The sequence below is a fragment of the Canis lupus genome, chromosome 6, assembly GCF_011100685.1.
Source record: "Canis lupus familiaris isolate Mischka breed German Shepherd chromosome 6, alternate assembly UU_Cfam_GSD_1.0, whole genome shotgun sequence".
Classification (NCBI taxonomy): Eukaryota; Metazoa; Chordata; class Mammalia; order Carnivora; family Canidae; genus Canis; species Canis lupus.
In genome coordinates, this window is record NC_049227.1 from 20,913,407 (window position 1) to 21,057,585 (window position 144,179).

Sequence of the window (144,179 nt, forward strand, 5' to 3'; positions counted from 1 at the left end):
CCCTTGATCCTACTGATCCATGGATCCTTCTGAACTATGGTTGCCGCTAACCCAAGGCAACAACTGACTCATGACTCCACTGACCTTTGGCCCCCGTTGATCCATGGCTCTTGTTGACATGTTTTCTGCTGAAACATAGCTCCTGCTAAGCCACACCTTCTGGTCACCTATAGCTTCTAGTGGGATGAAGAAAAAGATCTAGCCCTTCAGAAGATCCACGACTCCAGAAGACTAGATCTCAGTTTAGGGTAAGCCTAGAATCTCAAAAAAAGATCTGTAGCACTATTTTTTAAAAAAATATTTTATTTATTTATTTGAGAGAGAGACCACAAGTGGAGGGGCAGTGGGGAGGCTGAGAGAGAGGGAGAAACAGACTCCCTGCTGAGCAGAGAGCATGACATGGGGCTCAATCCCAGGTCCCCGAGATCATGGCCTGACCTGAAGGCAGATGCTTAACTGACTGAACCACCCAGGTGCCCCGATCTGTTGCACTAATTATGGAAACTGCATAAGAGTGTTGTATCCCTACATGCACACATACATACATGCACGTGCACACATTTTATGTCTTCTCCTCCCCTCTATTGAATTGACTTTACTGCCCATGTCAATCATTGGAAACAGAGTTCATTTCTGTAGAAAATCCCTCACTTGACATCTTTAAAGCATGCTTTCTCTGTGGACCTCCAAGAAGCCAGTTTTTGCAGTTTGTGTGATGATTTCTGAATACTCTGGAAAAGTTTATCTTCTATTTTAAAAGGAATAAGTTCCTCTAGTGGAAAATACTCCTGAATATAAAATATTTAAAAAAGAAGACAGCAAGAAACACGGATTTATAGACTTTCAGGGATAGAAGATATCCTTAAACTTTGAATCCCTCATCTTTTGTGTGTCTTATACCACATCCTGTGTGAGAACAATCTAGTCTCTCCTTGAATGCCTCCCGGGAGCAGCAGCTCATTAATTCTGAAGTTGGAGCACTCCATTTTTGCATGGTTTTCATTATGACAAAGATTTCTTACACTGGTCCCAATATCTTTCTCCCTGTAATTAATTCAGCCGTATGGACCAACGGAGGGGGGAAAAGGTGAATTTCTCATATCACAATCCTTCAAAAATGTAAATGTAAACTACTGGATCATTCATTCATTCATTCATTCATTCTGTAGTCTTCAACTGTTACCTGACCCTAAAATGTCGTTAGTGCCAAGATTGAGAAATACTGCCCTAGCCCATTCCATTGTAGAGAAAGAAATGTTATCGTCCCCAAAGAAGGGATTTACCTGACATGAAGAATTATTTTTCCTCAAAATGCAATATGCTTGAGGATCCAGGAGAGAAAATATCAGACCGCAAAGCATTTTTCTTTTCTCTACATTTACCAGAAAATATGAAAATGAAGTTCTTACCAGTCTGGGATTTCATAGTCTTCTAAATAAAGTTTTCATTACATTGTTTTTCACCTCTTTGTGCTCATTTGGAAGAATGGAGGTAGTCAGCGCCTTGCAGCTGTGTGCAGAACAAAGGCAGTCCTTTGTTCAGTGCTTACAATCAGCCTCAAAAGCTCCTCTCCTCACCTCCTGGCTGCCTCCTGTCTGGACTCATTTCTACCCTGAGGTAACATATATGAAAGCAGAGCCCAGCAAGTTTGTGGTCTCTATCAGAGAGATCTGGGAGTTGCATCTGAGCTGCTCTGCTTGTAATTTCCAGCCACCTGGTAAATTCTACTGGAAGAATCGTTTGTTGTTGTTACTACTCTTGCCGCTAAATGTGTTGAATGCTAACAATCTGAGTATCCTTTGTGACGAATAAGACAACAAGTAAATAGAGATGAGTTTATTTTCCTTTCAAAGGCAAATAAAAACCTGGGAGTAATGTTTGCCAGAACAAAGATACCATAAATGTCCTTCATATGTGAAGAACTCTGACAAATCAATAAGAAAACCCCAAAGCTACTTAATGAAAATCAAGGCAGAACTATAACATTTTAATCCATAAAAATTTCAAATTAAAAAAAATCATGCTGATTTGGGGTTAGGTATGTCTGACCTATGGAGAGGAGTGGAAATCAGGACATATTCTAAAAAGTCCAATCTATAAAGAACTTTAAAAATAATTAATAGCCTTTGGAGCTATAATTCTCCTTCTAGAAATTTACCCTGGGGACATAATTGGTGATTCAGACAGTGATTTATGTACAAGAATGTAGTCAAAGCATTTATAATAGAAAAAAATATAGAAAGCATCTAAATCATTAAAAATTAGGTTATCTCCTATGATGGAAATATTTATAATAATTAAAATAGTGATTTTGTTAAAATTTGATAACACAAGGAAAACCTCCCAAGCTTATGTGATAAGTCACAAATATGTCAAATATTTCATTTGGTATGTAACTGTCGGGGAGGATGGGCATTTTCATTTTGGGAAAAAGCATCACATTGGGGCAGAGGTTATTTTGGGATGGTGGTTTGTGAGTGACTTTGTCATCATATTTATCATTAGGATTGTTCCAATTTCTGTGCACTAGACATGTACACTTTGATAAATTAAAAATTGTAAAAGATTTTTCAAACCTGGAAAGTAACATGTCTGGAGAGAAGATCCCCGAGCTTTGACTCAGAGAGACCTGAGTCTGACTCCAAGCACAGCTTCTCACTACAGGTGGACCATGAGAATCTGACATTATCCTCTGGGAACCTCAGGCTCTAGATGGGGAAAACAGGGCCTATCTCATGTTATCCTGAGAGTTAAATGAGACAACATAGGTATGTCCAGTAGGTGTTTAATCAAAGAATTGAACCTGGGACATGGGGATCCAGAATGATGAATGCCTCTGGAAATGAAAGGGTTCACCTGGACATGACAGTATGCAAACTCCTGAGTTGGAACCCTGAATCTATGACTTACTGCTCTGGAATTTCAAGCAATTACCGTATCTTTCCAAGATTCAGGTTTTTTATCTGTAAGATGGGAATAGCAAAAGCACTTACTTTGCAGTATTGTGAGTCGATGAGATAATGCAGGAGCTAGCAAACTATAGCTTGTATGTCAAAGTCGGCCCACTTTTTGTTTTTGCAAATAAAGTTTTATTAAAATGCATACCCATTTGTTTATTTCCTTCTATGGCTGCTTTTGTGCTCAAGGGCAGACTTGTATCTCACAAAACCTAAAATATTTATACCTGGCCCTTTACAGCAGAAGTTTGCTGACCTGGAATTAAAGTAGAAGCTACCAAGAGTAGTATCTGTCATTCAAAAGATGATAACTGTTATTTTTATGATCAATATCATTATTACCGCTATTGACTGATTGCTCTGCTTGGAAGTAATTCTGAAAGATTACATAGTCTAACCCTGTTTTCATCTATTCAACCTAATGAATCCCAGATGGCTGAGTCATTCTTGTTGACTCACTCTTTAAAAACTGTCAGAACAAGAGTTCCTAAGGAATCCTTCTGCGATCCAGCCCCATACACACTTGTCATCGGCGTTAGGAAAATATTTTATCTCCTTGCCTTCCCTATCACTGCTGTTTGCACGTGTGTTCTATATTCAAACAAGAGAAAAAAGTTTTTGGTGTGAACTTTCTGTATAGCCACTTCTCCTGCCTTAAAGTTGGTGTGTCATCTCACAGTTTCTTCCCTTGCAGGTCATATGATTCCAAGTCTCTGCTATTACTCAGGCAGGCTCTGGTGAGAGGCATCCTAAGACTCCAGGGATTCAGCCAGTGTAGACAGGGAGAGAGGCAGGGGTCAAGGAAACTGACCTCACCATAGAGCTGGCCCAGTCTAAAATATACAATGTCTAAAATGGGGCATGATCTGAGGAGCACAATCCAGTAGAGGAAGCTATAGCATTGGCTGTGGGTCTGTCCATTGAGATCTCAGGTGCCTGCTAGGGAAACTGAGGCAGAAGATGCTTTATCTGCATTGGTTCAGTGTGGTGAAAGTAGAAACAGTCTGTCTTATGGATTTGTGAATGCCCAGGCTCAGGGTATATTACCCAGACACAGTCTCGGCACAGCTCATTGGCTCAAGAGGGGAGTATAGGTAAGCCCATGGCTGGAAATGTCAGGGATTCCAGAGGAAAAGGGCTACACATACCTTTCCCTTGGTCTCTCACCTGCAAGACTAGCCACCTGTGAGTCTTGATTGAGCTTTCTTTGCATAAATTATGGAGCTCATGACAGCCTTTGGTTCCTGGGGAAATTCATGCCAAGTTCCACTCTCTCCTGAAACCCCTGGTCATTCAATGAGCACTTAGGTCTGGGATGGGGCTGGAAAGTTTGTACCTCTAACAAGTTCCCAGACAACGTTAGCACTGCTGGTCCAGGGACCATACTTTGAGAAACCCTGAGTGTAGGAACAGCTGGTACATAAAACAGAAGTGCAGAGCTTAAAGCATGACCTGCATGTCCATTTCATCTTGATCAGAACCCTGAGGAGGTGCTATTACTCCATTTTATGGATGGATAGAGTGAGATAAGGAGAGAAAATGGGCCAGCTCAAGATTAAAAGCTTAGGAGCAGTAGTTCTCAACTCAGAGGAAGGGGAAGGTAAAGGCATGAGCTAGAAGCTGCAAACATAAATGCCTACAGAGGCCATGCAGGTATCATTAGGAAATGAAGAAGCCTGAATATTCTGTCCCCAGTGGTCATAATGTGGGAATGAAAGCCCCGTGTTGCTAGATCTTCTGATTTTTCAAGAGAAGTAAAAATCCCAATCTTTAAGTGTTGTCAATGAATTCTAAATTTCAAAAAATAGTATGCAGGCCAGGTAGTATATATCTGCTGGCTAAATATGGCACAGATGCTGCATGTTGGTATTCTCTATGTGTTAAAGCTTTTCAATCTTTATTGCACATATGTATTTCCTAGAGCTCTTTTTATTTTTTTATTTTTTAAATTTTATTTATTTATTCATGAGAGACACAGAGAAAGAAGCAGAGACATAGGCAGAGGGAGAAGCAGGCTCCCTGTGGGGAGCCCGATGCGGGACTTGATCCCAAGACCCCAAGATCACGACCTGAGCTGAAGGCAGACACTCAACCACTGAGCCACCCAGGCGGCCCCCTTGAGCTCTTTTTTAAACATGGATCCTGATATAAGAGGTATGGGGTGGGCTTGAGATTTGTAATTTCTAACAAGTTCCTGGTGGATGCCTAGACTGCTGCTCCATGAACTACATACCGAGTAGCAAAGCTTAGAACAGAAGTACTCTGTGTATGGGGTGTGGACCGGCAGCAATAGCACCACCAGGGAGCTGGTTGACATGAATATTCCTGGATTCAACCCTCGAAATACCGAATCCAAATTTCTGGGATAGGGGCTTGGGAATCTGTGCTCTAATGTATGACTCTTATGTATGCTTGATTTTGAGATCAGTGGTTCCCCATCTTGGTGTGTGCTGAGATCACTTGTAGAATTTTTAAAATACTGATGCATGGAGTCTCTTTAATTGCTCTGGAATAGAGAGCTGGGCTCCAGGGATTTTTTTTTTTTTTTTAACTTCTCAACTGGTTCTAATATGCAGCAAAGGTTGAAGACCACTGTCTTGGAAACTCACATCTGATTCTTCTGTGTTTTTGTCCAGATTGGAGAAATGGGAATATGCTTTTTGAAAAGAAGAAGTGATTTTAGCTAAAGCCTGGGAATGGCATTTGCATAGACCTGACACCCACTGTGCCTGCACAGAAACCCGTATGCCCAGGAGTAAAATGCCAAGAGGCTGTGTGGGTTGGGGCCCCAGCTCTATCTTGGGTCCCAAAAAGCCAACACATTTCTTTCCCCGGCACTTCACCATTCTTTCCACAGCCAACACCCTGCCGGGAAATGAAGCCACCATCACATTTGGCCACTTGGAGGATGATAACCAGCCAATGCCTGGAGCGGCCAATGGCCAAAGTAACTGATCCACAAATAGCCCATCTGCTCGGGAATAGAGGGCTGGATTTAGTGCTTTGCCTGGTTGTGTAGTTATAATGCAGGCCACTCTGTTTTCTGGTTTTATAAGTTAATTCATGACCAGTTAAATGTCCAAAATAGCAATATTAATTACAGTGGATAACGACCTTCTGACTTCCCCTTCTGAGTGATGTTTGAACAACTCTGGTCTGGACTGTGGTCTCTAAAGCTTAGTTGAACAAGAAAACGGGACTAGTTCAAGGCTTCAGAACACAGAGAAAAGAGTCAATATCAGATTCCCAGAGGAGGATGGGTTTGTTTCCTGTAGCAGAGTGTGGAATAGAGCAACAGAATCATTAAGCCCACCAAGCATACAAAGAGAAGGAATGGGAGCTAAAGCAGATAATCAGCAGTGGAGAGAAAGCAAAACAAAGCAAGTGGGCTCTGGAGGCAGAATTTGGAAAGCATCCCAGAGGACCATAGGATGCAGGTGGATGCAGACGTTCATGGGATGCCTATGGCTCAATTGATGAAGTGGAATGGAGATACTGAGGGCAATAAAGCCTGTTTGGGCAACATGTCTCGTTACTTCCTTCCACATTTGTCAACAAATATTTATTGAGGCCCTACTTTGCAGAGGCCAGGCAATGAGTGGAGTTGGATGGATGTTCTCCAATGTCATTGATAAGTAATTTTAACTCAAATAAGCATGTTCTAGAGGTTCATTCATAAGTTTTGCAAATATTTGTTGAAGTACTGGGTTGAACACTAGGCAGCAAAGAAAGTCACTGCTATACAGTGACTTCCTTCATGGAGACCACATGCTGGTAGTGGAGGCAGATTGTAAACAAACCAAAGAATAATACCAATAAGTCCACTTAAGATCTGTGAGACAAAACTCTAAGGCACTAACAGGAAAACGTCCCTTAAAGAAAATTTTTTTCAGGAGTGTGGAACAGTTCCCCAGAAGAAGTGACATTTGAGTTGATGTCTGAAGGGAGAATAGAGTTAAGTAAGCCTGAGCTACTGTGAGTCCCTGGCAAAGGGCACAGCACAGGCAAAGGCCTGGAGGCAGGGAGGAACTTGATGTTTTAAGGGCTGGAAAGGAGGTTGGTGTGACTGGGACACAGTGAACAAGGAGAGTGAACCATCTCTTGTCAATCCTAGTGGGTGATTCAAGGGATTTGGAGATGTTACTTTGGTGGTGGTGGTGGTGGTGGGGACTTGGAGTTTTCTCCAAGGGGAACGGCATACCATTGAAAGGCTTTAAGGAATCCGATTGGGTAATGGATGAGGCTGGACAAATTCTTCAGGTTGTCAGAACAGTAATGATGCCCCAGCCACTCCTGATAAAAGGAGTTTTGCCCAAACCTGAATTCCCACCTGATCAGGAGTTCTCAAGATTTCCAGGTGATGGAAGCTATTTGCCAGCAGTGCCCCTGGCTGGCAATGAAATTCTGATTTCTTAGCATCTGATCCCTACATGTTTATAGGGCTCATGTATCTTCTGATCCTCCTACTCAGGAGATACTGCCAGGATCATGCTCTTGGCTTGACTGCGGTGTCCCGCAGACATGGGATTGCCCATGCTACTGTGTGGAGAATGGATTGGAAGTTCTAGAGTAAATGCGTGTCAATGTGCTCTCTCTGTGTATTTGTGTGCTCTCTTAGTGTGCTCTCTTTGTATATATATTTGTCTACTAGAATGATTGGAAAGGGAGAGTAAGACTTTCAACTGCTAGTAGGGACCAGACAACCCTATACCTCTTTTTCTAGAAGAGGTTAGTAACCCACACAGTCAAGATGGAAAAGTGAGAAGCAAACCATTGACCACTCCTTCACGTGCTCTACAAGGCTGTTCATGAGCTACCTGTCTCCAATCCGCCTCATCACAACCCCCACATACCCAGAGCACTCTCTTCTCCGTGTCTGAACATAGCAGGTTCACCCTCACGTCAGGAAATCTGCACCCGTAGTCTACACTCGAAATTCTCTTTCCCTTGCAACCTGTTATCATCTGTCCCCTCTCCTTACTCAAATCTCTGCCAAATATCACCTCCTCTGAGAAGACTTCCCTTGTTGTCCTTCTCATATCAGCCTGTTTTATCTACTTCATAGCTCTTACTGCTGTTTGAGATGAGTTGGGAGTGTGTAAGTGATTATTTGTTCTACTGTTTTCCTCCACCCTGGTGAAATGTGAACTCCAAGAAGGCAGGGCCATTGGTACCTAGAACGAGTGGCAATATGGTAGCTGTTCAGTAACTGTTTGAAGGGATAAATAAAGACTTAGATGTATGGAAGTGGTCAGAAAACAAAAACCAGGTCTAAAGGAAACAGTTGTCACTGAAAATTAATAAAGAAGAGGAAGGAGAGAACAGAACAAAGCAAAAGTATCAAGCATCTTCTGGAAAACAGAGCCTGGAACACTTTCCAAAGGTATCAGGACCAGCAAAGGAAGTCCCGAGGGTGTCAAACTGGCTCGAACCTGACCTCATCTGCTATAAATGGAATAAAAGAACCTACCTTGCAGGGTACTTGAAGGGATTAAATGAGTTAATATGCATCATTTGCTTAGAACAGTCTTGGCACAGAATCAGAGTACTACACAAATATTTATTGGACAAAAACAAAACATTTTTATGTTTTCCTTTTCTTTGCATGAAACATGCTGTCCTCTGTAGACTAGATCCTTGTTTGCCCTACAAACCTCTTCTCTCTCAACATCATGGGTGCCATGGGAGTCCGCTGGCCCAGAAAGGTGGCATCGGCCATTGTGCTGAATCAACAGAGCAGACAGGCTTAATGAAGGCAGGAGAGGTGACCTCCAGCTGTGGAGAACGGGGTAGGGCCAGCCTCACCTGACCACCAGGAATAGTGACTTGGAAGTTGTGGCTTGTCCAGGCTGTGTGTATCATCTTCAGAGAGGGAGGCTGTAAGGTTGGTGAGCCCCAAACTCACACACTCTCCGCATTTGGCTCCTAGTTCACCCAATGCTGCTGATTCCAATGCACATTTCCCACTGGACTGAAGTCTCGTCCCAGAGCCCTTAGAAGCTGGACCTAACTCTTCAGTACTTGACTTTAACCTCTGTTCCCAGGTGTAGGAAAAGGCTACCTGCCTTGTCCTGGACACGTAATCCAGCTTTGCAGTCTTGCAACCTACTTGAATCTTGTCTTACTTTCCAGCTCAGCAATCTAGACAAGTGGGAAGAAGCTGAGGATTTACAGACTGAAATTGAAAACAACGAGTATTGTTACCATATCTATCCCAGGCTCTCATGGACTCTGGAACCAGCCTTGGTTTAAATTCTAGCTCTACCACATTCTAGCTAAGAGAATGTGGACACCTCCCTATATCTCGGTTTTCCTACCTGGGTAAGCTGGGGATAGTAATAGTTCCTAACCCAGAGGGTTGTTGTTAAGTCAGTACACATAAAGTCCTTAAAATATAACCTGGCATGTAGTAAGTTATATAAGTATTGACAGTTGCTTAATGTACATTATCTCATTTAATCATCATGAATCAAAGGTGGTAAATATTACCCCCGTTTTACAAAGGAAGATACCCAGGCTCAGAAAGATTAAATAACATTCCCAAGGGCCACATCATCAAGCTGCTCCAACCCACACCACTGCTGTGCCTCCCTTCCCTGCTCCTGGAGATTGGACCCTTGAATCCCAAGGCCATTCTACACAAAAATCTAGTTCACTGTAGGCACTGAACTTGCTGAATTGAATTTTAGACTCCTTCCCATGTTGCCTCCTGCACCCTCTTTCCATCTACCTGGCATTCCCAATAGATCCTTGTAATACCAGGTCACAGCAGCATTAAACCCAACAGGAAGCCAAGCAGAACTGTTTTGGTGCCCATATCAAGGTAGGTCATCTATTCCAGGCCTTGGCATCAGCAGGAAGCATAGAGGACAAAATCCAAAGTCCCTGTTTTCTTGGTGCTTAGCCTCTATGGAGAGATACAGATAAACAAGTGAATATGTAATTTAGCAGATAGTAGTAAGTATTATAGAGAAAGATAAAGCCATGTAAAAGAGAGAGAGCAGCATAAAACTCTTCAACTTCCCTTAAGTCCTTGCTCGCTGTCTTAAAGCAACCATCTTTTGTGACCTGCCACCTGACATGCATGGTCTTTCCAAGTGACCAAGAATTTCAGAGCAGACAAGAGAGTAACACTTAAAAGATCAACTCCATGGAACAGATGGCTTAGTTATTTCATGCCAATTAAATCAACCATTCAGCTGTCTGATCCATTGCTCACTGATCAAGCTGCAAAGAGCCTCTTGCACTGGTGCAGTTATCTGATTTAATGTAAAAGACGCTAATGAGGACAGACACAAGGGTCATGCAGACAATCGAGCAAATATTGAGATAAAAAAATTACACAGTGGCATCGTAGGGAAGGCAAAGGAATAAATGGAAATTGTGGGATGCGTGATAGAGCTCGAAAAGCCTTATGTAATTAGGATGACGTTGGGGGGAATGTGTGACAATGCTAATTATCCAATCCACTGGGACAAATGTTATTGTAATATTGTACTCACTTTGTGCCAGACCCTATGCTAAACACTGGAAAATAAACCAAGGAAATTCAAAGGTTCACAAAATGCTATCCCTGCCTCACAGGAACTCATAGTAGAGCTAGAGGCAGACTCAGAAACAAAAAGCTGAAATATAAAGTTTAGTGATAAATGGATAGCAGTGTGGTCCTGGGTGAGTTGAGATCCATGTTTATTTTCTTCAAGTCTTGAAGAAAAGGTAAGAAATTGAATGGTAATGAGCTAGCTGGATGTGGCACTTCCTAAAACCACTTGGGCAGTGACATCACATGTGATATAATTTAATACCAGACATGCAGACACGCTAGCGTAACAGATGCTGGACCATTGTGTGATTGTACACTGGGGGCCATCCAGAAGGCCACATACTTACACACATAAGACAGAGTCGGCTCAGAAATGGACGGTAGTCCTGGGAAGGGCTAAACCCTAGGATAGACATGAGGATTTGAGACAGAGAGGAGAGGTGAAATTTTCTCTCTTCTTTCTGAGATTATTAACAAATTTAGGCCAATCATTGAGCTATGGAAAAGCCAGAAGCTCTTCTAATGGTGAGCACAAGCTTCTTTCTCCTCAGGAAGGAGGAAAGGGGTGAGTCAGAGTTCCTGAGGAGAGATCTAGCGCGTGTGAGAGAGGCCAGTCATTCACTGGGTTACATGTATGACAATCCCTTCCTATACATCAAAGCTCCAGGAAAGCCTCCTTAAAAGCAACAACCTATCACAATGTGTCCTGGTATGAAGATAGGCAAACAGATTGGTGGAGTAGAATAGAGAGCCCAGAAAAGGCTCACGTGTGTGTGCAGGGTTCAGTATATTATAAAAGCAGAATCTTCAAATGGTAAAGAAGAATGAGTTATTCGACAAATAGTATTTAGCCCTTTGGAAAGAAAAAATTAGATACCTACTTTTTCCCAAACCCAAAAGGTATATTCTAGATGAATTGATAAACTAAATACCCTGGGCAAAGCTATTCTTTCCAAATGGACAGGGGAAAGACTTTCCCAGACAAACAAAAGCTGAGGGAGTTCGTTACCACTAGACCTGCCTTACAAATAAAATGCTAGAAAGAGAGAGAGCTCTTTAAGCTGAAATGAAAGGACCACTAATTAATTACATTAAAATATATGGGGGATCCCTGGGTGGCTCAGCGGTTTAGCGCCTGCCTTTGGCCCAGGGCGCGACCTGGAATCCCGGGATCGAGTCCTGCGTCGGGCTCCCAGCATGGAGCCTGCTTCTCCCTCCGCCTGTGTCTCTGCCTCTCTCTCTCTCTCTCTCTCTCTCTCTGTCTATCATAAATAAACAAATAAATAAATCTTTAAAAATAAAAATAAAAAAATAAAACATATGAAAACACGTGCCAGAGGTGTTAGCTCATGCCACGGTGGTAACCATCTTGTGATATCCAAGTGCATGAAATCAACATGATGCACACCTGCCCTAGCTATGTCAATCATATCTCAATAAAGCTGGGAAAAAATAACAAAGGATTGATACTCAAATGGATCAAGATTTTTCAAAAATCAGTAAGACACAAACGCTAACATTTCGTAGAAAATTGGGCAGACGACATAGACAATGTACAAAAAGAATCCCAAGTGGAAAGACATTTAATCTTACTGGTAATCAAGAAAATGGAAAATAAAACAACAATGATGTTTCATGGTTTTTTTCCCCCCTCCAGTGGAAGAGTAAAGGTGAGGCAATCGTAGGTGCATGCTGAAGAGCCTTTCCACACACTGCTGGTAGAAGATCGATTTGGCAAAACTTTTCTTTTTTTTTTTAATTTTTATTTATTTACGATAGTCACAGAGAGAGAGAGAGAGAGAGAGAGGCAGAGACACAGGCAGAGGGAGAAGCAGGTTCCATGCACCAGGGAGCCCGACGTGGGATTCGATCCCGGGTCTCCAGGATCGCACCCTGGGCCAAAGGCAGGCGCCAAACCGCTGTGCCACCCAGGGATCCCTGGCAAAACTTTTCTAGAAAGAATTTCAAGAGTGTATTTTTTCCCTTAAGAAATGCATCTGACCCTCTATCCATAAACCTGGATAGATATCTAGAGAAATACATGAACATGAAGTGTCACGTATCAGTAGAGTTGAATGAGACCCACACCAGTGCGGAACCATTAAATACACCATGGAACATCAATGCAGTAGAATGCCATCCAGCTATTAAGCAAACCAAGTAGATTTAGATGTGTCTATCTGGGAGTATCTTCCACACATATTGTTAACAGAAAAAGTAAGTCACAGTAATGTCCTGTGTACGGTAAGATGCTATTTTTTTTTTTTTTTTGCTATTTTTGTTAAAAGAAAAAAATGTCACACAAATCCAAAGGTCAACTATAGGTTTGAAAGAATACACAAACACTCATGTATAGATACATAGCTACAGATTTAGAGGTAGACTGTGTAGACACAGATACGGGCATAGCTGGAGCTATGGATACAGATACAGATATACAGATACACGTAATATATGGTTAATTTTGTGTGTCAACTTGACTGGGCTAAGGGATGCTTGCCGAGCTGGTCAAACATGTGTGGGTGTGTCTATGAGGGTGTTTCTGGAAGACATTACACTTGAATCAGTAGATTGAGTAAGACAGATCTCTCCTCACCAGAGTGGGTGGGTTTCACCCCATCCATTGAGCCTCTGAGTAGAACAAACAGGCAGACAAAGGATGAGTTTGCTCTGTGCTGGAGCTGGGACATGCACATTCTCCTGCCCTCAGACTTCGGCTCCCCTGGTTCTCGGGCTGTGTGCAGAAATTACACCCCCGCACACACTGGTTTCCCTGAGTCCCCCGCTTGCAGGTAACAGCCCATGTTACTTCTCAGCCTTTTTAATTGTGCAAACCACTCCGTTGTAATAAATCTGTCTCTGTGTGTCTTTAGACATCCTATTTCTGTTTCTCTGGAGGACCCTCACTGATACAGGCTCAGTGGCATGAATAGGCAGGTGGGATCGGGGATAGTCTCACTCTGAACGTGAAAGCAAAGTCGCAAAGGGCCCCAGAATCCAAAGGCCCCCGCGGGGCCACACACTGTGATGACCAGAAACTGAGAGCCTAAAATCCATCCCATAGATGCCTTTCACACAGCATGACATCAAAACCCCACCCTCCCAGGGGGCACTCTGCAGGAGGAATTGGAATGAGTTAGGTTGTCCGATGCCATGGGTGGTGGACCAGAGACTTGGGGAGAGAGATTGATTTTGAACACACACAAAAAAGATATTTCTTGCATCCTCAAGTTTTTAGGCTGAGATCTTTACCCACTGGCCTCAAAATAATTTTCCCCTTACTTATCCTTGACCAACGTAGCTCACATGGGAAGTAAATTGGCCATAATCCCACACATCCCCATTGTTGTTCTTTTCTCGTCTCTCTGGCTGGCTCGTGTGGTGCCTATGGCAGAGTTCTAAAAATGTGTTTTCCTTTCCAGTGCAGGCTAGTTCACTTCAGTGTGTTTTGTGTCACCGAAAACCAAGGCTGACCCTGATCGATTTTCTCCCAAAGACATGTCCTGAATGTTATGCAAGCTGTAGCTGATGTCCCTAGAGTGCCAGCCTTTGCCCCAGTTATTCTCAGGGTTGCCCCCTGTCTGTTCAAGGCCATACCTGAGTTCCAGGTGAGTAGTGGGAGCAGCACTCTGACTTAGCCTGCCCATCAGGTGCAATGGGCTCTAACTTCTCAGGTTACAGGTTGCAAGATGAAATCAATTTGTGTGACCACAACTTATTCACCCAGTTGACTTTATGCTCTACTTTGTCCCCGTACTTTTTTTAAAAAAACATTTTATTTATTTATTCATGAGAGACACACACAGAGAGGCAGAGACACAGGCAGAGGGAGAAGCAGGCTCCCTGCAGGAGCCTGATGTGGGACTCGATCTCAGGACCCCAGGATCACTACCTGAGCCAAAGGCAGAAACTCAACCACTGAGCCACCCAGGTGCCCCAGTCCCTGTACTTTCATCGTAGGGCTCTCTCCTCCTTGCCCCTGGTGCCAACACTTTCCCAGATAGCATCCTCAGACCTTTTACATAGTTACAACATTGGATTACACTGCTGCCCACAAGAGAATCAGCCACATAGACCAGTATACTCCTGTGCCCCAATATCTAAGGTCCCAGTAGGCCTTGCCCTGAAGCCTGTCCCATCTTAAATATTCACCTGCTTCGAAAGCAGTTTTAAGCACAAGTCTAGTGAGCAGTCCTATGGTTTGAGGTCTTCTTCCTTTAACTCTTTTTTGACTGGTCTTTGTTTTAATATGAATTTGGGAGGAAAAATGCATGGCCTGCATTAGAAATGACAAATACCCACCATTTGCTTCAACATGGGTGGAACTGGAGAGTATTGTGCTGAGTGAAATAAGTCAATCGGAGAAGGACAAACATTATATGGTCTCATCCATTTGGGGAATATAAATAATAGTGAAAGGGAATAGAAGGGAAAGGAGAAGAAATGTGTGGGAAATATCAGAAAGGGAGACAGAACATGAAGACTCCTAACTCTGGGAAACGAACTAGGGGTGGTGGAAGGGGAGGAGGGCGGGGCGTGGGGGTGACTGGGTGACGGGCACTGAGTGGGGACTTGACGGGATGAGCACTGGGTGTTATTCTGTATGTTGGCAAATTGAACACCAATAAAAAATAAATTTATTATTAAAAAATAAATAAATAAAAATGCATGGCCTGGATTGAAAAAGAAAAACAAATCTCTTCATTCTGTGTTCAAAATTTAATTTCTCCCAAGCCATGGTAATGGTGGCAGTCAAGGGAAGGGGTTCCTGTGGAGTTACTTCCTGAAATTCCTCCTGAAGTTGAGGTTTCTCTGGACCCAAAGGGAAGGCTCAGAGCACTAGCTCTGTGAGGTCTTTTAGACTAACAGGACAGGAACTCTTGGGATTTTATTTGCACATCAGCCTCAGAGGGCCCCTCCAAGCTCCATTCTCCCCCAAGGAAGTAAACCCAATGTATTCAGCAGCAGACTTGACAGGATATACTGGCCTGAATTACTGTGAACAAATTAGCCAGGGCTGTTGTACACTCCATCATCTATCCACGCCATCCTCGGGAACTCGGTTTTGTGTTTGGGAGATAGTGAGGGCATGACTTTGCATAACAAAGGCAGAGCAGGGTGCAGCATGCTGTTCTTAGCCACTAACTTCAGTGAATCATTCATTAGCAGGGTTGGTGCATAGGAGAGTGAGAAACACGGAACCTGATTAGAAGGAGAATTTATCACCCTGCCTAGAAGAGTAAACAAAACAGAGGAGCTGTCCATCACAGCGGGGCCTGGCACCACCTTGGCAGCCAACATCTGCTCCACCGGCTGAGTGTTCACCTCGGAAAGGGAAGAACAAGCTGATGGCTTCTGGAAAAACCTTGGGTCTTGCTGGGTCTGGGGCCAGAGGGCGATTTCTCAAACGGAGTGGGAGTGTCTAGTACCCCATAGGTTCCAGGGCAACAAGGTTGTCTTTGAGACAATGGGTGTGTTGGGTTGAATTCATGACCTACCAAATGTTCCTCTGCCATCCCAGTGATGTCCTGCCTCATGGGAGGGTTATATCTCCTCTTCCCGTTGACATCAGGCTTTGTCACATGACTCACTTAGGCCAGTGAAATGTAAGCTCTGAAAGACTGTGGTTTACCATGTTTCTTTTCCCTGTGCCATGAGAGCTGGAGTGACCCCCACCAGAGGCTGCTCTATTAATCTGACTCCTAAATAAAGACATAGTATTGCAGAAGTGCAGCTGAGCAATGATGGACATATCACGAGAGTAGGAAATAAACATTTGTTGTTATAAGTCACTGAGATTTGGTATCATTTATTATTGTAGTTTCCTCCAGCCCAGCCTGACTGAAAACATATCTATCAATTCCCCTCCCACACACACACACATCCATTTTGTGTTTCATTCTGTTATAAATGGTACCAAAGTGGGACTGCTGGTGGCACAGTGTTTTGTAAGTTTTGGTGAAACAGATTCTTCCAGTTTTTTATACCTAGACCCTAGTAATTAGTCCACATGGCTAGATAGGGACAAAACCTGGCGATCACCATCATGCTGGATCCCAAGCAATCCTTAATGCTCATCACTATGCCTAGGTACTGGATCACGTCGATCATAGTTGGCATTTTCCCAGTGATTGAACCACTTTCTGGGGAACTTCTCAGTCTCTCGTAAATAATTTTCTGAAACCTAGCTTAACTGGGTCACTGACCACTACAGCTACATGTGAATCTTCAATAGAAGTGATATACCCAAGGTCTAACAGCTTGCATGGAGTTATTAGTAAACTGAAATAGTACTCCACTCAGGAAGACCATCCCTAACTAAATTTTATATCACATATTTATCAACACTTTGTTCCTGCAGCCGTATGTTTTAACTTTTTCCATTTAATGCCTTAATCTATCTGGGATTTATTTGGTGCACCAATATTCATTAGGAATTGAAGCTTTGTTTACAAATAGTTAACCATTTGCCTCCAAGTAATTTGTTGAATAATCTATCATCTTGTTACTCATTTAAAATGCTAACATCCTTTTGTGATAAATTCTAATTTGTACTTAAATCTATTTCTAAGCTTTCTGTTCTGTTAAAAAAGAATCTGTGGGTCTCTATACGCACAATGTTGTTTCAATAGCGTATGTCTCCATCATATATTTTAATACCTAAATTATATCACATTGCATTTCTTTTTCAAGATATTGTTGGCTATAGTCCTAAGTCTTCCTACAAATGAGCTTTTGAATTATTTTGTCAATCCCCCAGGCTCTAAAAACTATTTTGGTATTTGTATCGGGATAGCCTTAAACCTTAGATTAATTTCAGGAAATCAGGTAGAAATCTTTTTGAAATTCCATCTTTCTATCCAAGAATGTGGTATGTCTCTTCATTATTTGAGTCCATTTATTTTGGTCTTTCTTTATGTCCTCCAGTCAAGCTGATATTTTTCTTTATAAGATTTTTACTCATTTGTTAAATTTATTTCTAGACATTTTATTTTTAGGTCATCATAGGAATGGCACTGCTTAATTTTCTCATTATTTTTGGAGATATATAGGAAGGTTTTTTTTAAAAAATTATTTATTTATTTATTCATGAGAGATACACACAGAGAGAGAGAGAGAGAGAGAGAGGCAGAGACAAAGGCAGAGGGAGAAGCAGGCTCTTTGCAGGAGCCCGATGCCAGACCCGATCCTGGATCCCCAACCATGACCTGAACCAAAGGTAGCTGCCCAACCTTTGAGCCACCCAGGTGTCCCAGAAAGGTCTTTTTTAAAAAAAATATTTGTCTTGTGTTTGGCCACATTATTGAACTTTCATATTGATCCTAGTATTTTTAAGTTGACTTTCATGGGGTTTTAAGGTAGACTTACTTCTTATTTAAAAATAACAACTTTGCCTCCACCTTTCCAAATGTATACTGATAATTTCCATTTTCTTGTTCTATTATGTTGGCAAGAAGTCTAGAACAATGCACATTTTGTTTTTCTGTGTCTGAAATCCTTTGTTTTAAACACATTGTAAAATTTTAAAAATACATTGTAAATATAAATTCCATTGGGGAAAAAAAGTGATCATGGAGCTAGAGAGTTTTAGATTTACAACATTTTTTTGGTCCTCCAGGGATGTAAAGAATAGTGCTTTGAGTGTATTTTTGTTATTATAAGCAAAAATGCCAAATCAAAAGTGACAAAACCAGACCTAAACACTTCCTTATATGTTCTTCATTCTACATACTCAGCTATTTCTTGGGATCCTCTATCATCCTTGACCTTGAGTTTGAAGTTTTGATTGATGTCCAACAACCAAGCATAAACAAAATAATGCCACTTATAAAGCACAGTCAACCTCTAAAGCAAAGCAAGTGTGTGTGTCTGGTCTATAGAAGAGCTTTTATCCCTGTGAGTTTGTAGAAAATTGAGATTTTGTCATAACTCAAGTGGACCATGTGGTAAAAACTACGTTCCCTAATTAATTAGTCATGTATGTCTAATTCCTATTTTGAAAACTCATTCTGTTGTGAAAATGCCTGTAATAGTGATAATTGCTGCCATTCTTGTAGTCCCCTACTGCAGTGGGATACCCTCTACTACCTGACTCAGTACTATTAAGTACAGTCTCAGGAACATCTGTTTTAAAATGTGAATGACTAACAGCTTTAGGCACTGGCTCTCCTTTCTTCTCTCTAAAGAAGAACTAAAAACAAAAACCAAAACCCTGAAGGTGAATATTTACAAGAAAGAGAGAGACAACTCGAGCTGACAAAAAAATCTGTAATGCCCCAAATCTGGGGACAATTTAATGCAGGTATAGAGTCAATGGACCTGAATTAACAAAACATAAGACCTGCTTGAATTTCTGTTCCTGTTAATTTATGAAAGCAAGAACACCAAAAAAAGGTAAAGTGACTTTTTTTTCTATCATCCCAGCATCTCCTCTGGCTCAGAGACAGGTGGCTGTAATGATCAGACAACTGATCATCCACTCTTTAAGGACTACCCAACATATTTCTACATTTGAAAAGAGTGGGCAAATCTGAGAGGAGAATTGAAGTGGGTTGAATTTATGGAGGTGTTCCCTTCATAAGAAAAGCTCCAGGGTGAAGAAAGTAATAATCTAGTAACGCTTAATAGCAATCATTGCTTTTTGGATAAAATTTCAGTTCAGAGATGTATGGACCCTCGTAGAGGAGATAGTAGGAAGTGGTTCATGTGGAAGGAGCTGAACAGAAACTAAGGATTTGGCAGGAGCAGCTCTGTACTCTGACTTTAGGCGGGGCTTGGGAAGATCTCATAAGCTCCTATCCGCCATTATCTCCCTCCTGGACCTTTGCAATGGCTCCCTAATGGTCTCTTTGTTGCTGCCCTTGCCTGCCTCCCATATCTTTCACACAGCAGCCACTGAGATTCCTCTAAAAAGTTATCAGATTATGTCACTTCTCTGCTCAAAATTCTACAGTTGGCCCCCATCTTGCTTAGCTATAAAATTCAATCTCCTGGGGCATTTGAGTGGCTCAGTTGGTTAAGCATCCAACTCATGATTTTGGCTTAGGTCATAATCTCATGGGTCAAGATTGAGTCCTACATTGGCCTCTGCAATCAGTAGAGAGTCTGCTTGGGATTCTCTCCCTCTGCCCCTCCCCCTCTTTAAAATAAACCGATAAATCTTTAAAAATAAAATAAAATATGGCTACCTGGTTGGTGCAGTCAGTTGAGCATCTGACTCTTGGTTTTGGCTTGGGTCATGATCTGAGGGTCATGGGAACAAGCCCCAGGTCAGGCTATGTGCTCAGAAGAGTCTGCTTGAGTATATCTCTTCCTCTCCCTCCTGCCCTTTCCCTCTCTCTCAAATAAATAAATAAATCTTTTTAAAAAAGAAATAAATCCAATCTCCTTACATTGTTTCACAGCCCTCATGGTCTAACCTCTACCTAAGTGTGTGTCTGAGTTCCTATCCTAAGCCCTCGCCCCTCACTCACTGCTTCAGCCACACTGGTCTCTTGCTCTCCTACAAATGCTCCAACAAGCACATTTCTAGTTTAAGTCATTTGTACTTACAGTTCCTTCTTCCCCAAGATATCTGCTTGGATTGTTTCTTTCCTCAATTCATGTGGGTTCCTGTGCAAAGAAGAGCTCTTTGTTCCCTCCTCCACTCTCTGTTCTTTTAGTCCACTTTGTATTTCTTACGTAGCACTTATCACACATGATAAATCATATTTGTTATTGCCCTCGGTCTCTTTTGTTTGCAGATATATCTGCAGAGTCTAGAACATTATTTGGCATCGAGTAGGTACTCAATAAATATTTGTTGGATGGATGGATGGATGGATGGGATTTAGATCCTATTTACAAGAGTAAATAGGGGGAAAAAGTTTCTATGTGTATTTTTAAAAATTAATTAATTAACTAATTAATTAATTTGAGAGAAAGAGAGCATGAGCAGGGGGGAGGGGCAGAAGGAGAAGGAGAAGCAGACTCCCTGCCGAGCAGAGAGCTCAATGTGGGGCTTAATCCCAGGACCCCAGAATCATGACCTGAGCTGAAGGTAGACACAGCTGACTGAGCGCCCCACACAACCCTATGTGGTATTTTTATGAACTTCTGAGCCTGGACAGATGTCTTCTTTTTTAAGAATGAGGAAAGGAAAGGGAACATGAGGGATGCATAAAAAAATACCCTCCAACCCAATTACCTGTCTTTGGAGGTAATCATTTTTATATAAACTTTACACTCCTAGAATTCTTTCTTTATCCTTAAGTGAAGTATGAAGATAGTTCAGAGTTCATTTTGTTCTGTAAAATCTGCCCATAATTAGCTGAACCCTGTACACTGGTTGGTTTGGTTCTTCCTTCAGTTCAGGAGTGCTGCATTCAATTTTGTCTTATTATTATATTACATTTATTCCCTTCTTTATCTCCCAACAACTAATGCTTTATATCATGAATCTCTATTCTCTCTCCTCTAGACATAAGCTGTAAAATTCTCTCTGATTGTTTTCACTGCCTTTTCTTGGATTCTGCATTCTAGAGCTTCCCAAGTTTATGAGTCACATACCACTGATTTAGTTTTCTAATGCAATTTAAAATTCTGCATTATTGGTTTCCTTATAGCTTCCCTTTATCTCATGCTACAACTTTTCATCATAGACTCCTGTGATATCCTATTTTTCTATTTTGACTTCACAGAGAGTAGAAAATACATGCTATCTAAAACACACTTCTATTTTCTCCTAAAATACATTCTTTTGAATCTATATTCCCCTCCCCCCCTTTTAAAGAGAAAGGGAAAGGGGACAGAGGGACAGAGGGAGAGGGAGAGAGAGAGAATCTTAAGTAGGCTCCATGCCCACCATGGAGCCCAATGCAGAGCTTGATCCCATGACCCTGAGATCATGCCTGAGCCAAAATTACATAACTGACTGAGCCACCCAGTACCCCTATATTTTCTTTCCTTTTTTATGTTGAAATATCTTTCCATGGGACTCAAGTTGTTTCTTTATATTATTTTTTAGCCTTGAATGAAGATATTTTTTGCCTAATATTTGTGAAAGATAGTGTGGGGGATCTCCATAAGTTCTTTACTGTCCATCTGGATGTTTGTAGAGCATAATTTTTTTTCATTATTGGTTATGGAGCTAAGGGATTCTATGAATTGGATTAGATCGGATAGGAATCCAGGTGCTATAGGAGCTCTCTGCCTTCTTTCTTCTTTGTATTTGGTATAGCTACTGAGCTAGGCACCAATTATCTTTATTTTATATTCTGTGAGACTCGACCTCTGCTTCAAGTAGATACTGTGGCTCTACTGACCTTCCCAGTGATACTGTCCACTCAATCAGGAGAAATCATACCATGTCATGGAGGAGGCTTGTTTTCCAGCTTCCTGTTGGATGTTACCACTTTTGACCGTGGAAGCAGCTGCTTCTCGACTGATGAATGAAATTCATGTGTAGTACTTCCCCTGCATATCATGACTTATCCTTCCCCCTCAACATCACCTCTCCACATTTCAAGAGCAGCATGGTGTTCTTTTAAATTTCCACATCTCTTGTGGCCTTCTCTGCCTTCCTATATTAGTCAGGTTCCCTAGAGAAACAGAACCAATAGGATAGAGAGAGAGATATAAGAGGAGATTTATTATGGGAATTGGCTCACACAATTATGAAGGCTGAGAAGCTCCAGGATACACCATCTGCAAGCTGGAGAACCGAGAAAGCTGGTAGTGTAATTCAGTCAGAGTCCTACGGCCTGAGAAGGGGGGTCAGCTGGTGTAAGTCCAAGGGTCTGAAAGCCTGAGAACCAAGAACTCAGGTGACCATGGGCAGGAGAAGACGGATGTCCCAGGTCAAGAAGAGAAAGAAAGAATTCACCCTTCCTCTGCTTTTTTGGCATATTTGGACCCTCAACAGATTGAATGATGCCCACCCACTTTGGTAAGGGCTGATCTTCTCTATTCAGTCTACTGATTCAAATGTTAATTTCCTCTAGAGACACCATCACAGACACACCCAGAAATAATGTTTTACCAGCATCTAGGCATCACTAAACTCAGTCAAGTTGACACATAAAATTAACCACCACACTTACTTTATTTTATTTTTTTTTCACCACACTTACTTTAATGTGATCCTATTTCTCTAACTCTAGGAGAAATACCCTAAAGTTTGTAGCATAGGCATGCCATCATCCCTACTTGCCCTTATAGAGATGTCTTTGTATACTTGTTGGGTCATTTTAGGCAAGATCTTGGAAATCCAGAGAAGAGAGGAGAAGAGTTAGACCACTCTGTTTGGATCTCCACAATCCCATGCCTGTGACTTAGCAGAAAATGAACAAATCTTTGTTGGATGCACAGATAGGTGGATATAGAAGATCCAAGACATTGGGTGATTTTCCTGAGTCCTCACAGATCCTATGGGATCTGTGATTCTGATCCCTTTCATAAGGTTCTTGTTCAGATTCTATTCATGCTTCAAAGCCTGGATTAAATACCTCTTTTTTCTGTAAAGCTTTTTCTGTTCCCTAAGTCTAAAGTAGTTTCTCCCACAGTGGGCTCCCAAAGTACTTTTCTCTGTCTCTCTCTCACAACTTTGATCTCTGTGTTATAGTTATTTATGGACCTGTCTTATTTTACCTATAACTTCAACAAGATAAAAAACTTTTTCGATGAAGTAGACATTAATGCCCTCTGGCATCTGTATAGGGTTTAAGATGAAAAAAGGAGAGGTAAGTTTCAATCAAGTCAGCTCATGGTAAAAGCAGGCAATTGGCCCTCAGGCCAGAGTTTGTCAACCCTTATCCTACATCCTGGACTTCTCCACTAGGAAAATGGAAAATAGGGAGGATTTTCAGCTCTGCTTTGGCAGACCAGCTGACCACTGTGAGAGGAGGAAAGGTCTGTCTCTTCTACAATCAACCAGTACTACATCTGTATTTCAGGAACAGCTTTCTTCAACCAATAGCAGAGACAAGTCTGTTGAAAGTCTAGGGGCAACATTGAGAAGAAAGTTTGCACACCCACTCTGATGTTATCAAATGTTGGAGGCGAAGTGACCTAATTTCTCAATAAGTCAGTATGGAAACATCTTGTAAAACAATCTTTAAAAATTTCAATAGCAAGCACCACTCTATGCAATATTTAAAGAGGTCCCATCTGTGATTTTTTCCCCTAGCAAACGTAGGTTCCAGCTCAGGCAGCTGTTTGCAGAGTCTTATGGCAGCTAACTCTGCAAACTGACCTACTTCTTCCAAAGTCAGCTTTGCAAATTGCGTGGTTCGAACAAGCCCTGTGTGTGACAGGTTTCTTTTTCAGATACCGCAACCTGGCTGCTCTTTCATTATTGCCAACTTTGAGATTCTCCTTGATAGTTTCCCAGGTTTTATAGAAGCTCTCAAGGAAAAAAGAGGCAATCAATAGAAAAATAGTCACATCCTGAAAACGAGTGAGGTTTTTCTGGGTTCCCATCATATCCTCCCAGGTTATGTCCTCTTTTAGGGCAAGATGCACATCTCAGTCATTCATCTCGGTGTCATCCACAGATCCTAGGATGATGTCATGCATAGAATAGCTGCCCAATAAATACCTAAATATTTGTGTGGTGAATACATATACATATAAGTGGGGGGTGAAAACGAATAAGGAGGAGGACAAACAAGGAATGCATGTGCTGGAGAGGATATTTTCCTTTGCTTGTTTCTCTGGTCGATCATTTCATTCACTCATTGATAAATATTTATTGATCACCTTCTCTGTTGTAGGTACTCCTATAGTTATGGGACATTCCCAACTGCCATCAGATACAGATAGTCTGTTGGGTCCACACTGGCAATAATTTCATGAAAGCCTTATGTGGGACTTGATTATTAAGCTAGAGGTGAATATTTAAATTCTGAATATGATTCTTACTCATATCCCTGCCTTTATCACTAATAAAAATCACAGATGTTTTCATATCATTTTATTGTTGTTGCAGGTGTATAAACATATTATTTATGCTCTTCTTCACTTTGAAATTAAGGTAGTTAGCAGACCCACTGTTGGATATTTTTTATTTAATGTGTTAATTAAAAGCACATATATTACCATATTACAGATTTGGGTTTCTTTTTGTATCTTGATAACTGTATTTCAATATAGTTCCTCTTATATTTTTTATTTTATGCCTTTAAAAACATTATTTTGAGAAGGAGTTTACAGGTTCCATGGGGCCCACAGCACAAAAAACGATTAAGAATTTCTGCTTTAGGGGATCCCTGGGTGGCGCAGGGGTTTGGCGCCTGTCTTTGGCCCAGGGCGTGATCTTGGAGACCAGGGATCGAATCCCACATCGGGCTCCCGGTGCATGGAGCCTGCTTCTCCCTCTGTCTGTGTCTCTGCCTCTCTCTCTCTCTCTCTCTCTCTCTGTGACTATCATAAATAAATAAACTTAAAAAAAAATAAAGAATTTCTGCTTTAGGATCATATAACATTTTTGCTGTAAGAATCTCAAAGCACAGAACATGAAAGGACCCGTTAATCTTCATTAGCTCTGTATGGAATAGAGAATGGTTAATAATTATTCCTATTAGCTTCTTTTCCAGTTTTATTGAAGTATAACTGACAAATTAAAAAAAATATATATATATATATTTGGGGTGCCTGGGTGTCTCAGTCAGCTAAGTGCCTGCCTTCAGCTCAGGTCATGATCTCGGGGTCCTGGAATGGAGCCCTGCTTCGCATAGGGCTACTGGCTCAGTCGGGGAGTCTGCTTCTCCCTCTCCCTTTGCCCCTCCTCATCATTTATGCTTTCTCTCTTCTCTCTCAAATAAATAAATAAAATCTTTACATATTTATATGTAAGATGTACAACTTGATGTGTTCATATAAGTATAAATTGCGAAATAATTGCCCAATCAAGCTAAATAACACCTTTTCATGGTTGCCTTTTTTTTTCTTTTTGTTTTCTGTGTGTGTATGTGGTGAGAACACTTAAGATCTACCCTCTTAGCAAATTTCAAGTATACAACACAGTATTGTTAGTCATGTCACTGTACATTAAATAGAAAGATGTTGGTCAAAGGGTACGTAGTTTCAGTTATGCCAGATGGATACGTTCTGGAGTTCTTTTCCTATACATTTTGAGTGTCTTTTGAGATCTTTGAAATCTTGAATGATGATCATTAGGAACCAGAATGGATACACCACCAACAATATGTAGTATAGTCCCAGTTCCTCCACCCACTCCCTCCACCAAAGACAAATTGTTTCTTGATACAACCCTGGACAGGCTGGTGGAGCTTTCCCAGCTTTTTTTCCTGATAATGGCCAACGGTTACTTACCAAGCACTTACTAGGTTCCAGTGAGGTGTAAACAACTTACATATTTAATGCATTTAATCTCCATAAAAGGATGATAAAGAAGTTGCTAACAATATCTCCGTTTTAAAGATGGAGAAACTGAGAGGCACAGAGAAGATAGGTAGGTCCTGGTCCCATGGTTGGAAACCCCATGAAGACTTCTTTTATGCTGATTTGCCTGGGTCAGATACATAATTCCAGGCCTTGATTTGGAGCAGGGACACATGATCCTCACTCCCATCACGGTCCAGCATTCCACCCCCATTTCCTATAGGAAGGTATCACTCCAGTCCCTTCCAAGGTGCATGGCATGGCTTCCACTTAATACTGTGGGCTTCCTCTGTACTTTTGGTCCATGGAAGTCTTTTGGAAAGGCATTAGAGAGGGAAAGATTCTTGTTATTGCTGTTGTTTTTTGCTTATTGGTTGTACATCTATGCATTTTTATATTTTCAAAGCACTGTGTTGCTCATTTCTATGTGTTTGACTTAGAGGGTAGAGATCTCTGATGCACTCACTCTACCATCTTGCTTAGAATCTTCAATCCACTTTGATTCTGTTGCTGGAAAGACATTTCTGTTGCCAGAAACATCAGTTGCCAGAATGATTTTTCTAAGAAATGGATTGAATGGCTCCCCAATTCCTACAGAATGAAGTACAAATTCTTTGACATGGCAAACAAACTTGGTTGCATCCAAACATTCCATGTCAATGACAGACCATTCCCTTCCCTCACTCTATGTTCCAATCACAGCAGATTATTTGCTTTCTTCTCACAATTGCCTTATCATTTAATACCATGAGTTAATACTCAAGGCCCAGTTAAAAAATCATTTTCTCTCTGTAGCTTTCCTTGAGGTAGATTAATTACCCTTCATCTATATTTCCAAGCACTTTAAGCAATGGTCTATTATAGCATTTAATCACACTGTACCCGAGATTAAGTGTCTTTCTTCCCTACCTGACTTTGAGTCCCTCTAAAATGTGGTGATCTATTCTTTACCTGTAGAGTTTCCTGACCTAGTATATGGTGTGTGCTCAAATATGTGTAATTTGTTGGATTACAAGTGAAACTAATCCCTCACTCCTTCTGAAAGCTTATTTCTGGTATATTTTCCATGTCATTCCCTTGGAGAAGCCGATCAAAATCCCTAGAGAACCAGAGTCTAGAATTTGAATATAGAGTGAATTAACTTAGGTTTAATCCATTCAATCACATATTCTCAGTTTAGGAAGACACACGAAGAGTTATGTAGTCCAATCATTCATCCATCATACTGATACTCTCTGCAACTTCCCCACCTAGTAATCACTTAGAATTTAACTTCTATCTGGCCTCTTCCCCCCATGCACACAATGTGGCAACAGCTGGCCTTTTTCCTGGTGCTGTACCTCTGCTCACTCTCTGCAAAGTCTGAAAACAATGGGAAAAGATTCAGAGTTCAGTGTTTCTCAGATGCCTTCCAGCCTCCAGCCAGTGTCCTCCCAAACCAGCTCATGATGATGGAGTTCTGCAAGATCCCTTTTATTTATTTTCTACTGTAATTTTAGAAAGGAGAGTTGACTGGTTTTTCTTGTGCCCATTCACTTTGATTCCCTTTATACTCTACCTAGGAGAAATTCCTTGACTATCTTGCCCATGGATGGCATTCTCCCCTAGATCTGCTGCTAGTGCAGATTTTTCTCCTCTTTTTATATTCCTTTGACAGTGTCGGTAAGGACCTGGAAAAGGAGGCTGAGTATAAGACTAAAATGCTTGGTTGGGTAGGGTAGTGAGGACAGACACCCTCTTCTACCCACAACCTCATTCTTTCTCAGAAGAGAGAAATGCTACTGATATATGATTAAAGTCAAGGACACTGACTGGGTCATGTTTTCTAATGAGCAGAGGTCATACACATTGAAGGTCATACATGAGTTTATGGTTCTCTCTCCTTCCTTATGCTTCTGTGAGGCTGAAGCAGCAAGAAGCTTACTCTGGACATGGCTGAACTTCTCCAACACAGTTCACTTTCTTCTCCTAGCCTAAGCATGTTTCTGCATTTTCTTTATTTTATTTTATTTGAGAGAGAGCGAGAGAGAGAGCATGAGCAGGGGGAGACACAGAGGGAGAAGCAGAGTCTCGCTGAGCAGGGAGCCCGATGTAGGACTCAATCCCAAGACCCTGAGATCATGATCTGAGCCAAAGGTGGATGCTTAGCCAACTGAGCCACCCAGGTGTCCTATGTTTGTGCATTTTTCATTTTATTGGTCAGATTATAAACTTCAAGATATGAGTTTGAAGCTTTATAGGAGAGAGAGAGAAACCCTGTAGGCAACAATATTGGCCATATATCATAACCCAGCTTGCTGGAAAGATGTACTGAAAAAAATAATTTACTTATTTGACAGAGAGAGAGAGGGAGGGAGTACAAACAGGGGGAGCAGCAGGCAGAGGGAGAGGGAGAAGCAGGCTGAGCAAGGAGCCTGATGCAGGGCGTCCCACCTGATGGTAAGATTTTAATGGCATTTCATTCCATTGGCCCCTGGCCCCTGGCCCCTGATCCCTGTCCCTGTCCCAGAAGAACCCACCAGACAGCCCATCCTGCCTGTATCAGGCCAAGGCAGATACTGCAGCTCTGAAGGGAAGCTTCCACTTTGAGCAGACTCAACATGAAAGGCCCTGATGAAATGTAGCTGCTTCTTCTCAATGCAGTGGGGATTCTTCAGTACCTACTGGCCTTCTAAAGTCCCATAGATGAAGGGGTCAAGGAGAAAAATCATGAAGCCTTTCAGAAAAAAAGCAGAAAATAGGAACTAGCTTTAGGGATGGAGAGACCTTCATGGCAGGACTTGACACACTCAGAATAATGCTGTTCTTTCCTACAAAGAAGAAATGGTATTGGCTTCAAATTCCTCTTTCTCTAGCATGTCTGCTTTGGAAACCAAGGGAAGTGAGGGTGTTGTGCCCAGCACAAAAACAGACATCTGCCACTCATGGTCACACATCATCAATTCAGCCAAATAACTTCATTCTCCAAATGCATAACACCTCTTGCATTTGGACAGCTGTCACCAAACAGACATGGACTCAGGGGTCTTTCGCAGACAAATCCTTCTTCAGCAGAGCTGGGTGGGGAAAGAGGTGAGCCTGTGTGGAGGGCTGAGGTTTTCAGCCAGGGGGAGTTCACTGACTGCACGTGTTCCCCTCTGTCTTTCCTTGTTTATGTTGGTTCCCTGGGCATATAAGAGACAGGAAATGATTGTGCTGGAAAGGAGGCAGCTGTGATATTGTGGAAAAAAGATCTAAGTGCCAGAGATAAAATGGTGAGTGTAAACAGACCTGAAACCAACAGCGTAGTCTAAGTTTATTCTTGTGGAGTCCCACAGACGTTTGAAAAGGAATCTCCAAATTGAAATGGATGCGCACACTTGGTTCTCACGGTCCAAGTTCCCTTATAAAAACCCTCAAAGCAAAATTTCTGAAAAGAGATCAGATTAAGCCTCTAATCTATAAAATTACTGGTAAAAGCCAGAGACAGAGTCTAACAAAATGATGCTTATGCATCCACAGTTCCCCTTGCCACAAACCTCATGCTGTTGAGCACCAGCTCTGCCCTCAGAAGTGGTGGGATTCAGCACGAACCACAGCATCCCTGACTTTCAATTTCCTCGTGTGTTCATTGGGGGTAATAAAACCTATGTGATAAACCTTAGATGAACCAGTATTTCCGAATGTAAATCCAAAGGATTATAAACACATAGTGGTGTTTATTCAAGCGCATCCCAAGAGAAACTGAGGAATTATAAATTCTACCCTTTATGGCTTGTTCCATTGAGAGAGTTTAATACCATAGCGTATGTGGGGATTTTCCCTTCCTGGGGGCAGGATACAGATAAGAACGTGAAAAATAAAAATAAAGCATCAAGGAATAAGAAGAAGCCACTTCCCCAGAAACTGCGCATGCTTGTCAGCTGTCTGACCATTTGCCCAAGGCCAAGGCCACGCTAGGGACGATGGTAGTGGGTGGCGGGTGGGAGGATGGAGTACACAGCTGCCTGTTGTGTGGGGACTGGCCTCTCCAGCAAGAGGAAGCCTCCCTCCTGGCCATGGAAAAAAGAAAACTGTATCATCAGAAACTACTGGTCTCCTCTGTGCCCCAGTCTTCTGTTTCCTCTCTCTCTGGCCTGTGTATGGAACTTGCTATTCCGACTCCGCTGACTTAAACCTATTTCTGCCCTTTGTGGAGCACAGAGTCAGGCGTGCAAAAGTCAGCTTTCTTGATGAGTTCTCTTCTAGTCCGGGGACTAAGAAATACCAATGCCAGTTTGCAGATGAAGAAACTGAGACTCAAAGGAAAAGTTACTCATTGATGCCACAGAATCAAGGGGGAAAAACCAGGTGTCTTTGTGGCAGCCTGGTAGAGGCTTTGGGGGATTCGTGGGACCTTCTCTCATCCCCACTTAAATAGTGATTGTGGTTGGCTATGGTGATCTGGCCCCACGCTGAACCTGAGCTGGACTCTTCAATAATTCTCCATTTGTCCTCATGAAGAGTAGCGGCAGGGAGTCAGAAAACACAATTATGAATGTCCCCTTACAGATGAAAATTAGCGAAGCTTAAGGAATGAGGCTTCTTTGCCTCTTCCAGTTTCTGGTGGCTCTAGGTATTCCTCAGATTGTGAATGCATAACACAAGCCTTTACTTTTGCTTCCTCATGGTCTTTGCCTCTGTGTCTGCATCATCCCTTCTTCTGCCTTTATTTATTTATTTATTCAAGATTCTATTTATGTTTGTTTATTTATTTTAGGGAGCGAGCATGTGCATGGGAGGGGCAGAGGGACAGGGAGAGAATCTCAAGTAGACTCCATTCCGAGCGTGGAGCCCGACATGGGGCTCAATCACACGAACCTAAGGTCATGACCTGAGCTGAAATCTAGAGTTAGACACTTAAAGGACTGAGCCACCCAGACAACCCCCGTCTCTAACAGAGATATTTGTCATGGGATTTAGGTCCCAAATGGGTAATCTGGAATGACCTCATCTCAAGATCTTTAAGTTAATTATATTTGCCACTTGTGGAGTAGGAAAAGACTCTTTTCCTAAATAAAGCAACATTCACAGGGCTTGGATATCAGGACTTGGACATATCTTTTGAGGGAGGAGTCATTATTCAACCTACTACATGTGCCAAACACAGTTTAATGTAGCATGAGGTTTATTTTTTTTAAGATTTTATTTATTTATTCATGAGAGAGAGAGAGAGAGAGGTAGAGACACAGGCAGAGGGAGAAGCAGGCTCCATGTGAAGAGCCCAATGTGGGACTTGATCCCAGGATCCCAGGATCCCAGGATCACACCCGAGTGGAAGACAGATGATCCACCACTGAGCTGCCCGGGTGTCCCAATTTTTTTTGTAAGTAGGCTCCAGATTTCAACACAGGGCTTGAAATCAAGATCCTAAGATCAAGACCTGAGCAGAGATCAAGAGTTGGACGCTTAATGAATTGAGGCCCCCAGGCACCCCTGTGAGGTTAAATTAAAAGACCTATAAATCATTGCTACTTAACATAAAATTCTCACAATCTAATGTGGAAATAAAACTTTCATATAAATAATCGTATATTTTTTTCTTAAATATAAAAACTTTGGAAAACTTGTGAATTAATTCTAAGTACACATGGGCTCTCAATCTACGGAACCAGCACAATGGAGCTATTATCTCCATTCTATAAATGAGAGGCATGATAACCAAAGAGGTGATGTGCTCATCTTGGGTCTTTCCTTCAGTCTAGTGTGGTGGTTAAAGGTACTCTGAGTCTCAACCTCGCACAACAGGGAGGTAGATTTGCCTCCCTCCAAAGTATTTGCAAGGATGAAATTACATTAATGAAAGTAAATCCATTAGCACAAGATCTAGTACACAGTCGGTTCTCAAAAAAGGAAGTTTAAAAAAATTTTTAAAGAACCTAGTCATGATAAATGGTGGGGATAGTATTCAAACTCAACTATGCTTGGTCCCAAACCCATGTTCTTTTTATTATACTATAAAATATGGAACAGAAAAGCTAGAGCTTTTTTCTCTGCACAGAATGCTTCCTCCAAATCCTTAATCCTTTTGTGGCTTGTGGCAGCTGCTTCTGCTCCCTCTTCCTCTTTCTCCTTTCAATAAAATCTTTATTGAGCTGTAATTCACATGCCACCCAATTTACCTATTTAAAATATACAGTTCAGGAACGCCTGGGTGGGTCAGTGGTTGAGTGTCTGCCCTTGGCTCAGGGCGTGATCCCGGGTGCAGGGATCGAGTTCCACATCAGGCTCCCCGCAAGGAGCGTGCTTCTCTCTCTGCCTGTGTCTCTGCCTCTCTCTCTCTCATGAATGGATGGGTAAATCTTTAAAAAACTAAAGATAATAAAAATAATAAAATATACAGTTCAACAGTTGTTAATATATTCAGAGAGTCATGTAACCCCCACCACACTCTTAGAACATATTTATCCCTTCCTCCCAAAAAAACTCTGGACCCATTAGCAGTCACACACCACCCCCTCCTTGCTCCATCTCCTTCTATCCCCCAGGCAACTGCTGATCTACTTTCTGCCTCAGCAGATTCCCCTCTTTGGGACATTTTGCATAAATGGCGTCATGCAATATGTGTCTTTTTGTGAGTATCTTCTTATGTGTTTGCAAGTTTCATCCATATTGTAGCATGGATCAGCCTTCCATTACTTTTTATTGCCAACTAACATTCCACTGTGTGGGTATACACATTGAGTTTATCTGTTCATCAGTTTATGAACACCTGGGTTGTTTCCATTTTTTAACTTACTGTGAGTAATACGGCTATGAACATCCACATACAAATTTTTGTGTGGTCCTATGTTTTCACTTCCCTTGAGCTTACACACACAAGCGGAACTTCTGGATCATACAGTAACTCTATATTTAACTTTTTGGGAAATGCCAGACTGTTTCATTCATGATATTGTCTTATATTCTTTTTAAAATAGATTTTCTTTAAAGATTTTTATTTATTTATTCATAAAAGACACAGAGAGAGAGACATAGGCAGAGGGAGAAGCAGGCTCCCTGCAGGGAGCCGGATGTGGGACTTGATCCCAGGACCTTGGGATCATGACCTGAGCAGAAGGCAGAGGCTCAAGAACCACGCAGGTGCCTCTCATTTTACATTCTTGCCAAGAGTGTATGAGGGCTCCAGTTTCACCACATTCTTATCTACTTATCATCTGTCTTTTATTATAGCCATCTTAGTGGGTGCAAAGTGGTTTTTTTTTTTTTTAAGATTTTTATTTCATTTACAGAGCGAGAGAGAGAGAGGCAGAGACACAGGCAGAGGGAGAAGCAGGCTCCACGCAGGGACCCCAACGCGGGACTCGATCCCGAGTCTCCAGGATCACGCCCTGGGCCGCAGGCGGCGCTAAACCGCTGAGCCACCGGGGCTGCCTCTGTAAAGTGGTTCTAATTGTGGTTTTGAACTGGGTCCAAATCATGGCTAGTGATGTTGTACAACTTTTCCTGTGCTTATTGATCATGTGTATATTTTCTTTGGAGAAATATTTATTCATGTCCTTGCCCCTTTTTCTTAAAAAAAGGTAGAGGGAGGTGTTATTTGTCTTTTTTATTGCATGACTTCCACAGCAGTGAAAAGTTTTCAGGATTTTTTTTTTAATTAAATGATTTTATTTATTTCTTTATTTGAGAGAGAAAACAAGTGGACAAGTAGGGGGAGTGGCAGGGAGAGAGTAAGAAGCAGACTCCCCACTGAGCAGGGAGCCCACGTGGGCCTTGATCCCAGAACCCTGAGATCATAACTTGAGCTGAAGGTAGAGGCTTGACTGAGTCACCCATTCAATCCAAGTCTTCAGTTTGATTAATTCCAATTTACCTATTTTTTCTCTTATTGCTTGTTCTGACTTCTTGGGACTCAGGTCACCATCTATTATTTTCCTCACAGCTTTAATGCTTACAGAAATTTTATTTATTTATTGGAATGCCTTCTTATTTTCTGTTTCCACTAAACTGTAAGCACTCTGAGGGCAAAAGCTTGTCTGTTATGTTTACTATTCCTTCCTCGGTGTTTGAAAAAAAAAAAAGTCTTCTACACAGAGTAGACACTTGATAAATACTTTACATGACTGAATATAAGATTCTTTATACTGTTCTAAGAAAAACAAAAACAAAAGCTAGGACTGCAAGGGACCACATGTTAGCCATGAGAAACCTGTAGGATGGATGAGGTGGCTTATTTATTCCCTCCCCGAAAGTCAGGTTTAGAAGCCATCCCTGCAGCTTGCATCCATTCTCAACCTGGAGCCACTGTGCTGGGCATTCTGGGAAAGTGAAGGCTCTTGCTCAAAGGTTGCCCGGGGCAGGGTATGGGTTGCTGGTATGGAAATGAGGCTGCTCTGTGTTAGGTGACATCTGCTCACTGAAAGCAGCCAAAGGCACCAGCAGTCTCAGATAGCTTTATTCCAAGGACTGACAGCCATTGCGTGTCCCCAAAGAGCTCTAACTTGGATACGGTCAGTGGCAAACCCAATAGTTGCTCAACTCCACAAGCTAATTGATCGTTGTTTGGCCATTAGCATCGCTTACCTCCTACATCACGTTCCAGGCTCAATCCTTTCCCGGCTCATGGCCATCATTCATGGGGTTTGCTTTCAGACGGTTTCTTTTCCTGGTTAACTTTGTCAAAAGAATGTACTTGGCCCATTTCATTCAAAAAGGAGGGCTTGTAAATGGCTCGTTTTATCTTCTCCAAATCCCAGGTCTGAAGCCTCCTCTTACTGTAACAATTTAGAGACTCCTGGAAGGTTTTTATGTCAGAGAATAAAGTTATGGATGTAATTTTACTGGGAAGAGTGATGTTGCCAAAATGTCAGCCCCTGACTCATCCAGGTATGGTCATTGGGGCCCTTCATTTCTCAACTCAGTTGATTCCAGTCCCTTAACCCAAACTCAGGAGGGCCCTCTCCTGGAGGTCCACTAGGAACCTCAGCTTTATCAGCTGGCTGGGAGAAAGATCTGGAAAAGACTGCAACTGGTGGACCTGGAAGAAATCACCAGGTTTATCTAAGGCCCAGTCTCAAAGATTAGGTCTGTCATCTTTTCCTGCCTCGTATTACGGTTCCATACCAGAGCTGGAGCCCTCAACCCAGTGGCCTCCAACAAGCTCTAAATCCTAATCATCTTTAGGCCAGAACTTCTTCCTTACCATCAGTCCTTGCCCACTGGAATTACCTGGGGAGTTCTTCAAAAGTGCTAATGCCCAAGACTGATGCCAGACCCATTAGGTCATAATCTCCGGGTGTGGAGACTGGCCTCTGAAATTTCAAAAGCTCCGTTGATGATTCCAATATGCAGCCAGAGCAGAGGACTCATGTTCAGCCCCAGATGATGGCAGTGGATATTAGAAGGCCCTGCTCTCTAGAAACTCCATCACCAGCACCTGCCTGACTTGGAGCATTAGCCAATAGGCTGGCCCAAGTCTGAGTGTGTCACTTTCTTGTGGATTTCATGGTAGCACTTTAGCCTTCCACTACACCTGATACTAGTTTCCTTCTCTTCCTTGTTGACCCGGGGTTTTTAAAAAGATTTATTTATTTTTATTTTAGAGGGTGCAGGGAGAGGCAGAGGGAGAGAGAGAGACAGGCAGAGAAGCAGATTCCTTGCTGAGCATGGAGCCAAACATAGGGTTCCATCCCAGGATCCCGAGAGTATGACTAGAGTTGAAACCAAGAGTCAAAGGCTCAACCGACTGAGCTACCCAAGCGTCCCTGTTTGTAAGGAGCTAAGTGTGTCTGAGGGCTCCAGACAGTTAGGCGAGGGCTGAGTCTATGGCATTAAGTAGGATTGCTGGGAGGACTACTACATGACCAATCAAGTTGAGGACGTGGTCTCTTGAATGAAATAAACATTGAGTTTTGCCCTATATGCCAGAAGTGCTGCCTTTCAGACTCTGTGGGCATTGAGAAAACTCTCAACTGGAACTCTGAATCTGATGCCTGGTATCCAATTGCCAGCAACTTACAGCAAAACAATTTTCAGTACTGGCTTATTGCATGGGGTCGTTCAGAAAGTTGGTGTCAGTTCCATTCCATTTCAGTCTCTTTCAGATAGAAAGAAATATATTGGTTATACTAAAGATACAGAGACTACAGAGAGTCTAAGGGTCATTAGGTCATTAGGCAGTGCGGGAGACCTTCCTGGTATGACTCTTTCAACCCTGGCTCCTGGAGGGATCTGGAAAGGGTGGGTAAACAAGCTACTTAGGCCATGGTAGCAAGAGGTCCAGTCGCCAGAATATTTAAAAGTCTAACAGGCTGTGGTTATAGAATAGGGAGATCTGTTCATCATGGCTGAAGAGTAGCAAGAGTAACCAGGGCTCTCTGGATTCCGGGTTTGAGCATGAGGCTAAAGGTGGATCTAGAGCACGAAGGAGGGTCACTGGGAAGGGGATGGCCAATCAAGCCAGAAGCCCCGTCTCTTGAATAGAATATACATTGAGTAGAGCTCCATATTATGACAGTGCTGCTTTCAGCACTTTGTGGGCATCCAGGGATGTCCTGGCACTCTGAGTCCAGTGAGGGGTGTGTGATTGCCAGTGACAGACCCTGGGGAGGAGCAGTGATGGGGGAGTCAGCTGGAGGCTCAGCTATTGTAGTGGCTCTATTTTCTGAGACTGAACTCATCCCCATCCCCACTGGTCCGGGGGTGGAGACTATTAATAAACTCTGTGCCCCTGAGGAAGTCTTCTCTGGAACTGGGGCAGGTTCAACCAGTATGTGGGAGGTCTCTAAGATACCGAATTTGGAATTTCAGGAAGGGCGGGAGTGAAGCTGGCCAGAGATGGGGAGTCAGAGACAGCCAGCTCCTTCTCAGTGTGTGGGGGGTTAACCTTCTTGTCCCTCTCCTCCTGTTCTTTCCCTGTTCCCCACAGTATTCAAATTCCAGCCCACAGCTAGACTCCACAGGGGTGAGAGCACTCTTTAAAGGCAAAAGTAAAGACCTCATTAAATCGAGGAATCCAGAGAATAGAATGAATAGAAATGAAACACTTTCAACTACCCTCAGGAGGTCCCAGCAGAATAGTACTTCTCCGTGGAAAGCATTAGCACCGAGGTAATTCCTTAATGGACTACATCTCTACGGTGGCTCCAGAGGCCCAGCGACATGGATGGGGGTTGGGGGAGTCCACATCCCAGGCTTCTCTGCCCCTGTGATTCAGCTTCAGACACGCGTGGTCCCAGAGCTACAGGTAATGGAACACAGGCTGGGCTGGGGGAGGCCGGAGAATTTGGCTTCAAATCTACCTTCCAACCTCTCACTTGCTCTCCCAGAGAGTTGTGTGGGGTCGTTACAACAAGCCTGGCTTTTCAGTCTGAGGTGCTGGAATTTAAGCAGAGAGAGTGAGGGATGATAAAAATTTACATAATTTTGGTTGTTTGGGTGATCTGGCAACCCTGGATGAAGGGAAACCTCTCCTTGGGCCCAAAGGGCTCTCTCCATGTAAAGAAAATGAGCTCTTCATGTGACCCGGAGTCCAGGCAGTGGCGCTGAAGTTCTGAGCCACCTGGAACCCAGGCCCCTGAGAAAGGCAGCTGGGTGGGGTGGGAAGCAATGGGACTCAGACTCGGGAAACCTGGGTCTGAATCCTCACTTCAGTGCGCAGTTGCTGGATGATATGAATCCTTCAGCCTCCTTAGGGCTCAGTAGGTTTTGTTATTTGTGAGTTGAGGATAATTTGTAGCTAACTCATGGGTAGCTTGTGAAGATGAAGTGTAATCAGGTACATGAATGAGGTGGGCGGTTTACTCTCGTGAAGAGGGGATATCATCCTTTGCCTGTGGATGCTAGGCTGTGCGGGAGACCTTCCTGGTAATGATGATAAGAACAGATGTTAAAGGAAAGATGGGTGCCTGAGTGGCCCAGTGGTTGAGCATCTGCCTTCAGCACAGGTCACGATCCTGGGGTCCAGAGATGGAATTCTGCGTCAAGCTCCTTGTAGGAAGCTTGCTTCTCCCTCTGCCTATGTCTCTGCCTCTCTCTGTGTGCCTTTCATGAATAAATAAATAAAATATTTTTTAAAAAAGGAAAGACAACAGGCTCAAAATTGAGTCGCTGATGCTAAGCCCCGCGTTACCAAAAAGAGACTTAACTTACTTGCTGTTTTGGCTGTCGCAGAAATAGAACTTAAACCAGCCAATCAGCACTCATCTGGTCATCTGCTTGACAAAACCCTGCCACACCCTCTAAGGACAGTGACCTCGCAGTAATCAATCTGCTTTTTGCCTAGTACAACTTCCGGCCCCCTTTTGCCTACAAAATCTCTTGCCTTGTAGGGCTTTTTGGAATTCTTTTCTGTCTGCCAGATTGCACGCTGCCGGACTCATGAATTGCTGAATAAAGCCAATAAGATCTTTCAAATTCACTCAGTTGAATTTTGTCCTCTAATGTAGATAACATTTATGAAGCATTTACTGTGTGCTAGGCACTAGGTTCTGACCTTGCATGCATGAGCATATTTAATTCTCTTAGTGATGCTGTAGGTGAAGTATTCTTCTTATGCTCATTTTACATGTGAGAAAATGAAGGCTCAGAAGAGATAAGCAATCTGCTCAAGACCACACACCTAGTAAGGGGCAGAGTTACCACTTGAACCCACTGTATGCCAAGGACTTCTATGCTACGTTGTCACCCAGCTGAACAAAGAAACAAGTTGCCCCAAGCTTTCCCACGGCCATTTGGGGAATAGAATAATGCCACAATTATAGGAGGAGTGGATGGTTTTGAAGACGGAATTATCCGTAAATTCTCGGTGTCCATGAATGGTTCACCTAATGTTTGGCATACATACATGCTAAATGACATTTTTATTAAATGTGTCTGTGATGGGTAGACGTTTGGGGTGGCCCCAGTGACCCCATCTCTTTGTGCTCCTGTGACCCCATCTCTTTGTGCCAGGCCTATGTAACCTCTCCCCCTGAGTGCAGGCTGGATCTGGTGACTTACTTTTCATGAGCAGAATATAGCAAATGTGATGGGATGCCACTCTATCAGTTTTCTATCATTGCATGTATTAGCCTGTTCAGGCTGCATAACAATATACCACAGATGAGTGGCTTAAATAACATAAAGTTATTTTCTCACAGTCTGGAGCCTAGAAGTCCAAGATCAAAGTTCCAGACGATTTGGTTTCTGGTGAGAGGTCTCCTCCTGGCTGGCAGATGACCCCCTCCTCACTCTGATCTCATACGGCCTTTCCTTGGCAGGTACACACAGAGAGAGCAAGGGAGCCCTCTGTGTCTCTTCTTTTAAGGACACTAATTCTATCAGATCAGGGCCCCACTCTTATGACCTCACTTAACTTGAATTCCCTGCTTTTTTGACCCTATCTCCAAATAGATCACTTTAGGGGATAGGGCTTCAACATGTGGCTTTGGGGGTGGAGGGAGACACAATTCAGTTTATAATACTGCTTAACAAAGTACTAGAAAAACAGCAGCTCATAACAACATAAATGTATTATCTTACTCTTTCTGGGAGCCAAGAGTCTGAGTGTTTGTAGGTTAGCAGGGCTCTGCTCAAAGTGTCACAACTCTGAAATCAAGTTATTGGTCACACTGAGTCCTTGTCTACAGATTTGGGAAAATCTACGTCCAAGTCCATTCTTGCTGATGGCAGCATGCAGTTCCTGGTGGTTGTAGAGTTGAGGTTCCTGTTCCCTTGTCGGCTGTCATCCACATGATGCTTTCAGCTGCCAGCGGCCACTCATATTCCTTTCCATGTGGCCCCTTCCATTTTCACATCAGTAATAGTGTGTCTAATCCTTCTCATGCTTTGTTTGAGTCTCTAACTCACTTCATCTCTAATCTTGAGACCCAGGCTCCTTAAGTATATATGTGGAAGTTAGCTTTCTCAAGGACTCACGTGGTTAGGTCAGTTCCACATGGATAACCTCCTCATCTTTAAGTCTACTAACTTGAGATCTTAATGACATTTGCAAAATCCTTTTGACCACATAATGTAACACAACCTTGGGAGTGATATCCCATCGTATTCACAGTCCTGGAATTATATAGGATGCATACATCAGGGGAACATCTTAGAGCTCTATACACCACAGGCACTTCCAAGATTAGGTTACAAAACACCGCAACTTCTGTCTTGCTCACACTTTCTCTGCCCAGCTCTTTTCTCTTGTTCCAACGAAGCCAGTTGCCATGTTGTGGGCTGCCCTATGGAGAGACTCATGTGGCAGAAACCGAGGGCAATCTTAGTTCGATAGCCGAGGAAGAACACATCCTGCCAGCAACCATGTGAGTGAGCTTGGAAGAGGATCCCCCTGCACTTGAACCTTGAGGTGCAAACCCTTGTCACACCTTCTGATTGTGGCTTTGTAAGAGACCCTCAGCCCAAGGACCTGACAAAGCCACATTCAGACTCTTGACCCACAGAAACTGTAAGATAATAAAAGCTATTGTTTTAAGCCACGAAGTTTGGGGGTAATTTGTTACGCCTCTGTGTATGATTAATACAACATCTCTTAACAAAAACAATGTGATAACACTATCTGCCCACATGTGGGCTGTTTCTAAGAGGTTCAGTGAAGAAATAAGAGTGATATACTATTTTATAGAACATGATCCATATGAGTTATGTATGGGGGTGCTTAGCTTACTATAATGGCTGGCAAGTGGTCCCCTCTTATCTACAGGGAGTACAATCTAAGACCGTCCCCCATGGATGCCTGAAACTGGATGGTACCAAACCCAATATGTACTACATTTTTTCTATGCATACATACGATAAAGTTTAATTCATAAATTAGGTACAGTAAGAGATTAACAATAGCTAAGAACAAAATAGAGCAATTATAACAATATACCGTAATAGAAGTTATGTGAATGTGGTCTCTCTCAAAATATCTCATTTGTCTTGTACTCACCCTTTGTCATCTCTTGTGGGGATGTGAGATAATAAAATGACCACGTGATGAGATGAAGTGAGGTGAGTGAGGTAGGTGTAGTGTTAGGCTACTATTGACCTTCTGACCATGCGTAAAGGGAGGATCATCGACTTCCTGGCAGCAGTTGACCGCGGATAACTGAAACCATGGAAAGCAAAACCACACATTAAGGGGGGCAGGAAATTACCATACACAGGAGGGATTTGTGATATAATGTGGGAGGGGTGCTCCTAGCAGAATTTCCCTGCTCGCTTTGTGTGCAGCCCTTTCTGTTTGCATTGGGCAGTGTGAATCTCTTCCTTGTCCCATGAGCTACCATAGGGCCACACAGAAAGCATTCAGCATTCTCTGGTCTTCAAATGGTGCAATTTACCAATAGTTAACAATTGGTGTCTTGGTGCCATCCGGCACCTTGCAGTTGCACCCAGCAGTAGCATCTTCATGTTGGCAAGACGTACACCATGAAGCACCTTTTGTGGGTAGTAAATAAAATGACCAGATTTGATGGAGTCACTGAAAGATAAGAGCACAGACCTCCAGCCCATTTCTGACATTTACAAGCCCTAGGGTGAGAGTAAAACTGGAGGCCCATACACCATGAGTAAATAGTTATAAAATAAAAATCTAAATCAAATATGTTCTAGCCACCTTCCCTAATAAATATAACTTCTTAACAACTTAGAAGGCTGGGTCCTTATTCAAAAGCTCTCACACTGATTGAGTGTACAGGGGAGCATCCACTCAGCTGGGGGCCCGCTCTCAGTGCCGTCCGGCACCACAATGACTCATGGTAGAGCATGTGGACATCCCCGCCTGCATGGATGCCTGAACCCGTCCCCACACACCCCCCAGTCAACCCTCAGGCCCAGAGGGGTGCGCACCAGCAGAGCCCACCTTCTGAAAGACAGACCTAGGAAGATCCTGGAACAGGCCTTGAGAGTGGGCACGGGGACATCTGAACAGCAAACTGCAAGATTCTAGAGAGCTGAATATGGTGCAGGAGGATACTGGATCCTGGTACATGTATTCCCTTGGCATCGTAGTTCTTGGAGCAATGTGTAGAGGACAGGGGTATGGCCAGAGGAGAACCAGAATGGGCTCCCTCTCACCTAGCTCAAGAGCCACACTGTACCCATTTCCCGCATCTAGGAGGTTGGTCTTCATGATGGAGGGGAATGAAAGGGTCATGGAGCCAACGCTGCTGGGATTGCGGTTGGACTATGAGAGAAAGAACCGTCGATGGGGTGTTTTCCAGGATGGGTGGGTCAGTAACAGAAGTGGGTAGCTCAGCCTAGGTCAGCAGTGCCCAGCAGGGAGTCACAATAGAAATAGGGACAAAGGGACTCCTGGGTGGCTCAGTGGTTGAGCGTCTGCCTTCGGCTTAGGTCGTGCACAGTCCCAGTGTCCCGGGATCAAGTCCTGCGTGGGTCTCCCCTCGAGAAGCCTGTTCCTCCCTCTGCCTATGTCTCTGCCTCTCTGTGTGTCTGTCCCATGAGTAAATAAATAAAATCTTCAAGGAAAGAAGAAAGAAAAGAAAGGAAGGAAGGAAGAAAGAAAGGAAGGAAGGAAGGAAGGAAGGAAGGAAGGAAGGAAGGAAGGAAGGAAGGAAGGAAGGAAGGGAGAAAGAAAGAAGAAAGAAAAGAAAGAAAGAAAGAAAGAAAGAAAGAAAGAAGAAAGAAAGAAAGAAAGAAAGAAAGAAAGAAAGAAAGAAAGAAAGAAAGAAAGAAAGAAAGAAAGAAAGAAAGAAAGAAGAGCTCCTGAGTACAGATCACCCCAATGTCCAGGTAGGGACAAAAGTCTGACTCCAGATCTCCAGATAGGGGAGAAAGCTGGAAGGGGAGCCAAGTTCTCCTCCCAATCCAGGGACTGAGGCAGCCCAGTGAGATGGATGAGCTTGCTGTTGCCGGGATGGCATCGCCAGGTGGAAACCAGACTATGGCAAAATGACGTGATACAGTGTTCAGTATCCTGTATTTTTCATTTCCAGGAACGGCATGTTGAATGACCCAGCTCACCTCCTCTAGAAACCTTCAAGGTGCCAAGTGAAAGAACATTTTCCCCGGGAGTCACTTTCCAAATCCTTCTCCAGAAGAACCAGCTCCCTTCCCTGTCCTGCTTTCTAGATATATCCCTCAGATCTGGGAGGGCAGGAGGGGCCGCACAGCTGGGTTCAAATCCCACTTCCATCCTCGCTTTGTGGACTTCTTTCTGTATCTGTGTCCTCATCCTTAACCAGAGGAGACACTGGTGCTTACTTCATAGGGTTGTCAGAAGAATTTAGGAGATAATATGCATAAACTATTTGGTGCCTGGGTTATAGTAAGAGCTCAGCAAACACTGGCCATTATCACACTAGAGTTAGCAGGTCACACAAATTAGGTCTTCCACCTAAATTATGATCTTCTTCTTCTTCTTTTTTTTTTTTTTTTAATTATGATCTTCTTAAGGCTAGTGGAGCCATCTCTTATCTCCGGAATCTGTCACATTACCTCATTAAAAAAAAAAAAAGTCATTTAGGACCCATTCTATGCCAAACACTGTGCGAGGCCAATAACAGGCTGTGGCTAAGTATGGATTTGCTGAATCAAATAAAGAAGTCAAGAGATTGTGACATGTAATTAAGAATTCCCCGACTCTCCGTTAAGCCCCTGAAGTATCTGTAACTAATTTTGAACGCTTCTTGCTTAAATGCTCATGATTTTCCTCCCCTTTTGTAACCCTTTAGGGGAAAAGAAAAAAATTGTCCTTTGCTCTCAAACTAGCTGACATATTGGATGGATCTACAAGCCAAAATTCTGCCTGTACCCTTGGAAGCCTTCAGTTCCTCTGATCCCATGTGGGGAAACTGTTTGACAGTGATCTGCCATTTGGTTATTTTATTAGCAAAATATCTCAGATACAGCTTCCCAGTGGGTGTGAAACTATTCCCTTCTCAAGAGGCATTGGTGAATAGAAGCATATTTATAAAAGAGCCACAATACATATTCACCACGTAGCTTCCAATAGTGTTGCCTGTGTGGTGTTATCTCTACTGATTATTGATAAACCACAAACCAGAATTGATTCCCCATTTCATTTATAAGCGTTAATGCAAATGGTTGAAAAGTAAAAGACAGAAGGAGAAAACAGTGCATTACGTTACCTATTTCCTCCATTTGTTATTTTTTTTAAGATTTTATTTATTCATGAGAGACAGAGAGACAGAAGCAGGGACACAGGCAGAGGGAGAAGCAGGCTCCACGCAGGGACCCCGATGTGGGACTTGATCCCAGGACCCCAGGATCACGCCCTGGGCCTAAGGCAGGCACTAAACCATTGAGCCACCCAGGGATCCCCCTCCTATTTGTTTTTTAAGTAGGCTCCACACCCAGTGTGGAGCCCAATGTGGGACCTGACCTCATAATCCTGAGTTTAAGACTTGAGCTGAGATCAGGAGTTGGATGCTCAACCAACTGAGTCACCCAGGCACCCCTCTGTCTCCTCCATCTGATGTGGTTGGAATGCCTCCTACCCCAGACTAGGTTGATTTCATCACTAGATCCCAAGTTCCTGGAATGGGGACGGTGCCATAAAGTAGGATCCTGATAAGCATTTTGTCACATGAATGAGTGAATGAGCATATAAATGAATGAACAAAACCTGCTTTGGACATTTTTACTATACGTAGCTTCATTGCTAACACCTGATTCATAGTGATATGGAGCTCTCACGGACATCATTCCAATGGATTTTGAAAGCATTGTTTTTCAGGATCTGAATCCTAAATTTTCAAAATGCTAACTAGAGAGTAGCAACTTCTGTAGCTAGATGAGAGCACAACATATCTGTGCAGATATTGTGGAATATTAATTTCCTGTGGTCTGTTTGCAAGAGGTTCCTGCCTAAAAGCTTTGGAGCGATACGGATACTGAACAGTAATCCCTTAACTTCTGCGACCTGTAGAGAGGCCCTCAGATGGCCTGGGCGGGGGTGGCATGGGGGTATTCTATGCAATAGTTCCCTGGTCGTGTCTCCTATCAGGGATTCTGTATGCCTTTAATTTAGCTCTTCCTATCCTCCTCTACCTCTATAGCATAGTAAAGGACCTGAGATTAAATGAGAAAAATTAGAAGTAACAAAAAGCTGAAATCATCAGGTCTGCAAAGACGTATATTAAAATGTATTCTATAGATTTAAGTATAAGGTTGTCACCTGGGGAGGCATCTGCCTCACATCAGGAAGAAATAAAATCCTCAGAGAAAAAAATAAAATCAGTGAGTACTCACAATGGCAAGGTGTTTGTCAGGCTAAAGCAGAAGGATGAAACTCAGAGGTAAATGGAAAAAAAGTCAGTGGAGGGTCAGGCTCTGGTTGTCCAGAGGATCACAGAGTGAGGGTGATGATATAACTCATAGTCCAGAAGCCATCATTTCTGAGCTTCTACTCCCAGCTCGGAGAGACAAGAGCAGAAGTCTGTGTGGAGTACAGAAGAAAATGATAAACAAAATCATCTTCAAGGGTAAGAGAGGAGACATCCAGATGGCCAACAGGTATGTGAAAAGGAGCTCAACATCACTCATCATCAGGGAAATGTAAATCAAAACCACAATGAGATATCACTTCACATCTGTCAGAATGGCCATCATCAAAAAGATAAGACGTAGCAAATACTGGCGAGGATGTGGAGAAAAAGGAGCCCTGGTGCACTGTTGGAGGGAATGTAAACTAGTGCAGCCATGATAGAAAGCAATATGGAGGTTCCTCCAAAAAGTCAAAAACAGAAATACCATATAACCCAGCAATCCCACTTCGGGGGATATATCCAAAGGAAGTGGAAACAGGATCTCAAAAAGATACCTGCAGTCTCATGTTCACAGTAGCTCTATTCACAGTAGCCAAGATATGGAATCAACCCAAATGTCTGTTAACTGATGAATGAGTAAAGACAATGTGGTGTTTGTAGACCATAGAATATTGTTCAGCCGTGAGAAAGAAGGAAATCCTGCCATTTGCAACAAGTTGGATGGACTTCGGGGGCATTACGCTAAATGAAATAAACCAGACAGAAAGACAAGTACTGTATGATATCACTTATATGTGGAATCTAAAACAATCAAACAAACAAAGCTAAAGTCAGAAACAGAAATTAGAAAAATGGTGGCCAGGAGCCAGGAGGTAGGGGGAATCAGAAGTCGGTAAAAGGGTACAAACTACCAGCTATAAGATGAATAAGGCCTGAGGATCTAATGTAAAGCACAGTGACTCTGGCTGATAACCCTGTGATTGTATAATTGGAATTTGCTCAGAGACTAGAACTTAAATGTTCTCACCATCCCCCCAAAAGATAAATATGTAGAGTGATGGATGAGTAGATGGGAGAAATCCTCCCATAACGCATATGTATATTAGATCACCAGGATGGACACTTTAAATACTTGACAATTTTATATATCTATTATACCTCCATAAAGCTGAAATGCAAAAGAATTTAGAAAGTCAGAGATCATTTTAGGAGAATGGGAAATTTCCTGGGATTGGCATTATCCATCTTTATGGTGATCCTACGGGTCTCCAGTGTTTGTCTTTGAGCTGGTTTCCTACTGTGAAGCAAGAGGAAAAAGTGAAGGTGGACCATTCCAGGAGTCTCTCCTTGAACTAGAAGCACCCAGGAACCAACCTGAACAGATATTTAAACAGGTTTTGAAAATATAGCCATTTAAACAGTGTGGTACATTGGTTCAACTAAACACAACAGCTTGGACTACACTCCATGACACATGAAAATTTAATATATGATAAAGAAGGGAAAAAATAAGACTATCAGACAGATTTTATTGGGATAGATAGTTAGCCATGGGAAAAGTCTCTTCAAGGTTATGCACAGAAACCAACTCCAGGCAGATCAAAGAGTTATTCTTTAATCAAAGGATAAACAAACTATATTTAAAAAATGAATATTAATCAAGCTTCTGGAGGGAAGAGTGTCTACATTAGGAAAGATTTAAAAATCACAAAAGAAAAAAATGGGCAGATGTGATTACAAAAAAATTTAAATCTTCGATACATAAAAAAGCATAATCAAACTTGAAAAGAAGATGACAAACAGAGCAACACATTTATAGCAAATATAATTAAAGGAACGATGTATTCATATATTTGAATTAAAGTAAATCTTTAAGAAAACCAAAGATGCCAAAAGGATATAAACAGACATGTCCCCAAGAGGAAATGCTACTGTTTAACAAACATGGAAGAATTTTTCAATATCGCTACTAATCAAAGCCATGCAAATAAAAACAATAACATTTCATGCCTTTCAAATTAGCTGGTCTTTTAAAATGATAATAGGCATATTAACACAAGTGCAGCAAAATGAGTCCTTTCTAACATTGCAGATCAGAGTGTAAATTGGCACAGGCTTTTTAAGAGAGTAATTTGTAAATGCGTACTGAATGCCTTAAAATGGTCCCTCTGCTTTGATCCAGTAATTACACATTGGAGTGTGCAGTTTAATGAAGTAGCCTCAAACACCGATGGTGGGCCGGGGCGTAGGAGGGGGGGAGTTTATACAACAGGATGATCATCACCACTGCATAAGTAATAGTGAGATAAAAAATTTTTAATGTAAATGTTTGGTTAAATAATCCATGCCATAATCCTAGCATGGAACATTACGGAGCCATAAAATGCAGTGTTCACAAAGACTGTATAATGTGGAAAATGCTTATGATACAATAGTCACCGGGAAAAAAAAAAAGCAGGATAAAAATTGCATACAGAGAATGGATACAATTATGTAAAAAAAGAAAACCCTCTGCACACACACACACACACACACACACACAAAAGCCCCAAAGAAAAGACATTAAAATGTAAATAGTGGCTGTGCATGGATGATAAAATTATGGATGATTTTTTATTTTCTTTTCTGCTTTTCAGGAATTTCTTACTTTTTGCAATAATATGAGAAAAACGCATCTATAATCATTTGATATTTCTATTCCCTTTGACATCTGGGGTCACTATGAAAGGTCAAACATTCGTTTTAGATGAAAGGCCCTTTGTGTGTGTGTGGGGGGAGGTTAAAAATCTAGTTCCCAAAAAAGGTAATGTCCAATAAGACATCTAAAATAAAACCAGGGTCTTAGTTCAAGCTGCTGTAACAAAGTCCCGTAGACTGGGTGGCTTATACACCAGTGAGATTGATTTCTTGCAATTATGGAAGCTGGAGGTCTGGGATTTTTAGGCCACATGGATTAGTCCAGCAACGTTCCAGAAGGGCTAATGATTGTACATCGCTGCATTTTGGAAAGCGTCCCACTAAACTAGACATTAGTGTATTTGGATGTTGATAGGTTTACTGTAAAGCTCCTTGCTCCAAAACAGAAGTTTCTTTGGGAAGATGGGCTCTGTCTTAGGCTTCACTGAAGGCCCATTGCATCATACATCTTGGGGGATCCTGATGAATAGTTAATCAGACGGACTCACCTAATCTCTCCTACCACCTGCAAGTGACAGCGTGAAATGTAGTGAGTGATATGGCTAAGTGACCGAGGGAAGGTCCCTCCAAGGAGGTGGCCCTTGGGTGGAGTCCCAAATAAACGAGGAGGCGGCCAGGGAATGGTGTGGGAGGAAGAGTTCCGAACACGAGGAACAGCAAATGCACCTGCTTCCTGAGAGACGCACACCAGAGCAGGGTTTTCAAGGAAAGAAGAGAAAGCCAGTGTGACCGAGCAGAATGAATGAACATGGTCAGGTGGGTGGAGACGGGGTCAGAGAGAAGCAGAGTCGGTGACACAGGGCCCTGCTTGCAGTGGGTGGTTGTCATGAGGCTCTGAGCAGGGTAGAGGTTGGGGAGCTTTTCCTTTTTGCTTTACAAAGATTAGAGCCAGTTAATTTGAACGTGTTATCAAAACTCTACCTGGTGCTAGCTTGCTGCTGAGATATGCCCTCCAATTAAAGTTCACTGTGTGTGCTGTCGGTGCCACCAATGGCGAAGTGACAGGGTAACAATGTGCAGTGAGAACTTTCAGCTGCCTTAAGTTCCATGTGGAGGATGGGACGCGCTGAAAAACCTCTGCCTTGAAACCCATAGCCTCTGTTACTGGCAGATCTGTGTTCCCTCCAGATCCATGTGTTGAAGCCCAAATCCCCAGTGTGACGATATATATTTGGAACTGGAACCTTTAAAGAGGTAGTTAGGATCAAATGGGGTCATACGGGTGAGGCCCTAGTCGGATATGACTGGTGTTCTTCTAAGAAGAGGAAGAGATGCCAGGGTTGCGTGTGCAAAGAGAGAGGGCCATACGAGGGCGCAGCGAGAAGATGGCCATCTGGAAGCCAAGGTGTTTGGTACGTTCTCAAAATTCTTGCTTTCCTGATGCCTTGGCTTCCCCACATCCAGGCTGTACCTACTCACCTGGATGACCAGGTGTGCCGGTGTGATCAGGCTTGTGCCTGCCACGAGTTCCCTTCTGGCCTTCCTTTGACTGTGACCCAGTGACATTCAAATGCACCGATGAACCCTTTTCATGCCTCTTGCTGGTGTACTCTACCCTGACCCCCAGTAAAGGCATGGCCAGCAGGTCCTTTGTCTCAGCTCCTTACCCCATGAGGGAGCTTGCTTCCTGGATGCTCTTCCCATGTGTGGGTCCCCTGTGTGGTGTGGTGTGCCTCCCTCCTCCAGGATCTATGAGTGTAATCCATCTTTTCATCTCCTCTGCCTCTCTGCTGGCCTATCTGCGGTTGTGCTCTAAGTGGCCTTAGGGACCCCGCAAGAGGGACTTACTCCTCCACTTCTCCAGGACAGAAGCCTCAGGAGAAACCAACCCCACCAGGACCTTGATCTTGGACATCCAGACTCTGCAACTGTGAGAAATAGTGTTCTGTTGGTTAAGCTACCTCATCTGTGCCATTTGGTTATAGCAGCTCTAGCAAATACCGTCTGCAATCACACACTTGACCCCACAAAACCCAACTGCCACCATATCTTGCTCCTCCTGGCTTGTCTGAGACCCAAGGGGTTCCCAGAGCATGGGCCTTGCAGTGCTAACACCTGGGAAGTTCTAGACAAAGTGGGATGAGCTGATCACCTTGCACCACTGCAACCACTCACATCCAGGCCTTGAGAGAGGACAGGAAAGAGAAAAGTAGTGGATGACTTTAGAGACTCATTTTCTATTGCCTGTCACCAGGCCCCATGGGAGTCAGCACAGCAAATCACCTGCACTGGGAAGATGCAGCAATTTAAAAGCTTTAGTTAAGGGATCCTAATACAGTCTTTACCCTGTGCCAGGTGCTGTGCTAAGTGCTTCACAAGCAGAGGGGTCCTTATACAGCCTTTACTCCCTGCCAGGTGCTGTGCCAAGAGCTTCACATACCTTGACTTATGTAATCCTCTCACAACCCTATGAGGTAGGTATTATTACTATCCATAGGTTACAGAGGCGGGAACAGATGGTCTCAGAGGACTGTCCCCAAGTCACACAGCTAGGAAGTAGCCATAGAGTCAGGATTTGCTCCAGCGTGTGCTCTTAACCACTGTGGCTGACACAACATTGGCTTCGGGTTCAAAGAGTCTCAGGCATCCCTCTTTGCCACTCTGGGGTCACAAATGAGCCAGGGTAAGACGTCAGCAAATCTAAGCACCTAATGCAACCTACAACCTACTTGAGAAGCTTCCCTGGCTTATTTTTCACGGACACCTGGAGCAACGTGACATTGGATGGCTTGACATTGGATGGCTAGGAGACTCCCAACAATACCCCAGGGTTACTAAAGGCTTAGCGAAGCTAACTATGCAAAGCACTTAGTAGGGTACTTGGTCCACAGTAGCATTTCAAGAAATGTTCGCTCAAGTGGACCGTAGTGGTAACGGCCACTTCCCTCAGCCCTGCTCCAATCCCTTCTATGGTCGGTTTCTGCATTAGCTCTCAGGGTTTCCGACTTTCCAAGCAGAGACTCGAGAGCTAAGTGATCTTCCAACTCAACTTCAATGGACTAGATTCAAAAGACAAGGTCAGAGCGCCCTCGGGCCCAGGACCAGCTTGGAGCGGCTTAAGCGGCTGCCCCGTGGCCAGAAGGAAGAGCTCTGAGCCTGCCCCTGCCCGGGGGGGCCCCCCAGCACTCCCCTCGCCCGGCTCCCATTTCACAGATAACACCTTAGCGGCCACCAGCTTATTTACGGCCACGTTGGGCAGCTGGTCCTCTCCAGCATAAGTGAATTTCAAAATACTTTAAATTCAGGATAAAGCAGTGAAATGGGAAAATCTTTACACTCCAATAAGACATCATTACTGGCAAGCATATTGCACTTTCAGTATCAGGCTGAAAACCACCAGTGCATGAAAGGGAATGAGGGCATCGGCGCGGGCATCGGCCAGCTGGGCAGATAGGGCCCAGCCGGGGAGGAAGGCGCTCGGAGGGGCTCCTGACAGCAGATCCTCGCCCCCACTGCTTTGCGGACCATCGGAGCTTTCCAAAGGTCCCAGGGTTTTGAGCCCACGTTCCCGACATGGGGTGTGATGGCGAGAAAGGCTGTGTTTGCCTCTGCACAGTGACTCCAGGATGAGGTTTGCGGACCCCGTAGAGGAGGGTAAAGGGGCAGGTTAGGCAGGCATCATTAGCATTTAGATTGCACAACTAAGAAAACTGATGAGTGGAAAGTACTGGTTGCTGTGACACAGGAGGGGGCGGATGGAGAGCGGACACCGGAAGTCCCTGAAATTGATTAATTGCTTCTACATGGAGGTCTCAAGTCCAGGCGATGGAAGGCAGAGAGCCAGAGAGTGGGAAGGAGGGATGTAGGAGAGGCCAACAGGGAAGGGGAAAGGGGCGAGAGCAGAAGGAAAGACAGGAAGGAAGAGCGAGGGCTGGGGTGGTGGAGAAAACAGGAAGCAAACAAGTTGAGGAGGAAGGCGAAAGGAGAGGAGGTTTACTTACCGAGGGTGCAAAGCACTTAGACATTTTCTGCTTAATTCTTCCAGGGAAGGACCTACTATTGTTGGTGCTTATGAAGGGACGGGACTCAGAGAAGTTCAAGGTCTCTATGGTCGTTTGACTGACTCACATCCCACAGCTCCTTCCAAGATGCTCCTGGCTCTTCCCCAGTTTTCCCTGAGCCGCGTGGTTCCAGGGGCCCTGTTGGTTCAAGGCAGGTAAACCTAATGGGAATGCCGAGCACTATGACTTTTCTGCTCCACATCAGATGCTGTGCTAGACCCTTTAAAACGGTGTCTTGTTCCATCCTTATAACAGTATACCCATTTTACAGATGAAGACACAGAGGCCCAGAGACACCTGACTTAAGCCACACAGCCCCTCTGCCGAGGAGCCAGGATTCTTACTCAGACTCTTAATTTAGAAGCATTAGCATAGGTTCTGGCTGTGACTCAGCTATTAACTTAAGGAGTGACTGAGGGCTGTTAACCTCTGTGAGCCTGTGGTAGGCTGAATGATGGTCTCTGTGAAGACCCCCATGCCTTAATCCCTGTTACCTTCCAAGGCAAAACGGAGCTTGCAGATGTGATTCAGTTTAGGGTCTTGGGATGGAGAGATTTTCCTGGACTATCTGGGTGAACCTAGTAGAATCACAAAGGTCTTTACAAGGAAAGAGGGAGACAGGAGGGTCAGGGCAGCATCAAAGGGAGATGTGAAGATGCTGTGCTCTGGCTTTGAAGATGGAAGGGAGCTGGAGCCAGGAATGCAGGTGGCCTTCACATGCTGGAAATGGTGAGGACGTGGATTCTCTTCTAGAACCTCCAGGAGGAATGCAGCCCTGCTGATACTTTGATTTTAGCCCAGTGAGGTTCATTTTGGATTCTGACCTCTGGAACTGCAAATCAATGGGTGTTGTTTTAAGCCACTTAATTTATGGTAATTTGTTACTAATAGTGAGCCTCAGTTTCCTTATATGTCAACTGGAAGTGATCATCTTGGATCTGTCTATTCTATGTGGCTTTGATGAGGATGAACTGTCATATGTTATGTTTTTATGTTGGCCCTGAATCCCAGCCCTCCTGGGACACCCCACATGGATTATGGTGCCCAAACTCGTTTTGCCCTGCCTGAGGAGATTTTCACCCAGACTCTCCACATCTCAGCGTATATTTTTTTCAGAGCTCCCCTCTGCTTGCTCCAAAAATAGGCAGCTAGTCTTCTGGGCTCAATGAAAAATGAAATCAAGCTCAGAAGGGAATAGAACCCAAAGATGGTGAAAAACTGAATCTTAACAACATTATTTGAGGTCCTGGATCCAGCTACCCCTGAAGCTGGTGTACTGTTGAGCTTTTCAGTTAGGCAAGTCAAGAAAGTCTCATTTTTGCTCAGGCTCCTTTAGGTTGAGCTATTGTCACATATAGCCTAAAGCATTTAGGGCATCCTACTATGACTCAGGCTCTGTGCCACAGATCTTTGTTGCAACAATCCTATACAGTAGTATTACTCCCTTTAATAGCTGTGAAAACTGAGGCACAAATTAGTTAAGCAATCTGCCCAAAGTGCAACAGCTTGTAAGTGTGTCACAGTGGGATGCAAAGCCGGATTTGAGTCCAAGGTCTTTGCTCTTCCTCCAATACCAAGTTTTCACTTTCCCTTAACTTGAACACAACTTGGGCAGCCGTAAAGTCAAATCGAAATCACTATTTCTCTCAGGTCTTTACTCTTGCACTAAATATAATAGATCACAGTTGTTGTTAAGTCCTATGATGGATCCTCTTAAAATCTCTGCTGAGAATCTTATTAAGTTTTCTGTTCAGAATGAAATGCTTGGTAGTAAAAAGATACAAGCTCTTTGTGAAACGGTTTGTATCAGAAAACATGTTGTAAAGGCTGTTGGCTGCCGGCTGGTTGCCAAAGGAGCCATTTTACTCAAATTCAAATAACGTCTAGAACACCGGGCTGGAGTTTGTTTGTTTGTTTGTTTGTTTGTTTGTTTGTTGCTACATGAGGGAGATGGAAAGTTGCAACCAGAATAAGGGGAACTTTCGATATATAACCAAGGGCTTCTTTCTCCTGACTTCCCACCTCCTCTTCTCAAGTACTTTCTGTTTGTCGATCAACTGGGTTTTTTGCTGTTCTGTTGACCTGAGCTTTGGGAAGTGAGAAGGGGTCTTTTTGTTCTGTTAATCTGACCCAGATACTGTAAACCCGAATGCCAGCAAGAATAAATAGGCAGTGAGGCTTGTCTTCCTTTCTCAAAGACCCTCAATCATTTTTTTAAACCTCTAAACACGAGGGATTACTGTTTGCGTCCACTTTAACACATGGGCTCTTCTCTTCACCTTTCATTTTCCCAATTTTAAGGAGACCTGGGTATAACCATAAATGGCACCAAGCTTTGAGTCTGGGAGACAATGCTGTGAAAGGTGGGGTGGGACAGACCAGACAGCATGTGTGCCTGGGTGGCCAGTGATGCAGGCCGGCTCTTGGTAGATTTTCTGGAAATCAGGCAAAGGTGAGCCAGAACCTTGGAAGCCACTCATTTCTTAACGTTGCCTAGAATTATTATAAAAAATTGTATTAGCCAAACAAAAACAAACCCGGCGACTGAATATAGCCCGTTGGTCTTTTTTGGGGGGCATTTGGCATAGAGAAGGGAACAGGAAGGAGGAGTGCTTGATGCGGTTTCATTAGCAAAGGCACAGAGCTACTCCCAAGAGGAAAGGGATCTGAGTTTTGAAGAAAAGAGAGAAGAAGAGTAAATGAGCTATGGGGAGTTTAGGGAAGAGATTGTAAATACCACCCCTACTCATGATGTGTGAATTCTTGGCAGACAGGTGGAGAGAGGGGATTATATGAGCTTCCCTTTATAGCCAGCAATGGAATTCTCTTTGCTGCTCCTAAAGAAGAATTTGGTGTCTATTTTTTTTAAAGATTTTATTTATTTATTTGAGAGAGAAAGAGTGTGAGCACAATTTAGGGGAGATGAACAGAGGGAGAGGAAAAAGCAGACTCCCTGCTGAGCAGGGAATCCTATGTGAGGTTTAATCCCAGAACCTCGAGATCTTGACCTGAGCTGAAAGCAGATGCTTAACCAGCTGAGCCACCCAGGAGCCCCAGGAATTCAGTGTCTACTTACATTGCTTTTTATTAAAAAAAAAAAAAATGACAATAAGGCTGCAGTTGGTTTAAGCTACACCACACAGGGGATGGCTGGCCTTGGACCTATTCACCTCTCTGTGCCTCAGTTTTTTCATCTACAAAATGGGGATTCTGAGAGCACTACCTCACAGAAGTGTGATGGAGACAATGCTGGAAAAGCACTTGGCAGTGCCTGTCCCATACTCAGTTCTCCATAGATGATAGCTATTATTATTTCTTGCCTCATTTATCACGGTAAGTTGCCTAAAATCTCAGAAGTTCACTTAGATTTCAAAGGAACTTAAAAAACATCTAGGATTATTGAATGGCCAAGTGTACATGAAGGCTTTAGCACAGCACCAAGCACCGTGTAGACACTCAACAAACAGCTCCAACATGCCTCAATCTCTTCTTCCTCCTATGTCCCTTCTTCTCTCCTCTTCTTTTTCCTTCTTCCAGGGAAGCTCTCTCCTGGAGGCTACTTGCAAATAGATTCAGAAAGGCAGGCCCGGAGCAGACAGTGCAGCTGAGAGACCATGATGGGGGGTTTCATTTCAAGGTGATGTTGGGAGAGGGGCATGAAGGGTGATTGTGTAACTAGAATATTTGCAATGATTGTGAGTGGAGGGGAGAATGGATTAGAAGCTGGGCAGACAGTTAAAGAAGCTGTACAGGGATCCCTGGGTGGCGCAGTGGTTTGGCGCCTGCCTTTGGCCCAGGGCGCAATCCTGTAGACCCGGGATCGAATCCCACATCGGGCTCCCGGTGCATGGAGCCTGCTTCTCCCTCTGCCTGTGTCTCTGCCTCTCTCTCTCTCTCTGTGACTATCATAAATAAATAAATTAATTAATTAAAAAAATAATAAAAAAAAGCTGTACAGGTGAGGGTAGGTGAGGGCTGAACAAGGTGGTTGAGGCAGGAGGGGATCCAAACGGAAAGATCGGGAGGTGGGATCAACAAGATCAGGCAACAAAACGAGGATGGGGTTCAATCCTGATGATGATGATGATGATGGAGCGAGTGTATGTCCCCAACAGCAGTTAGCCAGGCAGAGGGACGGGTTGCATGACTGAGATTCTGAATCCCAACTGGGGCAGATTTGAGGCTCATTCAAGCCTAAACGTCAAAACGCTACAGGAGCAAGGATGGAGAATCTGTGAGGGTCGACTCTGTTTGCGCAGTGCCTAGGGCAAGACCTCGCATAGCATAGGTGGTCCATAAATGTCTTCTGAGTGATGAATGAATGAATGCTGGTCCAAAATTCAGGAAAGAAGTTGAGCCCAGGAATGAGTGCTTTGGAGTCTTTTAATATAGATCCATTAGCTGAAAACGTGCAGTTTAGTGGGGGAGCCCAGGCAGAAAAAGAATAGGCGGAGCTCAAAAGAGGACCAAGGAGGCATCCCCATAGGGAAAGACATTGAAAGGCACTGGTAGGTCTTTAGAAGGCCTGGTGAGAGAGCAAAGAGGAGTCAGAGAGGTGAACATACAATAGATCATATCAAAAAGTGGGTCTTCTATTCTGAGGCTTAGAACCATTACATCAGCCTTCAGAGAAGCTACAGCTTGGAATCCTAGAAGGATGAAGGACTGCTGGCACCTGAACAAGAAAAGAATTGCAGAAAAAGCAGCCTAGCGAAAACCTCCCCAGCTTGTTACATCCTGCTTGAGGCAGAAGAGATTCCAGCAGCTTCCAGGAGACTGTCAAGAGGAGGAATTGCCTGCCCCAAGCCAGCGCAACAACCACATCCCAACAGAGCCAAGACACCGAGCCAGGGTGCCATTGAGTGGGGACGTGCAGCAGCAAGAGAAGCCAATCTGCCAATGGGTATTGATTCCCTACTGGCACAGCTCATCCCTCCAAGCAGTTCCAAAGATTTGTCCATTCCCCTTGGGTCTGAGCTGCTTGCAACAAAATATTTTCCCACTCAGCAACTATGACTCTTGCTAGTCTCATGTGGTCTTTGACGAATGATTTTGCTCATAATTAAGTCATCTCCTTGCTGTCTTCCCAGCATAGCCCTTGAGTTATTGCCATTGAGATACAAGGGACATTGTCCTGGTGCATGGGGGGGTGGGGGGGGAGGGGAATGTCCTGACGTGGCAGGGCTTGAAACTGACTTTCTAAGGACAATCGTGTCATTTCTTTGTCATCGTTATGGGTACTTGCATTGTTCTTCAGATAGGTGGAAATATCTTCACTGGTTCTGTTGGACGAGGGGGAGACAGATCTAAAAATACTCAATTCCAGAGACTTTCTTGACCTTCATGCCTTACCAGGGCCCAGTGTAAAGACTTAATAAGTGTTCGGTTAAGTAAATTCAGGCAGAGGACAGTGGCTTAGAAACAGCTCTTACAATGGACAAAATACAAAGATTTCATACTCCAAGGGCAAAAAACACTCTTCCAGGTATGCTTTGTCTTCTGGGTCTAAGTCACTATTCCTTTCCAGCCAAACACTCAAAGACATTGTTGGCGTTCTTCCTAACTTCTTCATTTAGCCTCTCACCAAGCTGCTTGATTTTACTTCACAAATCCCTTTCAGATCTACCCTCAGCCCCCACCCCCCAACTCATATCCCCATTGTGACTCATATCCCCATTGCATTCTTTTAGGGTAAATCCCCTTGAGCTAGAAAGCATTACAATAATCATCTCTCTCCTCCTTCCGGCCAGGAGGAATTTGTTCTAGTAACTGTATTCTATACTTTTGCTAGTTGTATGCCAAATAAAATTTGATCATTATTCTCTAACATTAAAAAAAAACCTCCTAGGAATCAGGCTGGTTTTTTTTTTTTTTTTTTTTTTTTTTTTTTGAGAATAAGGTTTAAATTCCTTGCAAAATTTTCCAGTGGCACCTCCTGCTTCCTATCCTGTTTCAGCCTGTGTCCCAGCCACTCAGAGTTACTCATTGCTCTTCAAACGCACCAGATTCTAAGATGCTCTTGTACATTGGCGTCCTTTTCTCCAGAATTCCTTTCCCCTTTTCACTTGCAGATCAATTTGTCTTCTGTAATCCCCCTGAGTCCATCATGGGTCTCAAACTTCATCGCACTCACCCTGCCCTGCTCTACCTATATTCTCAGTGTAGAGGCAAGAGACACGTTACTCTTGGTCCTTTGGGAGCTGCAAGGGAGGACATAATCCTCCTAGATAGATTTTTATCTGCACTATTTATTTCCTGAAATGCTCCCAGAGTGGAAAGGACAAATGGTATCATGTCCATTTGATATGTGGGAGAATGGAAGGGGACAATGTTGGGTGGAGGGTGTCATAGCAAGGCGAGATGCGGAAGGCAACATGTAATTGCTATCTGGCTCTGTATCCTCTTTGCCCGCTTGCTAAGCAACGCCACAAGACACCACATAGTACCCGAGAGCTGTTCTCACCCAGAATTCCAAGAAAAGAAGCTCGGGTCTCAGCAGGAGCCCAGGGCAACCTGCTCAGTTCTGCCAGCCAGGGAGGCATGGTGATTCCTTCTAGAAAACTATTGTGGGATGTAGGCATTTTCCTAGAAGGAATGAAGCAGACTCCAGGAGAAATGAAGTTCAGAATTAAGTGCACACAACCACAGAACTCAATTTGTGTTTTGAAAAAAAAAGTAACATGTATGAACATGGTAAAATAAGCAAACAAATACAGAAGGATTCACAATGAAAAGTCTATCTTTCCCTCAACCCTTGTCTCCAAGGCTCTCTGTAAAAATTGTTCTCTACCACCTAAAAATATTCCACCTTATATAAAAATAAGTCAGTGTCTGCATGCTTTTTAAATGAATGGAAACACAGTAGAAACACTAATCAACACCTTGCTATTTTTGCTTAAAATATACTTTAGAGATCATTCCATATAAGCCACAGACACCTCAGGCCTTCCAAAAGCTGCACGATATTCAGTTGTGTAAATGTGCCACAATTAGGTCAGCTTCCTTACTGGTGAGAGGCCCATTGATTATTCCCAGTCTCTAGTTATTAAAAGTGTTGCCAGAAACAGGTCACGCATATGTCATGGTGCACATATGTCAACATCTGTGACATAAATTCAAAAAAGAAGAGAACATATGTCAAAAGATATGAAAGTTCAAATTTCTTTTTTTTTTAAGCTTTGTTTATTTATTTGAGAGAAAGAGAGAAGAGGGAAGGGCAGAGGGAGAAGGAGAGAGAGAATTTCAAGCAGACTCCCCACTGACCATGGAGCCTGATGCAGGGCTCAATCCCATGACCCTGAGATCATGACCTGAGCTGAAATCAAGAGTTAGACATTTAACCAACTGAATCACCGAGGTGCCCTGAAAGTACAAATTAAAAAAAAAAAAAAATGAAGGCCCTTCTGTGGTTGGTCCATCCCTGGACTTGTAGGCCACCCCATAGGGCTCTATCAGGTTGCAGTGGGGAGCAGCTGACTCCAAACACAGGGCCTGGTACGACGTGACCCAAGGCAGAAGAACTTGGGATGCTTTGGTGTTTTCAAACCTGTTGCCCATGTATAAACCCTCAGCATGGCATTCAAGACCTTCTATGCTCTGGTGCATCATATAATGATGTGATTTGGGCCTTATCTATAGGCCAAACTCCTGCTTAAAAATATGAAATGCCAAGATGAACTCAAAGGATGACTAACTTCCCCCAGGGCATATAGAGACATGACCCCATGCTACATCCTCTTCCCAGCCTGGTCCAAGCCACTAACCATAAGAGTCATTAGCCATATCCAAAAGGCAGAGAAATGACTTTTAGCAATTTAAGACCTATGCCACACCCAACTAGAAAAAAAGCTGTAGATGTGAAGTTACAATCTCATTTACCAACCTAGCCTCCCCAGTCCTCACATGCACACACTGGGTTATGACCAAAGCTGATTGGGGGACTGATTGCAGAGCTCAGACTATGTCTCAACGGGCTACCACTGCTCTAATTCAGCTCCACTTCCACTTCCTTGCAGGAAAGCAGATCTCATATTGCAAGACTTTATGTGGTTTCAAGACAAACTGGAAATCCAGATTGGTATGGAAAGCCCTCTCAATTTCATAGAATTTGAAAATAATACTTCAAAAAATAAATCCTATGCAGGCTGAAAAAAATGCATATAGTCAGATGAGGTCCACAGGCCCTCAGATCTCTCTGTTTTGGGTATAGACAGGCTGCCACCATACAGTTCCCCTTCTTCTCCAGACAAATTCACCCCAGTGCTCAGCATCCACACTTCCAATCCAAGGAAAAGAATATACAAAGGTCTCCAGCTTTTGGCCAAAACAGAGGCTGGAAAGCAAACCCACTTTTGTTGAAAGGAATGTTCCAAAAGCTTCTCTGAGCCTGTGCTCCAGTGGCTGGAACAAGGCTAACACATTAAGCATTCTAAGGACAACTCACAAGACAACTCATAATTAAGAGCTAAATTGTATATGACCAGCTGGCAAAATGAGTGGATTGGGCCATAATAGCAATTATCAGTCAGATCAGCTTAAGAAAGCTACATTTTTTCATTATCAACACTAAAGCTGCTTCGTTATCAGAGCCTTCTTGACCATTTCCCACTTCCCAGGTGGTGTTCTTCCCTTGATCCTTTGAAATGAGTCATGTGTTCCTTCCTAAAGTACCTCGGAGGAAGAGCAGAAAATCTGGGGGCTCCTCACACCCATCCTTGCCATTCCCCTTTTGAGTGGGATGTGCAAATTTGCTTCTCCTTGGAACAGCCTCTTGTACATATGGCATGTTCTTGGAGGAGATGTGCCTGCATCTCAGGGAACTCACTTGGGGCAGGGCTGGCACCAGAATATGGCCTTCCTCATCAGAACCAGAATAGCGGGGATGCAGGACTTCAGGTTACCAATCACCAGCAGCACAAATCTGGCTACCATTGTGTACATAGGAAAACAAAGATGGATTTAGATGCTTTCTGACTGATTCCTTGTCACTATGTTGAAATGTGAAAGACCGAGAGAGATTTGAAGTTTTCTGTGTTTGTTATATAAACCTTGGTGGAAAATCAAAAACATTTGTCTACATTCCCTTCTCTACTGGGGGCCCAGCACCATTCAGTTCTCTCTTGATAATATCACCCTGATTTCCTTTTGGAAAATTACCTCTTCCCTGCTGGCTTTGGGTTTAGGGACTATATTTTCCAGATGCTTTATCTTACCCTAGTCTGAGACTGAAAACATTCTTTCATTGGTTCATTTCACAAATATTCACTAACATCTACTTTGTTTCAAACACTAGCCTTGGGGCTGAAAACATTGATAATTAATAGTCAGTGTCTTCTCACTTCTGACCTCGTGGAGTTTACAGGCTAGGGTATAATCCAACTTCCCTTGACCTAAGCTAGGCTAATTGTAAAGCTTCCTCTCTGGAATTCGGATTGTATACAGAATGACACAAAAGCTAAAAATGATCAGACTCATCTATTCCAGCTTGGCACCCTTGTGAGATGCGGGGTGGAGGGTGTCTCTGATTCTCAAACTCCCAAAATTGCTCGTATTCTATCCACAGGAAATCCTGAGTGCTTACCTAGATCTGTGTCATACTTTCCAGCCTTCCTGTCGATGCCATAAGAACTCAGGATACATCTATTAAACCCCTCTTTTGTTTTTGTTTACTGGTGTCAGTTTTTATTGCTTGTAAGCACAGAACCTCCCCTGATGTTGGAGCTGCTTCTTAGCCTGTCTATCTGGTCACTAAGTTGGCTTGGGTATCTTATCTTACCAAAACCTGGGGGATTTTTTTAAATCAGAAAAACAACAAAACAAGTTGTTGGAGATAACTGAAATCATGCTATAGAAAACATTCGTGTGATTTGACCCTCTCCTTTCTCTCTGTCTCTATCTTCTCTCTAGACTTCCCTCCCATCTCAGAATCAGTAACATCTATAGTACAATTTTAATGATAACGATCACGCCTTCTCACTAGAATACAGATGCAGTTCTAAGGCAGTAGAGAGACTAGGGACTTGTATGCATGGGTTCTTGCCTACCTTGATTTCTTCCGTGCTTTAACTAAACCACTTCTCCATCTCTCAGTGACTGGCATGTTCACTATTTGGAACATGCTTGCACGTGCTATTTCATAATTGTTTGGTATCACACAGCTTGTCTTTCAGACTCTGTCCATTGGAGCTTCGAGTGAGTCTTGAAGGGAATAGGAGTTTGGGATGTGCCACAAATGCAGCCCATCTCTTTCTGAGCTGAATCCCTCCATGGCAGCAGAAAACATAAATTGTTTTGGTTATTTTCAGAGTCCAGGCTGATAATGCACACAAGTACAGATAGAAAAACAGAAGGCAATCTAAGGTGGTGCAGAGGGTATGCTCTGCCTCTGGAACCAGGCACCACTCAACTGTTGCCATGTAGAAATGTGGCCCAGTATATCCAGATCGTCCCACTTTTGAAGAGAAGTTTTGAAATGTGGATTTGTTGGGGATCCCTGGGTGGCTCAGTGGTTTAGCATTTGCCTTTGGCCCAGGGCATGATCCTGGGGTCCTGGGATCGAGTCCCACATTGGGCTCCCTGCATGGAGCCTGCTTCTCCCTCTGCCTGTGTCTCTGCTTCTCTCTCTCTCATGAATAAACAAAATCTTAAAAAAAAAATGTGGATTTGTGGGTGAAATCTACTGGTGTTCAGGTGTTGTCAATTAACCAAAAAGGAATTAATGCCTGAAGACCAAACAAAACACGTCTGTGGGCAGATTTTAGCCTGTGCACTGCCAGCTTTCAGCTCTGGATCTTCCTTTACCTATTCTGCAATGCACCTTATGCTTTATCAGCTTGCTGTGCTTCTGGATACTTTTAGCTTTATAATTTGATACTTCCTTATTCCCTTGCCTTGTTTGGAATGGATAACTTTCTCCTAGATCAACTGCTCTAGGTGTCGCTCCAGGAATTACCCTCGGCTGTAACCATCCGGGTGCCCTTGGCTTCATTTCAGGCCTCGGGAGAGTTGGGCAGGCCTTCCAGCCTCCAGCCTCTGCTTGAATGTTCTCTCTGTGACAGGGAACTTGGTACTGCCCATCAGCTGATTCCATAATGTGAAGGCATATGAAGGAATAGAAAGGATACAGATTTGGGAGTGAAACAAACACAAGTTCATTCCAGCTTGGTTTCTCCGCATGTACAATCCACAGTTTCATCTGTTAAACAAATACTTGTTTGGAGAATTAAATGTGATAACACTAGACATCACATGGTACCTTTCACATAGGAAGTAAGAGGGCCATAGTCATGGTTTCCCTTCTTTTTATGATTTGTTGTTCATTTGTCCTGGAAACGCATGTGTCAAATTTCATGTTCACATTATGGTTCAAAATTAAGACCCCATGTAGTCGTTTTTCCAGACTCATTAGAAGTAAGTGGGGTGGGATGTTGAATCAGAAGAGGTCTTTCCCAGCACAGCATGTGAGGTTTATTGTCCACCCTGTGCCTCTGGATGCATGCCTGACTCTCTCAGGAGAAGGCTGTGCATCAAGAAATGAGTAAAAGGAAAACAAAGAGCTGTTTTGGCTTTGGAGAACCCTGGGACACAGGGCAGGACAGCTTGGAAGCTCATGAACAAAATGATACTGGACTGTGGTGGTGAAAGACAGACAACACAGCTTGCACCTCACCACCAGCACCTCTCGCAGACAGACCCCTCTCGGGATGACAGGGAGACCGGCTCTGCAATGCTTTACACATGAGAACTGCAATAATCGCTATTATTCGGTGTGATGGTGTGTGGCTTATAGCGTCTGTGACTTGACAATCAAGTAATGAGCTATTGATGAGGGAAATGAACCCGATGACAGCTGAGGCTGGAGACTATTAACATAGAAGCCTTTCCTGCTGAATGTTATCACCCGGGACTCTGGTAATAGCTAATAATTATAGCCACATTTATTGAGATGTTACTCTGTGCTGAGTGCTTTATACGGATTATTACATGCAAGTCTCACAACTCTATGAAAAGTTTATTACTATTCTGTTACAGATAAGGAATCTGGACGGACAACAACAAATACCACCAAGTGCTGGGAAATGGGAGCTCCAGGCACATTCATCACTAGAAAGGTTGGTAAGAGACACAGTAGCAAAGTGGCAAAACACTCATGGTCCCCTGAGCTCTGATTGTCCTCAGAGGAGGGATGCTCAGACTGGGCAGAAATGGGCAGTGAGTGGTGATTCCCTAGAGATGGATGCTGCTCCTGCACTCATCCACGGTACTAGGGAAAAAGCAGGGTCGGTGCCTTCTAGACATTTTTTAAAAGTATTTATTTATTTATTTATTTATTTATTTATTTATTTATTTATTTATTTGAGAGAGAGCACAAGCAGCGGGAGCGGCAGGCAGAGGGAGAAGGAGAAGCAGACTCCTCATGGAACAGGGTCCCAGGACCCTGAGATCATGACTTGGGCCAAAGGAAAATGCTTAACCGATTGAGCCACACAAGGGCCTTGCCTTCCAGAGATTAATGCCCATGTAAATCACCTGGAGATCTTGTTAAAGATGCAGATTCTGATTCAGTAGGTCTGGGGTGAGGCCCATGATTCTGCATTCCTTTTTTTTTAAGCAGTATTTTTTATTATTGTCATCACCATGATGAAGTGTTTAGACTGAGGAGCAGAAATTTTTTTTAAAGGTTTTATTTATTTATTCATGAGAGACAGAGAGAGAGAGAGAGAGAGAGAGGTAGAGACACAGGCAGAGGGAGAAGCAGGCTACATGCAGGGAGCCCGACGTGGGACTTGATCCTGGGTCTCCAGGATGAGGCCCTGGACTGAAGGCAGCGCTAAACCGCTGAGCCACCCGGGCTGCCCCAGGGTGCAAAAATGTTAAGCAATTTTTCCAAAGTACACAGTTGATATACAGTGGACCTGGGACATATATCTCAGCAGGTCTTTTTTTTTTTTTGTATGTATGTATATATTTTTATTGGAGTTCGACATGCCAACATATAGCATAACACCCAGTGCTCATCCCATCAAGTGCCCCCCAGCATGTCTTAAAATCCTCCGGGGGATACTAGTGGGCAACTTCATGAAGGGGGAGGATCTAGGCAACTAGGTAACAATGGAGCTTTTGGTTAGTTAGAGAACCTACCTTGTTGAGAAGAGAGTAGCTCAGCTGTGGTTACAGCTTGTACTTCCCACTGAGCTGACAAATCTGCTGAGCAAACCAAGAAAAAAAAATCGCAAATTGAACATAAGCAAAATCCGGAAACTAATAAAATAAAAATTTTAACATTAATTTCCTAACATGGTAATATGTGTAATATTGTAGTAAATCAGCACCCAGTGAGTGAATGGCATATAAATTACTATAGCCAAGTTTCTTTTCATTTTAGCAATATCCCTCTACCTTAGCATGAGCTAACTGCAAAACTTATTTTTGGACAGCTCACTCTGATGTTATTTTGCCTCCCCTTGATTCAATAGCATCCTTTATCTGTTAGGTTCACCTCACTTATTTTTGCATTAGCCTGTGACAATTGAAGTCATGTGTGGTTGCTTTCATGAAGACAAATCAAAATCTTGATTTAATAATAACATCAGAAGCTAAAGTCTTTCATGAAAATAACTTTCAACTGAAAAAAGAAAAAAGAATCTTGTTTTTCTTCCTGCCAAAATAATCCAAATGAATACAAGAACCAAAAGACGTGAAATTATGTCATTTTGTTTGTTAATTTTTGAAACTAATTTTTTTAAACGTCTTTTTTTTTTTCTTCCCTCAAAACGGTGTATTTTGACTTCTTACTTCCTAATGTGAGAATATAGGTACTGATTTCAGTTCTGTTTTTGTTTCTTCTTTTTCTTTAAAGATTTTGTTTATTTGTTTGAGATAGAGAAAGAGTGAGAGCACAAGTCGGGGGCAGAGGGAGAGGGAGAGGGAGAAGCAGGTTCCCCGCTGAGCAAGGAGCCCAATGTGGGGCTCTATCCCAGGACCCTGGGATCATGACCTGAGCTGAAGGCAGTCGCTTAACCGACTGACCCACCCAGGCGCCCTCTGTTCCTGTTTCTAACTCTCAAGTTCTTCTGAATTGCTACGTTTACAGGTCAAATCCATAATGCCTACATGTTGTTCCCTGATGGTAATTAATCCTCTAAGCTTTATCCATAGGTTGATTCTGAGAATTGAAAATCAATAGTGATTTCATTATTATGACTGTTTAAATGTGGTTCACTACACACCCATAGCTATGATTAAATGGTCTTTCTTGTATGACTTTTTGCCTGGGGTTCAATTTTGGGGGGGAACCAATTACTTTAGCTGGGTTTTTAATTTTGTTCTATCACTTCTACAGCTTTCAAATTCTGCCAAGTTGTCCAGTTTCCCTGGAAAGTCCCTTCTGGGCTTTACACGTCTGGTGATGTCTTTATTCTATCATCCTATTTATTGATACTTGAGTTATATATTGAATTCTACAATGATATGATTTTCCCTCAGAAAGTCAAGCATTCCTAATAGCTAGAGTTGCTGATGGATCACTTGATGCTGTCTTTGTTTTTACTTTGGATTTTTTTTCTCAATTTTGTTTTTAGGGCTTCCTTTTTATCCTTAATATTCTGACATTTGGTGGTCGTGTGCTGTAGATATGGGCGTGTGGTTTGTTGTTGTTGTTGTTGTTGTTGTTTTAATTCATTGTGCTGGGCACTAGGTGTATGTTTTCAGTATGAATGTGAAGCCCTTCTGTTCTGCAAACATTGCCTCATTACTTCTTTGATACTTTCCCCTGTCATTTGTCTTTTGGTTAGATGTTAAACGCTCCTGCATTGACCCTCGGGTTTTCTTTCTCATATTTTCCACTTCTTTATTTTCCTGTTCTACTTCTCAGAGATTTCCCAGATCTGATTTTCCAAGTTTTCTGTCAAATTATTTTCTATGTGGACAAACAGATCTTTACTATAAGGAGGTATTTCTTGGTATGTGTTTATTCCATTTTCGCTGGAAAATGCTTGTTGCATGTTGCAACATTTCCCCAAATCTCTCCCAGAATGTACAGTAGAATTTTAGTTCCCTCCTGTCCTTTGCATGATGCCTGTTTCCTCCAGAATCATGTTTTGTGTCTGTTCCCTTCGATGATTTTCTTTCAGGTTGGAGGGCCTCACACTTGAAGACCTCTGAATGTTCCATTAAACCTGGTGAGGGCCCCGCAGCATGGACGGACCTTGCTCATTTTGTCAATTTATTCAAAGTGACACCAGTTTGGGGAAACAAGTGAAGCATTCCCTGGTGAACCCCCTAAATGATAAAATGTAAAGGACATTCTTCTGGTGACTTCCAGTTTCTCTGAAAGGGAATACTCTTTTTTTTTTTTGGAAGTCTTGGCATAGAAGCCTGGCTTCCACGAATTATGTCCTGCAGGGTGAAGGGGTTTGTTTCAAAAACAGACTTTTGATTAATCACCTTGTTTTGTGCTTCACATCGTAACCCAACCCTCTTTTGCACATTTCATAGTGCTAAGGCTGTTACATACATGAAAGGCATACTGGCTTCCTCTTCATTGGAATCTTTTTCCTGTACATACTCTGGGCTGTGGCTTCCTGGATTCTGCTTCACCACTTTCTTTTTTTTTTTTTTTTTTTTAAGGTTTTCTTTCTTTCTTTCCTTTTCTTTTTAAGAGAGAGAGAGAGCAGGGGCAGAGGGAGAAGTAGACTCTCCACTGAGCAGGGAGCCTCACAATGTAGGGCTCCATCCCAGGACTCTGAGATCATGACCTGAGCCAAAGGCAGACGCTCAACCAACAGAGCCACCCAGGTGCCCTTGCTTCACCACTTTCTAATCATCTGTATCTTACCCATCTTCCAGGGATTTGGTGAACTCTTCCTACTGATGGCTTTTTCATCTTTTTTCATTGAGCATTTAGACATTATTTTCATTCCTATACTATCTTTTATTGACATATTGGTAGAGAGAGGGAACAAACTCATATGGCCAAGAAGTCAACTTCAAACAGAAGTCATTAATATCACTTTAACATAAGAAATGCCAATCCACTGACAGACTGATCTGCTTGCCTAGATCTTTAAAGATAAATTCTGCCTGTAATTGGCACTTGTGATTACTTAGTGCCAGTGAAATTACAAATGAAGTGCAAAGACAGTACTTGATCATAAGTATATGTTTCAAATAAGATTTTTTCACCTGTAAGTAATAGGAAACCTTGACTCAATATGTTTAAACAATAAGGAAACTTACTATCTCATTAGGTCTAGGTTAGGCAGGACCCAGAGTCAGTAAAATTGGGACTCTGTTTCCATTACTCTGAGATTTTTTTTTTCTGTATATGGACTCACATTAGCTTCCATCATGATGACAAGGTGGCCTCCTCCATGTACACAGGATGGTTTCTTGCATGTACCCATGCTGGCTTCCTGCACGTGCACAGGATGGCTTCTTGCATGTACCCAGGATGACTTCCTGCATGTACCCAAGATGACTTCGTGCATTTACATAGGATGGCTTCCTCCATGTGCACAAGAAGGCTTCCTCCATGTGCACAGGATGGCTTCCTGCATGGTCTCTGGAGACAACTAGGGAAACTGGTTTCCCATTTTTTTATCTTGTGAATGAGAGAGGGGGAAAAATCCTTTCCCCTCACCATAAAGTAAAAGGTCATCCCAGCAGTCTTGTCCCTTTAAGTCACTAGGAAATGCTAATTTACTTAAATCTGGGTTTCTGAAACAGTTGCAAGGGAAATAGGATTGTCATGATTTGCATAAAGAAACCAGAATCTGTCTTTAGAACATGGGCTGAGTGAGGGGTGGGAATATCTGAAGAAAAGAAAAGGTGAGGCTTTGAAAAAGACGAATGGGGGAAAGGACACAGGATAGATAATCAACTGTATCTACCACTGATGGTCATGTCAGTGATCTAAGACATCCTTATGTTTTAATTCTTATTTTTTTAAGGATTTTATTTATTTATTTATGAGAAACAGAGAGGCAGAGAGAGAAGCAAGCTCCCCATGGAGCAAGGAGTCCAATGTAGGACTCGACCCCAGGACCCTGGGATCATGACCTGATCCAAAGGCAGATGCTCAACCATTGAGCCACCCACAAACCCCCGTTTTAATTTTTGTTAATGCCAACATGTCAATGTACCATTTAAATATCCCCATAGAAAATTCTCAGGCACCTGACAACATTTATGAAATACCTCACCTCACCATACTACCCCATTTCTCCAGGTGTGGGCTTCCCATCCATGACATCTCTACACTCCCTACAAGGAGGCATGCTCAGTTTTCCGTGTCCTCAGAGGTGAAAGTTGCCTGGAGGGTTTTAATTGCCAGTCCTGAGAAAAGAGTGCCCAGCAAAGGTTTCAAGTCCGCATTATGGGAGGTAATGCATGGCTGTCCCCATGCCAGTGATGTTTGAAAAGGGATTGCAATGATTACCATTCTCCAACACTGCCATTCCTTCCTCAATTTATAGCCCATGCTTAGCAGCTGATCATGCTGGTGCCTGCCTCCACCTCCCACACTGATACTGTGAGTGCAAGTAATTCATCTTCAAATGTATTACTCAAGTGTCAACAAAGCTAGGTCCGTCCAAGCAATATCAGAGTCCAATTAAAGCAGGAACTTGCAAAGTAAGTGAATGATATTTTACCTAGATGAATTTCTCAGATGATGATGGTCCATGTTTTGTTAGTAAAGTCTGAAAAATTATGTAGCTTGGGAAAACTGAACAAGTTAAGTTCAGGCAACTTTGTTTTTATTAATGTGTTCATTCCACAGATATTCCAGAATGTCTACTACGTGGAAGCAGCTGACGGGCCTCACAGGAAGACCCTGTGTTCCCCACCAGCAGAGTGGTGTCTTAAATAAAGTTCCCCAGGAACAGCCTACTGAGATGGAAGTTTGTGAGCAGGAGGCGTATTAGAGGTGCTCTTGGTATTAATACCCATAAGGCAGTGAGTGGAGAAAGATTGACAAGAAGAAGAAGATGAATAGCAATGCAGTTGTGGCAAAGACCTGAGCTCATCCCACAGGGAGGTCTGGATGAAGGATAATCTTCTGTCTTTGTCCTGAGGTAAAGCAAGGAGCTCAGGCCTCCACATCTCTACTTGACCAGCCACGGTGATTTAGCTGGTCCTGAGGAAAGGTCATAACCTTGGGCAAGGCAGGTCCCCTCACTCAAGAAACTTCCTGTAGAGTGACTCAGCTGTGAACAGTCTGCAGACAGTACTCCTGGAAACTAGGGAATGAGTTCTTCAGTTCTGAGGGAAATCCAAGCACCTCATCACTGTGTCCACTACAGGCAGCAGAGTTAAAAATGTCTAGCTTGACTTTGGTCAAGGGAGAATTAGAAAGTACCTGTCTTGTGATGCATGGGTGGTTCAGTTGGTTAAGCATCTGCCTTTGGCTCATGTCATGATCTCAGGGTCCTGTGACTGAGCCCCGGGTTGGGCTCCCTGCTCAGTGAGGAGTCTACTTCTCCCTCTCTCTGTGCCCCTCCCCCTTCTCTTGCTCTCTGTCTCTCAAATAAATAAATAAAATCTTTAAAAAAAAAAAAAGAAGTACCTGTCTTGAAGCCCTACTGCTATTCCAAACATATGATGACAAAAGATAAAATATAGCAAGTAATAAGCAAAAACTGACATTTATATAAGGTATTATAAAACCCCATATTAAGAAGATGTACCTAGTGGTGCCCAGAGGGCTCATTACATTAAGTGTCTAACTCTTGGTTTTGGTTCAGGTGGTGATCTCAGGATCATGAGATCAACCCCCATGTTTGCTCCATGCTGGGCATGGAATTTTCTTGGGATTCTCTCTCTCCTTCTCACTCTCCTCCCCCTAACCCCACTCATGCATGCTCTCTCTCTCTAAAAAAAAAAAAAAAAAAAGAAGAAGATACATACTTATACTTGACACATTGCCCTAATATTAACTTTCTTCATGCACACAAGATGGTTCCTAATGGTGATAAGATGGCTCCCTTTAAGAATTAGAGCCACAGAGTCCTTATTTATATCCTATGAGAAGGAGAGGGGAAAATTTACCTTTCTTTTAACCACAAAATCAAGTCTTTACCTCCCACCATGTGCCACATCAATCCAAAGTCAGCCAAGGACAACATATCTGCAGGTCAGGAGCCCAAGGTGGTGAAGGGGCTGCTGGAGCAGAGAAAAGGCAGCCAGGAGTTTGGCTCCGACAAGAAAATGGAGACTAAACATTCCCCATGACGGGAAGGGGATGAGAGCCAAGATGACTGCGTGAGCCTAGGAGCTAGACTGTCTTTTCCCACCTCTGAAAGAAAGCTGAGAAAGCTGAGATTTTACTACAATGGGATAATGAGGCAGGCAGGAGGGACTAGACACAGCTTCTACCCAAAACTTGGATGAGCAGCCCAATGGCTCAGTAGCTGCATCTGTGTCAGTGCAATATTATCAACAACAGCCTTAATCCAACATGAGAAAACAGGGTTCTGGGCTGGGGGGGTCCTGAAGAGCCAGCTGCAAGCCAGAGGAGTGGGCACAGTAAAAAAAAAAAAAAAAAAAACAGGAAGGAAGAAAAGATGTTCACTGAAGATGAGCCTACGGTGCAAAATCACAACACATGCAATGAGATCTAATATTAAAAAGAAATCCTATAGAATCAACAATGAACAATCATTAATGGGTGATCATTAATGAAAATGGCAATAATGAAAATAATAGAAAAATCTGAAGTTAGCATTAAAATAGTTAAGTTCTGGAGACTGATGCTAGCAGCATGATGGCAGAAGACATCCTCCATTTTTCTCCTCCACCAATAACAAAATTCATCATCCATCATGGACAAAAGTACCTTCAGAAAGCTGTGGGATCCAACACTTTATGCCAAGGGCCCTGGAAGGAGTCTCACCCACCCATGTATCAGGTAAATAGGCAGACAGACCTTGGTCCTGGCCGTGGATCCAGTGGTTCGTGAACTGGCTCCAGCTCCTCTCAGCCACAATCGGGGAACCCCAGGAAAGTGCTTCCTAAGATAATCACCCACAGATGAGAGAAGCTTTATGAAAGTCCAGGTTTCGAGACAAGAAGCTCCAGCACACTGCTGGAACAAAAAAAGTATGTATGAGTTTGGGCAATAGGGAGTTATTGATCAAAGAGTTCAAATCCCAGCTATAAGATGAATAAGTTCTGGGGATCCAATGTATAACATACTGATTAGAATACTATATTACATACTTGAAAGTTGCTAAAGGAGTAAATCTTAAATATTCTCACACAAAAAAGAAACAGTAATTTGGTGATGTACTGGAGCTACCTCATGCTACAGTGGCAATCATATTACAACATACAAATGTACTCTATCAACATGTACAACTTAGTCTCACACAATGCTATATGTCAATTATATCTCAAAAAGGTAGGAACAAAGTGAAAATCGAATTAAAAATAAAACAAGAAGTTATGAGGGGATACAAGTATTTACTTCTTAAAAAGTAATCTCTAGGGGCACCAGGGTGGCTCAGTCGGGTTAAGTGTCTGCCTTCAGCTCAGGTCATGATCCTAACGTCCTGGAATTGAGCTCCACATCAGGCTCTCCACTCAGTGGGAAGCCTGTGTCTCCCTCTCCCTCTGCTGCTTCATCTCCTTGTGCTCTCTATCTTTCTCTCAAATAAATAAATAAATAAAATATTTTAAAAAAGTAATCTCTACACCTAATGTGGGGCTCAAACTCAGAACCCCAGACCAAGAGTTGCATACGCTACCGAATAAGCCAGCCAAGTGCCCCACAAGCATTATAAAATGTATATTTTAAAAGTGTCTCCTAAAAATGTTGGAAATGAAAAATGTGGTCATTAAAATCTTTAAATCTGTAGATGATATAAACTCCACACTGGATATAATTAGCAAGAATTCGTGAATTGGAGGATACTACTTAGAATTCCACAAAAATGCATCATAGAGAGAGAAAAATATTTTTTTCATTAAGCTATAGTTTAAAAACATGGAGAATAAATTGATGGGCTCCAAAATATGGCTAATAGGAATGTTAAAAGTATAGGATAAAGCAAGTGGCAGAGCAGAGATATTTAGAAAGATAATAGTTGAGAATTTTCCAGACATGCTGAGAGAAGCTCCAAATCCAGGTAGCATAAATGAAAATAAATGCACATCTAGGCACATCCTAGTGAAAAGTAGACACATGAAGAAAAAAAAATCTTTAGGTTACCAGAAAGAAGATACAGATTACCCACAAAGGAATGACAATTACATTCTTAGCTGACTGCTCAGCCACAACAATTGATTCCAGAAGGCAATGGAGTGATATATCTTCCCAGTGCTGAGGGAAAAGAATCATAACCTGTAATTTCATATCTGGCTAAATGTAAAGGCAAATTAAAGGTACTTGCAAATATACGAAGATTAAAAGAATGTACTGCCTGCAGATCCTTCTGGACATAATTCAGGAAGAAAGATAATTTCTGTGCTGGGTAGGCAGCCAAGAAACAAACATTTATTGAGTATCTACTACACATACTGCAGGTACATGATCCCTGTCCATCCAGAGTTTATGTCTAGCTCCGAGGACTAAGCTGAAGAGAATCTCAGACAAAAGGAACTGAGGGTACAAAGGTATTGGGCATGAAACCACAGAGGAGTAACCAAGAGTAATGAAGTTCAATGGCTCATGGGCTTTCAAGAGACCAAACTAAATATAAATAGTTTGAGTCCAGGGTATGCTTAATGAAGAACTACTAGGGGCTTTTAAGAATTATTATGGGGATTTGGGGGCGCCTGGATGGCTCAGTCTGTTGTGTCCAAGTCTTGATTTTGGCTCAGGGCATGGTCTCAGGGGCTGTGAGAGTGAGCCCTGGGTTGGGCTCTGCACTCGGTGCAGAATCTGCTTGAGATTCTCTCCCTGCCCCTCTCCCAACTCATGCTCTCACTCTCCCACTCTCTCCCTTTTAACTAAAAGAGACAGAGAGAGAGAGAGAGAGAGATAAAATCTTTAAAAAAACAGAGTGATTAAGTGGAGTTGAATCCTGGTCTTTTCAGTTTGGGATCAATACCATAAAAAAAATGGGAATATAGAGTATGAGAATCTCCAAACTTTCCTTCCAGGGAGAATAGAAGTAAAACACTCTATGGAGACACTGAATAGATGCCAGCCCTTTTCTGTATACCATTTCATGTATCTGAATTTCTCCCATCCTAGCTATTGACCAACTTTATGTTTTTATGCTGTGGGTCAGAGAGGGAGAGGGTGTGAGCAGGATAAATTCTGAATGAAAGAGCAACAAACTGAAATAAAAAGATAAACCCCTGACCTTTATTTAGTTTTGCTTTCTGAAGAAAGATGTGCACATGAATTTGTTTCCCTAGCTACCATGCATAAAAATAGAAGATGCAGTATTTGGTAATTTTATGGCTATTAGAATGATAAAGTGTCATGGAAAGTTATTGCATTTGAAGACAGTATTCTCATGCACAGACTCTGGGGAGCAGGGAAAGATGGGGGGAGACACCATCACATACAGAAATAGTTTGTGTGTTTATAGGTCATTTTAGCCAAGTTCTGTGTACACAGCAGGCAAAATGCTAGTCAGCAGTGGCTTATGTATGCTCTCAGGAATTAGCTGACAACATAGCTCCTCTGAAGGTAAGCAGAATGTAATGAATCTGACAGTGGAGTTTCTTCATCCAGAAGCACACAAAACTGGCCAGTTTGCTTTTGTGCTGGAGGAAACACATGGCGCCACACGCAGGAAGCAAGCACACTGATACAGCCATGAATACACCTTCTCTGGGACACACAGTCCTTTCAAAAGAGGACAAGAAGGCCAAAGGAGTGTTCGACACTGTAAATGGCTGGGAAATTGGAGTGATTCACTTTTGTCTAGGGAAACTATTGAGTTCTACATCCTGAAAATTCAGTCATTGGAGTTGAATGGGAAAAAATTAAGAGAAGGACATTTTTTGATGAAGCTAAAAGTTTTCTTGACAGATAATCCAATGCAACCCTTGGAACCCATATACATCCTGATTATATTCACAAAAAAAAAAAGTGAATGGAGAGGACAGCCACTGTGATGGTCTTCTCTGGGATTCCATGAACTTTGGCAATAGAAACGTTTTCCTTGCACTCCCAAGGGACTTGAGTAGAGCACCTGACTACCCTTAGGCTATACCATAGTGAAACCAGAGATGATAGCTCATTGTCATTTTCAAAAATGTCAACCATGCCTCCTCTCTTTGTAATGTATCTCACCATTGGGAAAGTCTTCCTAACATTTCAAGTTGTTAAATTTACTAATATTTCCCATCATGCCCTAGTGTTTATGCTCCAAAGGCCTCCACTGCCTATGAATTCATATAAAACATTTAGAATAACAAATATGCCTCTACTTCTCTTTCTTCCTACATACATCTTTCTCCAGGATACTCTCTTTTACTGCCCCAGCATTCTGTGTTTCAGTCACACCGAAGCATTCTTGCTTTTCAGAATATGCCACCCCTCCTTGACATCTGCTCTGGATACTCCTTGTGAACTGGCTTACTCAATCCTTCCTAGCCCACTCCCACAAACAGAAATTAAGTACTCATCACTTCCAGCCTCTTGGAATCAAGGGGTGATCAAAGAAATTGTAGTGGTACTCAGCCTCCACCCTTCATCTAAATGTCGAAGGTGTTCACTGAGATGGTGGGAGCTGAGAAGACAAGATGTTAGCTACTGATTCCTCTTGGACCATGGCTTCACTATGGCTGAACTACTGACTTCAGGCAGTTTTTTCAAGAGGAAGGCCACAAAGTCTGGTCTAGAGCTGTAGCAATAAGCTGAAAAAGCATAATGTGCTTGTGTCACCCCCAGTCCCTTACCACTTTTATTCCTATGTCAAGGGATCTGCCTTCCATCATCTTGTTAACCTCCACCTGTTATCCCTCATTGGTCCAAATGCTCTAAGATCAATATATCAGAATATATATTCATCTCTTTAACTCTTAAGTCAAACACATTAAGAGTGGGAGCCTATTTCTCATTGAGTCAACTATTTTATCTCGATTAATGAGGAAAATTTTAGTAATAAGAAAGTAAAAGAAAGAAGCCTGTCGTATTGAGTACAAGGTTTTTACTTGCCTCTTTACTCAAGAGGATACTCCCAAACCTAAAAGTTTTCCTTTTTTTTTGTTTCAATTCTGCTTTGTATTCCTCCAAGTCAAAGCAATAAGCATAACAATTCTTGAAAACACTCCACTACATGTCATTATCCTTTACACATACTTCTTCTGGCTAATTAATTACAATTAAAAATAAATGTGTATGTGTTAAAGAGTTAACAATGAACTCCCACACGTTAATGATTGGATTTATAATACTTTAATTATACAGCAAGATTTAAATAAAATAATTAGGCCAAATATATGTTTTTCTGCAATCTGGCCTCTACTCAACATTAAACTGCAACTCCATATCTGCATTGAAAGTTTTCCCACATTTCTTCCAAGAACTTTAGGTCTGCTTCAAGGTCAGGCTTCTCTCTCTCTTCCACTTCCTCTTCTGAGTCCTTTTTTCAACTTTCCAGATGGTGGGGTAACAAAGGGCGAGAACTGTCAACCCCAAGGGAGAGAAATATTTTATCACATATAATTTAGAATGGCAAGTGTACTGTGATAGAGAAGGTAGACTGATTTTGAAGTGGTTTTATTATTATTTTGGTTTTCCACAAATGCCTGCACCAGGGCCAACTTCTCCCCATCCTCCCCACCACGCTGGAAGGCCACTGCCTCCAAATGAAAGCAATGCCTTCCTTTTTATCTCTTTCTTTGTATACCACTTACTTGTAATTTACCATATTTTGTCTTATGTGGAGGGTATTTGCATCCATATTTTATCACAAGTTGCTTGAAATCAGGTACTATATCTCCCCAACCCCCATCCCTATCCCAGCAGGGTGATGAAAACAAAAAAGGCCATCGGTCCACACTGGTTTAATTAATAAGTCACAAGTGAAAATAGTTAAGAGAACTGAGACCCAGAGAGGTCAAGTAACTTGTCCAAAGTCACAGAGAGTTATCAGTAGTGCCAGGATTGGAATTCTTGACTATCTGATTTAAGTAAAGCCATTAATCGTGCAGAAACTGCCCATTCATGCTACTAAATTAAACTCAGAGAAGGCTGGCCAGTTATTTCACTGCAGCAATTACTGGTCATAGAAGAGTATCTGAGGTCACAGGTATATATACTTTCTCCAGACAAAAGTGAAATATCAAGAAGTTGGGCCAATTTCCTATTTTTGATTATTCTTTGAGTGTGCTATGCCTTTCTATCTTTTGAGGAAGAATATAAGGAGGAAAAGCATTCACAGGTTTTTTTCAGCCTAATTGAAATATTCTCTACATCAAATATGTTCAATGTAGTAGAAACTGCAGATGTTATTGCTTTAATTTTATAACCCAATTATTCTTTTATTTCTAGTTGTCTTCAGGATAAATTAACTCTTATCAGCTATTCAAATAGGTAATTATCATAAAGCTAAATACCACACAACCTCATAATCCATGTCAATTTATAGACTAAACTGGAGTAAAATCATGCTCCGGAGTTACAGGAAAGGAACTCCAGATTTTTATTATTTCTCAACATTTTTTGTGGAATACCCAAATGAAATTTAACAAGGAAATGATTTCTTTTTTTGTGAAGAAAGGGGTTTAGAATAGGCTTTTTTATTATAGTGGAATGAATGCTAAACTTAAGGCAAAAAAGATAATGAGTTTGGGTACAAGACATAATTTACCAGCTATGTGACTCTGGCCAAATTATGTTATCCCTTTGAGTTTCAATTTCCTTCTCTCTAGCAGAAAGATTTGGGATATTTTATTCTAAGATCCTTTCTATCTATAAAATCCCATGACCTTATGCTTCTGATGGTGCTATAATAGTCTGGCCAGGACGTCTCAGAACTCAACACTTTATGGTTATAATAGATAAGGTCAAGTCAAGTGGCCTGCAAGAACAAAACTGTACTCATCTCTATCACCTCAGGACAGGGCCAGAATTCAGGTGAAGTTAGTGAGACACTCACATTAGTGCAAAGTTTAAGGGTGTCTCCTCAAATCTCAATCATCAAGAGAAATATTATTTTAATGCAATATTTTAAAAAGTCAAAATTAATGCAAAAATGCACAATGAGTAAATATCAATATTTTAAACAAGTATAGGATCAATGCTCAGGGAGCAGAGGTGTATATTAGTCAGAACAGGTTTATTGATGCTGAAGGTTCTTTAAAAGGCATAATTCCAGGGGTGCCTGAGTGATTCATTCAGTTAAATATCTGCCTCAGGCCCAGGTCATGATCCCAAGGTCCTGGTATTGAGCCCTTTAACAGGCTCCCTGCTCAGTGTGTGTGGGGGTGTCTTTCTCTCTTGCTCTCTCTCTCTCTTAAACAAACAAACAGGGACACTGGGTGGCTCAGTGGTTGAGTATCTGCCTTTGGCTCAGGTCATGATCCCAGAATCCCAGGATTGAACCACACACTGGGCTCCCTGCTCAGTGGGAGTCTGCTTCTCCCTTTGCCTTGCACCCTGCTTGTGCTCTCTCTCCCTCTCAAAAGAATAAATAAAATCTTTAAAAATAATAAAATCTTTAAAGAAATAAGAGAAGGGTGGAATAATATTAACTGTCTATTACTGTATAACAAATTACTCCAAATGTAGGAGCTTAGAACAACATATAGGGCACCTGGGTAGCTCAGTCACTGAGCATCTGCCTTTGGCTCAGGTCATGATCCCAGGGTCCCAGGATCAAGTCCCGCATCGGGCTCCCTGTAGGGAGACTGTTTCTCCCTCTGCTTATGTCTCTGCCTCTCTGTCTGTGTCTCTCATGAATAAATGAATAAAATCTTTAAAAAAAAAAAAAAAACAAATATGTCCCTCAGTTTCTGTCAATCAGGAATCCAAAAGTTGCTGAGTGGTTATGGCTCAGTATCCTTCATGAGATGGCAATTGAGATGCAAGCTGGAGCTCTGGTCATATAAGCACTTGACTGAGGGAGAATCTACTTCTAAACCCACTCATGTGCTTGTATGCAGGCCTCAGATATCCACTACCAAGATCACTCAATGGTTGGCAGCAAGCCTTGGTTTCTAGCTATGTGGGCCTGAGTGTTCTCCTGACATGGCTTCTCTCTCTCCTAAGGGCCATCTCATGACATGGTAAGTGGCCTTAGCACAAGAGAGAGAGAGATGTGAAGAATCCAAAGTGAAGTCATCCTTCCACTTAGGGTCCCAATCAATCCATTCTAGCCATCTCCAGACATCTGAGCCTCTCCCACTGAAATCCCAAGCATTGTAGAGCAGAGACAAATAATAAATAGCCCCTATTATGTCCTAGTTCAATTCCAAACTGAAATAACTATCAGCATAATAAATTGGTTGTTCTTATATGCCTCTAAGTCTTGAAGTGGTTTGTAACACAACAATAAATGACTAGATTATAAATTGTTACTCAGAGTGGGGTGCTGCCATTAAAAAAAAAAAGATACATAACATTGTCTTTCAGACTGAGTTGTAGACAAGAGCAGAGAAAGCCTCAAGGAGTCTTCATGAAAGCTTGGAGTTCAGTAAGGAACTTACTGTCTGAGACTGGAGTAAAGAAGATATGTATCCTTAACAGTGAAAAGTTTGGCAGCATATTGCCTGAGGTAATATGGAAAATAGGAAATATACAGAAAATGTATGGATTTGGCTAAGGAAATTCCCTGGAAGAATATTGATACTGCCAGTTGATTTTATTAAGCTACATGTACAGAGAAAGATGAACTAAAAAAAAAAAAAAAAAAAAAAGGAACTCTTCAGTTTTCAATTTCAATAAGAATTGAGAGGAAATATAAGGGAACCAGAACCTGTAGTTTCAAAAAGAAAACCACTTTTCATTCCCAGACTCTCAAGACAGTAGAGAGGTCTTGATAGAAGAGATAGCCTCAGGGCAAAGATCATCTCAAGGATGGAACTGAGATTTTTTTGTTTATACTTCAGAAAGATTTGTGGGCATGCCTCATGGACTCTCTCAACTAGACAAAAAAGCTTCTGAACATCTTAAGAGAGCTGTCTCATTGCACTCAGACTCTAAAATGAAGCCAGAGACAGCTTGTCATGAAAACATCTGTGAGTGTTGTTTTTGTGTAATGGAGTGAAGCTGAATAAGATTTATAGGAAAGTCACATAATATTTAAGAGAACTAAATTGGTATAAGTACTGGTGACTCATAAAAGGGACAGAAAGAGTATAAAATTAAGGGTTTCCAACTTTCTATGGGAAGAGAGCTGAGAAGGCTACTCAGTTGCAAAAGTGATCTATTTCTTATGGAATGGAAAGGTCTGAGAGCATGTAACCAAGAGCCATGGGAAATCATTCCCAGGGAGTAAAACTGGACCCTAATCAAAGAACCAGCAATGCGTTTCTGGCTGGATTTCAGAATTGCTACAGACTAGTTACTGCTGTGTGCTTCCCATATCTTTTCCTTTAGTGTCTGTTGTGATTGTCCTATTTATGTCTTTCTCTTGCATGTTATGTGTATTTGGGAGATTAGATAGCTTAGCTCTTTAATTCATAGGTCTTCAGATAAAGAGGATTTGTACTCATCTAAAGACATTCATCTATACCAGGACTTGATCTAGATGATAATGCCCTACAACTTGAACCAGTGCCATGATGGGGTAAGACATGGGTGGTGTTGGAAAAGAATGAGCATTTTTCATGTTAGAGAAATGCATCTGTGGCCAGAAAGCAGACTGTGACGGGGATGAAAGATGGCCACAAGTTCTTTGACCCTCACCTCCATCCATCCCCCTCTCCATTGAATCTGAGCTGAACTGTGAATTCTTTGACCACTAGAGTGACACGGTACCAGTTCAGAGACTAGCCTTAAGAGTACTTGTAGCTTTTACCTGGTCTCCTGCCATTATGGCTGAGTTATGATATGTTGTGCAAATGATGTCAAAATCTGTGATTTGTTCCTTACTCTTATTTCAAGATCACTATGAGCTGACTGAAATTGTGGCCCATATCTTCTTTGTTATAGGTCAGAGGATGAATAAATTGCCTCTGTCTGGACTGTAATAGTTTCATGGTGGAAGGGAACAATGAAATGGAGTAACCATGTGTTGGCTATTGGAGCTTCTCCTTGGAGCTCCTCATATCTGTTCACAGCGTATTGATGAAAACCAGTCACATGGCTCAAACCTACCTGCAAAGAAGCTTGGAAATGGGAAGACATTCACAAGTGCTTGGTCAGCAGTAAATGTTTTCATCAGAGAGGGAATATCATCTAACTCATAAAAACTCCCCTTTCTCTGAGGGCTGTTTAAAGGGTCAGTGGTGCTTTGCATCTTGAGTGATAACATCCAATACAAGGTTATGCCAAACCTCCTGTCTTTTTGAATCATGGGATCGTAATAAGATTTTAATTTTATTTTGAGAAATTAAAAAATATGACCAGAGCTGCACTCTGACTATCATAAAGTAGCTTAGACTGCTTAAGCTAGTATTTTCCATGGAAATCTTAGAGAGAAAAATTAAATGACTAAGCTCAAAGAAAAATCTTTCCTGGAAGTCCCCCAGAAGTGCTTGTTAAAAAACCATCCTGGCAACATCTGGGACTGAATTTTAGAGTTCTCAGATTGGAAGCAGGGAGACTAGTTAGGAGGCTGTTGCAGGAATATAGGCCAAAAATAACGAGTTCTTGGCCAAGGTGAAGAAGTTGGAGGTGGAACGAGGGGATATATTGTGAAGATATTACAGAGATAGAAAGAAAGAACTTGAGGAACAAATGTTTGTGGGTGGGAAAATCCACAAAGTCGGAAACGAGGGTGTATCAAATATTTTTAAAATAAAAAATTAAAGTCCCAGAATAAAATATGGGTGAAAGTTATTGCTTTTCTTTTTATAAATAGGGAATCCAGAAAATATCAAATATGGAGACATCTGACTATGGGAGTTTGAAAAGTGCCTGCACTCTTCCAATATATATGTATACAAAGTCAAAAATAAAAGGGAAACAAAGTACAAACTGTGGGGGTGGGGGGTTGGGGGATGTTGCAACACAAATAATAGGGAGTGAATGCCCTAATATGTAAAGATTGCTTTTAAGTCAATGATAAAACATGAACTCCAAAATCCAAAATGGTCAAAAGTCATGAAGACACAACTCCCCAAATAAGAAATAAACATAGGATGTTCATTTTCACTGATGACCAAAAAATTAAAAATTTAAAACATGCCACCAACTTTTACCACCAGATTGCAAATGTTGAAAATATTTACAAAATCTAATGTTACTAACCATTTTGGGGAAATGACAGTTCCCAATCATTGTTGATGAAAGCATTAATAAAGATAATTTTTCTCCAGAGAAGTATGATAATACATAAACAGTTTTACATGGTATCTTTTGACTCAGCAATTTGACTTCAAGAATTTATGGAAAAAAATATAATTGTGCAAGTATTTTTTTAAAGTATATTCAAGGTTGTTCATTATGAGAATAAACCTACTTGGAAACCTTAATATACATTAGTAAGGAGACCTTGTTAAATAAATCATATTGTGTTCAACAAAAATGAAACTCAGCCCTTTTTGATTTGTATTTATTGACCTAGAAAGCTGGCTAAATTATATTGTTTAATAAAAAACAAAACTACAATATTGTATGGTTTGATCATAAGTAGACAACTTTATGATTACAATCAAACCAACTTATTCAAAAAGGGGAGATTTCCATGAAAACATGAGGGAATCCCATAGCCTCTAAGAAAGAATTCCAACCAGGGCCAGCAACACATGTTGTCCTAACTCTCTCAGACTCTCTCCTCTCCTTCTCCTTCAATAGGCATCTTCTTTTTTTTATTTTTTTATTTTTATTTATTTATGATAGTCACACACACAGAGAGAGAGAGAGAGGCAGAGACACAGGCAGAGGGAGAAGCAGGCTCCATGCACGGGGAGCCCGACGTGGGACTCGATCCCGGGTCTCCAGGATCGTGCCCTGGCAATAGGCATCTTCTTAAGCTCAGTCCTCTGGGACTATTTTCCAGTCCATAGAGCAGAAATATGGCCACCACTATCATATCCTAGATTTGCATTTTTTTTAGTTCAACAAAGCAGCCAAATTAGACCAGAATATTTTGGTTTCAACTCCCAAGTCCTTGAGAATCCACTCTGGTTGAGTCAGTCCAGGGGACCATCCAATCCTGACTTAATCAACTGTTAATTAGGTAACAGTGTCATATTGTATAAAATTGTTCACCCTGTGGTAGCCAAGGGTGGAGTGAGGTGACTTTGTTTTTCTAAAATGAGAAAACCCAGAGTGGATGAACTAATGACATTAGACTATTGGCATCCAGTATAATCTACCCATTTGCTCTCTAGAAAACACAGATGGTCACTTCTTCCCATACATTTCAAAACTGCAACATTTAAGCAACAAAGCCAAGCAGGAAGCATAGTAGCTACCTTGCAGGTGATAGCAAGATCTAGTTCTCTGGGTGATGTATATTTTTTCTCCAGGACCATATCCAACAGATTCTTACTATCTGATATTATATATATTTTTAAATGGATACAAAATAGTGGAGGAAAACAGCCTAAGTGCAATAAAAATTGTTACTTGAAAATGACAGTAAAGGAGAAACTGCATCTCAGCCACTGGTCCAAGAGCACATATCTATTACAGGGTTTCTCAACCATGACATCACTGATCTTTTGGGCTAGATAATTTTTTGATATGGCGGGCTTTTTTATATCTAGCCTGTACCTATTAGATGCCATAGTACTTCCCCTCAGTTGTGACAATCAACAATTCCCCCAACCTCCCTCCTGGGACAAAAATCTCTACCAATTGGGAATTACTGGTGTATTAGGACAGAAAAGGATAGTTTGTAACAATGAAGAAATAAAGCCATTAGTCTTCTGGTGGTAAAATAAATTTCTTGTTCTGAACTTTTGTTGCTCTAAAGTCTGCCTAATGAAGATGTCTTCCTTGGGGTGCCTGGGTGGCTCAGTTGGTTAAGTATCTGCCTTTGGCTCAGGTCATAATCTTAGTGTCCTGGGATCAAGCCCCCTGTCGGGCTCCCTGCTCAATTTGGGGAGGGGGGAATCTGTGTGTCCCTCTCCCTCTGCCCCTACCCTATACATGCTCTGCCTCTCTCAAAAAAAAAAAAAAAAAAAAAGAAAAGAAAACATCTTCCTTGTCAACTGATTTTCAGAACCAGCCCTGGGGAGGAGAAATTCAGGACAATTACTCTAAAGAGGAAACTGTAACAACTAGGCAGTGTGCATAGTGTAGGCATTTGGGACCAGGGATTGCTCTGAAGGATACACAAGCCCAGGTTATTATTTTCCAGCCTGAAATTCTTCTAAAGAAACAATTCCTTATAAGAATCAATAAGCTAGGGGTGCCTGGGTGGCTCAGTCAGTTAAGTGTCTGCCTTCAGCTCATGTCAGGATTGGGGTCCTGGGATCAAGCCTCACATAGGAGTCCCTGCTCAGTAGGGAGTCTGCTTTTTCATCTCCTTATGCCCCTGCCCCCCACCATGTGCATGCTCTCTCTCTCAAATAAATAAATAAAATCTTAAAAACAACAACAAAAAAATCAATAAGCTACCTATCTATCAGTCTCTTGTTAAGAGCTTCTTTTCCTGAAAGCCTACGACAGGAACGTTATCAGGCACGCCTTCTGAACCCCCATGCAGGACTTGGCTTTACTCTGCTGGCCATTTCTTCTTAGCCTCAAGGCAAGACAGGATTAGCCTATAATGTTGCCCTCAACTCAAGTTTTCAGTGTGCTTTACTAAGAGATACACGATCTCCTTCATCCAGCATGAACTGTATTGTAATAAATGGTTTGTGGAGGTAAAATAAAAACTATCCATCTCTTCTGGGCTTCTCCCTAATATCCTCCAATTTAGTACCAATAGTCAAGTTTTATAATCGTCACTTGGTATTTATAATACATTGAAGAATTTATTACCTGACATTTAGCAAGACATGCTTGATTTTAATTGGCTGCAGAAAACTGGCTGTATAGACAGAGGAGATTTCCCTGAAAGATGTTCACCACTGAGCTCAACTCACTGTGGGCAGATATCGAATATTTCAAACTGAATACAAAATAACAGTTCTTCTGGTAATCATGGTTGGTAGAGTTTCCTCCAAAAACAGAGAACAACTCCCCAAAAAATCAAACAGAGAAAATTATTTAGGCACATTTTTAAATCTACTTCAGAAAGAGCTCAGGAGGAGAAAGGTTGACTATCAAATCATGAACCTTAGTTTTCCATAGGGGATGGATTGCAGGGTAATCTTTGTCAGTCAACTTTGCATTGTTCTGCATTGTTGCTATTCTTCAACAATTATGCATCTTTTTTTTTATTTTTAAAAATTTATTTGAGAGAGAGTGCACATGAATGGGGGGCGGGGAGACAGAGAGAGAAGCAGACTCCCAGCTGAGCAGGGAGCCCAACATGGGGCTCAGATCCCAGGACCCTGAGATCACTACCGGAGCCAAAGGAAGATACCTAACCAACTGAGCCACCCAGGCATCCCGTGTATCTATTTTAAAAGCAGAAAAATAGCTTCATTGTGCTAAAAATGATTTAAAAAGAGGGGCACCTGGGTGGCTCAGTTGGTTAAGCATCTGCCTTTGGCTCAGGTCATGATCTCAGGGTCCTGGGATTGAGCCTCACAATGGGCTCCCTGCTCAGTGGGGAGACTGCTTCTCCCTCTCACTCTCCCTCCTTCTCTCTCTCTCTCTCTCTCTCTCTCTCAAATAAGTAAATAAAATCTTTAAAAAAAATAAGTAAAAAATAAAAATGATAAAAAGAAATGTCCAGAGCATAAGGATTTGGCTAAGAGAACCAAAAGGTAGTAGCCACAGTTAGGAAAAGAAAGAAAAAAGAAAGAAAGAAAGAAAGAAAGAAAGAAAGAAAGAAAGAAAGAAAGAAAGAAAGAAAGAAAGAAAGAAAGAAAGAAAGAAAGAAAGAGAGAAATGTATACAATGGAATATTACTCAGCTATTAGAAATGACAAATACCCACCATTTGCTTCAACATGGATAGAACTGGAGGGTATTATGCTGAGTGAAGTAAGTCAGTCGGAGAAGGACAAACATTATATGTTCTCATTCATTTGGGGAATATAAATAATAGTGAAAGGGAATATAAGGGAAGGGAGAAGAAATGTGTGGGAAATATCAGAAAGGGAGACAGAACGTAAAGACTGCTAACTCTGGGAAACGAACTAGGGGTGGTAGAAGGGGAGGAGGGCGGGGGGTGGGAGTGAATGGGTGACGGGCACTGGGGGTTATTCTGTACATTAGTAAATTGAACACCAATAAAAAATAAATTAAAAAAAAATAAAGAAAGAAAGAAAAGAAAGAAAGAAAGAAAGAAAGAAAGAAAGAAAGAAGAAGAAAGAAAGAAAGAAAGAAAGAAAGAAAGAAAGAAAGAAAGAAAGAAAGAAAAGAAAGAAAGAAGAAGAAAGAAAGAAAGAAAGAAAGAAAGAAAGAAAGAAAGAAAGAAAAGAAAGAAGAAACTAAAGAAAAAGAAAAGAAATAAAGAAGAAGAAAAGAACGAAAGAAAGAAGAAGAAAAAAGCAAGAAAAAAAATACAGACGCAACAGTAAACCTAAATACGAACCCCCTACAAACCTCCCCCTACATACTCACTAACGCCTCTCCTATCACTCCCTCCCTCCTCCCTCCCCCGAATCCACTAATAAATAACGCCCCTCATCCCTCCCTCCCTCCGCCCCTAAGAAAGAAAAGAAAGAAAGAAAGAAAGAAAACAATAGGGAAGAGTCAATTAAGAAAGCTGAGAGATTTTTCAATGAGAAAGGAGTAGTTGGGTTCAAATGTTGCAGGGAGGTCAATGAAAGAACAGAGAAATAATATCCCATTGCACTTAGCAATTAGGGGTTCTCTGATGACCTTGGAAAGCTTCCATTCAGTGAGTAGGAAGAGGTCTAATCCAACCACCTAATTTCCAAAGTTAGAAAATATCATGATAATTCTCAATTCTCTCACCAAATCTTGTTTTTTTTTTTTTTTTTTTGGTATATTTTTTAATGGAGTTCGATTTGCCAACATATAGTATAACACCCAGCGCTCATCCTATTAAGTGCCCCCCTCAGTGCCCAACACCCAGTCACCCCATCCCCCTGCCCACCTCCCTTTCCACCACCCCTTGTTCGTTTCCCAGAGTTAGGAGTCTCTCATGTTCTGTCTCCCTCTCTGATATTTCCCACTCATTTTCTCTCCTTTCCCCTTTATTCCCTTTCACTATTTTTTATATTCCCCGAATGAATGAGACCATGTAATGTTTGTCCTTCTCCAATTGACTTACTTCACTCAGCATAATACCCTCCAGTTCATTCACGTCAAAGCAAATAGTAGGTATTTGTCATTTCTAATGGCTGAGTAATATTCCACTGTATACATAGACCACATCTTCTCTATCCCTTCATCTTTCAATAGACACTGAGGCTCCTTCCACAGTTTGGCTATTGTGGGCATTGCTGCTAGAAACATTGCAGATGCGTTTCACTGCATCTGTATCTTTGGGGTAAATCCCCAGCAGTGCAATTGCTGGGTCATAGGGCAGGTCTATTTTTAACTCTTTGAGGAACCTCCACACAGTTTTCCAGAGTGGCTGCACCAGTTCACATTCCCACCAACAGTGTAAGAGGGTTCCCCTTTCTCCACATCCTCTCCAACATTTGTGGTTTCCTGCCTTGTTAATTTTCCCCATTCTCACTGGTGTGAGGTGGTATCTCATTGTGGTTTTGATTTGTATTTCCCTGATGGCAAGTGATGCAGAGCATTTTCTCATGTGCTTGTTGGCCATGTCTATGTCTTCCTCTGTGAGATTTCTCTTCATGTCTTTTGCCCATTTCATGATTGGATTGTTTGTTTCTTTGGTGTTGAGTTTAATAAGTTCTTTATAGATCTTGGAAACTAGCCCTTTATCTGATACGTCATTTGCAAATATCTTCTCCCATTCTGTAGGTTGTCTTTTAGTTTTGCTTGACTGTATCCTTTGCTGTGCAAAAGCTTCTTATCTTGATGAAGTCCCAATAGTTCATTCTTGCTTTTGTTTCTTTTGCCTTCATAGATGTATCTTGCAAGAAGTCACTGGCCAAGTTCAAAAAGGGTGTTGCCTGTGTTCTCCTCTAGGATTTTGATGGAATGTTGTCTCACATTTAGATCTTTCATCCATTTTGAGTTTATCTTTGTGTATGGTGCAAGGGAGTGGTCTAGTTTCATTCTTCTGCATGTGGATGTCCAATTTTCCCAGCACCATTTATTGAAGAGACTGTCTTTTTTCCAGTGGATAGTCTTTCCTCCTTTATCGAATATTAGTTGACCATAGAGTTGAGGACCCATTTCTGGGTTCTCTATTCTGTTCCATTGATCCATGTGTCTGTTTTTGTGCCAGTACCACACTGTCTTGATGACCACAGCTTTGTAGTACAACCTGAAACCCAGCATTGTGATGCCCCCAGCTCTGGTTTTCTTTTTCAATATTCCCCTGGCTATTTAGAGTCTTTTCTGATTCCACACAAATCTTAAGATGATTTGCTCCAACTCTCTGAAGAAAGTCCATGGTATTTTGATAGGGATGGCATTAAATGTGTAAATTGCCCTGGGTAACATTGACATTTTCACAATATTAATTCTTCCAATCCATGAGCATGGAATGTATTCCCATCTCTTTGTGTCTTCCTCAATTTCTTTCAGAAGTGTTCTATAGTTTTTAGGGTATAGATCCTTTACCTCTTTGGTGAGGATTTATTCCACGGTATCTTATGCTTTTGGGTGCAATTGTAAATGGGATTGACTCCTTAATTTCTCTTTCTTCAGTCTCATTGTGTATAGAAATGCCACTGATTTCTAGGCATTGATTTTGTATCCTGCCACATTGCTGAATTGCTGTATGAGTTTGAGCAATCTTGGGGTGGAGTCTTTTGGGTTTTCTATGTACAGTATCATGTCATCTGTGCAAATCTTGATTTCAACTCCTAAACTGTTCTCAAATTAGTCTTCTTATTTTCTACCTCCTGCCATTTCCAGATATTAGGTCTGAGTCTCATCATTTCTCACGTGGGCAAGAAAATGTTCCCATGTTTGGTCATTCTGCCTCCAGTGTCAACCATGTCATTCCCTTTTTCAAATGTCTACCCAGAGTCATTCTTACCAAAACCTAAGATCTCATAAAATCCTTTTATCGTTATTGATCAACCACAACATGATGAAGTAATACTTTAAAGATAAAGGATAGTTACTAATTGGCCCAATTCTGGGTACTTTACAAACATTATTTATCACTACCCTTTCCAACCTACCTTCTGCTCTAACTACATGTGACCACTTTAGTGAATTTCCAGCTGGGTCCTAGCATACAAGATTGCATTTCTTGGAATACTTTTTCTGTGCCTGGAAAACTACTTATCATTAAATGGGGAGTAAGAATGCCATTTATTTTGTGAAGCTTTGAGCTTCTCAGGGGAAGACACCATGTCTTTTTTATTCCCGCATCATTCATGCCTTACATGGTACCTGGAAACCAGTAGGAGATAAAAAATGGAATGTTTGTCCTCCACTCGGAGCCCTTGAAGCAGAGTCAACACAACCACTGAATACACTCCAGTCAGCTCATAAAAAAGTCATGAGCAGGAGATAATATTTCTTTTAACTCCTAACCCCTTCCTTTTAAAATCATTTGATCATTAAGTTAGTCACTATATAAATAAGTAGGTGTTTTCCAGACAATACACCAGGGGCTGGGAAACCCAATGGCAGACAATATACTTGCTCTAGAGATGCTTAGAATCTGGTGTGATGCTCATCTGTACTCACTTTCATCTCCTTGTCTCTGAACTCCTTGCTAAATACAGCAACCTACTAACTCATGCTTCACCCTATATTTTGGACAGTGGCACTACTGAATCGCTTTTCCTCCTCTGGCTTTGGGGCATTCTAGAATCTCTAGGGAGAACTTTCCATTTTAGCCCTGGGACCCTGGAAACACAAATGCTACTCTGATCCTTGCCTGGTGTAGAGGAGGGGGTGAATCACTTTCCCCTACCCTTCTTCCATTCTCCAGCTGGTGCCCTGTAATTTAGACTGGCAAAAGGCAGATCAACAAGAAAAGGTTACTAACATGGGCACAATGTGTGCATGCACATGGGAGCCCCCAGCAATGAGTAACCCGAAGGGGTGGTTAGATCTTGGGCTTTCCATACCTTCTTAGGCTGAAGAAAGAAAAAAGAGTCTGGGGTTTCTGGGAGGGAGGCAAGATCTGGGAAGACCCAGGAAACGGTAAGCAAGGGTTTTTGTTTGCAGTAAAGTGAATAAGCAGAATAAATAAGTGATCTCTCCATTGGTAAGAGCTGTTAAGAATCCCCTCTACAAATGGAAATTTTCTTTATAAATGTAAATTTCCTTTACCAAAGGAAAACTTGTGCCCTGTATTTAGAGCTCTCCCTGAATCTGCTGGTTCTCAATGGCCTTTAGTTCAAAATATTCCATATGCCAAAAAGGCGTATTTTGAGGTGGCATCTCGGTACCCTTCACACTCGTGATCTGATCCTTCTGAAAAGCTGAGAAAAAAAAGGACGTCTTAAAGATTTTTCAGTCCTTACCTGTCCAATGACTTCCTTTGTTACTCTCAACTGTCTTAGTATCTGCATAGTTTTCCCTGGTTGTGTTAGGGACCATAAGAATCCAAGACTGAGGGTCTCCTGTGAAGACAATAAATTTCCAAGCTGTCCTTTTTAGCTTTGCAAGCAAAAGAGAGACAGAAGCCTGAGAAGGGGGAATGAGCAGCCAGAGTAAGCTGTCAGTTTCACGAAGGTCATTGAGTCTGCTCTGGCTGCCAAGTTCTCGGGATTGTTCCCAAACTCCCACAGTGCTACTGCACTTTGGCTACAGCCTCTCTGCCACAGACTAGGATCTCTGGCTCATTCTGTGGCATGGAGCCAGGTTCCTCTGGGGTTTCAGATGCTCCCTGGGTCTTCACTGGGCACCTCAAGAAGTCACATTTTTGCTTTCAGCATCCTCGTCCACCTTTTCTGATCAGAACTAAAAGCTAAAGATATGTCATGACACTTCGAGTCTATTATTCCACCTCTGTAACATCACCTGATGCATCTTTAAAATCCTCAAAATGCTCTTGCTGGCAAGACCATGGAGAGCATCCAATGCAGCCTCCCACCGTGTCTAATGCACCACTAGAGACACTGCCACAAAAAAATAACAATAAAATTAATTATGTTACCACCAGGACCCTTCTCCCTGGGATCATTGAAGTTTCCTATACATTTTGTACAAGAAAAGTATCAAATCATCTTAATAAGCATATTTATTGTGGAATAATAATAATAACATTTATTGAGCACTTATGTGCCAGTCACTATTACAAGAATTTCCTCATTTAACTCTATAAACCATTATTTTTTCCCACTTTAGAAAAGAAAGGAAACTGAGCCATGAAATGTAAGACATAAAAATCATAACGCTTCTGGACTATCTCCTCCCCTGAATTAATCAGCTTCAACCACACCCAAGATTTGATAATGATTCATGCAGTGTTCAAAATGTCCTTTTTATACTTCACACCTTAAATGTTCTCATCAGAGATTCCATGTATGGGTTTTTTATTCATCCATCCTTCTCAGTACCCAGAGGGCCTTTCAACCTGAAGAGAATATCTTAATTCAACTTTGGAATGTTTTCTTATGCTACCTATTAAATTTTTTCCATCTCTCTCTTCTACCTGTGGCCCTCCTGAAGCACATGCTAAGTCTATTTGGTACAGCCCAGCTCAATCTAAATCTTAATTGGGGCCTGGAGAAAATGCTTTAATCCTCAACCCTGAGCGCTTCAGATTCTCCTTTGGGAACTTTTGGAGGTGTGGATGTTTGGAATCACAAAGATTCGATTCAAGAGGTTCTAGAGGAGAGCCCAGGCACCTATATTTTAAAAAACCTAGAGGTAATTGCATACCTTAGAAACTGAGAACCTCTGTCTTCACAGTGATAAACAATATGATTTTTCTGTTTCATTTGCATGTTTCCACCTATGACAATCATGGACAACTATGAAGAATTCGGGGATTCTGGACCCTAATCAAATATCACCAAAAAAAAAAAAAAAATAGAAGAAAGAGGGATGCCTAGAGGGCTCAGTCAATTAAGAGTCTGATTCTTGGTTTTGGCTCAGGTCATGATCTCAAGGTTGTGAGATGGAACCTTGAGCTGGGCTCTGTGCTCAGCAGGGAGTGTGCTAGAGATTCTCTTTCTCTCCCTCTGCCCTCCCCGTGCTTGCTTGCTTTCTTTCTCTCAAATATATAAATAAAATCTATAAAAAATATTTTAAAAAACGAAAAGAGAGGTATGGTATCACGCATATAAGAGCTGAAGAGAGTTCAGTGTGTACTTTCAAGGTCTTCCATTTTATGGACTGTAGGATTGGAGTTTTTCTTAAATTGTATCTACTTGGCCACAGTCTACTCCCCCATATGTTGTGAGCTGCTTCCTCCAGTTCTGTTTCTCTGTAAATCTGATCATATCCGCTTCCTATATGTCAGGAATGCTCTGATTTTCTTGTCTATGCATGGGTCCCTTTCTTCTTTCTCATGCCCCTCCATCTCTTCAAGAAGTATTGGGGGATTCAGGGGGCATGCCGATGCATCTGCTCTGCCCATCCTTAGAGGCAGTTCCTCCCTCCACATACTCCAGATTTGACTTTGTGAGGCACTGTTTTATTTACCATCGAAAAGGACTTTATCGATCCAATTCAAGGATAAGGAGAAATACATCTTTCCTAGCTATGGAAAGGATTGAGACCAGGGGAAATGACCTGTGCCGTAAGTCAGATTCACCAGCTAGGCTTAGGAAGTTCTTTTTCCTCCCTCTCACTCCCCATCTTTTTTCCTCCACATCCATATGACTGCCCTTACTCCCTGACATATGGCATATACTCACACTGCTTGTCCTAAAAGAAGGTTCCAGCTGGATTGGGGCTGGAAAGACCCCTGAATCATGCTGCTTATATTCCAGTAGAGAGCCAATTTCAAGATTCACCCTGGCTTACAAGCTGGATACTAAAAACTCTCTTAGCATGACATTTTGATGCTGAGTGAAAGATGCCTGTTTTCAGCAGAACAAGGCAAATGTTGAGAGGAAAGCCAGAAAGGACAGTAAAGCCATAGCTTCCAGGTCCCAGAACCAAAATATATGAGAGAGAGAAAAAAAAAAAAACTTTAGTCTATGAAGAGATACTTAAATTCTGGCAGGGGTCAGGTTTATTCTATAAATCAAGAAAAGCAACACAGATAACTAAAGGATCATAAAGAGCCCATATGAGTTTTTTAGTTTTAACTCCCACATCTGGCTCCCCTTGTACATGGGGAAGTTGGTTAGTGCTGACCTAGCCAACTGGGAACCTACAGAGCCATTGAAAAAGTGAGGCCTTTTCTTTTTTATTTTATTTTTTTTTAATTATTTTTTTTTAGTGAGGCCTTTTTATTTTATTTTATTATTTATGTATTTATGTATGTATGTATGTATGTATGTATTTATTTATTTATTCATGAGAGATAGAGAGAGAGAGAGAGAGAGAGAAAGAAAGAGGCAGAGACACAGGCAGAGGGAAGCAGGCTCCATGCAGGGAGCCTAATGCTGACCGGATCCCGGGTCTCCAGGATCATGCGCTGGGCTAAAGGTGGCACTAAACCGCTGAGCCACCGGGGCTGCTCACATGAGGCCTTTTCAATGAAAAAAGTACCAACTTCAGACCTAGATCACAGGGTCTCAACCTTGGCTGCTCAATAGAGTCATCCCATTGCCCAAGCTGCCCCCAGATCAGTTACATGACAATTTCTGTGGATGAAATACAGTCATTACTTCTTTGAAAGGGAAAAAGAAAGAAGAAAGAAAGAAAGGAAGAAAGAAAGAAAGAAAGAAAGAAAGAAAGAAAGAAAGAAAGAGAAAGAAAGAAGAAGAAAGAAGAAGAAGAAGAAGAAGAAGAAGAAGAAGAAGAAGAAAGAAAGAAAGAAAGAAAGAAAGAAAGAAAGAAAGAAAGAAAGAAAGAAAGAAAGAAGAAAGATCCTTAGATGATTTCAGTGTGCAGCCATAGTTGAGTGGACAATCATAAGGTGAATTTTAGGAAGAGATTAACAGTTAAAGGTCTGAGAAGGGGGAGAGCAACAGAGGGTTAGATGTGCAGATAAAGGTCTATTTTGTTTAAGGGGACAAGATGAAATGAACACTAGCATTCTCTGAGCATCTACTAAGAACCCCATGTTATTGTCCTGGCCTCAACCTCACTGAAGAGACACCGAGGAGTCTGTTTGTAATTAATTCATTCAAGGAAACATTTACTGATAGCTGTAGGGTGCTTAGCGCTGTGATGGACAGTGGAACCACAGTGATTAATAAGATCTAATCTTGTCTTTCAGGAGCCAACAATGTGGCAATATAAAAACAATGAATTATGCCCATCAGATGAGTCTTCTAATAGAGAAAATTTAAAATAGCCATTGGAGCGGGACGCCTGGGTGGCTCAGTGGTTAAGCATCTGCCTTCAGCTCAGGTTGTGATTCTGGGGTCCTGGGATCAAGTCCCACATCGGACTCCCTGCAGGGAGCCTGCTTCTCCCTCTGCCTGTGTCTCTGCCTCTCTCTGTGCCTCTCATGAATAAATAGGTAAAAATCTTTTTAAAAAATAGCAGTGGGAGGGAATGATACAATTAAATCTGATTTATGTTTAAGGAGATCCAGAAATGACTCCAAAGGAAAAGAGATAATTGACAGCCATGGAAGGTGGAAGAAAGGCAGGGAGACCTAAATAAATAAATAAATAAATGAATAAATAAATAAATAAATAGTCATACATATGAAGAGTTTATCTTGTAACTGTATCAGAATGGCCATGACATAGAGTTTTTGGCAAAGGGTAGCAAGGGATAAGATTTAAGAAGATAGAACTCAATTTTGAAAACTCTTGCATTGAGGAGTTTATGAACAATGACAAATCAATTATTGAAAAGTTTTTAAAAGGAGGGTGACATGATTGATCCATGTTTAGAAATCTCTGTTTATTATAGGGTGGAGTTGGGAGTGGGGAGGTGGGTATATGAAAAATCAGACATACCAATTAGCATTCAGGATTCTTTTTGTTTTTGTTTTTTTAATAATAGTCCAGCTAAATCTGTGCTAAAGTAGTGGCCATGTGAACAGAATAAAGAGGGATTGAAGCAAAGGAGATTTCAGAGAAGTTACAGCTTTGGTATGAAATTAGCTATAATGAAGAGAAAGAAAGAAAAAAACTGGATCTTGGGGTATCTAGCCTGAGTGAATGGGTAACACCATTGACCAAAGTGTGGGATAAAGGAAAAGGAACAAGGTAGGAGACAGGAGGATGGGTTCAGTTTTGACATGAAATTGCCCATTTAAAGTCCAACATTGAAAGAAGAGCCTCAACTAACTTGTTCTCTATAAAGTATATAGAAACATAGACTCCTGAGTTGTTCCAGGATGGACACACCAGATGCCTCCTTGGGAAAGGATCCAGTTACTCTACAGGACAACAATTTAAAACTATTAATGATGATTTTGATGTACTCAAGGTCTCTGTGTATCAACTTAGTCTTGAGGCTTCCTCAAAACCAAGGATTGTAACCTCAAGGGGTTTTGGGAGCAAGGTAGGTACTGCAAGTCAGAGAGGTCTAGAGTAAATTAGAAATGTTAAGCCCTATCAAAAGAAGAAAGCCCTCTTTCTGCCCCAAATGGTTATTCTTTGCTTTAATAGAAGATTTGTGTTGTCAGATCCTGGAATGTTGTAAAAGAAATTGTATTCTTATGGAAATGAATTCTTATGTAATCTCTCCCATTTTTACATGTTGTCAAGTAATTTTAAAAAACACTGTGCTAGCTGATGAAATTCATCCGTGACCCCTGGGCTTTAAACTTTCTCAAAACTGTAAGTTTATATATTTGCTTGTGTTATCATTTTAGAATAACTTTGTGAGAAGGAACTACAAAAGTTTCATATAAAAAGTAGCTCTTCTCATTGGCCTTAAATCTAATTCCTCCAAATCTCTCAAGATCCTCTTTTATCCTGTGGCAGGAATTTAGGGACAGGTCCTATTCAATTTATCCATGTCATTTTTCATTTTATTGACTTCAACAGAGTCCCTTCCGCTTTCTCATTTCTGAACAAATATTACGGATTAGTTTATATGCATAGCACAGTTAGTCTATAGACACAGAAGAGTTTATACATAGAATTGGTATTATATTTGGGCCATCCACAATGAGTATAATCTCCTTGCGTTAGGAGAAACCAGAGCCAGATAGACAAGGCGCATTGTTCAAAAATCATACAATGAGTTTCTGCCAGAGTGAGTATGACAACTTGCTTTACTGACTTACTCCTCTGTCTTCCATATGCCTGGGCTGAAAGGTCTTCCTCTTTTCATGGCTGCATTAGTTAGGGGTTGCCATATAACAATATCAATGGTACACCACAATAGGCAATGGTTTCTTACTCATGTGCCTGCAGGTCAGCTAGGATTCAGCTATCTTCAGCACACTCTCTTGGCCTTGGCTCCAGATTTCAGATAAGGCTCAAGTCATCTGGGGTCACTCTGCTCCCATTCTGGGGCCCAGGGTACCTGGGAAGAATAATAATGACTCCCAGAGGAGCAAGCAAAAACACAAGGTGCTCTTAAAGTCTGGGCTCAGAATTCATGTGCTGTCATTTACCACATACCTCAGGCCAAAGCAAGCATTTGACAAAGCCCCACATCTATGGGGCATCAAATTCATAAACCCAAAGATCACAGTTTCCATTAACTGAGGGAATATATTGTGCCCAGTATTGCATCGAGCACTTTATGAATATCATTAAATGCCATCTTCACAAGAACCCTACGTAGTATGTTAAATCGCCTCCATTTTACGGGTAAAGAAATTGAGTCGCAGAGAGATTAAATAAATTGGTGGATGCTGCACCCACTTACTAGTAATTGACAGATAAAATGATCTATCATCTCACCACCGTATAATTCTGTCTTCTGTGCTCTGGAAGTTGTTGCCTATTTTCAGAAGTTCAATATATTTTTGAGCCTTAGAATTGAGTCTGTCATATCATGAGTTGGTCCATGTCTGTGTGTTAGACAGCAATAGTCATGGTCAAATTCTGTAAGGTCAAACCCCTGTGGTTACAAGAACAAAAGGAATAGAGGAGAACAGCAAATAAGACTGTAGGAGAAAGACTGGCTCCTTCCATGGCAGCGATCCCATTCCATATGTTCCTAGACTGAAATTATGACAAAGAATGCAAATGTAATTCTGTGCCAAAGTAATAGTGTGCAACTATTGGGTGACATGTTAGCTGTTTTACCTTACAGCTTAGCCTTTGAGTTAGAACCATAAATAAGAGTGAATATCTTTCCCCTAGAAACACAGCCCCAGAGACCATATAAATAACTAGAGCTGATTTAACTTGGGAGTTCAGATAGAGCAGACAAGGGGCCATGACATTAAGTCAAATGTCACTCACACTCCTTTGTACTAACACAGATTCCTAGCCAGAAAGGGCAAGACCTGGCAATGAAGCTGGCCATAAAGGGATGTGTGATGAATTAGGTCCTACATCAGAGATCATTGATCCCTGTGATGTTCTTTTGATAATGAGGGATCCTAACCTTTCAATCAGCTTTTATTGTGCCCTAAATCATAATGCTGGGTTTCTATTTTGGTCCATGCTGAAAATTGTTGTTCTGATAATATTCAGGTTTACCAGACTATCTCTGAAAATATTTCAGAAGAACTGCCTTAATCTGACAAAGGCTTTTTCTTGAAACTAGAGTCCTGGACTTGAATCTGTTCCATCCTCTCTACTAAGTATGGCCCTAAAAGATTCTCCAAGGACCTGCTGATATCCATAATTTTCACTCTCCACTAGCCAAGACTGAACAATCGCTGCTCTTTAATAAAGGATCTGCATGGCCAATCAAAAGAAATTATATTTTTATGTAAATGTATTTTTAGGTAAACTCTCCCAGCTGGTACTTTGATGATGAGGAAAATTTAGGAGTACCTTCAGACCCTCAATTAGCCATCAGAGGTCAGTAGAGAAAGCATCTCAAGTTACCTAAGGCCAGACCTATCAATATCAGCATCACTTTTCTTGGTATCTGGCACTGAGCACTGTCCCCTCCATGGCTAGTCTGGAGATCAGTAAAGAACCATGGTCTAGTCCAGGGTCAGTAAACGATGACCTGGGCACCAAATTTGGCTCATTGCCTGTTTTCATAAATAAAGTTTTATTGAAACACATCCATGCTCACTTGTTTATGTGTTGTCTACAGCTGCTTCTGTACTATAGCAGCAGAGTCAAGAAGTTGCAACAGAGACCATATGGCCTGCAAAGCCTAAAATATTTACAATCTGGCCCGTTGCAGAAAAAGTTTGCCAATCCTGGTCTAGTCCTTTGGATATCTAAAAAAAGATGTGTCCAGGTCCTTGAGCTGAGTATTATCTTTAGCATAGCTCACTGTCTTTCAATTTTTAGGGAAATACTCTACCTTATAATTGATGTAGAGGTATTGTGAGTTAATGTGTTTAAAGCTTAGACATTACATCAGTTTTAAGATATATCTGCCAATTATATCTTTATATTTTATGTATGTTTATATTTTTTGACAATCTTTTCATCAAGAGAGAGTCTTTGTCCCCTCCTCTTGAATCTGGCAGGCTTGTAACTCATGTCTATCCAATAGAATGTGATAGAAGTAATGTGCTATGACTTCTGAAACAACAACTGAGAAAAAGATGGTGTCGTTTTCATCTTGTTTGATGGAACACTGATATTGGAATCTTCAGCACCATTTAAGAAGTCTGATTCAGGGCCACCATACTGTGAGGAAGCTGAAGCCACTTGGGGAGGTGAAAAAAAAAAAGTGAACACTTGTACACTGTGGGTGGGAACATAAATTGGTGCAGCCACTGTGGAAAACAATGTGGAGGTTCCTCAAAAAAATAAAAATAGAACTACCATTTAATCCAGCAATTCCACTTCTGGGGATCTACCTGAAGGAAATGAAATCACAATCTCAAGGAGATATTTGCAACCCATGTTCATTGCAGCATTATCTGCAATTAGCCAAGATATGAAAACAATCCAACTGTCCATCAATATATGAATGGATAAAGAAAACTTGGTGTACACACACACACACACAGAAACTGGAATTATTATTTGGTCACAACGAAAAAGGAAATAAATTCTGCCATTTGCAACAACACGGATGAACCTTGAGGGTATCAGGCTAAGTGAAATAAGTCAGACAGAGAAAGATAAATACTGTATGATCTCTTGTAAGTGGAATCTAAAAAAAACAAACTGATAAAATCAGAGAGCAGATTGGTGGTTGCCAGGGCCAGGATGCAGGAGTGGGAAATGGGTGATGATAGTCAAAGGGTGTAAACTTCCAGTTTTAAGATGATTAAGTTCTGTGCAGTATGGTGACAACAGCTAACAATACTGTACTGAATCTTTGAAAGTTACTAAGAGAGTAAATCTTAAATGTTCTCACAACACACACACATAATTTCTATGTAAAGTGATGAATGTGTCAACTAATTATATTATAGTAATCATTTTGAAACATACACATACATCAAATCATTACATTGTTTACCTCAAACTTATACAATGTTATATGTCAATTATATCTAAGTAAAGCTGGGGGAAAAAAGAAAAAGAAGAATGGCTCAAAATGTAGAACCAGAAGCCCAGAAGGTAAAGACAAGAACCATGAAAATAACTCTAGGGGTATAAGACTGAGTGCTATTCAAGGATATTTGCCTGGCTAGATATCAGAAAAGCCATGGACCAGTGGCTGATATGTATCTCTTTCCCACATACATCTTTCTAAACTGGAGAGGCAATTGTAGCCTTAAATCACCATTGTGTATCAGGTGTGTGGAGAAGCAGATGAATTGTCTCTCAAGTCTTTAGATTGAAAGAGCACATACTCAAGAAACCCAACCAAAGAGCCTCATTCACACCTGGACATGACTTAGAGAATGAAATCCTAAAATCTGATGCCAACTCAAGCCAAACTCTGATCTGACAGGTAGCATCAGCTTCCGGCCATGTGAGGGGGCAACTTTGGAAAAAATAAAGCATTATGAAAAAGACCATGAATACTTGAAAAGGGGTCAAGAAAAATTATAGGAAAGTATACAGTCATGGAAATTAGATCTCAGTGATGAATTAGAATGGAGATGAGGGAGGTATGCTAGACACCTCTGTAACTCAGCAAACATAAAAGCAAGTTTTTCTTGCCTACTGTGACACCACTTAATGTTGAAAATAGTATCAAACAATATTCTTTGCTGCCTGAAGACCAGTCAAAAGCTGACCTCACCCCCTCATCTCACTTGCATCACATACTGAGATGGATCAATGGATAAGTGGCCCCGATGCCACCTTGGTGTTCACTTTTTAAAATGACGGAAACAAAAAAATTGTCTCTACATCATGAGCCAGAGAACAATATTGGGCCCTCCAGCTGGACAGCCTTGTCATAATCTGCCATGCTTAACCTCACTCTGATCTCAGACTCAGTAGTATAGTAATAGCAGATGATGTAAGAGAAAAATTGTCAGCTTGCCAAATCTATCCCAAACTGAGGTCTATCTGAAAAGGCTTGTACAGATTCCTTTGATAACAAGTAGATTCTATGACTCTTGAGTAGTGCCTCCTGTTGGTTACTATTTATGGCAGGAAGATAAATTTGTTAGTTTTATTCAGCAAACCCACAAAAGAAAGAACAAGCCCTTGTGACCTTGGAAAAGAGAACAAAGAGCAGAAGCTAAGATCTGGACCCAATGAGCAGCCATGTCACGGCCAGAGTGATTTCCTCTTGTTTAGACCATGCTACTTTCCATCATCATTTCAGGATCAGAGCTGATTAAAGCCTAAGAGTTAAAGTATCTTCAGCTCCGCACCCCTGTTGGGTTCCATTTTGTCAACCCCTTCCCTTGCCGCCTTCTGTAAAGCTGCTGGGACAAATCTGAGCAGGAATAGGATAATAATAGCAAAGAGGAAGTAGGATGCAGAGGGACATTTGAGGCCACTCTAAGTAATGAGACAATACTGGAGAACCCATTAGTTCCAGCAGAATCTTTGTCAATCCCTTTGCCTGCCATGAGCCTGCTTCCCCAGGAGAACTGCAAGGATGAGCATCTGGCTTGCTGCTGTGAGCACAAGCAGAGCCCTGAAAATCCAGGGGGACTGGGAGCTGGAAAATCCAATTGTTAATGATGATCACTATGAACTATGTGTGTCTGCTAAGGAGTGACAGTTCTCCGAAGCCTAAACACCCTGTCATTTGCACTCCTGAGACATGGGAGATTGTGAGCCCCACATACAGTCTTACTAAATATCAAATTCTATATTTCAGGCACCAGCCTCTCAGGGGAACCCAATCAACACAGAAAACATCAATGCAGACACATGCACGGTTTGATTCAGTGGAAAAGCTTTCTGCAGGTACCGCAGAGTCAAGTAGTGCAGCATTATTGGCAGGGCAGGGAATACAGAAACAGAGGCAGGGCACAGAGAAACTTTTAGCCAAGATGTTAAATGACCCAGGGAATTAATGGGGGGAAAATGAGGATGAGAAAAGAAGAATCTCAAGAAGAAAGAGAACAGTTATGGGAGGGGAACAGAGAGGATGAAAGAAAGGTAGTTCATAATAGAGAAATAATGGAAAAAAGAAAACCTCTGTCTTCCAAAACCAGTCTTTTTTTTTTAATCATGTAATGCCTTGATTATTTGTTTACATCTTTGATTTTTACTCAAATTTGAGATTTAAAAACCGTCTACATTGCCATTATAGTTCTCACAGCATTAGCAAGATTCTTCAAGTAGATGTTAAATATATACAGGAGGAACAAAGGAAAAGGGGAAACCAGCCTAAAGAGCTAAAGCCTGGATGCTCAACGTTCTTCTTCAGTATTAAATTTGTTCTCTGCCTCTGTCTCTCACCCAAGTCAAGAGCCTGGGGAGCATCCATAACTTATCCCTCTTCCTTGACCCAATTCTCCATCACTATCCTGCTGACTCTGCCTCCCAATATTACCTGTGTGCATTACTTCCTTCCCATCCATGGCATCTCTGGCTTAAATGATTGTACAAAGGCTTTGTCGGTCCATTTCCCTCTTGGGCTGCCAGTGTGATCATAGCCAAAGCAGGAAATAAGTGGCATCCTTTATTTTTAAGTGATATTTTGACAAATTATTGAAATGATTATTATTTTCAATAATTTAAAAATTGTTTTGGCTTAGAAATACCTTTATTATATGAAGCCACAGATCACTGTGTAAAGCTTTTTTTTTTTTTATTAAACCGCTTATTAAAAAGATTTTGAAAATTCTTAGGGGGGAAAAAACTGTAAATGTTTCCCATTAAGTCAGAGCTACATACAGATTATATTTAAAATATATATTTGTATATTTATAATTTAGAGAGAAAAGATAGGGAACAACAAAGCAAGGGATGCTGCACTTAGATCTGATACTTGATTATTTCCCACAAATCGTATTTCTTGGCAGAAGGGGTTAACCAGAACCTTCCTTCACATGAAATTCTATGATGGTTCCTTATCAGGTGCAAGGCAAAGTCCAAGGCCAGGTAGGTCCTGGTTATGGGACACTATCTGGGCTTGGCCCATACCCCCTTGAATCCCTTCTAGTATTTTGGGGTTCCTCTACCCCTACCTCTCCCTAGCTTCTATATGTTTCATCTAAGGGTCCACACCTTAGATTCTCTCTAGAGGGCTACTATGCATGAATGGAGAATTTTTACCCACAAGTACAGACAAGCAAAAGTCAAGGCAGCCTATGACTCCCTGAAATAAGAGTACGCAAGTACAGATCCTTGCCTCAAGTAAGGACCAGCTGTGAGGTGTAACACTCCAGAGTTCATCTGCAGATCAAGTTGAGGCTAGGACTTTGCCTAAAATCACACCCTTCCCATGGGTGACTGGGTGGTGCAGTCAGTTAAGCATCTGACTCTTGGTTTCCTCTCAGGTTATGATCTCAGGGTCGTGAGATCCAGCCCCAAGTTGGGTTTTGTACTCACTGGGGAGACTGCTTGAGATTCTCTCTCCCTCTGCCCCACCCTACTCTTGCTCTATCAAATAAATAAATAAATCTTAAAAAAAAAAAAAAAAGATCACACCCTTCCTGGGTATATTATTTATCTATTGATTCATAGCAAATTCCTTCAAAAATTAATGGCTTAAAACAACAAACATTTATTATCTCATACAGTATCTGAGGGTCAGGAATCTGGGAGCAGCTTACCTGGCTGCAGGCAGGTTGTCAGCTGGGGAGGCAGCCATCTGATGGGGATGGAGAATCTGCTTCCAAGATCACTCACATGGCTGTTGGCAGGAGGCTTCAGGTCCTTGCCAGATGGGCCTCTCTATAGGGCTGCTCACATGACATGGCAGCTGTCTTCTCCCAGAGCAAATGATCAAGAGAAGGAGAGAGCTAGCACGTGAGCAAGAGAGCACCAAAACAGAACCGAATCTCCGAAGGGACAGGCCTTCACTTCTGCTACATGCTGTTGGTCACACAGATCAGTCAGTAGGATGTGGGACAGGACAGCAAGAAAGGATACCAGGCAGTGGGGATCAGTGGGGGGCCCTCTTGGACACTAGCAACCACAGTTGGCTTCTTGCCTTCTCCACTCTGCTCCTCCTATTCTCTAATCAGATTTTTCTGGAAGCACTTCTTCCCCCATCCTCTCACCCCCCCCGCCAAGCTTTACTGATATATAATTGACATACAGCACTGTTTAAGTTGAACAGTGTACCTTGACTTACATATATAATGAAATGATTAACTCACTAAGTTTAGTTAACATCCATCATCTCAAAGATACAAAAAAAAAAAGAAAAAGAAAAAAATTTTTCTTGTGATGATAAGAATTCTTAGGATTTACACTGTTGGCAACTTCCATACACCTACAGCACTGTTAGCTATAGTCATCATCCTGCACATTACGTGCCCAATACTTATTTATCTTATAACTGGAAGTTGGACTTTTGATCACCATTCCTCCAATTTCCTCACTGCCCCCCCCCTGCCTCTGGTAATCACAAAGCTGATCTCTTTCTAGGAGTTTGGCTTTTGATTTTTGGTTTTGTTTTTAGATTCCACATGTGAGTAAACTCGTGCAGTATTTGTCTTTGTCTGACTTATTTCAATTAGCAAAATACTCTCTGGGTCTATCTATATTATCACAAATGCAGGATTTCCCCCTTTTGTGGCTGAATAATGTTCCATTGTGTTTATACACCACATCTTCTTTATCCATTCCTCTGTCAATGCAAACTTGGGTTATTTCTGTCTCATGATTATTGTAAGTAATTGCTGCAATGAACGTAAGGTGCAGATATAGCTTCAAGGTCCTGTTTTCAACTCCTTTGGATATAGAGTCAAAAGTGGAATTGCTGGTTCATATGATAAGTCTCTTTTAAAATTTTTGAGGAACCTCCATACTGTTCCCCATCATGGCTGTACCAGTTTACATTCCCACCAATAGCACACAATGGTTCCCTTTCCTCTACATCCACACCAGCATTTGCTATCTCTTGATTTTTTTTTTTTTTTTTTGATGATGGCCATTCTAACAGGCATTCGGTGACAACTCACTGTGGTTTTGATTTGCATTTCTCTAATAATTAGTGATACTGAGCATCTTTTCAAGTACCTGTCGGCCATTCATATATCTTCTTTGGATAAATGTCTATTCAGGTCTTTTGTCTATTTTAAAATCGAATCTTTTGTGTTTGTTTTGCTATTGAGCTGTGCGAGTTTTTTAAATGTATTTTGGATATTAAACATTTTTAAGATTTTATTTATTTATTCATGAGAGACACACAGAGAGGCAGAGACATAGACAGAGGGAGAAGCAGGCTCCCAGTGGGGAGCTCGATGTGGGATGCAATCCCCGGACCCTAGGATCACGCCCTGTGCTGAAGGCAGAAACTCAACCACTGAGCCACGCAGGCATCCCTGGATATTAAACTCTTTTATCAGATACATGGTTTGCAAATATTTTTTTTCCATTGGGAGCCTTTCTTCTCCTTCTCTTTCTCCTCCTCTTCTTCTGTTTCATCTGCTTCTTCTACTTCTGCTTCTGCTTCTATATGGAGCACTTCTTAATGAATCACTTGCATCTGAATCCTGGGCTCAGGGATTGCTTCTATGGAACTCAAGTCTGCGAGCTTCATTATGTGGCTTTTGCCAACTGTTTCTAACTTCATCTCTTGCCAACACATGCTTCTCCCTTGATGCAGTAACAATACTGAAAGGATGCTTGAAATTACCAGTACCTGGCACATGATCTCTCTCTGTCCTCACTCAGAGTCTTCATCATCTTTTTATCTCTATCACTTGATACCATTAAATATTTGTCAAATGAATGAAGGAGTGCATATGTCCTAAAGTACTCTCTGTCCTTAATTGACTACTGCACAGAGGAAAGGAAGATGTGACGCTTTGTTCCATCACCATGGGTAAGTGTGAGGACTCTATCATGTCTTTCAAACTCTGGGAAAGGAAAATAAAGAACTATGTTCATCCATTTATTCAATCACTGAATTCAATATTCAGTAAATATTTACTGAAAGCCTACTGTGTGCCGAACACTTTCTTTAGTGCTAGACATGTGGCACTGGAACAGAGAGACTCAACATCTACCTTCAGGACTTACAGTCTAGTGGAAGAAATAGTAACAGCTAAAAAGTATGGGATGTCACCATGTCCCAGGCACTGTCCTAAATAGGCATATGGATATGGATATAGATATAAATAAATATATCACTTCATTTCTCACACAACCCTGTGAGGGAAGTCATTATTTTCATTGTGTAAATAAGGAGAATAATACACAGACCATAAGTAGCAGACCTGGAATTTGAACGCAGGTAGTAATGCTAAAGAAAAAATTATTCATGACACTTGTTGAAAACTGTAAGGCAGACTCTTTTTGGGGAGACCACTGCGATGGGGGTTCTGTGGTAGAGAAGAGAGACTGCACTCAACCTTAGATATAACAAGAGCAAGTAGAGATTGGCAGCCAAGGATCAAGGTCAGGAGTCAGTGGATGGGAAATTATTAAAAGGAAGCATCAGGGGTAAGGGGAATTCTGCTAAACTGACAGCACAGGATTTTTTTTTTTTTTTCTGAAGGCCACGGTAATAAGATATCAAAGGTAGAGGAATAAGGAATTTGATCAGATGTCAAGTGTTGTCAGATACCAAAGCTGGGGGGTGAGGAATCTGATCAGAGATCAAAGGTGAGGGATTCTCACCTAAACTGACCCAGCAGGATTCTTGCTAAAACTGGACTAAATGGGATCCCTGGGTGGCACAGCGGTTTAGCGCCTGCCTTTGGCCCAGGGCGCGATCCTGGGAGACCCGGGATCAAATCCCACGTCGGGCTCCCGGTGCATGGAGCCTGCTTCTCCCTCTGCCTATGTCTCTGCCTCTCTCTCTCTCTCTCTGTGTGTGACTATCATAAATTAAAATAAAATAAAATAAAATAAAAATAAAACTGGACTAAATAAATGGGTCAAGGACAGAGCCCAGCGGCAAGATCTTATCAGAAAGAAGACTCAGAAGAGCTGGGCTACAGTTAGATCCAGGAGAGTCTTTCAGTAGCATATTCTAGAACCCATAATCTTCTTCTTCTTCTTTTTTTTTTTTTAGAACCCATAATCTTGTCTACTCTAGTCAGCGGGAAGGAACTGCCTTGACAAGGCAGTGTTAACCACAGAGCTCTTTGCTTATCTGGGTTTTCTTATCCCTACAGTAGGCTCTACTTGAAAACTCTGAGGAAAATACTGGAACAGTGCTGATACCTGCTTACCTAGAAAAATACTGCCACTTGGAGCTGGAATGGGTGTGAGAGGTAATGCAGTGGCGAGTGGGTCTGAGCTAGAATATGTGGTCCTGTCTGTGTCCTCATCTGCATGATAAGGGCTGAGAAATACGGTTCCAAGATTCTTCCCTCCATTCCCTCCACATGGCCTTAGTGGTCTAGCCTTAAGATTTCACCACCTTTGCGGCATGCACCCTTGCATCATATTTATCAGCCTGCATACCTCATTTCCCCTGCTCGACAGTAAGTTAAGTGTGCAGTGAGTGCTCCTGTACACACCATTATACATCGTAGGTATGTCTTATGGTAGAGGATGGGTCTCTGTATCCAAGGAGCTCCTTCAAAACGCTCCTTCAAGGTCGCAGAGGGTGTGAATGAAAGAGTCAAGATTACAATGCAGGCTTGTCCCATTTCAACGCTGGGGCTTTCAACTCACACCCAGTGACTCAGGAAAGAGCAGTTGCTTGAGTAGAATTGCTGCTGGGTTAGCAAACCATTCCCAAAACCCTACCTGAAATGTTTCTCTCAGCCACACACAAACTCTCACTCACAAGTTCAACATGTAAATTTCAAAATGCCCCAGATGGCACATCTCACATAGAAATCTGTCATCTTGTGAGCAAAGTAGGTCCTGGCTTGGATTCTCAGTGCATAAACACTGTGAGGATGTATTTCAGAGATTACAAAAAAAAAAGATTTCACCAATATCGATATTTTTATTTTTTCAGCTTCATGGGAATTCATTGTATTATTTCTTGCTTGCCTATATATATAAATTATAATTTATAATAATCTTTTTAAAGGAAAAGGAGGCATTTTCCCCCAAAAGATACAAGTTGCATTGAAGATTGACATATTTTCAACTTCCCAGTGATACCTGGACTCCCACAAGGTTGTAAGGGTTGGGGTCCCAACAGGAAATACATAATGTGTGCAGAAGAGGTAACTGAGTTTTACAAATGGGATCACTTAGAAAGTAGTGGGTAGAAATAAGAGAAATTTACAGAGATGGTGCAGCACCTCAAGACCAATAGCAAGAATTAGCAAGAAGGCATTAGCACCCTTGTATTTGAAGGAGCAGAGGAAACAGGTGTTTAAGGAGATATGGAGAGCTGTGGACAGGGCATCCACAAGAGATGCCCGAACACTGCCCATTTACAGCCTGGTTGGGTGGGGAGGGATGGATGTCTTGCCCATCCACCTTCTCATCTCCTGCTGGTGCTTCCCATTGGCTTCACACAGCCAGAAACCACAGGTGAGGGAGGCTGGATGAGGGCACAGAGCAGGATGGAGAAGAGTATACAGAGAATCTGGAGAGACAAAGTGAATATCCAGCTCAGGAGCCAGCCCCATCTGCCTGGAGCCCAGCTCCTGAGAAATCAGATGTCAGAAAAGGGGTAGTAGGGGCTCACATGTAAGGTATGGCATATCTACTTTTCCAGGAGCGAACATGCATCCATTTGGCTAAAATAGGGAATCTCCTCAGTAACAAATAGTTGGGTGGATATATTAGCTCTGCTTTCCTTAACGGGGAAAAGCCAATCAATCCAGAAAAGAGAAAGAACAGAATCAAATGCTATAATGAGGAAGCATAGCGTGACTGTAACAGTCATGCATTTAACATCTGAAAATTCAAATACGTTGCAGGGGTGGCCAGAGGGGAAAAGAAAACGTATTTAAATAATGCAGGAAATTCTCCCCACCACACATTCCATAGGCTTATGTATGAAAGTGAGCATAAGACAGATGACATTAATCCACTGTTTTCCCCATCAATCTCATAGTGCAAGCATTTGCCACACTAAATGTGATTCTAGTGTCCGTAGATACAGGTGCTTGCGTACCCTTTATGGCATATTTTAGATTACTATACATGTCAATGTTTAGGTACATGTGCAGATTTGTATATGGAAAGTCATGTGTACCACTCTTTAAAAGCAATTTAAGAAATGTTCAAGGGTTTTAATGCTCTAGAGCTGTGATCAACACTTTCCTAAATTAGAAAAAAAAAAAACCCTGCAAAATATTTTTGAAAATGAACTATTTTTATGTACTGCTTTCTGTTCACTGACTTTAAAGTTTCACTCCTGCATAAGCTATGACTCTACTATAATCCCTTAACCACCAGGAAGGCATTAGGAAAGGAGCCTGGGGAGAGCCCATTGTGGAAATAGGTTGAGAGTAAAAGGAGATTTCTGAGGAGAAAAATGAATTAAAGTCCTCAGAAAAATCTAGTAACTTACTAACTTTTGTTTCTGTAAACAAACATTTTTTAAACGCTTAGCAATTCCCTTAGGAGGTCGGAAATAAGTAATCCTTAATCAAACAAAGAAATAAAAATCTATGCAATTATCTTCAATTCCATCATAAGAACCAAGGATAGGGCTTCAATACAATGGATTCCAGCCCATCTACAACACCTGGGGTTAACTGGTGTGCTCTGGTCTCAAAGTCAGCATGGATTAAGGTCGGGTGGAGTAACAAATATCCTCCAAATTTCAGGCACTTAAACAAATCAGAGCTTATTTCCTTTTTTATTTTTTTCGCCAGCTTTATTGAGGGATAATTGACAAATAGAAATTGTATATATTTAGAATATACAGTATGATGATTCAATATACGTTAAATATGTAACACCTCCATCATTTCACCTAGTTACTTTTTTTATGAGAACACTCAAGATCTACTCTCTTAGCAAATTTCAAGTATACAATAATACAAGCATAATAATAATACAATGTGGTATTATTAACTATAGTCACCATGCTGTGCATTAGATCCCCAGAACCTATTTGTCTTTTAACTGAAAGTTTGTACCCTTTGACCCACATCTCCCCATTTCTCCTATCCCTACCCCTACCCCCCAGCCTCTGGCATCCACCATTCTACTCTCTGGTGCTCTTGAGTTCTACTTTTTTACATACACCATAAGTGACATCATATGTTATTTGTCTTTCTGTGTCTGGCTTATTCCACTGAGCATAATGTCTTCTGGGTTCATTAATGTTGTCTTCTTTTGTGACTTTTGTGACTGAATAATATTCTACTGTATATATCTATATCACATTTTCTTTATCCATTCATCCATTGATGGACACTGATGGCTTATTTCTTACTCACTCATCTGGGGGCTCTATTATGTCATACTTGTCCTCTCTCTACAGTCCAACCTGATGGAGCCCCCACAACATCAAACATTGTGGGGTCATGGTGGTGGAAAAGAGCATCTCACGATAGTAACAAAATGCCTGAACTAAGGGTGACACATGACTCTATAACTCACACTCTCTGGCCAGAACTGGTCACATGGGTCCACCCAATGGGGCCAAGAACAGCAATCATCATGGATCCAGAAGATATATGTAGTACTTAGCATCATTGGCCATCAAATCTATATAATGCCCTATCCCTTATCCTGAAAGCAGACTATCCCTTATCCTGTCCAGACCTGGGCAACTGAACAGAATGGGAAATTGGGATCCTCAGACTACTTGGTCAGCAAAGCCAGAGAGAAGATTTAAGCCATTTGGTCACCAACCTCTGCCCACGTCATCAGGACAGTATCCTTTAAAAGACTGGAAATATAGCCAAGGACGTCACTTGCCAGTGCTTCAGTGTTCTAGAGGTGTAGTTATCAAACATTTTTGATCATGATCTCCTGTGGGAAAAAAATCTTGGAGAATGCACTGCTAATGTATATGACACATCTATAAACTTCATGTACTATAGTGCTAATATGTATTATGTACATCACTAAACATAGAAAAAGGAACAAAGGATGAGAAAAATAAATATATATTCTAATAATGTTTCCCAACCAATATATCATCTCATACCCTCCCTGGGGTTTCTACATCCCACCTCAGAGACCCGCTCCCCTAGAGGATCCACAGGTTTAAGTCACATTCTTCAGAACAAAAGACCAACAAGAAAGGAATCCGTTTACATAAAATTATCTGTAATCCCAGATATGACGCCCAAATAATAACTGCTAATATCTTGGTACACTTCCCTTTTCTCTGCACAGCTACCCATACGTGGAAGTATTTTTAAAAAGATATTATAATGGACAAACTGCTTTGTAATCTCCTTTTCACACTGAACACATTATGAACACCGTATTACATATTCCCCTACATCATTTTTGTACCTTTTATTTTCCTTATTTGCACAGTAATATATGTTCATTGTGAAATCCTATTAAATGTGTATAAGCAAAAAAGAAAAGAAATACCCATTTTCCATTACCCAGACAGAACAACTTTTAACACTTTGCTGTTAATTTTTTTTTTTTGCCAGTTTCTTTTCAGTGCATTCATGGTCCTTCATTAATGGGATCATGCTATGCATTGTTCTTCTGTAATCTGTTTCATCATTTCATGTATATTGTATACTCCTTTCCAGGTAATGAAACACTCTTCTACAACACCTTTTGAAGGACTCTATATGGCAATGTTTCCAAAACTGATGTTCTCTGAACATAATTCTGGAAGATTCCCATAGGTACATTGAAAGAAAAATAAGTTCTGCTGTAAAATAAGTTTGGGAAATACTGCCTATTTGAATTGTCATAATGCACAGTGGCTATTAAAGTCTCTGAAAAGCCTACTAAAGAAAAATATTTGACTTTGTTTAACATGGTGTTTCTCAAATTTATTTGAGCATGACTCATTTTTTTGGAGGCACTTCAAATACCATCCTCAAAGCAGTGCTAATTACTCTGTAATTATATTCTGGTTCTGTCTTCTTGAACATGTAAGTTGTCACAAATACTTTACAAATATCTGCATTGCAATGAATAATCTCGTCTCTGTATCTTGTGCTCTTCATATATTTTAATATAAATTTAATAAAGCAGATACAATTAATATCAGCTTGAAGAGTATATAGATTTTACAAGTTTCTCTCCTGACAAATCATTTCTCAGAAATGTCGAATTTATTTATACTCCCATTGTCAGGACATGAGAATACCCATTTCCACACAATCATGTCAGCTTTGGGTGTTATCACTGAAAAAGTAAGTAAATACATAAATAACTGGTCTTTTTATTTTGAAAGGAACTAATGCTTATCATAGGAAATTTTTAAATTAATATAAGACAGAGAGAGAGAGAAATCACCCACAATCTCATAACTTAAAAATAACCAATATCAACATGGGAGATAATATAAAAATATGGGTGTTGTTGTTTTTAAATAAACCCTACTGGGCAGCCCCGGTGGCTCAGTGGTTTAGCGATGCCTTCAGTCCAGGGTGGGATCCTGGAGACCTGGGATGGAGTCCCACGGCAGGCTCTCTGTGTGGAGCCTGCTTCTCCCTCTGCCTGTGTCTCTGCCTCTCTCTCTGTGTGTGTCTCTCATGAATAAATAAATAAAAATCTTCAATAAATAAATAAACCCTATTATGCAAGTTCTTTATCATGCTATTTTATGATTAATATTATGTCTTTAAAATATTATTTCTCGCTTAAATTTTCATTTGTTTTTTTAAGATTTTATTTATTTATCTGAGAGAGAGAGAAAGAGAGCAGAGGAGCAGACAGAGAGGGAGAGAGACTCTGAAGCAGACTCCCCACTGAGTGCAGAGCCCAATGTGGGGCTTGATCCCACGACCCTGAGATCATGACCTGAGCTGAAACCAAGAGTCAGACACTTAACTAACTGAGCCACCCAGGAGCCCCCACGTTTGTTTTAATATAAGCGAAGCTGAGCAGTTTTTCATATGTTTATTATCTCTTAGTTTCTTTTAGATACTTACTTATTCACAGCTCAACCCTTTGTGTTTTTCTTATTATTTTGGGGGTGCAATTTATATATATGCTAAAAACCTTAACTATTTTTCATGTATGTTGCAACTATTTTTCCCACATTACTGTTGAGTTTTCAATTTTACATGTATAGTGATTTGCATAACAGAAATTTCTAATTATTACTTAGTTAGAAGTTTTTTTCTTTAGCTATTGATCCTGTAAAAATTAGAAATCCCATCTATACCTTAAGATTACATTCTTTTCTTCCAGTATTGATGGTTTTAAATCTTTGATCCAATGGAAGAAACAAGAAGTAGGTGCTATAGTCAGAGAAATGGGCTTTATGATTTCTTAATTCATGTTCAAACCTGGTGTACATGGTGTAAATAATGTTGTGCAGAAACATCTCTCAAATCCTACCCTACTTCTTCTCCCCCTTTTGGGGTCACCAGAATGTTAAAGGTTATCATATATTCTCCTTATCATGTCTGAAAATCCAAATTTCATGCTGATTATGGCATGTTCCTTTGCCAGCAAACTCTATTTATTAAGTCTGTTGATTCAAACTCTTTTCTTCTTTTTTTTTTTTTTTAAGATTTTATTTATTTATTCATGAGATACAGAGAGAGAGAGGCAGAGACACAGGCAGAGGGAGAAGCAGGCTCCATGCAGAGAGCCTGATGCGGGACTCGATCCCAGGACTCCAGGATCACGCCCTGAGCCAAAGGCAGATGCTCAACCACTGAGCCACCCAGGTGTCCCCAAACTATTTTTTTCTAACAATAAAATATCATGTACAAAATATTCTCAAGTGCATATACCCATTACAAGATCTTTCACCAGATGTCTTTTTATATTCTTGTTATTCAGTCTAATACATTCCCCTATTTTGCTAAAATAGCTTTGTGCTGATCAACACTACCCATCAAATGGTGTGTCAGGTAATAAAGATAGTGTTTGGGTGAGAATATCAAGAAAGTTGGCAGGGAGGGGGCATAGCGAGATTGGCTTTAAGCTTTAATGAATTTGACTATGTAAAAATGACAAACTTTGCTAGTGAAAAAAAATTAAAATCAATATTTAATATCACTAATAATCAAAGAAGTTTGCACAAGAATAATAATGAGAAACACTTTTCATCTATAAAATTAGCAAAGATCACATAAGGATAATACCCAGTGTTTGTAAGGGTGTGATCAAAAATATGTTTTGCCACGATGGATGGGAAAATAAAGATTTAAACCACATTTCTGGAGCCAAACTTGGCAACACTTATCAAGGGTTTTTAAAGATCGTTTAACTTGGTACTTCCATTTCTGGAAAAGTAACCTAAAGAAATCACCGGAAGTTTATTCAGACTCTGTTACAATTGTAGCGCCTACTATGTGCTCAGTGCTTTAAATGCATTGCTCCGGGGCAGCCCGGGTGGCTCAGCGGTTTGGTGCCGCCTTTGGCTCAGGACCTGATCCTGGAGATCCGGGATCGAGTCCCATGTTGGGCTTCCTGCCTGGAGCTTGCTTCTCCTTCTGCCTGTGTCTCCGCCTCTCTCTCTTTCTCTCTGTCTCCCAAGAATGAATAAATAAATAAAATCTTTAAAAAAATAATAAAAATAAATGCATTGCTCCCATTGCCTCCTCCCCCACCAAGCTGACTCCCCCATCAGTAAGTGGCACAGCTGAGAATGAACCCCCAAATCTGCGAGAGCCCAAAATCCATTCTCTAACCACAAGCAAGTTTCTACTCCTCTGTAACCTTCTATGTTCTGGCTACAGAATGAGCAGTTTGCCATAGAAAGATCTCTACGTTTCTTTCTATTTTGAGTAAGTAGATAGTCTTACCTCCCAGAGGATTTTTGTAGGGAATTCAGTAAGTCACTTTTGGGTGTCTTAACTGGGGGCCATTGTCCTACTGTCCTAAGAAGAAGCTGATGGAATGCGATGACACAGAGTCTGCCGATGACCCAGGGGCCTGGAGCACGGGCCCGCCAGCCTTGCCCAGGACTGGACAAACCCTGAAACTATTCTCTGGTGCCGCAAGCTCACATTCCCAGGAGCAAACCGTTCTATACCCTGACTGCCCTCGCACCACTATCAGCATTAGTGACACACTTTTCCAGATGGACGATCAAGGGCATTGACATAGAAGCTGAAGCAGTGGATTCCAATGGGAAAAAGAACAGGACTAACACTGGGGAAATTGGCTGCTGTCCCAGCCCCGTGACTTACCGGATGGCCCTAGGCAAGGACTGATCCAATCCTCCCCTCCTTCTCCTCCCCTGAAAAATTGCAGACCGTGGCGCAGATAAAATGAGATAGTGCAATTGGAAGTGCTCTGAAAAATGAGAAGCATTGTACAAATGTGAGGGGCTATTATTAATTTAGAGAGGAATCGAAGAATCTAAAATTGTCTCACATTTGAATAGTGTTTCTTATTTTGCAACATGCTCCTCTCATTTTGTCTTCACGGCCGCCGTGTGAGAAAGTAGGGCAGTTATAATCTCCATTTTACAGATGAGGAAACAGAAGGAAAAGAGCCCGTGCCAGCCCTGGAAGCCAGGCACCCTGATTTCCAACCCCAGATTCATTTTCGTGTCTTTGCCAGCGATTTGCCCTTAGCCTCCGTGCAGGTGACATGGACGTGACATGAGAGTGTATTTGTGCATAACGGGGATGGGGGCTGTCTGCAGGATCCGAGCCAAGTGAAGAATATTTGGCCTGTAAGGCTCATTTTGGATTAACAAATGGGCTTTCTAGGAAAAAGTGTCGAGTTCCAGGATTTCCACATTGCAATGGAGAGCATGTTTAAAGCCAGAACTAGATAAATACAAAATACTGAAAGGGACCCAGCATAGATTCTTAGTACGTGCCCTGATCAGCAGCGTGACCTGCCCTGTCCGTCCCAGCAGGAGCAGCATTAGGCTATCCAGCCAGCAGAAAATCACAGTCTAAGTAGGAAGCTCAGGTTGAGGACTCACAGTCCTATTTGATTTTACCACTGAAACAGCAATGAGAAGTACATTTCAGGTGCTTTGGCCTTTACAGAGCACTTCTGCACCCACTGGAGTTGCAAAATGAGCCTGTAAGGTAAATTGAAACCACTTTTAGGAGGGACTTATCAAAGAACACACACAGTCCAGGAGCTTTTAACATTTGAATTGTGAGCAAACCCAGTAGTCCTGCCACGTGATTGTGACAGATTGGACTGTCTTCCAGCACACTCCCTTGAGCCAGAGAACCCTTGAGGCTTGGCCGTTTGATTGGCTTGCCTCGTGCATTGTGGGTGCCAGTCCCAAACCATGGCTTCATAAGCGCCATGTGTTCCCACTATCCTCTTTTGCTCATGTGACCTACCACAAAGAAGGCCACGCTCTAGGAAGTGGCTGATCCAAAAAGAATAGGGAGGCACGTGGAAAAGACCTGAACTCGACCTGCATCCTGGTTCTCAAAGCATGGAGTGTAACCTAGCAAAGCCAAATAGCAGCCAAGCCATGGATGAAGAAGCACAAAGCAAATGCTAGGTATTCTAAGTTTCTACATTGTCGTTATGCAAAATATTGCTGCAAATCGTTGACTGACATGGTTGCCTTCATTGGAAGCAATGATTATAAATTATAAGGTTTATTTGGATTTTTTAAGAGGGGGCTCTTTTTTAATTGAAGGATAATTAAGATATAGCGCTATATTAGTTTCAGGTTATATTATATTATATATTATATTGGTTATATTTAACCAGTATAATGATTAAATACTATTTATACATTATTCAGTGTTCATAAAGGTAAGTGTACTCTTAATATCCCAAAAAGGGGTTCTTGATTCTTTATGGAGGAAGGTAAGAATTTCTCTACAGCATAGGAAACCAGAAATGCTCCATGTCTTTTTTTTTTAAGATTTTATTTATTTATTCATGAGAGACACAGAGAGAGAGGCAGAGACATAGGCAGAGGGAGAAGCAGGCTCCCCGCAGGGAGCCCGATGTGGAACCCCGGGATCATACCCTGAGCCGAAGGCAGATGCTCAACCACTGAGCCACCCAGGTGTCCCAGAAATGCTCCATTTCTTTATCTCTCTTAAAGCAAATTAATTAGAGCTCCAAGTCTCCAAGTGTTACTGTGATAATATGATCAGTATCACTCAGTACTAGGCTTCCTCCCCAGTGTGTGGTCTCCTGGGCATATGTATCCCCAGATACATGGAGGAGGGCCCAGAAGCCCTATTTTTGCCCTTGCTCTCTCACTGGTCTGCAACTTTCTCAGTTGTTGCAAGTTCCAAAGTCACAGTGGTGAAACAGAAGGTTGTACCTTTTACTGATTGACATCATCCAGGATTTGATGGAGTTAGGCTGAGTAGAAAGTCCTTGGATGATGCTGAGTCTGACAGTAACAGTTTGATGACCATGCAGTTTTGAGAGTTTGCACTGAGTCTCGATGGTATCAGGAATACAAAGATAACTCTGTTTCTCAGTTCATTCACTTCTTTTATGCCTCTCAGAATAATTTTGTGTTTGTGTTTGTTAAGGTCCTGCATGTTTCTTCTTAAGTGTGTTACTGAGTTATTTAGAGGGTCCCCACTGCCACGGATAAATGCCAAGTTCCTTTGCATGCCTAGAAATGCTCTTCATGATGAAGATTAAGATGGTGACCCCTCCCCACATTAGTAGTCTCACTGCTCACTCTTCCTGGTGGCCACATTATGTTGTGTTCATGATGAATTACATGAATATGCTATCCTATTTTCTGGCTTTATGGTTTTGTAGACACCTTCCCCTTTGCTTGGGAGAGTCATGTGACCATCTCCTACTTACACTCAGGGTCTAATTCTAATGGCACCTTCTCTTGATACAGGGGCCAGGACCAGTGGAGGCTCAAGATGCAGCATTTCAGGGCACTCACTCACAAGGTCATGCAAATGGCTCCTTGAGGGACCTCATTCATCCTACCTTGTTCCTGGCCTTGCTCTTTAATGCCTCCTCTGATATACTCCACCTCTTCTCCAAGAACATATCCTTCTTCATGCAAACTCTATACCTTTCTATATTACAGCACTTACTGCACTGGATTACATTTTTCTTAGAACAGAGACTATGCCTTATCTTTGTGGTACTAGCACCAAGCCTGACAAAGTATATTTGATGAATAATATAGTAAAATAACCACCATGATATACGAGCACTTGTTTTGTGCCAGGCATGGGTCTAAGTGCTTTACTTGATTGACTTGCTTAGCTCTCACTGCAATGTATGCAGATATTATTATCCCAGTTTTGTAGATAGAAAATAGACTAAAATAAATTAACTGTGTTGCAATATCACACAAGGTGAAGCAGTAAAAGCTGGGATTTGAACCCAGGTCCTTCTGATGGCAGATGCTATGTGCATCACTGAGAAACATGATTCATATCTCTATATTACACTGGATTTGAACCCAGAGAAAAAGAGCATTTTGGTTATGTAATTCAAGATCTAAGACAAGCACAAGGACAGTGAGGCTTTATGAGATGGGGTGTTCCTTTGGCATATTTTCTTCCTGGTGAACAAAGTCCTAAAATGGTGACTTCTTAAAAAAAAAAAAAAATGCTGACTTCTTCCCCAGACTCCAAAGGCATCAATATTAGTGGGAGACATGAGACTAAGTGCTGGTCCCAAATTAAAAACAAAAAATCCAAGTAATGCTTTCAACAGCATTGACCAAGGACAATGATTGTCCAAAGGGATTTGAGCCCTATTGATAATCCAGCCGGAAACATCCTGTCTCATTTGCCAGTCAGAGGTTATAGAGACACTTGTGTCTCTTCCATCAGCCCAAATCATCAGCCATGAGTGGTGAGCACTGGAGTCGGCATGTCCCTGCTTCCCATTCTGCAGTGTCACTTTCCCACGCAGGACAGCTACCCTGCACTTCTATGTTCTCTGCTATTCACCGTGTGTGGTTGAAAAACAAGTAGCTGTCTCCTAGACCGAAACGTATCCTTCACTACTGTACCAGTGGGAAATTGACACCAAACTGGGAGTCCCGAACTCAAATGCTTAGAACAAATGAGTGAGCTTGGCCCGGTAGGGACTGGAGCAAATTATAGCCCACATGCTATATTGATCATGCCTTTGTATTGTCTGTATTTTTGATGCTCCTGACCCTGGAAAAGGCTTTGCTGACCCTGGAAAGATTGTCCCTGGCAGGACTAGCTAATTCCTAGAGATAGTAAGGGACAAGCCTGCTAGCATGCTTTCAGATGCAAACCAACCAATCCAGAACTCATACCCCCAAATGAAATTTTTATCACAGCCTCTTATACTCTGGGCCACTATTCCCCTGCAGGAATCCCCCCAGAACCAAGTACCAGACAACTGACAGTCCCACACTACAGAGCTGCTGAAATTACTCTGGCTAGCCAATCCCAAACCTGTGTACCCTGCCTTGCCTTGCCTTGTCTTTGCTTGTGATACTAGAGTAAAGATTCTGGCCAGAGTTTCTCTGCTCCCTCTGCTTCCTGACCAACCCTGGTGCTTCCCCGTGTCCCTCATCCTGCAACATGACATGGAGTAGCATGGCCCCTCCAATGTGAGTAACAAATTATCTTTTCTTTGACAACTGTTTCTTAATCTCTTGGCCTCACTGTATCTGAATAATAATAAATAAAACTTACATTTTATTTATTTATATTTTAAAATGTTATGTATTTACTTGAGAGAGAGACAGAACAAGCAGAGGGAGTAGTTGAGGGAGAAGGAGAAGCAGGCAACTCACTGAGTGGGGAGATTGATGTAGAGCTTGATCTCAGGGCCCTGAGATCATGACCTGAGCAGAAGGCAGATGCTTAACCAACTAAGTCACCCAGGCACCCCTAAAACCTACATTTTAAAATACATGTCGGGGTGCCTGGGTGGCTTAGTTGGTTTAGTGTCTGACTCTTGATTTCAGCTCAGGTCATTATCACAGGGTATGGGATCAAGCCCCATGGGTCTCCTCACTCAGTGCAGAGTCTGCTTGGGATTCTCTCTCTCCCTCTCTCTCTGCCCCTCCCCCAGCACGCACTCTCATGGGTGCTCACCCTCTCTATATATATCTCTCTCAAATAAAAAATAAAGCCTTAAAAAAACACCCAACAAAACACATGCCCATTGTACTGGTAAGTGATCCCTGTTCACTCCTAGCTGATTATTGTCAAACCAAAGCCACTCAATATATAACAGATATTCTGAAATTTCAAGAGAAGCCAGAAACCTGGATTTTATATACTTCTGAAAGTTTTAATGTTGATAACGAATTCAAAATTAAAATGCTGTGTGGTTCATGCATGTATCCAAACATTATAAGCTGAGGCAAACAAAACCAGAGGGAATGGAGTAGTCAGACGACCTGTAGAATGTTATCTACGGCTTTCCCTCCCTACCTTACTGCAGTTGTCCAGACTAGAAAACACACAGTCTTGGACCTGAAGAATAATCTCCTTGATTATTACAAAGAGAAACATTTTCCCAGCTTTTCTAATGTGACTCTCAGTAAGAAATACACTTTACATTACAACTTACACACATTCGTATCTATCTACTTGAAATAAAAATGTCATACTTACTACATGTAATGCACCTTGGTATTTTCTTTTCTATTCTATTCCATGTGTTGTCTCTATGATGTTGGTCGCTACCCACTATATTGATTTCACAGCTTGTCAGTGGATGTCAAATCACAGCATCAAGAAACAACGAGAACAATACAAATTTAGAGATGAGTGGTACCAATCCACCATACTACAGATAAGGAAACAAATTCACAGAGTGATGGGATTGGCCCAATATTATACAAGGTGAATGACAGATCCATACCTTGAATTAATGACCAAGTCAAGGCCATTTCCCTGATATTTTTATATCCCTGAATATATAGTGTATATGTGATTAGTGACAGTGTTTTTATCAGTCGGGGTTCAATCAAAGAAGCAGAAGTGCTAGAGTATGTACACACATATGTACGAGTTTTTATAGGAATTTGATCAGACACAGCTGAGGTAGTTAAGCAGTTTCTGGAAGGCTATTTTCTTGGGTGTCTGATGCTAGAGCTTGAGGGTCACAAGAACAATAAGCTGGACCCCATGAGGACAGACAGAAAGCATGTCTGTTCTTGTTGCCTGGGACCTCAGCAGTGTGGACGTCCTACAGAGGATGAAGGAGACACCTTATCATGGATGACTAACACACGCGTAGCCCAGGAGCAGGAGGGGCCAGAGGAGGGTCCAAGAGAAGGCCCCACACTGCCTCAACCTGCCGCTGCCTCACCTCAGCCCTCGGGGGCTCCCACAAGAGTCTCTCTTCCCTTTTGTTAGTAATGTAGACAGTATGCTTGTGGTTCAATTTTAAAGACTGAATATCTGGGATCCCTGGGTGGCTCAGCAGTTTGGCGCCTGCCTTCGGCCCAAGGCGTGATCCTGGAGTCCCAGGATCGAGTCCCACATCGGGCTCCCTGCATGGAGCCTGCTTCTCCCTCTGCCTGTGTCTCTGCCTCTCTCTCTCTCTCTCTCTCTGTGTGTGTCTCTCATGAATGAATAAATAAAAATCTTTAAAAAAAAAACTGAATATCTGTTTCTTTGGGAATTAAAATCGAGAACACAGTACAGTATCTGTACAGTATCTGTACAAGAGAAAAATAGCATACTTTGTATTATGCTCCCTTATTTCTCGCAGTTAGCTTTTATCTGAAATGTTAATTTTCAAAATAGGACTATTCTATCATGGGAATCTTCGAAGGTCCATTCACACTTGCAATGCTGTTGGGTGACAACACTTACTGTGTTTTAGCTCTGTGCTCAATTAATTCCATCACTTTCTGCCTATCCTTTTAGGTCCCAAATTTCCTCCTCTAAGATTTACTTACTTTAACTCATCTGCACGTGAGATAAATAATTTCTTTATGGAGTTTGTTTGCTGTTTTGCTTTAGTAAAATACTTTCACAGCCTTGCATATCTAGAAACTGTCTTTCTCTTGTTTTTGGATTTGAACGAGGACTTTCTTTTTAAGTTACAACTTTTCTTTTCAAAACTGTGTTATGTGGCATAATCTCCAGGATATATTGCTGAGTGAAAAAAGTAAGGATAGAAATGTGTGTGTACCACACTACCACTTACCTAAGAAAAGGGGAAAATAAAACACCTATACATATACTCACGTGCACATTGTCTAAATAACATATGGTCTATCTGATTAACATAGGTGTTGAATACACCTATGTTATATGTTAAATTGTGCTAATTGACACAATGTGTTAATATAGTATTACATGTTGTGTTGAGTTATGCTAAATTAACATAATTATTAATGATATATACAATAATGGTATATAATACATAACATAGAGTTGCTGCTATACATATATTATTATATGTCATTATAATGCATTATTATATGCTATTACATATTAAGTATATTAAATTAACAGATACGTGTTAAACAGAATGAACTTTAACACTTAAGATGATTAAATTAAGCAAGGGAGGAAATAATGCTGGAGAAATCAGGAGCTGAAAACTAACTTCTTAGAATAGACCTTGTGTTATAGATCTGTATTTAAAGCCCGGTTTGTATTTTACATAATTATGAAACAAAATTAAATAGAGAAAAATACAGTTCCCAGACTCCAAAAGTAAATTGAAACAGATAAACCTAATTGTATCCTCTGTTGGTGACCTAATATCACCTAGAGGGAATAGTACAAGTGACTCTAAATCACAGTGATGTGACCATGCATCCCTAATGGAGTAGATCCTAAGGTCAAAAGATTGGGGATATGAAATAATGGTTTTCAGCAACAGCATTATGGGTGATAGTGTTGGTACTGTTATTTCAAGATAACAATCAGATACATGAGTAATCACACGAGTGTCACCAGGAACTGAGTTTTGGGCTTGGTTGAAAGAGATACAATTATGAGATTAATTGGAGGCCAGATAAAGGGGCGCCTGGTGGCTCAGTCGGTTTAGTCTCTTGGTTTCAGCTCAGGTCATGATCTCAGGGTCCTCAGGATGGAGCCCTGCGTCGGGTTCCTTGATCAGTGGGGAGCCTGTTTAGGATTCTCTCTCTTTCTCTGCCCCTCCTGCTTGTTCTCTCTCTCAAGTAAATAAATAAATCTTTAAAAACAAAGGAGGTCCAACAAAATCCTTGTAGATCTGATTTTGAATTGGATATAAATGCACAATTTAGTTTATTTTAAGAAATACATATGTGCTAGTTCTGTCCACAGAGGAGTCCTAGAAATAATACATAACTCACCAGTACTGAGCACCCCTGGTACCCAGACTGTGGTCTTTTTTCCCACTGAAAAGCACCAGCAATGTTTGGAAAAATGGTTGATTCCAGGTCTGGGGCAGGAAATGTACAAGGTAAGTGGGAAAACATCTCATCACAGAACATAACCCTCCAGCACTGCCAAGGCTATCCTTCTGTGCCTATTGGTGCTTAATCTGAGGCCAGCCTTAATTTTCTTATTTTTTAGACAGTTTCTTTTCTCTTCCCACTCAACAAATGCAGTATTCTTTATCTTTGAAATTCAAACGTTTTAGCAAGCTACGTGTAGGGCTTGCTACAAAAAACAAGTTCTTTGTTTATCTGGTGTTTGATAAGCCTTTAATTTTTTTAAATTGGAATTTGAAATCCAGAGTTAATCATATTCCTCATTTCATGGTACACCTTATTTGTTTGGCAGGAACTTTCTCTCTCGCTCATCATCGAAGCTGTGGAAGCCATATCTATTCCTTCTTTATGACACTTATCTGCTGAAAACAGTCTAAAATTCTGTGACTATAACATGAATTAATGCATGGTAATTTTATATAATAAGATCTGGATTTTATGGAGATCTGTCTTTCTTCTTTTGTAACATAAATAAAAATACATACTACTTTTTAAAAGTGCAAAAAATAGAGGCACCTAGGTGGCTCAGTCACTTAAGAATCTGACTTCTGATTTTGGCTCAAGTCATGATCTCAGGGTCGTGGAATGGAGCCCCAGTTGGGCTCTGTGCTTAACAGTAAGTTTGCTTGAGAGTCTCTCTCTCTCTCTCTCTGCCCCTCTCCCCCACTCATGCTCTCTCTCAAATACATAAATAAATAAATTCCTTAAAAAATATATAAGTGCAAAAAAGAAAAAGTATGCAGAGAGAGAAAGACGGATATAGAGAATGGCAGGGGAGTGGCACCAGTATACTTCTTTTAACAATGTGCTGGTGCTCCTGGCTGGCTCATTTGATAGAGCATGAGACTCTTGATCTTGGAGTTGTGAGTTTGAGCCCTACATAGAGTGTAGCAATTACTTTCTTTTTTTTTTAAGTATTTTTTTAAAATAATTCATTTGCTAACGTTTGCTGGTGTCTTCTTCTCAATGGTTGTTCCAATCCAATCTCTATTAGCAATGCGTGAAGGTTCCAGTTTCCATGCTTGTGACAAGCCATTTTCAATCTCACACCTTGATTGTTCTCAGTTCCATCTTCTCTGACTTTTGAGTATTTCTTTACTATTTTTGTTTGTCCCTTTTCTTTGATTATTGCAAACCATTCAATAGTTAGAAGTATTGGGCAGCCTGGGTGGTTCAGCGGTTTAGTGCCCCTTCAGTCCAGGGCGTGATCCTGAAGATATACGATCAAGTCCCATGTCGGGCTCCCTGCATGGAGCCTGCTTCTCCCTCTGCCTGTGTCTCTGCCTCTCTCTCTGTGTGTCTCTCATGAATAAATAAATAAAATCTTTAAAAGAATATTTAGAAGTATATTCCTTGTCCACCATAGTCATCACCTATTCTTTAATATTTTTATTACTATTTTATAATATTGTTAGTTCTAATTCCTCACCAATTTCTTCTGCAAACCGGAAATCTTCTAAAATGTGTCCTCTTTCTTTTCCTTCTTTTTTTTAAAGATTATTTATTTATTTATTCATGAGACACACAGACACACACACACACACACAGAAAGAGGCAGAGACACAGGTTAGAGGGAGAAACAGGCTCCATGCAGGGAGCCCGATGTGGGACTCGATCCCAGGACTCCAGGATCATGCCTGGGCTGAAGGTGGCGCTAAACTGCTGAGCCACCCAGGCTGCCCAATGTCCTCTTTATTTTCAATTCAATTTCCCTCTCTGTCAGTTCTGTACTTTACAGTGTCTTAAATACTATTTTTAAATTTACCCTATTGTACAATTTCTCACTTTTGTACAGAATTTTTTATTTCTGACTTGCTGGCAGTCATATTCTGCTTCACTAAATTCTGATCAGGTTATTTTGAATCTTGTGTTTCATAGAATACAAGTGTTTTACATTTTGGGTGAGCCAAATGAAAACTTTCTAAAATGGACTTTTTTCCCCAGTAGGTTTATAAGAGTCTTTTTTCTTTTAGTTCTTGTTCTTTTATTTTATATCATATGTTCATATTCCTCACGTATTTTGCCTTTTGCCCAGACCTGTCTGGTGAGAGTTCTCAACAACACTCACCAAACATGGTGACTCTGCTACTTTTGAGTTTCATCCCCTTTCCATTTGGATGTTCCCAAAATATGCCTAATTCTATGCTGCAAGGCTGAGGGTAATAATTCAACACTTCTAAAAAGAAAATAATAATAATAATAATAATAATAATAATTCAACCCTTCTCAGTGACTAGGGGGTTTTCTTATGTTTAAAGGTCCTTAGGATTTTTTTCTTCATCGTTGATGTCCAGTAATATCATCAGGATGTGCCTCGGTCATTTGGTATCAAGACTTCATGGTTCCTGTTGTGTTCTTCCAATTTGCATATGCAGGTTCTCCTTTATTCTGGAAAGTCTTTTTCTACGATATTGTTGATTTTTGGTGGCATTGTTCCATTTGTTCTGTTCTCCTTTTTCCAAGCTGCCAATAATACATACTTTGTACCATCACCTTCCATGCTCTTCTAAATCTTGGCTCATTTTATTTAGTTTTATTCACCTTATGAATCCATCTTGTATATTCCTAACTATATTTCCAGCATGCTAACTTTTCTTACTGATGCTTCAACTGTAACTTTAAATTATTTTATGGTTTTGTTTTTCCTTCGTGTATTTTCCCCTTAAGTACACTGAATCGCCTCCTTCTTCTCTTGTCTTACTACATTTTCTTCGAGCCCTTGTATCCTTTACTCGATTTTCTTTCTTTGATTTTGTAGAGAAATGGTTGTATAGCTTTTCCCTGAACCATTACATAATTTTTCTAAGCTATGTTATGCATATGACTTCTTAATTTTATTTCCTAAATTTTCTTTACCTTTTAATGGGAGTCACTTTTTCTGGAGAAAGTATGAGCTAAAAGATGGTGTGGTGGACAAGCTGGGAGAGTGAGCTATAGACAGTCAGCCACTGGGAATTATGTATTTTGCCTCAGAACACTTTCTTACCAACATGTTGCTTACCCTCCTCTCCCATCTATCAAGTTTTCTCCTCCTTTAGGTGAAGAAAACTATATATGTAATTGGGGGAGATTGTCCTATTTAGCTTGCAGTGATGTACCATAACTTCTAAATTTTTATCTTACAATTTAGTGTTTATTTTCCTTCTGTCCTTCCATGTCTCCCCCTCTCTACTGCACCGGTATCTTGCCTCTTGTAAACAGTATATATAACTGGGCATACCTGCCCAGTTTCTAAACCACCTGGCACTGTGTGGCATTTGAATGGACCTGTGGATGATTCTGCAGCCCATGTATACTCCCAGTCTGCAGCCACAACATGTACACCTATATTTGGAGAACCCTACATGCTGATTGAGTTCTAAAGGGGTGCATCTGCTCTAGACATACAACCTTGATTTGGCCCAACTTAGCTGTTTTGTGGATATTCATCATAGGTTGTCATTTGGAGCTGTGAATCTTTCCTTGTTTTATTGAATACAGAACTTTACTTATTGCTCTTTATTTTGTTCTGTTTATTGTTTGCTTTCAGGGAAGAGAGTGGGTAAAAACACTTTTAATCCATAAAAGGTGTTGGAGACTCCAAATTTGTATTTTAGAAAGGTCACACTGTAAATCTTTAGCAAAAGTCATCAGAGAAGTCACAGAATGGGAGGGGGTGTAAGGAGCAGAGGGTCGCTCAGGCCTGGAAACTGAAAAAATCCATTGAGAAAGCTGGTACATTTATGTAAAAGAGATGATGAGGCCAGTGAAAGGTCATAGGCAGAGAAATAGGAAGAAAGTGGGAGAAAGAACTTGGCCTTGGGAGTCACCAGCATGTGGATGATGATCTATGACAAAATGGAGAGGAAGCTGTGGGGAAATTTAATAGAAGTGAGCTTAAGCAGAACCCTTTGGCATCCTACTTTTTGGAATGAAAAGTGAAAGAAGATCCTGAAAAAATAAAATGGGGAGTAAATACTAGAGCAGAGGAAAATAAAGAAACCAATATTACAAAAGCAAACAGTATTTCCAAAAGGAGATGATTAGTGGTGCCAATCCTGCTGAGCATTTGTATAAGATAAGGTCTTATAAGGTTCACATTGGATTTAGCCACAAAGCCATTGATTCCTCTGGAAAAGTAGTGATGGTGCTAGAAGTGGGAGCCTGATGTCAGGGAATTGAAGTGTACATGGATTGGTAAATACAGAAAGCTCTTGATGAAGTTTTATTGGCAACAGAAAGCTAGAGAAATAGAGAAATAGGATACAGGGTCAGTTCCAGCATGGGTGGACCAAGAGGGTATTATGCTAAGTGAAATAAATCCGAATGAGAAAGTCAAATACTCCTATGATTTCACTCCTATGTTTAAAAAATCTAAAAAAGGGGCAGCCTGGGTGGCTCAGCAGTTTAGCACCACCTTCGGCCCAGGGTGTGATCCTGGAGACCCGGGATCGAGTCCCACATCAGGCTCCCTGCATGGAGCCTGCTTCTCTCTCTGCCTGTGTCTCTGCCTCTGTGTGTGTGTGTCTCTCTCATTAATAAATAAATAAAATCTTTTTTAAAAATCTAAAAAAGGTAGAGGGGCACCTGGGTGGCATAGTCAGTTAAGCATCTGACTCTTGGTTTCAGCTCAGGTTGTGATCTCAGGATTGTGAAATGGATCCCTGTGTTGGGCTCCACACTCAGTGGGGAGCCTGCTCGAGATTCTCTCTTTTCCCCTCTGTCCCTTCTGCTCATGCTCTCTCTCTCTCCAAAATAAAAATAAATAAATCTTTTTTTAAAAATCTAAAGAAAAAAAAACAAATGAACAATCAAAGAGCAGAACCAGACCTATAAAGACAGAGAACAAACTGATGGTTGCCAGAGGGAAAGGGGATGGAAGGATGGGTGACATGGGTGAAAGGGAGAGGGAGGTATAGGCTTCCGGTTATGGAATGAATAAGTCACATAGGGAATATAGTCAATAGTACTGTCATAATGTTGTATGGTGACAGATGGTGACAGCATGACGTATAGAGAAGTTGAGTCACTATGTCATACACTTGAAACTAACATAACATTGTATGTCAACTATACCCAAAAAAATAATCACAAAAGAATAGAGGGTCAGCATAAGGGAACTTGGGTACTTCTTGTACAGTGATACATTAGTACCAGAGCTCTAGGGTATCTCTATAGCAATAATAATTCACGTGGATACAGAAATTTAGTTCAAAGGGGTTTGCATACACAATCTCATTTCTTTTTTTTTTTAAGATTTCATTTATTCATTCATGAGAGACACAGAGAGAGAGAGACACACACACACACACAGAGACAGAGACAGAGACACAGGCAGAGGTAGAAGCAGGCCCCATGCAGGAAGCCCGATGTGGGACTTGATCCTGGGCCTGGGGATCACACTCTGAGCCAAAGGCAGACACTCAACCACTGAGCCACCCAGGTGTCCCCACAATCTCATTTCAAATTCATCTCTATTATATTGATGAGGAAACTAAGGCTCAGGTGACAAGGAAACAATTTCCTGAAGGTCAAAGGAAGAAAACAATCAAAGCATCACTTTGACCACATCTTAGGCACAAACCCAAATCTCGAGTGCAGGACCGGTCTCGGTGTCAGCATCCTTGTAGGGAGCAAAAAAGTGGCAACATTTCACCTGAGCCCAAACCCACCATGCAAATTGTTTGATTGTTTGATTGAAATCCGGATTTTCATTTCCCACAGAATAAAAACTGCAGAGTCCAATTGGTTTCTCATTAACTTCTCCAGAACATTTTCTCTGCCCAGGTATTTCCATGCAAGGCTGATACTAGTTAATTACCTGAATTAAATATTTTACAGCCTAAAAGGGTTTTCTGTACCACATGATTTATAAATATTCATTCTGCAGAAGGGAGGAGGCATGTGAAAGTTGGTTTCCAGTGGCTGCTTTTGTAGCAGACTATTCAATAGTAACCCTCTGGGGCAGCCTCAGTGCCTGGGTAAAATGTTTTTGGAGCCTCAAATTCCTTATAGAAAAACAATTTCTCCAAATGCACAACCATTTTTGCTGAGCCGCTAAATAACTCCCGCCTGCCCAAGTCAGGGACAGCCTTCAGGTGATATGATAGATGCCAAGCAAATAATCAATCAATATACTGGTTTAGGTCTCCGTCTATCAGTTTGGCATTGTGTGGACTAATTAGATGATAAAATGTGATGAATGTGTATTAAACTCAGCCTCTCCCCAGAAGCTCCCAGGGGTCCTTTCCCATTTTCTCACTGACCTTTTAGAGCTCAGCTTTATTGTATGTGAATGCAATTAAATCAATTTGTCAGATATTTGCATTAGTCTGGCTTGTTCAGAATTCAATTATTCAGTGTCACTTTACTGCCCTTCGGAGGCTAGTGTACTGGCTCATTTTCAAGTGGTGGATAAAAGGCAGAAATGGGTAGTCTTGCCAGGATTCAAGCCTGTGAGTACCTTCCCTCGGAGATATTTCTGAGATCCAGCTTGCCCAGATCCCTTCTCCTCCCTGATCTTAGGAGAGATAATGATGTGAGCTCTCAACAGAGCCCAGCTTCATTTCCGACTTGGCCACATCCTGGAAAGGTGACTTGAATAGGTTACTTCACCTGTGTGAGCCTCAGTTTTCCTATCTGCCAGATGGAGCCACTTTACTGTGGGATTCCCCCAAAGTGGCCCCTAAGAGTACAATTGGCCTGCAAGTAGTTTATTTGAGAACAGCAGGCACTGGTGAAGCAGTGCGGCTATAGGTCCGGGGTGGGAAGGAGCAAATGCTCACTTTAGTGGGCAGATCACGACCACTGTGGGCAACTCCTCGGTGGAGCTCTGGGAGAGTTGTCACATCCAAGAGGCCAGGAGCTTGGGGGCTTCTCCACTGACTGCTGTTCATTATTGATTTTTGCTGCTCCAGGGATGTTAGTCCTCTGGCACTTCAGGTCTGCCCTACACAACCCTGACTGGGCATCTTCCTGAGGCCAGAGAAAGCCCTCAAGCAGAGAGGCCCAGATGCTTCCTGTGTGACAGTGGACATGGTGATAGGGCGGAGTACCATTGGCATCCACTACAGGCGTATGCTTCGTTGCAAAGTCAAAAAGTGGTGATGCCTATCAAGTCCTTAGTTCTATGACTAGCACAGAGTAAAAGCCCTCAATAGTCACAGTTGATAATGTTGTTTCTGGAAAAAGGTAAATGTGGAAAAAATAGCTTTCCTCAACACAGGAATCCGACTGTGATCCTAAATGTGTGATTAGGGGAAAGTCACCACACCACTGCATGCCTTCGTGGCCAGAGTAGGTGAAACCACAGAGGGCTTCACTGAGGAAGTGGCATTTGAACTGGAATTGTGAGGATGAGTAGATGTTTGCCAGGCACACATGGGGGGAGTAAAGACATTCTAAACAGAAGGAACAGCATGTGCGATGACATAGAGATATGACAAAGTATATGTCTGATGATCTGTTCATTGTTCAGAATGACTGGAGGGTAGGATAAGAAGGACCTTTATGTCACGATGCCAGAATTCACGTTGTGAGAGAAATTCTGCATCAATCAGGGGCATTAAAGCATTATCCTATAAGCAACAGGGAGTCACTGGATCTATTAATGTAAAGCTTTTAATAGACTATTGGGTGACACATAAAGGAATCCATTTATAATAGAAATAAATAGGTCAATGAGTATGGATTCAAAAGATCTACTGTACAGGAATGAGAGAAGCTGTAATAATATTTTATGTGAAAAGTGCTTCAGGACTTTCACTGAGCCATAGGCTACATGATTTCAATGGGGGAAATAAAGTGAATTGTAACTTGGATTGTATTAATAGAAATAACATGGTATTCAGATTAAGGGGGAGATAAATTGACACTTGTTCACCATCTGGGCAACCAGGAAGTACTTGTCCAACGTCAAGTGACAGATCTTTTAAAAGAGATGCTGGTTACACTGGAGCCAGCCTAGGAAGAAGTCTAAAAACCATGTAAGACATGGAATGGCCAGAAGAACAGAGCAAGCTGTGGAAGGTGGGCTCATGGAATACCTGTAAGCTGGTTTCTGTTGTGAGGAAGATTATATTTACTCTGTATGGTGCCAGAGGCTGAAAATAAAAACTCCAGTGAAGCATATTTCAAGTCAGTAGAAATAATCAAAGCCAGCCCACACTGAAATGGCCAGCCCCAGGAGGGAGCAAGTTCTCCATTCTGGGGAGTGATCAGTAATAAATGAGATAAATATCCATCAAAGAAGTTTAGGGGAGGTGCTAATTGTTAGAAGGGAAGCAACCTCTGACAACCCTCTCCAATGAAAATTCTATGATTCTGTGGCAGGGATCCTCTCCCCGTGTCCCCTACAGGAGGCATGCCGCAAAGAAGGCATTGTGCAGGGCACGCTGCAGAGATACCATTCCTAGCGGTCAGGAATCAAAAGGCAGAACCGCAATTTGGTCAGCTGCAAAGAGTTGGATTAAAGGCGATAAAAAGAATCAGGAGACTCTTTTTATTATATAAAAGAAATAATAGGCATTGCATACTGTGGTCCTGTTGCGTACAGTAATTAGCTGCAACAGTAGTAAGAGTAATAGAAGGAGCAACTAAAACGTACTGAGTGTTTGTGTGGTTCCTATTTAATTCTATCTCATTCTCATAAAAACTCTTTTTGAGTCTGATCACTTTGTTGGATGAATTCTTTGTGCTATGAATAGCATTCCGTGAACACTGGTACAGAGAGGGGTCAATATAAAACTCTTTTTGGAGAAAGAAGTCCCTTCCCACTTGGCATCTGGGCTAAAAAGCAGTCCTCCCTCTGGACAACATAAGGCATTTCCTGTGAAACATCATAAAACATCCCTCTGCAAACAACAATTCAGGTAATTATGGTTGAATCCCTTCTGCTTACGACCATGTAGGCTTTTAAGCATCACTTTAGACTCACCTGTTAGGACATTCTCCCCATTTAGTTCAGACTCTGGTAGCCACCATTTTCCTGAATTGTGATTCGAGATCACTGTGGCACTTAGACCTCGTGCTTTGCCCATTTGGCTGATCTTCTAGATAACCCCTTCCACCCCAAGTGGATGCTTCCATGCCAGTCCCAACTCCTCCCTCCCATTGGGCAGTCTTTCTGAAATTCTGATGAATCCATAGATGTCATGCCTGTCTGCTGAGGATTAGGAAAACTTGCCAACGCCTTGTTTTCACAGAGTTGATCCGTATTTTCATGCACTAACCCCAGCAGTTTAAGGTTAAGCTCCCATATGTACCCCTCTCCCATGCATATCCAACTATCACCCCGGCACACTCGCTGATTTCTATTTGTGATTCCATAGTTGGAGAGGCACCAAAGAGCAAGCATGTCTTAATCAAGGTTCTTTGTGTTATCTCAAACAAACAAATAAATAAAATGAAGATAATACAAGCCATAGCTAGGAACTGAAGGTTAGAAAGGACAGCCAAACCTCCCAACAAGGGACTGGGAGCAGGAGCTGGAAAGAAGTCAGAAACCCTGCAGCTCTTCCTCTCTCTCTCTCTCTCTCTCTCTCTCTCTCTCACAGTCTCGTCTCTCCCCTCTCTCCTCCCCTGTACTCTCCTCTCGCCTTACCTTCCTCCTTCTCACCCTTCTTCACTCCCTTTCTGGGACCAGATGGCCTTTCATCCCTGCTTCCATGTGTCCACTTTATTCCCTCTCTCAGACTAGCTTTGGCTGAGTCAGAGAGTTAACAGCCAACTGTGACTGCCCCATGGCTCCCAAATTTGCATGTTCTTGTTTCAAAATAACCAGCAGAAAATAAATCACATTTCTAAATCCAATTCCAGGTTCCTGGGAGGAAGAATATCACTGGTCCATTGAACATCACTGCTCCATTTAATGTCAAGTGTCCACTCCTTTTTCAACAAGCTGTGGCCAGGGGGCAGGAGTACAGGGGTCAAAATCAGGTCCCAGGTTGCATCCCTGTGCTGTGTATGTGGGTAGGGACGGCAGGGGGCAGGGGAAGAGGGTATATCAAGAATGATGGGCTTTACTCCTCTAACTAGACCTCATCACAGTTAATCTTGGACATTCCCTTCCATTTGTGGCCAATACTTTGAGATCTCCTTAATTTATTGGCAAAGCTTATTTTAATCTCGTCTACTGGGCATTTCTATAACTCAAGGAGGAAAACAGACCCTGTAAATTAAGTCCCTGAAATCAAATACTTTCCTAATAGCAGATCTCCATGCTGGTAAGATGAGTGGAGAGGGAAGAGGGTCAGGAGAGCTCAGGGGAAGAGAGTTCAGGAAATGCACTATTTTAGTCTTATAAATGAGGTTGGCTGATTGAATTTAACTAAGGATTATGGGCTCTAGTAAGTTAGTTTCCATCCAGAAAGAGTGAGTCTGTCAAAAGTTCAGATATATGTACAATCCTTAAAGGTGGCAAAAGGTATTTTTAAATGAGCTACCGAATTCTCAAGTATGCCAGAGTCTTCAGAAATACAGAATGAGCCTAACATAAAAACTTTATACATCTTCCTTCGGGCAGATGAATTTTGAATTTATATACGCAGAGAATAAAAATAAAAAATTCATACAGAGCAGAAGGTGAGATCTTTATTGTATATGTTGGGGAGACGTCCAGGTGTAAGGCTGTTCATTAATCAACAGGTAAGGTACTGGAGGAATTGAGGTGAGATTCAGACAAATCTAAGTTCCAATCCCACAATTTAGTTGTGCTAACTCCTCTGAACCTTAGTTCTTATCATTTTTTAAATGGCAGGGATCTTACCTCAAAAGTAATATAGTAGGGATTGGGATGGTGAATATAAAGTATTTGGCACCATATCTGGTATACAGTTTGTGCTGAATGAATGAATGATGCCCCAAGATTCATCTTTTATTTTATTTTATTTTATTTTAATTTTTTTGAAGATTGTATTCATCCATTCATGATAGACACACAGGGGGGCGGCGCAGAGACACAGGCAGAGGGAATAGCAGGCCCGACGCAGGGAGCCCGATGTGAGACTCGACCCCAGATCCCAGGACCATGCCCCAGACCAAAGGCAGGCGCCAAACTGCCGAGCCACCCAGGGATCCCAAGATTCATCTTTTAATGACTCCCCAAACTCCTTAGCATGGTATATACCCTACATCAAGATCTACTTATTTCTCTAGCCTTACTTCCTCACTTCCTTATAGTTTATACTCTATTAAATAGACATTAATTAATAGACATAATGGCACCTTGATCACATTGTGTTCCTTCCTGATTTTATGCCTTCACATGTGCCATTCACTTAACTTGAACAATCAATTGAGTGGCAACCCACATAAGACTAACCTATCAAATAGCAAAATACACCATACAGCTCTAATACTTAAAACAACTTGATATTGGTGAAAAATAATCAGTAAAATGCAATAATGTCTCAAAAACAGATCTATGTACATATAGTTACATAATTATATAGTTTGGGTTAAAGGTGACACTTTATATTCAATTCATGGTATTGAGACAACTATATATACTTTTAATCTTTTTTTTAAGATTTTACTTATTTATTCATGAGAACACAGAGAGAGAGAGAGGCAGAGACACAGGCAGAAGGAGAAACAGGCTTCTTGCAGGGAGCCCGATGTGGGACTCGATGCCAGATCTCCAGGATCACGCCCTGGGCTGAAGGCAGCGCTAAATCGCTGAGCCACCCAGGCTGCCCCTATATCCTTTGGAAAAAAAAAAGTTAAACTCTTTCTTTTCAAGATTTTATTTATTCACTCATGAGAGACACACAGAAAGAGACAGAGACATAGGCAGAGGGAGAAGCAGGCTCCCTGCAGGGAGTCCGATGTGGACTCTGGACCACGACCTGAGCTAAAAGGCCAATGCTCAATCACTGAGCCACCCAGGTGCCCCCAAAAAGTTAAAGTCTTATTATATCACACACTCGCAGACATATTACATATAAATATAGATCTCAGATAGATGAAAGTATAGCATGAAAAATAAACCTATTAAGATAATAGATGAAAGTACAAAAGAGTATGTTTATATTTTTGGAATATAGAATATATATATATATATATATATATATATATATATATATGAGAGAGAGAGAGAGAGAGAGAGAGAGAGAGAATATATTTATGTTCTTGGAATCCAGAATCACTTTCTAGGCAAAACATAAAGCCCAAAGCCCTTAAAAAAGATTTACTGTTTTGACTACATAAAAATTTAAAACTTCCTAAAGACAAACGAGAGCATAAACAAGGTAAAAAAAATAAAAAATAAAAACAAAGACAAGCAAAAGCCTTAGAAAATAATTGCAATAAAATAACTGCAATAAAGAAATCAGAGATTTCTAGATCAAAGGTAAAGATCTAGAATATCAAGAGTTCCAACAAATCACTAAGAAAAGACAAACAACCCATGTGAAAAATGGACAAAGGATTCAAACAGGAATTTAAATGAAGAAAAAATATAGTATCAGGATGACACTTGATGGGATGAGCACTGGGTGTTCACTATATGTTGACATATATTTCATTAAAAAAAAAAACATGACAACTATATGTTGTCAAATCAAACTTTGATAAAAAAAGTAAAAAATAAAATACAATATCAAAAATATGTGCATATATTATCAAATTAATACAAGATGCAAATTAAAATGTCAGTATCAGTTTCTGCCCATCGGATTGAAAAATTAAAAAGATTAATAATAACAAGTGTTGGTAAAAATTACAGAAACAGATCCTCATACATTGTTATTTAGAGTGTAAAATGGCAAACTATAATTATAGGGCCATTTGTCAGTGCCTATCAAAATCTGAATCATATGTACCCTTTGACCCAGAAATTCTATTTCTAAAAACTACCTTGCAGATATTGTATCACATGTGAACAAAGATATACATATAAATATGTTGGCTCTAATTTGTTTTGCTATTGCAAAACTTCAAGAATAATGTAAATGTCCACCAATGGGGGAATACATAACATAATCATCAGGGTTCCAGACATAAGTTAGCTGTTGTCCTGGCTGTCAATCTCCTGATGCTCCTGTTACCTAGCAGCACATGCCATCCCTAGATAACGGACTGCCACAACACTGACCAAGATAGTATTCCTCTCCAACTCTACAAATGGGCTGTCATATGTAAAGTGCTCTAAACAGTATCTGGCACATAGTGAGAGCTCCCCACAAAACAGCAATATGCTGTATTATTATAGTTCTGGTATACTAAGTAGCCATTAAAAAAGAAAGAAGTATATCTATGAGAACAAAAATGTAAAGATCTTTGAGGGCAGCCCGGGTGGCTCAGCAGTTTAGCACCACCTTCAGCCCAGGGCGTGATCCTGGAGTCCCGGGATCGAGTCCCATGTTTGGCTCCCTGCATGGAGCCTGCTTCTCCCTCTGCCTGTGTCTCTGCCTCTGCCTCTCTGCTTCTGTCTCTGTCTCTCATGAATAAATAAATAAATTAAATTAAATTAATTTCTAAAAAAAAAAATCTTTGAGACTTTTTTTAAATCAAAGTGCAAAGAAATACATATACTTCCATTTCTGGCCAAGACCAGACATACCCCCTATCTGAAACAACAACAAAAAATGGACATAATATATTAAACAATAGTTTGTAAGATATTGGGTACCAAACAGTGTAGAACAGTGAACCTGGAAGACAGGAAGCAAAAGAGGTGAGAATTTCTGAGGTGCCATTAACATAGAAGAGTGGAGAAAATGACACTGGATGCCCACATCAGAAAAGAAGAAAGGTCTCATCAATGGACTCAACTTCCATCTTCAAAAACCTAGAATAAAAGAGCAAACTAAATCCAAAGTAAGCCCCCAGAAGAAAGGAACTAATGAAAATCAAAGTAAATATCACTGAAATAGGAAATGGAAAAATAGGAAAAAAATCAATGGAACCAAATCCTTGTTTTTTGAAAAGATAGATAAAATTGACAGATCAGAGGGAGAAAAAAAGGCAGAAAACAAAAGTTAACATCACTAATGAGAGAAGTTAAATTATTACAGGGTATACAGATATTAAAAGAATCATTATGAAAATACGATGAACAACTTTATGCCGAAAAATGTAACCACTTAAGTGAAATGAATGAATTCTTTGAGAAACACAAACTGCCAAAGCTATGTAAGAAGAAATAGATGGCTTAAGTAGCTCTAAATCTATGAACAGGAGTGTAACTTTGTTTTTTGTTTTTTGTTTTTTTGTTTTTTTGTTTTAATTTTTATTTATTTATGATAGGCACACAGTGAGAGAGAGAGGCAGAGACACAGGCAGAGGGAGAAGCAGGCTCCATGCACCGGAAGCCCGACGTGGGATTTGATCCCGGGTCTCCAGGATCGCGCCCTGGGCCAAAGGCAGGCGCTAAACCGCTGCGCCACCCAGGGAACCCTAGGAGTGTAACTTTGGCTAGAAATCTTCCCACAAAGAAAATGTCAGGTCCAACTGTCCCCAGTGGTGAATTCTATCAAAAATGTAAGGAAAAAAAAAAAAAACAAAACAAGAATTTCCATGTCTGTATTGATTCCATATATATATGCTATTAAATTTGATTTTTCTCGTGTGAAAAAAAAGTAAGAAAAAATAATAGCAAGTCTATACAAACTTCTTTAGAAAATTAAAGAAGTGGGCATACTTTGCAATTGATTCTGAGGCCAACATTATACTGATGACAAAACCAGGTGAAGACATTACAAGAAAAACCCACAGACCAATATCCCTCATGGACACAGATGCAAAGATACTTAGCAAAATTTCAGTACATTGAATTAAATAATATATAAATGAGATAATACATCATGACCAAATGGAGTTTTCCCAGGAACACAGATTAACTTAACATCAAAAATCAATTTATGGGGGATCCCTGGGTGGCGCAGCGGTTTGGTGCCTGCCTTTGGCCCAGGGCGCAATCCTGGAGACCCGGGATCGAGTCCCACGTCGGGCTCCCGGTGCATGGAGCCTGTTTCTCCCTCTGCCTGTGTCTCTGCCTCTCTCTCTGTGTGTAACTATCATAAAACAAATAGAAAAATAAAAAAAAAATCCATTTATGGGGACACCTGGGTGGCTCAGTGGTTGAACACCTGCCTTCGGCTCAGGGCATGATCCTGGGTTCCTGGGATGGAGCCCCACATCAGGCTTCCACAGGGAGCCAGCTTCTCCCTCTGCCTGTGTCTCTGCCCCTCTCTCTGTATCTCTCCTGAATAAATAAAATCTTTTTTAAAAAATCAATTTATGTTTAAAAATATATATCAATCTATGTAATTCACAATATGAACAAACTAAGAAGAAAAAAGCATTATCATTTCAACAGATACAAAAAATCATTTGATAAAACCCAACATTCATTCCTGATTTAAAAAAAAAAAACTTTCAACAAACTAGAAATAGAATGGAACTTTCTTAGTTTCATTAAGGGGATCTACAAAGAGTCTACAGCTCATATCACATGTAATGGTTAAAAATGGAATGTTTACCTACTAAGATCAAGAGCAAGACAAAAATGTCCATTCCCACCATTTGTATTCAACATTGACATGGAAGCTCTAGCCAGTATGATCAGTCAAAGAAAGGCAATAAAGGGTATTCAAGTTGGAAAAGAAGAATTAGACCTGCCCTTTTCACAGATGACATGATTGTCTATGTAGGAAATTTTAAAAGAATGTAGAGAAAAGCTATGAGACCTGAACAAGTGTAAGTGTGTTTAGCAAGATTGCAGGACATAAGATCAATAACAATCATGTGTATTTTGATTACTAGAAATAAACAATTGGAAATGTATAACCTTTATAAATCAAGAAATATGATATACTTAAGGATAAATTCTGGGGAAAAGATGTGAAAAAAACCTACTGAAAAATATGAAATATGGCCGACAAAAATGAAAAGAAATTTATTTTATTTTTTTATTTATTTATGATAGTCACACAGAGAGGGGTGGGGGGCAGAGACACAGGCAGAGGGAGAAGCAGGCTCCATGCACCGGGAGCCCGACATGGGACTCCATCCCTGGTCTCCAGGATCGCACCCTGGGCCAAAGGCAGGAGCCAAACCGCTGCGCCACCCAGGGATCCTGAAAAGAAATTTAAATAAATGAATAGATATATAGTGTTTATGGGTCAAAAGAGTCAATACATTCAAGGTGTTAGTTCTTCTCTAATTTATCCACAGATTCAGTGCAATCCCATTCAGAAATCCCAGCAGGACTTCTACGTAGGAATCAACAAACTGGTTCTATAATTTATATGGAAATTATTATTAATTTTTATGGAAAGAATTGAGAATAGCCAGAACAATGTTTAAAAAGTTAATTAAAGTTGGAAGAGGAGTAACACTACTTAATTTCAAAACTTATTATAAAGCCCCATAATTGGGATAGAATGGTATTGGCATAGATCAATGGAACAAAATAGAGTCCATTAATAGATCCATACACATTTGAGCAACTGATTTTCCACCAAGTTACAAGAGCAATCTAGTGGATAAAGGATTGTCTTCCCAACAAATGGTACTAGAACAACTGGATATCCATATACAAAAACTACTATTAATCAAATCATTTGTGATGCATACCTCACACCATACACAAAAATTAACTCAAAATGATTATAGACTTAAATATAAAATGCAAAACTTCCAGAAAAATAATCACGGGTGAAAACTTTGCCGACCTTGATTTAGGCAGAGATTCCTAGGATACTACAGCAAAAGCATGATCCATATAAAAACAAATTGATAAACTGAGCATCATCAAAATTTAAAACATCTGTCCTTCATAGAAACAGCCTCAGAGAATGGAAAAGCAAGGCACAGAATAAGAGACACATTTGTAAATCAATGATCTGACAAAGATTCTATCCAGAATATTCAAAAAATTCTCAAAACTCAGTAGTTAAAAAAGCAAACTCATTTTTTAAGAACTGGGCAAAAGATTTTAATGGACCCTTCACCAAAGGAGATAGGGAGATGAAAAATTAGCACATTAAAAGATGCTCAACACCAGTCATTAAAGTAATGCAAATTAAAAGTGAGGTGCCCTTACACACTTAATAGAATGGCTAAAATTAAAAAGGCAAAGCATATCAAGTGTTGGTGAGAGAATATGGAGGAATTACTGGTGGGAATAAAAATGGTACAACCACTTTGGAAAACGGTTTGCCAGTTTCTTAAGAAGTTAAACATATGACTATCATATGTTCCAGCCCTTCCACTCCTAGGTATTTAAAGGAAAAAGGAAATTGTATATCCTTACAAAGACTTACACACAAATGATCATACTGTCTTTATTTGTAATAGCCACAAACTGGAAACAATCCAAATGTCCTTCAGTAGGTAAACAGATAAAGAAATGGAAATAGCCACACAACAATCCTCTCAACAATAAAAAGTAATGAATTATTAATTCATACACGACAAGTGCATGTTGAGGAAAATTCAGAGTAATTATGGTCAGTGCAAGAAGCCAGACAGGCATACATGTTGTTTAATTCCATTTAAACAAATTCTAGGAAATGCAAGCCAGTGTATAGGGACAGAACACCTATCATTGGTTGCCTGGGGAGTGGTAGGTGGGGGTGAGAAGCAAGAGGGAGGGATTGATTGCAAAAGGGCACGTGGAAACACGGAAGATTGATGGGTGTGTTCATTCTCTTGATTGTGGGGATGGATTCGCAGGTGTACACAAAGGTCAAAATTTATGAAATCTCACACTTTAGATATGTACAGATTATCATAGGTAAATAGAGGACTCTCAATAAAGTTGTTTAAAAAACTGTGTAGATTATTGAAATCTACGTGTGTGTGTTTGTGTGCTTCGAAAAAGAAAAACTGAAAGAATCCACATCAAATTGTGAATAATGGCCACCTCTGGTGATAGAATACACTCAAAGGTGGTGGTATTTGAATGAAGACTCCCATTACGTATATATCTGGATCATTTAGATCTTTTACTAGAAGAAAGTATTCACGAATTACTCGTGTGGTTTGTATCATTAACAATTTTAAAAATATGGCCAAGGGCAACAGCAAGCTGCATCGACGGCCACTAAATAAAACCATTCTGGCTTTGGGTCAAAAGATAAATGACAGCAAAAAGGTTGTCTACTTCTTGGTGAAAATAGGCGTTTGGGAGCTAAGATGCAAATCTTTCCCTATAGGAAAATTTTGAAGGTGAAGAGTTATTTTATAAAGTGTCTTAGAGCTCTATTCTCCATAAAGATACAACATTTACAAAGTGTTAGCAAGTGTGCATCCTTATTTCTAATATTTGGAGGTGGGGCGAGGAAAAGAATCCAGTGAGAAAAGTATATTGAGAGGAGGAAGAGGGGAGGGGAAGGAGGAGGAGATCGTGAGGAGGAGGTGGATGATGATGATGACGACGGCCACTATAATGATGAAGACAGAGGAGAAGGAAGAAGAGGAACAGAAGGAGGAAAACAACAGATTATGTTGATTGGCAATGGGGTAATGGTGAGATAAGTTTCGTGTATCTCTCACTAGCTGTGCAGGTTAGCTCCTAACTTTACAGAGTATTGCTACAATGAACAAGCGGCAATGGAGGTCTACAGGTTTTGGGCAGGAGGCCTGGACACTTGAACTCAGCTAAAGACGACTCAAAATTCCATCCTAAAATGGGTCTTAATTCTCAGGAACCCACCACCCATCTTAGCCATGCCACCTTTGGGATTTGCAGATAAAGCCCATTAGAGCCTGATCCTGCTCTGACCTCCCTCTCTCCCGCAGCCAAAAAAGCGCAAGTCATTACACATGTTCACTTGCAACACTGTGGTGTTTCCTGAAACTTGTCTTTGTTTATCACATGCTTCGTGTATTTCTTAAGAACTGTTTATTTGGGGCAGCCCTGGTGGCTCAGCGGTTTAGCGCCGCCTTCAGCCCAGGGCGTGACCCTGGAGAACCGGGATAAAGTCCCACTTCAGGCTCCGTGCGTGGAGCTTGCTTCTCCCTCTGCCTGTGTCTCTGCCTCTCTCTGTCTCCCTCTCTGTGTCTCTCATGAAAAAATAAATAAAAATCTTTAAAAAAAAAAAAAAAAAAGAACTGTTTATTCGGAGCTGTGGTTACTCATCCAGTAATATTTTTACCCAATCTTTTCTGGTTATTAACAGTAATGATTATAGCTAACACACAGGATACATGTAACTAGTAATACTGATTATAGATAAGAAACAAATAATGATTGTAACTAATAGGTCGTGAGGGTTAAGCACAAATTTCTCCACCACATCTGGTGCCCTGAAGAAGCAGATCTTTCCCCTTAAAAAGTCCCCGCCGGCATCCATTGGGAGGTCTAACTCTCTGATTTGATGCTCAGCAAGAATGACTGGCATTTCCAGTCCTGCTGGCAGGAGGTCAGGTGTCCCTCCCTCAAAGCACTACACCTCAGTGGTCTTAAAAGTGTCTTGTTTGTTCCAAGATGAGCTCCCACCATGCACAGGAAGCCACTGCTCCATCACCTTCATGCAAATTATTCACATAAGTAAACAGACTTCATACAAAGAGTGTTGTTTGCCTTTCCCGGGTAGAAAGCACATTCTTTCCACACTTCGGGAGCCCTGGCCCCACACGGCATACTACTTCACAGTGCCCTCTAACTGTGTGGGGAGCACTGAAGTGGTAATTACCTTAGAAAGTGCTTTTTCCATGTATCTGGCTGCAGAAAAATAACACTCTGCCTCTCTTTCCATGCGTCTCACGGAATTATGTAAATAGACCCAAAGCAAACCAGTTAAAATGATTATAAAATGGATTTCTAAGTGATATCTGTTACCAGACAAGAATACTAAAAAACCTTGGGTTTTTCTCAGCCACCAAGATGAAGGAATAAAATATTTAGTAAGAGATTCTTCTTTGGTGGATCACTCCTTCTGAGCAAGGAACTTCTGGGGCTTTGCTGCCTTGATAGGAACAAATGTCTTGTCCAAGCATAGATGAGGGATCACTTCCTGGGGGTCTGACTGCATTTCACAAAAGAACTGAAGGAAGAAAGTAGATATACAGAATGTAAAAGGGACTTGCCAAATGGAAGAATGGTTCTCAAACTCTGGCACATGTAAAATCACGTGGACGGCTGTTAAAATGAAATTCCTGATTCAGTGAGTCTGACTGGAGCCCAGAAACTTTCAAGTTCCCAGGTGATGTTAATGCTGTTGGTCCAAAAGCCCACACCTTGAGTGACACTGGCTTAGAGCAAATGGGCAGATTTCAGCCCAACATTGGCAAGCCCCTCGCTAGCTACGAGCTCTGGGGTTCTTGACCCAGGCTCTCCAACTGGCATCTCTTACCTCACCAAACAGTGATTATTTCAAAGGTGGGCTCGTGGCCCATCTCAGCCCACATGGATGCTGGAAAAAGGATAGTCTTTCCTTCCTTCCAAGATCTTAGATACTAAGGACCATGGAATTCTGAAGCTACGTGTCTATCTTTATAGCTAATTGGAGAGAGACTGCCTACGATTGAAACAATACAGAGGAAAGGAAAGGAGAGAGAAAAATCTGACAATGTGTCTAAATCCCTGGATCTACGACTAGTAGGCTCAAAGGACTTTGCTAGTAAGTCAAGAAACATTTTTTTTTTTTTTTTACTTAAACCAGTTTGAGCTGGTGCTTCTGTCCTTGTTAATATGCGTCCCTCCTAATGGCTATAGAAACATCATTAACTCGAACTCTGCCAAGGATCCCAGCACTGAGTAAGAAGAGGCCAGGTATCCTGATCCAGGTGCCTGACCAAGTCCAGCCTGGCCCATCCCAGCTTGTACAGCACACAAATTTGCCATCCCCATGCTTCCTGGCCTTTGAGCTTAGAAATGGCTCTCCTTAGAATGGCACCACTATTTGTCTTGTTGGTGATCCCATTTTCACTCTGGGCCTGTCCGACTCCACAACGTCTTCATTTTTCAGGTGGTCAGGAGGGAGATCTCGGGGTGTCACAGTCATGCGTTCTGGGGAATCTGAAACCAATCAATGGTTTCTACAGGACTCGTCTTAGGAGGGATACACTGCATTCTCTTTGAATTACCTCTCTCCCTCATCCTCCCAAGGTGAAATATTTCTGATTTAACTTGTCCCTGTCAACCCTGTATCCAGTTCCCAACATCCACGTGGGAATATCCTTATGTTTCTGCTACTCCAGGTCAGTGGTTTGTAAATGTTCCATACGATGCCTGCTATTACTTACCTTGACTACACTGCTACTCTGCTGTTACTCTTGAAATAGAAGCTCCTTCCTCTCTGCTCCTTCTATTTGTACTCC

The 144,179-nt window shown here is 41.4% G+C and overlaps 1 long non-coding RNA gene across 6 annotated transcripts; it reads right to left on the reverse strand.

The window, feature by feature from the left end:
• Positions 1 to 8,556: 8,556 nt before the first annotated feature.
• On the reverse strand, positions 8,557 to 114,602 carry LOC111096266. 6 transcript variants are annotated; one of them, XR_005360781.1, is made up of 7 exons: positions 114,370 to 114,602; positions 110,318 to 110,437; positions 71,703 to 71,861; positions 64,919 to 64,981; positions 40,778 to 40,936; positions 9,688 to 9,864; positions 8,557 to 9,098 (listed from the first exon to the last, which is right to left on the reverse strand). It is a non-coding gene; the product is annotated as an uncharacterized LOC111096266 (long non-coding RNA). The 6 variants fall into 6 exon arrangements; XR_005360778.1 differs by lacking the exons at positions 8,557 to 9,098; positions 9,688 to 9,864 and adding exons at positions 48,699 to 50,378; positions 51,719 to 51,916 and having other exon boundaries at positions 39,336 to 40,936; XR_005360779.1 differs by lacking the exons at positions 8,557 to 9,098; positions 9,688 to 9,864 and adding an exon at positions 51,719 to 51,916 and having other exon boundaries at positions 39,336 to 40,936.
• Between the last annotated feature and the right edge of the window lie 29,577 nt (positions 114,603 to 144,179).